The sequence below is a fragment of the Sorghum bicolor genome, chromosome 8 (assembly GCF_000003195.3).
Source record: "Sorghum bicolor cultivar BTx623 chromosome 8, Sorghum_bicolor_NCBIv3, whole genome shotgun sequence".
Lineage (NCBI taxonomy): Eukaryota > Viridiplantae > Streptophyta > Magnoliopsida > Poales > Poaceae > Sorghum > Sorghum bicolor.
In genome coordinates this window covers 4,611,529-4,751,907 of record NC_012877.2, presented here as the reverse complement: position 1 = coordinate 4,751,907, position 140,379 = coordinate 4,611,529, and the positions used below count along the sequence as shown (strand labels likewise).

The following is a 140,379-nucleotide window of genomic DNA, read 5'->3' as shown; positions in this document are numbered from 1 at the left end:
GCCTTTCTCCTCGCAACCCCGTTTTTATCCGCTTGTATTCGCCCCTGTACAAGCACTTCGGTGTAAGATAATGCAATCCCCTCACCCCCGCTGGACGTAGGGCCTTCTTTGCCCAAACTAGGATAAATCGTCTGTATTCTTCTTGCATCACCATTCGAAAGAGATAATGCAATCCCCTCACCCCGCTGGACGTAGGGTCTTCTTTGCCCGAACTAGGATAAATCGTTTGTATTCTTCTTGCATCACCATCCGGAAGAGATAATGCAATCCCCTCACCCTGCTGGACGTAGGGCCTTCTTTGTCCGAACTAGGATAAATCGTCTGTATTCTTCTTGCGTCATCATCCGAAAGAGGGAGCACGCACATAAATTCACTCGTTGGTGTTGGCCCCCGAGGTCAAAACACCGACACTCAAGTACTGCTAATACAAATGTTTTCTTTAATTAGTGTAAAAGTACTGCTAGATCATGGACGGACAGCATAATAACTAAGCATTAAATATAGACGAAAATAAAAACTAATGCACAGTTTATCTGTAAATCGTGAGATAAATTTTTTAAGTCTAGTTAGTCTATAATTAGATAATAATTGCTAAGTAAAAACGAAAGTGCTACAATATCTAAAACAAAAAATTTACAAACTAAACGAGGCCTAATTAAAAGCGCATCCCTTTCCCGTCCTCGTGGCTGCGCGAGGATCAAGCAAAAGCAAGTCATCCGTTTCACACAGAGGAAATCGACGCATTGCCAGCAACGGAGGCCGAGAGATGACGCGACAAAATTAAAGCCGCCAGCCGCTCGGCCGGCCGTGTATCGCACACGTGCGAAATATACTCCGGCGCAGCTGCAGGGCGGAGGCTTCCCTATAAAATAGCATATTAGCATGACATGGCATCCATCTGCGTGATACGCGCGCAGCTGCTCATCGGCACGTACTGTACGAATAGTATATATACATAGTACACTACAGTACTACTACACCGCCGAGGGTTTCGGGATGGGTGGCGCTGCTCGTCGGCGTAGGTTTGCAGGTGCTGCCTTGGTGGCGACGACGGCGGCGCTCCTCGTGGCCGCCGCCATCTCGGTGCGCCGCCGTCGTTTGACTCCATCTTCGCCTTCGGCGACTCCTTCACGGACACGGGCAACAACCCCGTGGTGTTCGGGTGGTACGACGTGTTCGACGTCGTCATGCGGCCTCCCTACGGCATGACGTTCTTCGGCGGCCACCCCACCGGCCGTAACTCCAACGGCCGCCTCATCATCGACTTCATCGGTACGCCGTGAACCCATCATCGACTTCTATATTTGCTCCATTTGATTGTCTTACAACTCTTATTTTTTCTATCAATCAGCAGTATTTTTCTCTCACAATAAATTAGTGAATAATATTTTAAACATGACTTTTTAGATAGACAAACGATGAACTTTGGTGTGGACGACCTCTATGTATATATATCCTTGCACCAAACTTTATAAACATATATGATCACTGAATGATATGTATACATATATATAATTTTCATTCAGCACAAGGCCTGGGGTTGCCTCTGGTGCCGCCGTACCTGTCGCACAACGGGAGCTTCCGGCAGGGCGCCAACTTCGCCGTCGGCGGCGCCACCGGTCTCAACTCCAGCTTCTTCCACATCGGGGACGGTTCGGGCGCCAGCCTGTTCCCTCTCAACACCAGCCTCGAGGTGCAGCTCGAATGGTTCGAAGACCTCAAGCCTTCCTTGTGCAAAACGGACCAAGGTTTATACGGACATATATATATATACACATATTACTCTAACTCTAACTAAGTATATATAAACTTGGTAGCTAAGCTTCACAGATACGGACTGTTAGTGTGAAGAATGAACTGAACATGTGAACATGCAGGTTCAGAGCTGTGGTTATGCTAGCATGCTAGCTAAGTGAGAACGGACAGTGCCCTACTAGACCATGGAACATACGCTGATACACAGTAATTATAAACGAACGAAAAGTCGATTGAGAGGAAATAACTAAAAAATTTTAGAGGTCCATTCGCTGTCAGTGAAATAAAAACTCACTATGAATTTTGATTAACCTTTCTTGAAAAATAACGTTTTGACGTTTTATATTTATTTTTTATTATGTATGATATCCACAATATCTACATACATAATAAAAACAATTAATATAGTTAAAAAAAATCAAAACACCTTATAATTTAGAACATAAGGAGTACAAACAGAGTCGAGACCCTGACTACTAGCTGGTAGCTATAGATTTTTCGCAACTGTTGGTGTACCATTACAAAGATAACGATCTTATGTGTACAACTGTTTTTATTTATATGTTGTATTAGGTTTGTCCTAAGTTAAACATTTATATATTTGATCATTAATTTCAAAAAAAAATTATACATGTTCATAACATATAAGATCTATGAATTTAGATTCACTAAGAAAATTACTTTCATAACATATAATTTCTATTTTTGTAAAATTATGTAAAGTTTTTTTCAAAAGTGATGGTCAAAGATATAGCAATGATTGACTTAGGCCAAACATAACATGACAGGTAGAAAAAAGAACGAGGGAGTAAAGTACAACTACGGATTGATACATGCATATTTACGAGTGAGTCTCTATAGTATTTAGGTCCGATTTGATAGGGCTCTTTCACAAGTGCTCCTCTAGCGAAGCTAAAGCACTTGAGGAGGAGCCACTTTTTGGGCCTCCGACTCCACGGCTAAAAATGGCTCGGACTGCTTTACTATTAAGAAAAACGGCTACACCTCCAATGAAGTGTTTATTAGGTTTTTACTCTGCCGTAGAAGCTAATGCCAAAGTCAGAGTTAAACCCTATTAAACAAGTTCTTACTTTCCCTATTCCAAATTGTATATCTAGAATAGCCCGAATGTCTTTGAATATAGAATGGAGCACTAGCTAATAGTTATTCTTAAGTTGTACTACTCCTTATTATTAAGTTGTAAGAAAATGGTACACTGCTATATGTGCTCAATGGGGAAATAATAATGTGCTGTTTTCGTACTGCAGAGTGCAAGGATTTCTTCGGCAGGTCACTGTTTTTCGTGGGAGAATTCGGGATCAACGACTACCAATACTCGTTCGGGAAGAAGAGCATGCAAGAAATCAGAGACTTCGTGCCAGATCTCATCCAGATCATCTCCATGGGCGCTGAGGCAAGAATTAGCACTTATTACACCGATATACATATCCTGCTTCTGTCACCAACTCCGATCCTCACTCTTCCAACCAACACGATTGCATATCATTTTCAGATCGACAAAGAAAGTTGATTTTTCTTTATTTAGATAGACAACGTAAATAACTATAAACATAAAAATGAAATTAATAAATCAACCTAGGAAATTGAAAACTAGCCAGGTTTTCACTATTTATCACTAACAACAAAACAGACACGCAAATTCGAGATAAGTAGAATAGAACTCTGAATAATCTAGCTGGTTTGATAGCATAGCTTGTTCGCTGTTTTAAAAAGTCAAAGTACTGTTCGTTAATTTATTATGACAGAAAAATATTGTTGACCGATAGAAAAAGTATGGGTTATAAGAAAAGCGAACATTACGCGGGCTAGGTCATCTACTTAATAAATAAATAATTAAATTGGGCATGTTAATAACAACATCATCTGTCATCATGAAATTAAAAGCAGAGAGTGATCGAGCATGGGGCGAAGACAGTGGTGATCCCGGGGATGATCCCGTCGGGATGCGCGCCGCCGGTCCTGGTCACCTTCGCCGACGCCGACGCGTCGGAGTACGACGCCGTCACCGGGTGTCTCAAGGAGCCCAACGAGATCGCGACGCTCCACAACTCGCTGCTGCGCGACGCCGTCGACGAGCGAGCTCCGGGCGGAGCACCCCGACGTGGCCGTCGTCCACACCGACCTCTTCAACCACGTCACGGAGATGGTCATGTCGCCTGAGCAATTCGGGCTGGAAAGAGACGTTCTTACGGCTTGCTGCGGAGGGAGTGGGAGGTACCACTACAACCTGTCAGTGGCCTGTGGCGACGATGCTGCGACGGTGTGTGAGTATCCATCCAAAAGCCTCTTCTGGGACGGTGTTCACCTCACCGAGGCGCCTTACCACTACATCGCTAAAGACTGGCTCAACACCATTCTGAGCAGCGTGTCTGCTGATGCAAGAGCTACTATTATGGCCTACGCCTCAATATAATGGGATGATACATGGACACACGTAAGGTTGCTGAATATGTATAAGTAATTGCACTGTTGCAGTCAATGAAATCCATATGTATATCACTGCTGCAACATTCAATAAGATGATTGCTGTAATAAAATGTGTTTCAGTGGACATCTGAATAAAATTGTTATATTACGTATACATTGTTAAAAAAAACTCATTGCAAAAGGGTTCGTAGCTAAGTGGTTGTGACTCTTGAGTCCTCTAGCTTCTGAGTTTGACTTCCTGTTGAAATGAATTTGAGGGCACGGGTTAAAACCCGCCCGTGTTAGTCCAAACGGGTCCATTGAGCTAACGGGTCCAATCACATATACTCCAAACGGAGCCATTGGTTTCAAATCATGACCAAAACGGATGGCCATTGGTTTCAATGGACCCGTTTAGACTCTTGATGGCCATTGTTTAGTTCACTGGGTGAAAAGTTTTTAGATATTGTAGCACTTTCGTTTATATTTAGTAATTATTTTTAAACTATGGACTTACTAGGTTTAAAAAAGATTCGTCTTGTAAACTGTGCAATTAATTAATTATTTTTTATCTATATTTTGTGCTTCATGCATGTGTCGTAAGATTCGATATGATAGCAAACCTTGAAATCTTTTTGGATTTTGGGTGTAACTAATTAAGACCTTAATCATTTGCATGCAATACCCCAAAAAGTTGTGGGTACGCGGACTATCTACTGCAAATATATTTCCCAACACAAGCATTGGTAACTCTAGTCAAGATACGTTTGGTAAAAAACGACTTAGGAAGTTTATATATAACATTTTTACACAAGGATGAACTTTTTCCAGTTTCAATCATGCCCTGACGAGGATGCATCGGCCAAAAAGTTTACAAAACAAAAGGTCCGTGACAAAGATAGGCTTTTTTTTGCGAAGATGATAATGATATAGGTATATAACAAACACAAATCTCCTACAAAATATAAAAAAATAATCTCCTCGTCACCAGATACCATGAGTCCATGACGCGCCTGCCAGCCTCGATTATTTTTCCTGATTCCAGTTCCAGCAGCAATCTAAGGCTGCCCTGCTTCGATAGCTACAGCCGCAGAATAGTGATGTTGGAATATAAGTAAATTGTCCATCTCTCCATCATAGTTTAAGCTTTTAGGTTAAACTGTTTGGTGCATGCAACTCAATATGGTATCAAAGTCAGAGGTCTCGAGTTCGAATCCTGATTAGCGCAATTAAATAAAATAATTGTTGCTCGTTCCTATTCCACGTGTGAGGCCTGAGGGAGCCTCCACGTGAGGGGAGTATTGTTGCCTCCACGTGAGGGGGAGTATTGTTGCTCGCTCTTATTCCACGTCTGAGGCCTGAGAGAGCCTCCACGTGAGGGGGGGTGTTGGAATATAAGTGAATTGTCCACCTCTCCCTATCAGTTTAAGCTTTTGGGTTGAACTGGTCGGTGCATGCAACTCAATAAGTGACACTCATGGAACAAATCAATAATCTCCTCATCAGCTAAAACAATGACAAAAACATTATTGTTCACTACGAGTTTTTTGAGGGATCAATGACAGAGTGCTCCTACGTCTATAGCGCTCGATCGGCACTATATATATTATTTGAACCCGTTTTAAATTTCAACTCAAAAGGATACAGAGATTGCTCTACTGACTAGTAGAAGTCTAGCTAGCTAGTAGCCAGTTAATAATTAGTAAGGTTTCGTGTATACGGTGATGTTCCTCCAGCGCGACTCCATCAACGGCGACACGTCGTGGTGCTGCATGTACACCCCAAACTTGAAGTAGTGCGACGCGCTCGGCGTCACGTCGACAGCCAGCCTCGGCGCGCCGTCGACGTACACGGCGACCGTGGATGCGCCGACGTCGTGCACCACGTTGAGGCGGAACCAGCGGTCGTAGATGCCATCCTCCACAACCTCGCCGCTGTAGTACTGCAGCGTGCCATTGTAGACATGCAGCATCAGCGTCGTGGCTTTCGCGCCGGCATCCTCGTTGTGGATCTGCATCACCGACGCGCCGGAGGTCCCCGTCGGCACGTAGCCGTAGCCCTCGAACTGCCACACCCCCGACGAGTAGTCGTGGCCCTGATGCAAGTGCAAAAAAACACACACACAATATATATATATATATATATATATATGCATCACGGAGATTGGAGAAGGAAATGATGAAGTGAACTCATGGTTGTGTTTGGGTGCTTATTACGGAGAGGCGGACTTCGGTGCGGGGCTTGGTGCCGGTGACGGTGTTGAAGGGCTTGTCGCCGGCGTAGACCAAGAAGGTGCGCACGCCGGTGACGTTGTCGTAGCTGTAGCGCTGGTTCTCCGGCACGTCGTAGGGGCTCTGCACCACGAAGTTGCCCTCCGGGAGCTCCACTTGGACGAACCCGGCGGTGAGGTTGCTGCCGCTGCCATCAATGGCGGAGGCGGAGGAGGACGCCAAGGCGAGGACCATGAAAAGGACTAGTAGTACTAGCTCCGTGTGTGCGGCTTCGCCGCCGTTGAGAGCGCGGTGGAAGGAGGCAGCCATGGCCATGGTCGATATGAGAGGTCCTCGTTGTTATGTGTGGGATCATCGACGTGCAATGCCAAAGTGTGCCTGGTTATATGCCGGATTATCGGCGGTGATGTCCAAGCACCTAAAAACACCTTGTGTTGGCACTTTTTGCTTGGTGGCGTCCAGCGGAAACCGGGTGTTTGTTTCGATATCGTCAATAATGGTGGCTTCATGGTGCGCGTGTATTGCGTGAGTTTGTAACGCGACGGCCAAAGAAAAAGGAAGGCCGGCAACCACTGCTCGATCAATTTGATAATGGAAATGGAATCTAGTGTCACATGTGAAAGGAAGTACTGTTGGAAAATTAGGCCTTGGCGAAATTATATTTCGCATATATACATCATGAAGATAGAGGGATGTAGTATATATCTACGATTCTAGCAGTGCTAGTAAATAAAGTATGCTTTCCTCACAAATTAGCACACGCATAACAAAAATTAGTACTAAATATAAAGGTTAGAAAATTTAACCTTTGAGCGAGACCGGTGCGTTAAGATGAAGGTTAATTCGATGTCTCGGCCTCACCGGTGGATGCTGCCACGGCAACTTAAAATGCAAGACCAAAGCCTCCTGACTTCTAATGTGGCGATGTCTCTACTTCATCTAATAATATATGGGTGTGTTTAGTTGCTCATTATAATAAGTCGCCACATCACAGCTATGGCTCGCCATAAGAATCAGAAGCACTGAAACAGTAGCCGAGTCACGCAAAACCCCATGGTGTGACCATGCCTGTGCTTAATACAGCAACGTTTTGATTCTTGTTTCATCGATCTAAAATATGTATCTCTAAAATTTTTCAAATTCTTTATGCATATGATAGAAAATAAACGCGACCCACTCCTACCGGTGGCGTCCAAGAGAACTGCAAGTGTAAATACATGATTTCTACTAGTAATAGACTTAAGGAAACTGCTAGTAAATATGTATTTACAGTGGTGGTTCGTACTTGGTATAGTCATGCATGCATGGACCCACGGTTCAATTTCTATTGGCGTCTATACATATTGTTAAACCGCCAGTGGAAAAAGTAACAAGTGTGAACAAAAAATCATTTCTATACCAGTAAACAATTCTTGCCAAAAATTGCTTATAAACATCGGATCTCCATGGGGGAATAACATAAGAGGAATCCAGCCAATTCCCTCCTCTCACTCTAGGTAGTTAGCTGCTTAAATGTTGTGAAAATTTTAAAAAAAAATATAGTTATTTGTTGGCGTTTTAAGATAGCTTCTCATTTTCCTTCCACAATAGAACAACTTTGGGCAGCATTGAGGCCTCACATAGTTGGTGTCAGTTTGCATGCCAAAGCAATAATTATACTATCATAACGGACTTGTTTGGTGTCGTTTATTAGTCCCTAACGTTCCAAATTGTAAGACGTTCTGAATTTAATAGGTACATTACCTTTATTATTTATATAGACATAATATATATCTAAATGCATCTTAAAAAATCCAAGACGTGTTATAATTTGAAATGGACAGAGAGAGTATTATGTCCTCAGTTAGAGTTAGGCCTTGTTTAGATGTGTTTAGATTTCGCTACCGTAGCACTTTCGTTTGTTTGTGGCAAATATTGTTCAATCATAAACTAACTAGGGTCAAAAAAATTCGTCTTGCGATTTACAGGTAAATTGTGTAATTAGTTTTTGCTAAGTCTATATTTAATGTTTCATGCACGTGCCGTAAGATTCAATGTGACGGAGAATCTTAAAAACTTTTTGGTTTTTTGGGTGAACTAAAATGTCAAATCCTCCAACTTTAAAAGCGCGTGGACCCTCAAGTGAACTAGAAAAAACATGAAAAGTTGTGTAGAATTTCAGGCCAAATCCAGGAAAACTTGAATTTGATATAGTAGAAGAAGGACAGAGTGATAACGGAAGCATGTGCCTGCCGAGTTCTCAGCCCAACGGGCGGCCACGACGCACGCGGAGCGAAGACGCAGCGCGCGGCCAAGATGGAGTCATCGCGCAGAGCGCGGTCACGACATGCATGCGCACGATGTAACGGCACAGACGGCCAAGTCTTTCTTGTATGTAGGATCGGGAGTCTGAGAGCTGAGCGTCACCTGATGTACAATACAGATCGTGACTTGTGTCTATTCTTCTTTATGGTATCTATTAGCTCCCCGGTTTGACGACACACCGCCGTCTTCTTCGACGTCGTCCTCGGAGGATCGAACGTCGACCGCACCGTCCACAGCTACATCACCCACACCATCGGCGCCTCGGTTCGACGCCACACCACCGCCATCTTCGACCTCGTCCTCCTCGGACGGCACTGCTTCGTCAACACCACCTCCAGTTGCTGCAGTACGACGACACCCGATGGTGACCCGCGCCAGGGACGGCATCCACAAGCCGAACCCACGGTACGCCATGACGGCAGCTGCACCAACAGTCTCGTCGATCCCCACGTCTGCGCGGGCTGCTCTACGCGATCCAAACTGGAAGGCGGCCATGCAGCAAGAATTCGAAGCTTTGCAGGCCAATCACACTTGGCGGCTCGTTCTACGCCCGGACCGTGCAAACATCGTCACCGGCAAGTGGGTGTTCAAGCACAAATACAACCATGACGGCAGCCTTGACCGCTACAAGGCACGATGGGTGGTGCGCGGCTTCACGCAGCGCGCCGAAATTGATTTCGGCGAAACCTTCACTCCAGTAGTGAAACCGCCGACCATCCGAACCGTGCTAACACTCATCGCAGGTCGCCGGTGGCCGATCCGACAGCTTGATGTCTCCAACGCCTTCCTCCACGGTCATCTCGACGAACGGGTCCTCTGCCAGCAGCCGATCGGCTTTGTTGATCCAACACAGCCCGACGTCGTATGCCTTCTGTCCAGGTCCCTGTATGGGCTGCGGTAGGCGCCGCGAGCCTGGTTCACAAGGATCGCGGGGTTCTTGCACACCATCGGCTTCGTCGCAACTCGATCAGACTCTTCATTGTTCGTACTCCGTCGCGGCTCATCGACAGCGTACCTGCTTCTGTACGTCGACGACATGGTGCCGACGCGCTTCTTCAGGACATCATCGCCAAGCTCCAAGCCGAGTTCGCCGTCAAGGACATGGGACCGCTGCACTTCTTCCTCGGCGTTGATGTGCGACGTCGCGGCTCCGACTTCTTCCTGTCGCAGACCAAGTACGCCGAGGAGCTACTCGACCGCGCGGGCATGATGAACTGCAAGCCAGCGGCAACTTCGATCGACACGAACGCCAAGCTGTCCTCCACCGCCGGGGCTGCAGTTCGTGATCCGAGTGAATACCGCAGCATCGCCGGGGCACTGCGGTATCTCACCATCACGCAGCCTGACATCGCCTATGCCGTTCAACAAGCGTGCCTGCACATGCATGATCCGCGCGACAGCCACCTCGCCATCGTCAAGCGGATCCTGCGATACGTCCGGGGAACCATGACCTACGGCCTTTATCTTCGTGGAACGACGTCGACACCCACCATCATCGCCTACTCGGATGCCGACTGGGCCGGCTGTCCGGACACACGGAGATCCACGTCGGGATACTGCATCTATCTCGGCAACGCCCTCGTCTCCTGGTCGTCGAAGTGATAGGCCACGGTGTCCCGTTCGAGCGCGGAGGCCGAATACAGGGCTGTCGCGAACGCGGTGGCCGAGTGTATTTGGCTACGACAACTCCTCGGCGAACTCCACATCGACGTTCCCAGCGCCACGATCGCGTACTGCGACAACATCTCCGCCGTCTACATGAGCAAGAACCCGGTGCATCATCGGCGAACCAAGCACATCGAGCTTGACATACACTTCGTGCGGGAACGCGTCGCGTTCGGAGATCTTCGCGTCGTGCACGTTCCAACCGATCAGCAGTTCGCCGACGTAATGACGAAGGGCCTGCCAACTACGACGTTCAACACCTTCCGGTCCAGTCTCACCGTCGGGCCACCCGACGCTGTCACTGCGGGGGGGGGGGTTGTGATAACGGAAGCATGTGCCTGCCGAGTTCTCAGCCCAACGGGCGGCCACGACGCACGCGGAGCGAAGGCGCAGCGCGCGGCTAAGACGGAGTCATCGCGCAGAGCGCGGTCACGACGTGCATGCGCACGATGTAACGGCACAGACGGCCGAGTCTTCCTTGTATGTAGGATCGCAAGACTGAGAGCTGAGCGCCACCTGATGTATAAGTTACAGGGTTTGTGGGCACCCTATACGACACGATCGAGGACAAACAAGACGGACTCACAGGCAGGCAAGGCAAGGTCGTGTTAGTTAGTTGACCCCCCAAGAACACTCTGCTGTGCTGCTCAGGCGAGGCGATGGCCGGATGCTGTACCCGCCTTCGGGCCGAGCAGATGCTCATCGTCCATGAGGTTTGTCGCTGAATTGTTTTACCCATCTAATATAAACCTGGCCCACCAAGAGCCCGTTCGGTTAAGCTTTTTCGGTCTGGAACAGCCCAAAACAATTCCAACCCAATATAATTTATTGAATGGTTTCAAACCCAGAACAATTTCAGACCATTCCGGGCTATAAACGAACGGGCCCTTAAGTCCATTTATATAAACCCGCCGGATGTATGGTGTGGAAGGCAATTAGGTGGGTGGTCTCGCATACTATGCTCTACTATGAGGCGCGGTGCCACGAAGGATTTCTCGCCATTGGGATCAATCGGCTCCAAGTAACGACTGCAATGTAGGTCCATCTCGTGTGTGACGACACTAAATATGCGTACAACAATGATTCTGTAGTGCCTGTTACAAAAGGTTTTTATAGACGGTTTTGAAAACCACTACTACGTTATCAAATCAATGGTACTAAGAGTTATTAGGCTCTATTTGCCTAGTTGGATCCGTTCCAATTATACGTGGAAACTAGAGAAACACAACCAACACACATAACCGTGAACCAATTCATACTCAAAATGTTTCTATCGTCTCTCTCTCTCTCTCTCTCTCTGCCTAGTCAAGAGAAACAACTCCAACCTGGTTTCACTAGATTCTACTTTTATCTAGTACACCAGCGACAGACAAACCTACTCTTTTTAAGTGCAACAAATTAAAACAGGTTGTATTTAGATTAGTCTTCATCCGCAAAAAGTTCTAAGGTTTTTTAAGTGTATTTTTATTTATATTTTTATAATATATACTTCTAGAATAAAATTCTAGTCTACCAGCCAATAATTTTATAAAAATGATTTTGATTCATCACTTAAAATGTTTGTTGAGATAATATAGATCTAAAATGTTTTTTTACAATGTCAAATGCGACCCTTAAAGTTTAACAGATACTGTAGCATTTTCGTCTTATTTGAAAATTAGTGTTCAATCATGAACTAATTAGACTTAAAAGATTTGTCTCACAAATTACTCTCTATCTGTGTTTATAATCAAATTATATATATATATATATATATATATATATATATATATATATATATATATATATATATATATATATATATATATACGGCAGCGCTATTCTACACCCTAGGTGTTGAATATTATTCTACACCGCAAGTCAAAACTGAGCAGAAAAAATACTGAGCAATACTGAACAACAGTATCATCCAGTCATACACCTAGGACCGTGAAATACTGAATAATACTGAAACACGAGTACTGAATAATACTGAATTTTGTTCAGTATAACACTTTGGTGTAGAATAGTAGAATAGCATATATATATATATATATATATATATATATATATATATATATATATATATATATATGTCTGATAGCCTTGCAAGCTTGCCAACGCTGTAGCGTGCTGCGTGAGTGGCTCAAAAGGACTTTTTTTATCCCGAGGAGATTGGCTGGTCATCATGCGTCCTCTCCTCTCTCTTGCCTCGTGAGAGCCCCTTTGCGCTGAAAGTGACGTTGACAAGAGAGGCAGTGATGGGAGTGGTACCGGTTCATATCTCGAGCAGTTCTTCTTTTCTAACCCCTAATAAAAAAATTATTATTTTAGAGATCCTATAAGGCTATAACTCCAACCATTCTCCAAACGGCCAAACCTAACTCCAATAAGAAAAAAATTTGCAGTCCCTCAAATTCTAGCCTCTCACCTCTCAAATAAAAGGGAGGCCTCTTCTCCCCTAATCCACTATTTTTCTTATTGGAGGTTGGATTTTCTCATTCTGTTGGAGAGAAACCCTTAAAACCCCAAAACGTGTTTTGTATCTCTCCCAATAACTAGTTTTTAGGGTTGAAGTTTTCTCCAACTGTCGGAGATGCTCTAACAACTTTCTTCATTTCCCCAATTTAACTCATATAAAGCCTGACATACTTTTTCAATATTCTTAATATATTGCGTTAGGCAGTCTCAATGAGAGTTTCATGTGAGTTTCATTTGCATTAAATAGGTTGCCACATAGGCTTTTTTGATGATATGGCAGTGTATTTAAGAAGAGAGAGAAGAAATGAGTTTCATCTAGATGAAACTCTCTTGGCACGATTACCAACTCTCTATGAGTCTTGGAATTAAATGCCTATGAAACTATGAAATGAAACTCTCCATTGAGAGTGGGTGTTTCATCCAAGTTTCATTTCATTATTTCACATGACATGGCAGTCTTGGAAACAACGCCATGAAACTCTCCACTATAAGGCCAGTGTCAATGGTCCATTTCAATGCACTGTTTCCAAAACAAATCTGTTGACGCAACATCAATGAAACGAACAATGAAACAACCTCCACAATGCATGAGTTTCACCTTGATGTTTCCTAGGCTGAGCAAAGCATTTAATTACTGCAAAATGATTGGATCACATGCAAGATGATGAAACGATTTAGTCCTCAGTGGGGATTTCATCCTGTTTCACCGCGTGGGAAACAACGGCAGCGGAGTTTCACCATGGTGAACTCTACTTCCTTCTCTCTCTCCTCTTCGTTTCATGCAAAAAGTGCAGTTTTGCTGACATGGCGCTCTAATAAATGTGCATGACATCCTGGTGAAACCCCCACTGAGACTGTCCTAAGACTGGCCTTATCAACCATGAAGGACATTACTATTTCATAGTCACCTAATTAATGAATTGAGTTACGTACTTGAGTCACTGCTAGGGTTGTGGTTGAAGGATCTTGCTACGAGCAATCAAATGGTACCGTGTTTCAATTATGATGCAACAAATTAACTCTAAATCTCAGGTGTGCATGTAGTTATTGCAGGATCTTTTTACCGCGAGCACAATCAAATAGCACCATGTTTCAGTTATGATGCAGCAAATTACTTTAAATCCCAGGTAGTGGTTGAAGGATCTTACCATGGGCAATCAAAATAGTACCATATATTCAATTACCATGCAATAAATAAATTAGTTAAAATGGTAGAAAACCAAATTTTCTTTGAATCAGTTTTTTTAAAAAACTTTAGGCAAACTTTATTGATTCATATAAGTGGTTACATCATTTACAAGCAAATGTAGTATAGATGAAGGGGGGTCATCTACCCAAACTTGAGAACTCTTCTATATTAAAGCTTGCCTAGCTAATTCATGGGCTACTAAGTTACAAGATCAATTACAATGACTAATAGATATCTCGCTAAATTCTTGCCATAGTTGAACGATCTCACCATAGAATGCCACTGCATCCATGGCCCAGAAACCTCCATCATGCATCATTTGAACTACTTCCATACAATCAGATTGGATTTCAACACAACTACATCCAATTAGATGGAAAACCAATGTGCATCTTGAACTTTTTTTTCAAAAATAAAAATATATTCTTTCAATACCAAAAACGTATTCATAATTATGAAAGCTAGTCCATATACCAATTGGAATTCGCTTATGCTCCTCAATGAAGTACGTGTGAAGTCGTGTTCTAAAAAAAATAAAAAGATTGTAATTTTTTTTAAAAAAACAACCGGCACAATGAATTGTGACTAGGGATGAAAACGGTACGGATATTTTCCGATAGTATTTGAGACCGAATTCGTTTAAAGGGATTCAGATTTGTCTGTATCCGAGTCCGAATATTCAACATCCGATACCGTATCCGTATCCGAATACTTTAATCGTATATTTATGATGTCGACATTCAAACGTATCTTATCCGACATTATTGACATTATCCGTATTCGAGTCCGAATCCGACCAGAAATATAAAAACAAATATGATATCAATAATATCCGTCCGTATCCGATCCGTTTTCATCTGTAATTGCCACACATGAGGCCGCGGGAACAAGGAATGTACCCGCGGGAATTTTTGGTCCCCAATCTCTCCGCTTTGCCAACCAACCATGCACCCACCTGCACCACGCCGTTAACGGGTCCGGAACATCCCTTATCGGATCCACTCCGCCCTCCCGTCCGATCCCCCAGCCTCCCCCTCCTCCTCTAGTCCGGAATCCGGATCGCCTTCTCCCACCGATCCGTCCGGACATCGGCATGGCTGCGCCCCCGCCGAAGGCGCCGGCGCCGAGCGCTTCTTCGGCGGCCTAGCGTTTGTTTGCCTCCGAGGAATTTCCGCCGGTCGCGTTACCGGATCTTGCGTGGGCCGTCCGTCGAGGATCCCCGCTCCCCGCGCCGGTCGGCGACCGCTCCACCGCCGCTAGTATGAGCTCCGACGGGCGCCTCCGCCGCGCGCTGGCCGCGTTCGGCAGCGGCAGCGACGTGTGGGACCTCGTGGACGCGGCGCTCGCCGCTGCCGCGCGGGACAGCCCCGCCGAGCTGCGCGCGCGCCGCGACGGCATCGTCCAGCGCCTCTACGCAGGGTCAGCCCGCTGCCGCAACTGCGACGCCGACGCTCCCCCGCCGCCTGCTGCTCAGCCGAATGGTGCCGTCGCTGCTGCTCCTGCGGCGGCGTCTCCGGCCTCGCCTGATGAGGAGGTCGACGCGGACAGCCTCGACGACGAGGAGGAGGCCGATGCCGGCGTGGAGAGCAAGATCCTGGCGATCAAGGATTTCCTGGAGGACCCGGACCAGGTCCTCAAATATCCCATTTTTACCTCGTTTGGCAGTGCTACAATTTGCTGACAGTGTGGTCTCCTCTGCTTCGTTGCAATCTGTACCTCTGTCGTGTGGTCTCCTCACAGTCGGAGGACGAGATGGTGAGCCTGCTGCAGAACCTAGCAGACATGGACATCACCTACAAGGCTCTCCAGGTCAAACTTGCTTTTAGCTTCGCTTTTCGTTGGTCGTGTTCAAGGAAAGATTGGTTCGGATGCTTTCTGAGGCAGCAGCTCAACGTGATGAAAAGTTTGCGATTCTGTTTTTTGCAGGACACCGACATTGGCCGCCATGTGAATGGCCTGCGTAAGCACCCATCCAGCGAGGTCCGGCAACTGGTGAAGCTGCTCGTTAGGTGATGAACCAGCTGACTGCTCTATTGGATTGGTTACAGGACATAACTGTCTTCTGATAATCTGATTGTGGATTTGTCATTGTCTTCGGTCTTTGAAGGAAATGGAAGGAGATTGTGGATGACTGGGTGAGGCTGCACAACTCAGGTGGTGACGTTGGTGGCTCGATCATAAGTGCGTTGCTGTACAGAATTTTGATCTTGTCTCATGTGTTGTGTTTAGCTCCAAAGCTTTTGGAATTACTCTGTGTTTGGTGATAATTTTGATACCCTTGGTTCATGGTGGCAGGCGATGGTGACTCACCTGATAAAGTTCAACCCAAGTACCATCAAAATACTCATGTAACTATTCTTTCATGCTCCACTGTGTGCTGATCTTCTGTTTCTCGTGTATAGTAATTGCAAATAAAACAACTGTGTCACACCAGATTTAGTAAATTCAATTTTCTGAGATGTTTGGACTGAGGACAGTATCATGCTAAAGTTGTGTAGTTCGATTTCCCTTCCTAGCAAATCCATTGTAAACAAAAAATAGTATACCACACAAACATCTACTCCCTAAGTGTCATACTTCGCAGACACGTCTTAGTAGCAACTAAAAAGGCTAACCAAAATTTTAATTGCTTCATACCAATCTTCTTATACTTTCAAAGTCTTTTGCTTGTCTCAGTGCCATGGTTGCCAACAAAAATCAATTTATTTTGTTGCTATTGTGCAATTGCAGGCTTCAGACTTCAAGTATTCCTCCAGCCCACAGAGCCATAGTGAGTTCATCCCTTAAGAGGTTTAAGTAGAGCTCATACTGATGTACTGAGCTTGACCAACTGATGTACTGATGGTCCCTATTTTGGACCTTAGATGTTTTGAGCTCAGAGAGGTCTAGCAATCATAATTTGGTGGAGTCAGCAGTGGAGAAGCGTAGAACAAGCCCTGCTCCTGCATACCATAACACTAAGCAGAACAACAGCAACAACTATCCTGCTGTTTCATCATCAGCACCAGCTGTAAGTCTTTGACCACCATATAGTCCTCTCTGATTTTTCTTACAGCTGTACTTGTCATTGCATAGGGACTATGCACTTGCTTTTGTTCAGTGTACACAAAAAGGGTTGAAAATAAGTTCAGTCCTCCCTAGAAAAGAAAGAGGAAATAAGCTCATTACTCTCTGTTCACTAGCCTCACTTTACCACCACTCACTGCACATTGATGGTATCATGCAAAGTAGTGAAAAAGGCACTTATCATAATTAGGCTTTAACTTTTCTTGGACTTTTGACTTTGCTCTGCTCACGTTTAGCATAACAGTGCCTATTCTTTCACGTGATGTTCATAATTACACTCCGCAGAGAGCAATGAGGGAGCAAAAGAACACTCTTTTGGATTCTGAGAAGCTAGATTCAGCCAGGAAGAGGCTTCAGGAAAACTATCAGGAAGCGCAAAATGGTAAAACTTCGATGACATGCTCTGCGTACTTACAATTGACTTAGAACCTTACGAAGTTAAATAGCATCTCACTTCATAATTCTTAGTCTCATTTCCTGATGTTGAACTTTGTCAAAATGATGTGCTAAACTGTCAGGCTAACACTATGTCAGTGAGATCCGAAAGCAGTGATATTGATACCCATGTCTCTAACTACTTTTTCCCCTCTCCCTTTTCAGCGAAAAAGCAGAGGACAATACAAGTGATGGATATCCACGACATACCTAAGCCGAAGAATAGGAACACCTTCATACGCAAGAGTGGTGGAGGCGGATTCCCGGCAAAGCACCGGTGATCTGCCTAACTGCCATCGTTCATGCCTATAACGGACTTGCATATTTATTTTGTACTATCAAAAAAAAAAAGGAAATCTGAAAGCAAAACTCTTGTGTTTCCAGACTGTTTTGTAGCATTTCAGTCCAGTTTGATACATACTGCCTAGTCCATGAGGCTACGCTTGTACTTATCTTAAGACTGGAGAACAGAAGGAAAACAAAATTGTGTTATTTTTCATGACACCCACCTTCCTACCTGATACCAGTCCCTGGATAGCCTCTTCCTTTTTTTTTTTTGGTTATTGTTTTGTTGTTGCTGCTGCATTGGACAGCCAGCTAAGAACAAGGTCGTGCAATGCAGAATGTAGATGTTTAGGCGAATTCAATCATGCACGTTGTTTGTCATTTTTTTCTATATAAAAAAAGGAAAATAAATAACGAGTAGCACGAGCACACATTAATTGGCACGAAGATGGTTGCAGTGGCAAGAGCTGAAATTGTTTAGTCAAAAGTCAAAGAAGCTTTGCATCTCCCATGGCTTTGGGGAAACTAGAGAGGGAGGCCACATGACATTCGTGTGTGCTGTCCTGTGCTACTCCTGTCCCCGTCGTGGGAAAGTGGGGAGCCATGTCATCGGCACTTTCAGACCAGAGTACTAAGTATTCTACACCGTCTGTCTTCTTCATCCATAACATTAAGATGTTGCTATATGCTAGATTCGTCTATCAGAATCTACAATCTCTGTTCTTTTCACGAACCGTCGTCCTCTTCCTCTTCTTCGACTAAACGACTTTGATAGCAATTTTCGCCGCCATGGTAGCGAAAAACAGACTTACTTTCTTATAGGATGTTTAGGGAGCCGTCAAGTTTATGCCATGGTGGGCATTGCCAAGTTATCTTGTTGAGAATGCTCTGGCTCTTCCAATGCTCAAATTACATAGAGCATGTTCTTCAATGTTTTCAACTGTATGAATAAAAACAATAATAGTTACACATAAAATTCATCTTGATGTAAATAAAATCTGGCATAAATCAGCAACAAGTTGAATGGACTAAGGCCTTGTTTAGTTCAATTTTTTTTGAAAAATCAACACTGTAGCACTTTCGTTTGTATTTGACAAATATTGTCCAATCATAGACTAACTAGGCTCAAAAGATTCGTCTCGTCATTTCCAGCCAAACTGTGCAATTAGTTTTTATTTTTGTCTATATTTAATACTCCATGAATGCGTCTAAAGATTCGATATGACGGGAAATCTGAAAAATTTTGCAAAAATTTTTGGAACTAAACAAGGCCTAAGTTACTCCAGAGCGGAGACTTTCGTTCCTTCCAAAGCTTATAAAAGGTATGTATTCTCGGGATCTTGATCATCAATGAAAGTGAGTTGATGGATGCGGTGCGCATCCTTGAGCTTTTTCAGCAGCCAGAGTCCAGAATTGAACAAAGAATTTGAACTGTACTAGTAACCCAAGTGAGGCCGTGATATTGATATGTACTTCAAGTATGGTTGCAATGCAGGTTCTGTTAAGAAGGGAGCCAATGCCCCCTCCCCACCCACACCCACACCCACACCCACACTTACATCACCGCCACCATTCAGAAATCTTATGATTAATCAATAATAGCAATTATTAGCCTATTTGTATTATTACATGTCAAATAATATTTTAAAATTTCTAGAAAAAATATAAGTATATGCAAACTATAGATGACAAAAATTACGTGATAGTTATCGAATAATCGATATTATAATATGCATGCTTAATTATGTCCACGTGAAAAATCCTAGATCATATATTTATACACTTGCAGATAAAACAAGAACCTGATACTAGCAGTCTGTTGAGTAATTTGTATTAAACCACAACTAAGATTATATTTGATGACAACCAACGCATGCCATGTAACACACCCATCTAAGGAACACAATATTTCAACCCTCCGTATCCTTGCCTAGTTTTTTATATTCCAATATGTACGGTCGTTTCAGAAAGTAATATAATATGGCATTCAGCACAACATTGGTAATATTTCTCTACTCTATTTGTTCAAAAAGAAGTGCATATCTCACTTTTTTAGGAGTCAACTAATATCAAATTTGACCAAATATATAAAAAGGTGCTAGTATCTATAATACTAAGTAAGTTAATTTGCAATGTAATTTTTAATAAACATATTTTGAGATTAAATGTTGATGTTATTTATAGCTAAGTCTAAAACTAATTGACAAAATAGATATGATTGGATACTAGATTTTTACACCAGTTCACATAAATCATTGCCCTAAGCTTTCAAAGTGCCCTGGTTGAGGGCTCCTTGTGGGGTTAAGAGTTAAGACCAAGCATCGTCAAAATGGTCAATGATGAAGAACGAAGAAGAAGATGGATGCAATATGCAAATTAGACAGTTCTGATTCAGTTGACATCATCTATAATGTCAAGCAAACTAAGCAATGGTATCTTACAATTTTTGTGTCCCCTATGTCTACTAGAACGGTCTCTTGATCCATGCACCGATGAAGCATTAGGTTGAAAAAAGAGATCAATATAGACAATTGTATCCAACGGCCTGAGAAATAGAGAGACGGATTGACCGAGGAGGCGACCAAGAACGGGGGAGACATTGGGACGAACCGATAACATTTGTTTAGCATAATAGGTGATGTGTATTCGGCCGATAGGTGGGGGCAAGTGATGCAGTCAACGAACGAATGGGAAGATAATAAGGTTGAAGATGATCCTAATGTTATCTCTAAAAGATAATTCTAATTGATCAATAAAAATACAATTCAATGAAATTACTTTTTTTTATTTTTTTTAGATTAGTGAATCTTTTTTGAAAGGTTAAAAGGCATGGAGTTAACCTGTTTTTATTTTCTTCAAAACTAGTGCCCTCTTCCACCGTGTGTATAGAAGGAAGAAATAATCAATCAAAAGCTTCATAAAGCGCTTCTTTAGGAGTTAAACTTCCATTTGATTGTTTTCCTCTAAAAAAGTACCTATAATATAACATTTTCCTTAAATTTGAGCTATTGCTGACCATAAATCTATGAATTTGAATTTATATCTACATGTTAACATGTAAAACTCCCCATATGCTAGAGAGAGAGAGAGATGAGAGAGAGATGAGAGAGGAGACCTCTGCACCTCTCGTTGCCGGCCAGCTAAAACGGGGCCGTTCCAAGCGTAACGTGCCTGATGTCTCCATTCCCGCGCAAACCGGCTTTCTCTCTCTAGCCACCTCCTCACCGTACCGTCACCGCCTCCTCTCTCTTTCTCTCTCTTGCTCTGCATGTCTCCTCAGCCATCCGTGCGAACAAACAACCACTGACCTCGCCATTGCTCATTCTTCCTCCCCTCCTTCCACCCGGCCGGCCACCCACCGGAGATGGACAGCCGGAGCCAAGCGCCCTACAAGTCCAGCAGCTTCTCGCCGGCGACCACCCGCGACGACGGCGGCAGGACCCGGGAGGTCGACCGCAACTTCTCCCTCGGCGCCCTCCGCGACAAGAGGGACCACCCTCCGCACGGCGGCTCCAGGGAGCAGTCCATCAAGGAGGAGGACGAGCAAGAGGAGGGTGACCATGGGGCGCCACGAGGAGGAGGAGGAGGAGGTGGTGGTGGTGGTGGCGAGTGTCCGGGCTCGGGAGGAGGCGGCGAGCCGGACCTCGCCGCGCTGTCGGCCGAGGTCGACGCGTTCCTCGCGGGTCAGGATGCGGACTCGCCGGTGAGCGTCACGGAGGCGACGCTGGAGAGGTTCGCCTCCGCCGTCGAGCTGCTGGTCGCCCGGTCCGAAGGCGTCGAGGACAAGTGGGCCGCGGAGGCCGGCGGCGAGCCGTCGGCGCTGCTCGCCGCGATCACGCGCATCGCTGCGCTCTCGTCCGCGCTCGGCAAGAGCCCCGAGGGCGGCGGCAAGCACGCGGCCGCCGTGAACCGCGTCACGGCCGTGCTGCACCGGGCCATGGCGTTCCTCGAGGAAGAGTTCCACGGGCTGCTCGAGGACCCGCGCGTCCCCAAGACGACGGGGTCCGAGCTGGGCGGCGCGCACGAGCCCGACCGCTGCGTCCTCGCGCCGCCTCCGCCGTCGGAGTCCGGCCCCGGGAAGGAGTCCGCGCCGCCGTACCCGGCGGAGACCGTGGACCGGCTCCGCGCCATGGCCGACGCCATGGTGGCCGCCGGGTACGTGACGGAGTGCTCGCAGATGTTCCTGGTGGCGCGGCGGAACGCGTTCGACGCGACGCTGCAGGGGCTGGGCTACGAGAAGTCCAACATCGACGACGTGGTGAAGATGACATGGGAGGCGCTGGAGGCGGTGATCGTGACGTGGACCAAGGCGTTCCGGCACGCCATCAACGTGGGGCTGTCCACGGAGCACGACCTGTGCACCCGCGTCTTCGCCGGCCGCCACGCCGCCGTGGGGCGCGGCATCTTCGCCGACCTCTCCCGCTGCGTGATGCTGCACATGCTCAGCTTCACGGACGCCGTGGCCATGACGAAGCGCGCGGCGGAGAAGCTCTTCAAGGTGCTCGACATGTACGAGGCGGTACGCGACGCGTCCCCGGTCATCGAGGCCTTCCTGTCCGCCGACGAGCCGGCAACCGCCGAGCACAGCCACAGCCACAGCCATCACTCGGGGCTGGCGGAGCTCAAGTCCGAGATCGCCGCCGTCCGGTACAGGCTCGGCGAGTCCGCCGCGGCCATCTTCCGCGAGCTGGAGAGCTCGATCCGCGCCGACGCCGGGAAGCAGCCGGTGCCCGGCGGCGCGGTGCACCCGCTGACCCGCTACGTGATGAACTACCTAAAGTACGCGTGCGAGTACAACAGCACGCTGGAGCAGGTGTTCCGCGAGCACCACAGTAATGGAGGCAATGGCGGCGGCGACGACGGCGGCGGCAACCCGTTCGCGGCGCAGCTGATGGAGGTGATGGAGCTGCTGCACAGCAACCTGGAGGCCAAGTCGCGGCTGTACAAGGACCCGTCGCTGAGCAACATCTTCCTGATGAACAACGGGCGGTACATGCTGCAGAAGATCCGGGGGTCGTCGGAGACGAACGCCATGCTCGGCGAGGCGTGGGCGAGGAAGCAGTCGACGAACCTGCGGCAGTACCACAAGAACTACCAGCGGGAGGCGTGGAGCCGCGTGCTGGGGCTGCTCCGGGACGACGGCGTGCTGACGGTGAAGGGGCACGTGCAGAAGCCGGTGCTCAAGGAGCGGTTCAAGCAGTTCAACGCCGCCATGGACGAGATCCACCGGACGCAGGGCGCGTGGGTGGTGAGCGACGAGCAGCTGCAGTCGGAGCTGCGCGTCTCCATCGCCGCCGTCGTCGTGCCGGCCTACCGCTCCTTCCTCGGCCGGTTCGCGCAGCACTTCAGCGCCGGGAGGCAGACGGAGAAGTACGTCAAGCTCAGCGCCGAGGACGTGGAGACCATCATCGACGAGCTCTTCGACGGCAACGCCACGTCCATGACAAGGAGGAGGACATGACAATAATAATAACTAGCTTGTTTGTTGCTTGACAGCGCCACGTCCGCCATTGGTCGGTCCAGCTAATCCATCCATTATCGATTTGAGCAAAGCAATGTATTGTTCTCTCTTTTTTTTCCCTCTTGAAAAAACTTCTTTTTTGTTTGTCTTCTTCTTCTGTTAATTAATTGAAAACGTTACTGTACTAATTTTGGTCCAACAGCAACAGTTGATCGGTGTACTAAGAACTGTACTTACTACATACAGTACTTCTCTCAGGACTCAGGGCACAGCTAGATCGTTTCTGTAATTCGTACCCATCCCATGTATTGCCTGATGACATTTTAAACCTGTTCTTCCAAATGCAGATGTTGCCGTTGCAGGCTTGCAGTTAGATGTCCTTGGCTGAAAAATCATGGCTAAAAGTATTATTCGCTGATTTGTTATGAAAAAAAAAACACTGCTCAGTAGCTGGTAAATTTGTCAGATAATCTCAAATGCGATCTCAAGCGAACAGACTAACTATTTTAGAAAATGGAAGAGACTTTCCGCTTCTGCGCCTTCACATACAGCGTTTACATTATTACATAGTTTCAGCGATCGACATTGCTGAAGATAAGTCAGGAAAATATATAAATAAACAACTGATGTCTACATCCAACCCAAATCTTTTATTCAGATTCACTGATTTGACCTCTGATTCTTCAGCCTGAACCTCAACCGAGCTTGGTGTAGACCTTGACGTCCCTCCACCGGGACTCCATATAGTACGAGGCGTTCGTCTGCGTGTACACCCCGAACTTGAAGTAGTGGCGGTACCCGCCGTGTCCGGCGACGGCGAGCCGCTCCTCGCCGTCGACGAACACGGTGAGCACCTCCGCGCCGACGTCGTGCACCACGTTGAGCCTGAACCAGCGGTCGTAGATGTCGGCGTCCACGACGCGCGCCTCGTCGTGGTAGTACATGAGCCGGCCGCCGTAGACGTGCAGCATCAGCGTCGTGTTCCTCCCCGACGCGCCGAACACCTGCATCACCGACACGCCGGAGGTCCCCGCCGGCACGTACCCGTAGCCCTCGAACTGCCACACCCCCGTCGTGTACTTCGCCTGCACCGTAGCAACGTGCAAACCAAAAAAAAAAGAAATTTGAAAATTAGCGTTGATCGTGAAGATTAGTGATGGTGTTGGCTTGATTTAGTTAGTATATATATACGTTTAGGAAGATCTCGGAGCGTGGCCTGGTGGGGCTGCCGGAGCTCAAGGGCTTGTCGGTGGAGTACACCCACATCCGCCGCACGCCGGCGAGGAACTCGTAGCGCTGCTCCGGCGGCAGGTCGTACGGGTGGTCCAGCTTGAACCGGTCCTCGGTGAGGTTGACGGCGATGAAGCCGAGGGTTGGGTCAACGCCGGCGGAGATCTGGCTGCAGCACGAGACCAAGACGATGAACAGGAGGAGTAAAGGCCATGGCTGGGAGGAGGAAGCAGGAGCCATTTGATTTGCTCGTGTGGATGATGGCTTTTTTTTTCGAGTTGATTTTTCACTGACAGAAATTCTGATGAACAGGCTTGCTGCTTATATAGGATGCTGCTATGCTGGTTTGTGTGAACAGGCCGTTTCCCTCAGATAATTCCGATGGACGGCCGGCTTCGAAGGTAATGAACTATTGATGAACAAAAGTAATTAACACTGACGACGCCACTGTCTGCGGTGGCTGTTTCTGAATATTCAGAGTTAGCCTGCACACATATTTGTCAAGTTCACCGGCCGCCTGCAAATGTTTTTGTTATTTTACTCGTAAGACTGAAACTCCAAAGATTATGCAATTTCGGCATATATATTTAACTACTAGCACCCTGGGTTGGGACAGGAGCCCGAGAAACATGCAAGATGTCTTCGATCACTGGATTGTCTTGGGGACAGGAGCCCGAGGAACATTGATACATAGATTTAAGCTGTGCATATCCTGACACCCAAAATAGATCTTTTATATAGATATTTTGATAGAAACTGATACAATACTGTCGGAGACATATTTTTCGATTAGGGCACTCCTAATGCAAGACTCTATCACAGAGTCCAAGACAATTAATTACATATTTTTATGGTATTTTGCTGATGTGGCAGCATATTTATTGAGAAAAGAGGTAGAAAAAATAAGACTCCAAGTCTTATTTAGACTCTAAGTCCACATTGTTCAAGTTAATAAATAACTTTAGACTCTACGATAGAGTCCTGCATTGTGAGTGTCCTTAGTGTGTGTCTGTATCATGAACATTGGCTTTCTATAAAAAACAAGGTTTTCCTCCCTAAAAAAATTAACTACTTGCTAGCACAGCTATGGAGGAAGGATTAAAGCGGAGTCAAATAGTAAAGTTCAAAAAGTTATTGGAAGGGAATACCTATATAATTTTAATTAGTGACGAATAGAAAGAATAGAAAGACGAATCTTTCAATTAGAACAAGTGTAGGGTATAATAAGTGGTGATGTTCAGCTTAAAAAGTATTTCACCAAATACTAGGACAGATTGTTTGGAGCTCCTAAGCCTTCTTTTGTGACAAGTGATGAGACTCGTTAGAAGATATTCATTAAGTTATAGCAGTAGAAAATGAGTTTTTTTACAAAGGATGACAAAAGCTAAGAAAGAAAAAAAAAGATAAGTACCCGTCTAGTTTTTTGAATGGAAACTAGGTCAAGCCATACAACTGAGAAGAATGTACCACTCCTTTGCTACAATTACAAAACTTTCCAAACTCACAAACGCTACCTGCTCCAATTTGGTTGAATCGACCCAACAAACAACTCAAAAACAACTAACAAAGACAGAAGAAACACAATGAGCTACACCGAACCACGAAGCACGCCGAGGAGGATGCCTACTGCGAAAACCAGCTAAACTGGTCAGCAGCAAGGGAGAAGAAAGATGACAGGAAAAGAGGTCCAGGGAAAGGGAGGTAGAAGCCCCAGCCACCCAAACTGCCAACATCCACTCCAGCCACACCTACACTACTATAAAATAACTTAACTGCGACCTTTTCGACACTCCCTAGGAGGCAGGCACAATTTTTAACCGCCTCGGTTAATGTCTCGGATTAACCAAGGCGGTCATTTTTTATTAACCGAGACACCATTAACCAAGGCGGCCGCCTCGATTAATGCCTATTAACTAAGGCAGGCATTATAAATATAACCATCACAGTAAATCATTAATCGAGACGGTTATTTTATAAGACCCGTCTCCTAAAATCTAGCCCAACCCACTACAGTTTCTTAGCCCAATACTAGAGACGAGGCCCAACATCACCCTTCAAGTATATATACGAACACTTCGCCAGTTAGGGTTCCTCACCCCTCTCACACCCGCCGCTATCGAGCCTCTCCCCAGCTCGACTCCCACCCCGATGCCCCTCCCCAACCTGACGCCTCTCTCTCTCTATGTCCCTCCCTCCCTCCCTCCCTCCCTCCACTCTTTCTCCGCACAGCGGCAATGCCCGACCCTTTCTCTCCCCCCACAACGGCGACACCACCCCTCACTCTCCCCATGGCATGGCACAACGACGGTTGCCATCCTTCCCCACGCAGAGGTCCGCTGCATCTTCGCTCCCTCGACATCCCGGTGGCAGCAGCTCTGCGCTCGATAGAAGAGGTATGCCCTCATCCTCCCTCTCCTCTCTCAGATCCATCCCTCACCCTCTCTCCATGGCAGATCCATGGCGACGACACTCGGGGAGGCCTCTCTCGGCCGCGACGGTGTTTGGAGGTGGCGGATCCTGTTGCGGTAGCGCTCAGGGAGGGCTCTCCTAGTGGCGGCAGCGACGCTTGGAGTTAGATCCAGCTGCAGCGGTGCTCGAGGAGGCCATGGCAAGCAAATCCGATGATGGGCGGCCCCGACGAGCGGTGGCATGCACGTGCGGATCCGGTTGCCAGGGATGGGCTCGATGAGCCGTGGATGGGCTCGGCGGGCTTATCCAGCTTTTTTTGTTTTTATTGATCGATTTACCGAGGCGGACATTAGGACCGCCTCGGTTAACATTGATCAATGATGACCTTTTCTTCGAGGCGGTCAGTTTGCCCGTCTCGGTAAAGTGATTTTTCCTGCCGCGGTAAAAGAATTATGTACTAGTGCTAGCCACCCTCCACTTGGCCCCGACCACCGGACCATTGGATATGGCCGCCCACAACCTGGATCAGCCTGCCCCTGCATGGATCTAGCCGCCGCCCACTGTATGACGCTGTTTTATAGGACGCACGACACGATAGGCACTATCGCCCGCCCATCGGCTGCACCATCGCTGCGAACAGCACCAGCACCACGAGCTCCGTCCCCCGCAGCCTAGGCTGGCAGGGCTAGAAATGAGGCCGACCCACCAGATCTGGCGGTCCTACGAAGATCCAATTGGGGGAACTAGATCAGGCCCGCCGCCACCAACGGATAGGAAGAAAGAAAGAACAAGGTTGAGAGAGAGGAGAAGGGCAAGATGGCCACACCGCCACCCTCCTTGCTGCTCGCCTCGGCTAGCTCTGGCGACGGTGGGGCAAGAGGCGTGGCTGCGGAGTGCGTTAGAGCCGTGAGCATGGGGGAGCCGCCCATGTCACCCTGGCATGGAAGCTGAAGTTAAGAACACTATATATTTTTCAAACAAACCATAATTCGGCACATCGAATTTGTCTGTAACATACCTCATCATATATGTCTTCATCTCTTAAACATCGAATTTACGGTACAATTACATCACATGGCTCTAATGTATGCGTCCAAGCTAGTCCAACTAGAACATGTAGAACCGTACCGAGAACTGAAAAGAATCTAGTACGTCATTTCGCTGCAAATAAACCGTGTACACTCATGCAGATAACTCCTCCATATTTCATCACCTAGCCGCCCGTAGCTACTTTGGATTGGGCTTGCGTGCCATGCTAACCACATGATGAAAACGTTGCGCGTCACAGGGGACCTTGAGCACCCCATGCTGACCGTACCCGAACTGTTCGACGGCCGCCTCCAGCAACGCGGCCATGCACGGCTCCTTGAGGTCGCGCACACGCACCAGCACTCTCGTCTCCGTCGTCGTCGTCGTCCCTGCACCGCCCTCCTCCTCGTCGTCGTCGTCGCGGACCAGCACTATGGGGAGGTACCCTTTTGGGACCCTGACCTTCCAGCTCTGCTCGTCGTCGTCGTCGTCGCGAGTGACACCGCCGGCGGGCACACAGCTCGCCGAGAAGGCCTTGCTGGCGCTCATCGTCATCGTCTTCCTTGTCGTCGTCCAAGCGGCGGCCATTGTCGTCGTCACTGTTTCTGTAACACTGTGAATTTTTCTATGACTTGATCGATGCTCAAACTCTTGGTGATGATGAACAGCTGGATGATGGACAAGAGATGCATGCAATGCAGTGCAGGCCGGGGGTTAATTATATATAGCTAGTGTAATTGGAGGGTCAAAGCGAAAATGGGACTTTTTCCAGATGAGTGGACGTACAAACGTGGCTTGTGTGATTGGGCATAGTGATAGTGACCGGCCGGCCTACCTGTACGTATATGTACATGCAGATTGATGAGTCGTCGCGGTTTGTTACTTTGTTACCGTCCCCGTCAACATGGTTAATCACACTTGGTAATACAAAGGCTCCTATATTGTAATGGAAAATTGGAAAGTGGTTTTACTTTCCCCGTACGTGACGATTATTTGCGTTTTACATGCATGGGCTTAGTAATAACTAGTCAGTCAACTGCATTGGCTGACGACGTACGATATAGGATTATAGGTTCTTGGCCTTGTTTAGTTCCGAAAAGTGAAAAAATTTCGGTACTGTAGCACTTTTGTTTGTTTGTGACAAATATTATCCAATCATGGACTAACTAGGATCAAAAGATTCGTCTCGTGATTTACAGCTAAACTGTGTAATTAGTTTTTGTTTTCGTCTATATTTAATGTTTCATGCATGTGCCACAAGATTCGATGTGACGGGGAATCTTGAAAACTTTTTGGTTTTCAGGGTGAACTAAACAAGGCCCTAGTATGTAAGTGTGTACTTGTTTCGCTTGTCTTATTCTAATAAATCAGCGAATATTACTTTTAGTTATGGCTTTTCAGACAAGCGAACAAGCTCATAAATCATATTGTATTAGTTGGGTCGTCAGTTGTTGGAACACTTTTTTTTGAATTTATAGTTGTAAAACTTTTAGTATCACAACACTCATGTTTAGGCCAGTCTCAATTCATGTTTAATGAGAGTGTCATAGACATTAAATAGAGTGCCACATAAGCAAAATTGCTGACTTGGCAGGGGCATTAAATGAAGGAGTTTCATCAGATGAGAGAGGAGTTTCATCCCCATGAAACTCATATGGCTCGGTTATCTAGTTTATAGTTTTGGTAACTGTGTCATGAAACTATGCATTGAGACTGGCCTTATAACCTGGTTGTCCAAGCCTCTTCATGTCACCACACTCGCACGGGACATTGTGTGGACATGACAACCCCACACAAAGTTATTAAATCGATGTCATATCAATTTTTCATATAGGAGTAACCTTCAGAGCTATCTCTATAATTTTAAGGACCCTTGTGCAAGCAAAAGGGTAAGAGTCCATCAATTTTTTTATATGTCAAATATATAAAATATATAGTACAACTAAAAAAAATTAATTTGCACCATATGTTTTAGTTTATAAAAGGTAATTATAGTACAACAAATAAATAAGTAGAATAGAATTAGAAACTTAGAACACTATCACTGAATACTAATAACAAAATTGGTGAAGTCTCGATCACCTATGTCCTTGCTCTTCACCAATTTGACAGTAGTGACTACAATCAGTAGTGTGCGGACGTGTGGTGTTAGCGTGTCATGGAGCTACATCGTTGCATTGGACGATTGGTCAATAGGACGAGAAGACAATAAAGAGGAACATTGATCTGCTCAACTAATCGATCAAGCGAGAATATGAAGCAACACTAGCAATAGATGGATGTGGACGACGTGCTGATTAATGGATTTCTTTTTTAGATTAATTGATGGATTTCTATAGTGTCTGTATAAGCCTCCAAAAATTAGACAAATCTATATACTAAGTATTATATATATTACATATATACTTATAGGCCCCTTAGCGTCGTGGCCCCCGGCCGTCGCACCAACTGTCCACACCCTAGAGACGGCCATTGCACTAGCATTTAGTATATACTAGGAGAATTCTCCGCGCGTTGCCACGGGTGCGAAGAAGAAATGTAAATAAGTTAGAATGTTAATTCACTAAGAATCGAGAGATATATATGTATGGTGTTGGTAGTACAATAATATATGTTAAAAATGATGTGATTTGCTAATGTAAATAGTTTGAATGACAACATAATAGTATGTGTTAGTTGGATCAATGTATTAGTGGATGATGATGTGGACACTTTATATGGTGAGATAGTTGAATGTGCTATGTGCTAGTGGGATGTTCTAGTGGATGTTGATGTGGACACTTTGCATGGCAAGAGAAATAGCTAGTGGGGTTTATCTACAAGTCATACGCATACACTATTTGTTTCATCACCAATTAATTTCTCTATAATGTAACCAAATATTAGTTTTTGTTTTATTAGCTTAGCAATTTTTATTAGATATAATACAATAAAATACATGCAAGTCAAATTCATATGTTTACATACATAATAGACTAAATACCATATAATAATGCTATGTATATAATGATTTATTTTTAAGAAAATCCCGCAGCAACGCGCGGGGAATTCACCTAGTGCATCCAAATTCCAAATGCATCATTCCCTGCATGATTTGATTAAGTCCTTGTTTAGTTCCCACCAAAAACCAAAAAATTTTCAAGATTCCTCATCACATCGAATCTTATGGCACATGTATAGAGCATTAAATATAGATGAAAACAAAAACTAATTGCACAGTTTGTCTGTAAATCGTGAGACGAATTTTTTAAGCCTAGTTACTCCATGATTGGACAATGTTTGTCAAATAAAAACGAAAATGCTACAGTAGCGAAATCCAAAAAGTTTTCGGAACTAAACAAGGCCTAAGGTAATTTGGACTATATTAGAATCGAGAGATATATATGTATGGTGTTGGTAGTACAATAATATATGTTAAAAATGATGTGATTTGCTAATGTAAATAGTTTGAATGACAACATAATAGTATGTGTTAGTTGGATCGATGTATTAGTGGATGATGATGTGGACACTTTATATGGTGAGATAGTTGAATGTGCTATGTGCTAGTGGGATGTTCTAGTGGATGTTGATGTGGACACTTTGCATGGCAAGAGAAATAGCTAGTGGGGTTTATCTACAAGTCATACGCATACACTATTTGTTTCATCACCAATTAATTTCTCTATAATGTAACCAAATATTAGTTTTTGTTTTATTAGCTTAGCAATTTTTATTAGATATAATACAATAAAATACATGCAAGTCAAATTCATATGTTTACATACATAATAGACTAAATACCATATAATAATGCTATGTATATAATGATTTATTTTTAAGAAAATCCCGCAGCAACGCGCGGGGAATTCACCTAGTGCATCCAAATTCCAAATGCATCATTCCCTGCATGATTTGATTAAGTCCTTGTTTAGTTCCCACCAAAAACCAAAAAATTTTCAAGATTCCTCATCACATCGAATCTTATGGCACATGTATAGAGCATTAAATATAGATAAAAACAAAAACTAATTGCACAGTTTGTCTGTAAATCGTGAGACGAATTTTTTAAGCCTAGTTACTCCATGATTGGACAATGTTTGTCAAATAAAAACGAAAATGCTACAGTAGCGAAATCCAAAAAGTTTTCGGAACTAAACAAGGCCTAAGGTAATTTGGACTATATTAGAATCGAGAGATATATATGTATGGTGTTGGTAGTACAATAATATATGTTAAAAATGATGTGATTTGCTAATGTAAATAGTTTGAATGACAACATAATAGTATGTGTTAGTTGGATCGATGTATTAGTGGATGATGATGTGGACACTTTATATGGTGAGATAGTTGAATGTGCTATGTGCTAGTGGGATGTTGTAGTGGATGTTGATGTGGACACTTTGCATGGCAAGAGAAATAGCTAGTGGGGTTTATCTTTATAAGACATATATATATGGGTCATGGAATTTCTTTAATCTATGGCTGAGCAAAGCCCCATTAAATCCACCAAAAATAGCTAGTTCATTATCATTTGCACGAGCATCACACGACAAATTGTGTAATCTGTTGTGACGCATGCGAATATTTGTTAGTATTATTAAAAAAAAAAACTTCTATCTCTCACTCTCTTCGCTCAGTCCATTAGTTTGGCATCTCACACTCTTACCCTTCTTTGAGCAACTCCAACAGATTTAGTAAAAATAGATGGCTAAACTCATAACTTAGCTAACCTTTAAAACAGAAACTCGAGCAAAAAAAAACTTCAACAGCCTTTCCAATAGGGTGAAGGGAATGGCTAGCGGCACATGCAACCTATATCTAGCATGCGAAAATTCTGGGATACATGACTTGCTATTTTAAAAAGCGAAATACAATAGCTGTTAGACTTTTTCTTTTTTTTCAAAGTAGTCAAATATAGATTACACAACATGGATAGCTTTTTTGTTGGAGTACTGAGTAATTTGATATTGTTTTTTGAAATGAATCAGGCAGAGTTATCGACTATGTTAAAAAAAAGAATATTTTAACTTTAGCAGTACAAGATGGATGGGATGACTTCTCATGCCAAGATGCCCGCTTTTGTTGCACTACCACACCTCCATGAACATTCTTCACCATGGGCATTTTTTTCTCACTTCTATATTTTAGGTGACTGAAGCTTAAGATGATTTCAGGCAACGCTCTTGTGCTATCAATTAGTATAAGTAATTTTTTTTTTGAGATTACACAGTACAACACAGACACTCAACACGCAGGAACCTACCTCTATGAGCACCTTCGAAGGACTGAGCCGGCAAATCTTGATTAATGCATAGCGCCGGAAAATCCTGGAAATAAATCCAGAATAAAGTGCCGCACCCAGGATTTGAACCCTGGGTGGGAGCCCCCCAACCAATGGCCTTTGTCATTGCGCCGTGAACCCCTTGGCAATTAGTATAAGTAATTGTTATTTTTGTGATGTATTATTTGTCTATGGCAAAACATATCAATTTTTTGTCCTTGTTTGACTATAGAAATAATTGTAAATTGTTAATTATTTTTGTGTCAACACATATTAGATTTTGTAAGATTTGTGATTTTGTCTAATGGTTTCTTTTTTATTTTAGGAACCAACAATTTCCTTTGTGCCTACAAAAATTGTACATCGTCATGTGAAAGAAAACTAAAATTCAGACACTTGAAATTTAGCGAGTCCCTTTTTTTTTCTCGTCCGTCTGATCGTCAGATATCAAGAACCTTAGACCCCAAAACCCCAACAGTAACACCAATAAGATCCCCAAATCCACATTCTAATTCATCGTAGAAGCCAATATGAGTTCGTACACGTGTGTCTCCAATGTTGTATCTCTTTTAGGAAAAAAAAAAAAGGCCCGAACGACGAGATTGCACTCGCCGTAGGTTGGAATGGAACACTAGTAGGCAAAAAGGTTCCTTCTTCCTTGGCCAAGCAACGACGTTTGGTCTGAAAACGTTCCACCGCATTTCTGCCGTGTCGGTCTCTTCGATTTTTTGATCGATCAACGACGATTCAACGTGTACGAACCACTGAAACATGCAGGACCAATCAATTAGCCTTTTTCCGCCGACCCGATCCCGCGGAGCATCTCGTTCTCGTCGTGCATTCCAAACCCACCCCGGAGAGGAATGCCATATCCGTGCCGTGCTACCACTGCAAAGGCACCTCGCGCTCGCTGGCCATGCCATATGCTGCCTCCAACTCCAAGCTCGATCAAGCCGCGCTCACATTTTGGGTCCAGTCCGGACACTCCAGGTTTAAGCCACAGCAAATCCACCCCACACGCATGGCACCACCACCACAGATCGTCCATGCCGCTGCGGGCGCCAGCCATGGACCTCGACCTCGACCTCGACCTCGCCGTCCAAGTCTCCGTCCCCGGCGAGGAGGACTTCGCCTTCGTCACCACCGAGACCCACGCCGCCTTCCTCGTCCTCGCCCACCTCCCTGGTACGCACCGCACGCACGCAAGCACCACCATCCATCCATCGTCCACTCGTATAATTCTCCTAGCTCCGAACCGTTGGCGCTGCGTGCGTGCGTGCAGGCTACGCCAAGGATGAGATCGACGTCCGCGTGGGCGACGCCGGCACGGAGGTGGCGGTGGCGTGCGCGAGGAAAGACGCCGCCGCCTTCACGGTGGACGTCGCCGCCGCGGTCGGGAGGATCCGCGTGGCGCACCGCCAGGTGGTGACGGACGGGTTCCGCCGCGTCTTCGACGTCCCGCCGGGCGCCGACGTGGCACGGATCACCGTCGGCTTCGACGAGGACGACGCCCTGCTCGTCGTCATCTTGCCCAAGCTCCTCCTCCCGCCGGAGGAGGACGAGGCGCCGCGGCTCGACGTCGACGGCGCCACCGACAGCGGCGTCGACGTCGACGTCGACGAGGACCTCGACCTCGGCGACGACGACGACGCGTCGTCCAGCCTCGAGCTCCAGCATGAGGACTGGGTCGACGTCGAGGAGGAGCCTGAGCCGCTGCGTGACGTGCCCGTCGTCACTGACGTTTCCGTCGAGACTCCGGTGCCGGTGGACACGGACGTGGCCGTGGAGACTCCGGTGCCGGTGGAGACTCCGGTGCCGGTGGTCACGGACGTGGCGGTGGAGACGCCGGTGCCGGTCGTCACGGACGTGGCGGTGGAGACTCCCGTGGAGGTAGAGGAGGAGGACCGCGACGTGCCCGTGGAGACGCCGGTGGAGGTGGATCAGGTGGAGGCGGAGCCGCGGGTGGTGGACATCGAGTGCGACGTCGTGTTCGAGCCGGCGCCGGAGTCGGAGCCGCTAGTGGAGACGCCGATCGAAGTGCTCGGGCCGCCGCACCGCGAGCCCGAGCCGCCGGCCGACGTGCCGCAGCCGCCGGTGGACATACCCTGCGACGTGGAGTCGAAGCCAGAGCCGGCCGTCGTGCAGGAGCCCGAGGAGCCGAAGCCACCACCGCCGCCAGCGGAGGAACCTGTGGAAGAAGAGCCACCGGGGCAAGAAGAAGAAGAAGAAGAAGAAGAAGAAGAAGAAGAACCTGTCCAAGAGCCGGCGGCGGAGGAACCTGTGCAAGAAGAGCTGCCGGCGGAGGAACCTGTGCAAGAAGAGCCGCCGGCGGAAGAACGCGTGGAAGAGCCGCAGCCGGTCGAGGCGCCGGCGGCCGAGGAACCAGTGCAGGAGCCAGCCGCCGAGGAGGTGGTGCAAGAGCAGCCACCGGCTGAGGCGCCGGCCGAAGAACCTGCGCCGGAGCCGCCCGCCGCCGAAGAGCCCGCGGTGGAGCTTCCAAAGCCAGCGACACCACCAGCAGAGGAGAGTTCGGGAGGGACGACCGAGTCGGAGGAAAGCAGCAGCTCTGACGGCGAGGGGAACCAAAACGGTGGCAAGAAAAAACGCGGCAGCAGGGGAAGAGGGAGTGGGCGGCGACGACGACGACGGAGACACGGCGGGTTCCGGCTCGGCCTGGTGGTCGGCCCCGCGCTGATCCTGCTCGCGCTCGCGGTGGCCGCGGCCAGGCGGCGGCGGCATCAGCAACAAGGCCAGTGAGCCGGCTAGGCGGCTTTAATTTGTCACCGTGCATGTTCTTCGGCACAGGAGAATGAAAGACAGGTGTTGACGTGTTGTGTGCAGTAGAGTAGCGGTGGGTGCAGTGAGTGTGGTGTGCTAGCAGTTTGCGGACGCCTGGTGTAGCACACTAGCACGTAGTATGGAATGGAGTTTTCGTGTGAATTTTTAAAATTGCAAGCATGGGTTTCCTCATTGTTAGGCCTTGTTTAGTTCACCCCGAAAACCAAAATTTTTTCAAGATTCCCTGTCACATCAAATCTTGGAGCATATGCATGAAGCATTAGATATAAACGAAAATAAAAACTAATTACACAGCTTGTCTGTAAATCACGAGATTAATGAATCTTTTAAGTCTAGTTAATCTATGATTGGATAATATTTGTCAAATAAAAACGAAAATGCTATAGTGCCAAAATCCGAAATTTTTTCAGAACTAAACGAGGCATTAGTTTTGTATCACGCGCCTATTTGAATTCTCTCTCCGTATACTTAAGCTCTAAACATTAGAGTTAAATCTCTAAATAGTTGATAAGTTAGCTCTAGATCTCAAAATTAGGCTAAAATGATCCGGAGGACAGTAGGTACAGAGTCCACGATTTAGACGGAGCCGTTTCGGTGTCGAGCAGAGTCGTTGAGCCGTAGACGACTCAAGTCAAGGTGTTGTTTACCTGAAAACCAAAAAGTTTTCAAGATTCTTCGTCACATCGAATCTTGTGACATATGCATGAAACATTAAATATAGACGAAAACAAAAACTAATTACACAGTTTAGCTGTAAATCACAAGACGAATCTTTTAATTCTAGTTAGAGCATCTCCAAGAGTTTGCTATTCCACTTGGTATACTACAAAATTTGGCAAAAGTTTCAAAAAACGTTCTCCAACAATTTGCTATTCACGGTTGCCAAATTCCTTAACTTGCCAAAAGTTTTCTCCGCGCGTCCAGGTTTCCGCGCGGCGGAGAACGTCGCCAAATCGTTCGCGCGTTCCGTGGGAAGTCGCCGCCAGAAAACTTCCACCGCGCGGTTCGTGGACTCACTTCCCGGTTCGTGGACTCACCGCGCGTGGCCGGTTGAGTTCCAGATCGAAGATCGCCGGTATACTGCTGATCGAGGTCCAGAAGATCGCCCTGTTCGTGGGATCGCCGGAAAACCTAGGTACGCCCCGGTTCATGGACTCCTCCTCTCGAGTAGATTGACTTCGCCACTCTGTTGCCGCCGCCGCCCGATCCTTTCCCCGTCTGAGATGGCATCCCCGGCACCGGCGTCGCTTAAGGACACCGTGGGCAGCCTCGACCGCGACGGCTTCGTCGGCCTCCTCTCCAAGCTGATCGGCGAGACCGCGCGACGCTGTCTCTGAAACGCAGCGATCCCAGTTCAGGGATCCCAGTTCAGGGCGCGACGCTGTCTCTGGCCTTCACATTTAAGATTCCTTTGTTCCAGCTTTTGGTTCTCTGAGCTTCGCCAACTTGCTGTCCAATAAGATAGTGAGGTTAAAGGGCTGATGTAGTTCAGTTTCGTTTTGTTTGTGATATGTGCAGAACAAGATACTGGATACTCTGGGTTCTCATTTATTTGAGCGCTGTATTTTTTTTCATGTTATGATGACAAGTACATGAAATCCTGCAAGTTCATTTTTATTTTTAACTTCCAAGTTTCTGCTTGTGTTCGTTCTAGGCTCTATGAGATTGACTGGGTTATTGTTGTATTGTTATCCATGCAATGTGGCGTTAACAATGATTTGGATTCATCTAACTGTTCACAACTCACAAGTAGTTGTAGATGTATTCTGTCGTTTCTTGCTCGGGCATTTGCAATATTGTGCAGTCTATCCAAGCTTAAGATGCTTCTGTGAAAGAGAGTATCTTCCACACAACTGTCGCTGGATGTGATTTTCATATGGCACACACACAAGAAAAAGGAACATTCTTAAGCTTGTTTTCTGAACTGGGATCGTCGAGTAGATTCACTTGTTTTCTGCTAGTCCAGTGGGGTTTAAAATTTTATGTTGCTAGTTCTTGAGAAGACAGTCTTCTAGCTATGTTGTCCGTTTTTATTTTTTTTTATATACTTCCGTATACTTCAACTAGAATTGATCGTATGAATTCTGAAAGATCATTCTTTTTCAGACTCATTCCGATGGATCAGGGAGGAGATGATTTCCTGTCGGACATTCTTCTGCAGGAAGCAGGCAACCATGTTGCTGGTTTGGACGACCTGGTCATTCCATTGACTCCTCAGGAAACTCAGATTAGTCCGGATATCGAAGTTGTTGCTAGTCGTGGGAATCAAGGAACGAAGAGGTCCAAAAATTTCAATGTTGAAGAAGACGAACTTGTTTGTGAAGGATGGTTGGCTGCTAGCAAAGATCCCCTCCACGGGGCCAACCAAAATCGTACCTCGTTTTGGGGTAAGGTTCATGCTTACTTTGAGAAGAACAAAAAGACAGATGCACCTTCAAGGACAGCAAGTTCTTTACTGCATAGATGGCTCACAATTCAGACTTTAGTGAACAAGTTTTGTTCTTGCTATGATGCAATTGAACGTAGAAATCAAAGTGGTACAACTATACAAGACAAGGTACTATGCCTAGACTTTTTTTTAAATTTCATGTTGCTATGTTTCTGACTGCTATATATTGACAATGCACTTGATCAGATTGCCAGTGCCCTCAAGATGTTCTCGAGAATGGACAACAAGGATGGGAAGAAATGCAATGTTGTGCCTTGTTGGAATATACTGAAGGAGGAGGACAAGTGGAAAGCCAAGAGGACTGAACTTCAAGAGATGGAGAAACAATCAACAGCAGGAAACAAGACCAAGAAGAAGGCCATGAAGGTGGCTCGGACAAGGGAAGAGGAAGCTGCCACCAATGAGCATGACAAGGAGGCCACCGATGCTGGTGGTAGTGCTGAAACCGGAGCAAGAAAAAGATCTGATGGGGTAAAGAAGGTTAAAGAAAATCTTAGGCGAAGAGGTGGCGAAGCTTGCTTGGAGGCCCTTGACAAAATGTGGGCGAAGAAGGAGGTGGCTGACAATGAAAAAGAGAAGGCAAAGCAAGAGAGGTTCATGGCGGCACTCGAGGTAGAGAAGGAAGCACTAGAGGTAGAGAAGAAACGACTTGCTACTGAGGAAAAGAAAGCTCAAATTGAGGAAAAAAAAGCTGAAGCGAAGGAAAAAAGAGCACAAGCGGAGGAGACAAGAGCGCAAGCCGACTTGTTGAAGCATGAGAAAGAAATAATGTTTGCCGACCCGACCTCCCTCAACTCTATTCAGCGTGAATGGCTTGAGAAGATGCAGAAGGAGATTCTCGCTAGACACCGTGGAAATTAAATTAAGTTTATTAGATCATTTATTTCTTGTCATTTGAACTATCATAAGTTCAGTTCTGGATATTTATTTAAATTTATTTACTACGAAGTGGCGGTGGCAAAATGATTTAATTATCTTCAGATGATATTTATTTAAATTTATTAAATGCTTCATCTATTCTACGAGGTGGCCGTTGCCATGGCACATAGTGTGGATTCAGATGTAATTCGTGACTGATTTCATTATGTAAACATTGAGTTGGAAAATTCGTTCTGCCAAGCTTGTACAGGGCAGGGAACGCCTTGTGCTGCCATCAATAGCACAAGCATTTGCAGCATTCTTTTACACTGATGAGGCAACCAACATTTTGTATATCCAAGCCACGAAACCTGACCAGAAAACAATCGCGGGTGCACCGGCTGGCAGAAAACAATCGGTCGAGAGCCCCTGCCTGTTATTTCAGTTGGTCCAAAAGCCGGTTTGTGGGCCTCATTTTTTAGTTTAGCAAGCCCAAATGGCAAACTCTTGGAGAAACAACAAATTTTGACTTGGCAAATATTTTATCAAGTTGCTAAAATAGAAGATTTGGCAAGTGGAATTTAGGGAACTCTTGGAGATGCTCGTCCATAATTGAATAATATTTGTCACAAACAAACGAAAGTGTTATAGTACCGAAAACTTTTCACTTTTCGGAACTAAACAAGACCCAAAAGCAAGTCGCCATTGGAGTCCGCGATTTACTGCATACAAGCCCGGGTCCATGCACAAGTCATCGATGCATCGAACCCGCCTAGCCCAAGTGATTTGGACTACGAAGTGACGTCAGTCAAGCATCCTAGGTCCTAGCCCGACCCAACCCACAACACCCACCTTGTCGTCCTTGGCTCCTCCACCCCTGTCCTCCCTTGCCATGTCACATCCGACACTTGCCACAGGTAACCCCTACCGCCGTCGCAGCAGCAGCAACAACAGTAGTCGCCCATCCGCTTCCATCGCCTCCCGGTGCCATCCTCCACGACCCTCGGCAGCGCCATGGCACATTGAACCCTATTCTACTGTCCCCGTGCTAGCCGCGTCCCGATGTCGGCGCACCGCCGATCGCCGCACGTCGCTCGATCCCAGGTGACGATCCATTATTGCTTGCTATTGTGGTAAAGTTGCTTACCAATGGTGGACACAACTTCGCAACATTGGGTATACATAATATTTTTTAAAAAAAATTCTTAAAACTATGTCTATCTAATAAATAAATGTTAAAATAATACATATGACAATATTGATATTTTTATAACTTGTTTTTATGTTATACTCATGTGTATTCGTATAGGAGTATAATTTATAGTACAAACTCGTCGTATAGAAAAAAAGGTAAATAAGGTGGCTATCTTATGACTCTATTATTTAGGTTGGTTTGTTATAAATGTAAAAGGAACATATCAATGAATACACTTATCTATAGCCGCTCATGGACACTTTAGTGTTATAAAAATATATCTATATTTTTTCTATTTACTTTTTAGATATTTTTTACTATACAATAATATCTAGACATGTAGCATTAGCGGACCCAGGCCTAAGGCCACTAGGGCCAAGGCTCTAGTCGTGATCCATGTAATCTAAGTATACCTTAATTATTTTATCATAGGTTATCATTTTATCATAGTTCATTTTAACAACTTTTAAACCAGCAACTAGCCTAGGTAGATAAGGACGTAACACCTCTCTCGTTGTTTCGTCCTAGTCTTGAGTCTCAACCCTCTCGCTCTGATGCTCGTGCACTCACGTCGCCGCTCGTAGTGGGTGCCCGTCGCCTGCTCTAGTGCCTCATTGTGTTGTAGACCTACGAGTAGGCGACTGCCAACGCCTATCAGCTGATGAACCCATCCTTGCGTCATGGCCACAAGATGCCTGCCTCATCTCATGGTGTACGGGTCATCGGCAGACAAGGAGATAAGCGTAAAATACTGGGCTTCATCTATATACAGGCCGCAAGATCACACACATATAAAGATTACGGTGTAGTTTTCAACTTTTCGCTAGGAGAATTCCACCCTAGTCTTGAGCGAATCCTGGGTCCACCACTGACATGTAGTATCTTATCTTTCACTACGAAACATGACAAATATATCTTATGTATACTTATTATTTATGTAGAAAGTTCTATAGATATGTATCTTTATCTTAAGCATTTCCATTTAATATATGCTTATCTACACTAATTACGTATGATACTATCTTTGCTTTGTCATCCTAGTCGCTTGTCATAGTGATAAGTTCTGTGTGAATGTCATTTTTTCTGAATACATATAGCTCCTCAATTTTGTTAAAAATGATGGCATGACACACTTGACATATACATCTATCTTTCAGGCTACAATTTGTCATATCAACGGACACACCTATCTATAACCGCTCATAGACACTTTAGTATTGAAAAAATATCTCTATATTTTTTAATTGTTATTTATTTCTTAGATATTTTTATTATACAAGAATATCTAGACTTGTAGTATTCTATTGTTCACTATAAAACATGCCAAATATATTTTATGTATAACTCATTATTTATCTAAAAGTTCTACAAATATGCATCTTTATCTTTAGCATTACCATTTAGTATATGTTTATCTCCACTAATTATGTAGGATAATATCTTTAAATCTTTTTTACTTTGTCATCCTGGTCACCGATTATAGTGATACAAGTTCTATTCTTCTTGCATCTAATACATTTTTATAAGAACATCATTTCTTTAGATACATATATAGATGGCCATGCAGCCCGAGGCACGACGGCCCGGCCCACGGCACGACATTTTGGCCCCGTCCGAGCACGGCCCGGCCCGGTAATTCACGGGCTCGGGCCGGCCTGGCCCGGTGGTGCAGGTCGTGCCTGGGCCGACTTCTGAGCCCACGAGCTGGCCCGGCCCGACCCAAGTTTTAGGGATCGGCTCGACAACGGTCCGGTGCCACCTCCGCAGGCATTGCGTAAACAACTCATTTTTATGTTACATGTCATTTGATGTCATTTGATGTCATTATTATGATCTAAGACTGAAATTGTGAATCTGAGAAGTTGATAGTTGTAAAAAATTGATTGTGGCATTATGCTGGTGAAGTGATCATTGTCATTGTGTGGTTATTTTGATTTCTTTACAAAATCGGGCTATGGGTCGCCCCAGCCCGTCAGGCTACGTGGGCTCAGCATGGCACGAAGTCAGCCCCGTGGGCCTGTGCTTGGGCCGAAGGCCAGGCATGTGGGCCGCTGAGGCACGGCACTAAAAGTGCATCTAGCCCTTTGTGGGTTTTGGTGAATTGAATGACAACATGATTAAAGGTCTAATAAGTTTGCTAAGTGTTGAACAGGATATTGAGTATATTGCACATACTTGTGGATTGTGTATTAACAAGTATGTTCAAGGCTCAACAAGCAGGCAAACTTGATGATATGCCACATAGTGTTGAAAATGAAGGCCAAATTGTGTATTGTTGTATTAGAGGATTATGGAAACAATCTAGGTCAAGCAAAAGACAACAATGCAAATAAAATCTATGGAATGGCTTATATGTTGTGGGCTATCATAACATCATGAGAAAGCAAGCATATTTGACAAATGGCAAAAGAGACATGAGTTGATGTTCTTGGATTGGTCTCTACAATGGCTTGCTTTTCATGAACAAGAAGAGCTTGACAGTGAACTAGGTTTGATCAAGCTAGAAGTATGAAGATAAAGATTGAAGTGAGTATTGAGTGTCAAGCCAAAATAGAGAGGATATAAGGAACTGTGAATTGGCTTGACTATATTGATGCTGATCCATATATGTCTCTATGTGAGTCAAACTGAAGCTTGATTGATCTCAATATTTATATCTAGAAGATATTCAAGCAAGGATCACGATATTGAAGAAATGGTTATTCAATGGATGCTTAATATGATATGACTTGAGTATGGTTTGATAAGGTGAAGATAGCAAGTAAAGGGCTTCGAGGGACTAAGCGGAGGTGAAGGGATAAGCGACGACTTAAGGACCGAGGTACCATGGCTAAGGTAAAGAAGAGAGTACTTGCATTGAGTCGAGGAACTAATCAAGCTATGAGGAGTCATATTGTGTTGAGAATCAAATCATTAGTAGAAGTGACTTGAAGCCATGGAGGTGAACTCATATGTGTTGAAATGGGTCAAGTCACATGCTCAAGGTATGTTTGCTCAAAGAAAGGAGACAAAGTTGATTGCAACCCTTTATGGAGTAATATTGAAAAGAAATGGCATATGAAGACATTGAAGACTCAAGTGATCAAATTAGTTATATTCTCTTGTTCTTGAGTATAGGTATGCCGTACTATCAAGGGGGATGCAATACGAATGATAGACAAGTCTCAAGTGCTCAAACTAACCGAACCCAAGTGCTAACATGAGAGAAAACACTTAGCACTGCACCTTCACAAGTTGATCTTGGAGCTTGTTCTCTGCAAGGTTGGATAGCCCTTGAAACAAGCTTTCCGAAAAGCCCAAGATCACTACAAACAGAGTTCAGAGTAAAAAGTTATGGCTTTTTCTGTAAGGTGACCTGTGTTGTTTTTACAAGGGCGGCAGTGCCGCCCCTGTACAGTCACAACGGCTAGTTTTCAAATCCTAACGGCTAGTTTGAGTGGGATGAGTATATATACCCATCCCACTGCCTCTGGTCGTGCTGCTGATGCTCCAGACCTTCCCAACCTTTGCAAAGCCTCTCTCCAACCCTCTCTTTGTGAGAGTATTGTGCTTAGTGCATAATTTAGTGTTGGGGCTGTGTGATTAAGTGCTAGAGAGCAGATTAGAGCAATCCTAACCTTGAGCACTTGCTGAGCTTCGTCAATCTTTGTTGTGCATTTGTTACTCTTGGAGGTAAATCCTCCTTGACGGCTAGGCGTCGTCCGGCGAACTCCCGTGCTTGTGGTGAGCAGCGGGACAGTTTGTAAGACTCTCTTGCAGCTAGTGAAATCACCCCTCACCTCAAGAGTTCATTCTCTTGATTTGAGAACGAGGGCAAGGCAAGCCTTGGTGGCGAGCCAATCCTTTTGTGGATACCTCAATAACGTGGACTTACGCAAGCCTTGGTGGCGAGCTGAACCACGGGATAAACACCGTGTCATCTTGTGCTTGTTTTACATTCTTGCAAGTTCATATTGTTGTTGAGGTGCTTGTAGGGTTTGTGGCCGATCTACTTGGTGGTACTTGTTCTGCTGCGTATAACTACTATTCAGTGACTAACATACTTGCAGGAAGCTGGGAAATTTATCTGATCTAAATTTCCTTGGTTTTATTTTGAATTGTGCTAAGTTCCCTACACAAGGGCGGCAGTGCCGCCCTCTAATCTGATAGAGTTTTGAGTTGAAACTTTGCAGATTTGTCACTGGATATCTCAAGTACATCTTCACCAAGTTTGGGCTCTGTTGGACTCACGGTTGCAGGAAGGCAGTGCCGCCCTCAAAGGGAGGCAGTGCCGCTCTGTGTTTTAGTTTTTGTTTGAGCAGAATTTTTGCAGGCCTATTCACCCCCCTCTAGGCCTCCTCGGCGACATCAAGGTCCTTTCAGGCACGGCAGACACGCGGGCTAAGTCGGCACGGCATGCTACGGCCCGTGCCTAGCCCGATGGCCATCTATACATATGATGGTCCTCAAAATTATTAAAAAAACATGGGATGACACACTTGACATGTGGATCTATCTTTTCAGTCTATAATTTATCTATTTTCCTTTATTCTATCTCCTTAGTTGTTTCTTCCTACTCCCATCCAATCTCTAGAGGACAGCAGCCACCTCCTCTTCTCCCATGGTCAAGCTCGCCCAAATGTTCCACGCGCTATTAGGTGCTCTCCTAGGTGCGCTTATGCACTAGACGGAGGGGCACCACCTTGCCCCAAGGGGAAGGTAGAGATTAGGCAGCGTGCCTCATATCCAGGCTACACTACTTTAGGGAGGGATGGCAGGTGATGATAGAAGCAGGGAGCACACTCGAAGTAGACTAGTGGTGGGTGAGTTGGGAGAAAGACACGCTACAAGCGCAACTAGAGGCAGCGGTCGAAGGTTGGGAGGAGGAAGGGCAGAGGCAATGGGTGCGACGTTGCATAGACGATGGTGTATGGACTGGAGGAGATAGAGACAATGCCAGTGGGCATGGAGCATGGATGAGAGGAGACAGATGCGGACACGGGCAGAGTAATGTGGGAGGTGGATGGATAGTGTTGAATGAAGTGGTGACTTGGGTCAGGAAGGATAACGTGTATTTGATAAGATGGACTAGGCTTTTTAGGCCTTTTTTACAATTTATAAGTCTACAATATCTTTTTTTTATTATTTTATAAAATATAACACATGTCCATGTATAGGACACCTAGAGAATAGCTAGACATGCGTAAGCTCTAGGTGGTAGATCACGGATAGATAAGGTGCAATAGTAACTACTACTGCAAATTAAATAGCTGAAGCTCTGATCCATCTATGAGAGAGAGAGAGAGAGGCAAAGGCTAGGATCAAAGTGCTTGTTTTTCATGTCTTTTTCACTGCCTTGTGATGTTAGCTACTATTTGGAGGGAGAACACCTCTATGTGACTTAAACAACATGACACAGATTTACAACGAGAGACTAACCTGTAACAAGAGTAGATTTAATAGTAATAGTAAATGTTGGTGGTTGGTCACTAGTTATAACAGATTCATAACAAAATAACCTAATAACATAAACATTATACTTAGACAAATAATACTCTTCCTCAACAGGTGCACATAAAAGGACACCAAATTGTCAAGTGGTGACCGCTTCTGATATTTCAGCCAGTCTTCAATTGCCCATTATTCTCACTCTATTTGCCTGAAGTGTATATTTATTAAAATTTATGAAATGTACCTCATTAAGTATAATCACACTATACCAAATACATGAAGAACTGGAAACAAACTTGATCAATACAAAATTGATCTAGAGTACAATCAGATTTGAGTATATAGATACACATGTATTCAAAAATAAAAAGGAAAACCTAGTATGAAGTTGTTGTAATGGATCTAGCCCAAAATATATGTCTTTTTATTTATTTTTCTTCCTATCCAATAGCTTAACAAGGTCCAACAACTCAATTGACCTCCATCTAGGCATCACCCTCGAAAACATTTCATGTGGCTTTCGTTGCACTTGAAATCCCGTTCCCCAAATGTTAGCGGCTGCCAATAGAGCATGTGGTGGAATCCCGACGGTAGCCGGCTGCGGCGAGTGCGCATCAGCCGAGCGGCGGCGATACGAGAGACAGGTACCATGGCATCAAGCGTGTCTGCACGGCCCGAGGCCGTTGGGCGGGCGGCGAGCTCGCGAGGGGCCGGGGCTACCGAGAGCAATAGATGGAGTATTTTTTCTAGTTTCTTTTTTGTTATCTTATTCTCCTGTTACAGTCATTAAACCATGAAAAATTATATTTAAGAACATAGATGTAAGTTTTCCTCTCTCTATTTTCACTAAAAGCTTGTAAAATAGTACTATTCAAGTATTACTATTGTTTGTCCCTCATATTTTTTCACTTTACTATAAAAGCTACTCAACACACACTTCTTTGGTAGAAAACAATAGTCCACAAAAATTTAGTAGTTGTACTCAATTTTATAAGGAGCAATTTCATAAGGAGCATTTTTTCCAGAGTTTGGCCAATTAATCTGCCAGCTGATCTTCAGTAGTTGTATTCAATTTTGTAACGAGCAATTTCATAAAAAATGTTTTTTTTTCTAGAGTCCAACCAATTAATCTTCCAGACGATTTCTGATCTACTCCCTCCATACAAAATTATAGGCTTTTCCAAAAATCTTGGAGAGTCAAAACATTTTAAGTTTGAACAATATTATAGAAAGAATTATAAAGATTTATAAGATCAAGTGGATATACTATGAAAATATAATCAATAAAGAACCTAATAATACTTAGTTGGTATCATAAATATTATTATTCTGTTATATAAATTTGGTCAAACTTAAGATGCTTTGACTTTCCAAGATTCTTGGGATGACTTATAATTTGAATTGGAGTGAGCAATTCTTTTTTTACAGACCTATCATTAAAAGTATAAGAGCATCTTCAACCGTTTGGCAAAATTTGTTTCTCAAAGTTTATTGTTTGCCAACTCCGAAAATAATATGGGAGGAAAAAAATCTCATCTCCAACAACCCGCTAACGAAACAAAGACGCCCACTAAGCGAATAAAGAGCCCCATTAAGCATAAGGAGAAAGACCAATGCCAAGCATGGAGCCCGCGCACGTATTTGCGCGCTAGACAGGGAGATATGCCAAGTTAGAGCATCTCAACCGTTTGGCAAATAGGCTTCACATTCATATATTTACAAAAAATCTAAAAAACACATATCCCACGATTTAACAATTGGGCTTTTGCAATTTTGTTAACTTGGCAAATAGAGGGAAAGAACTCCATCGTGTCACTCGCGCGAAATCCGTCGCCCCCGCGCGTGGTCGCGCCACTACTCTCTCCTCCCGCCGCTAGATTTTCTTTTTTGCCAAGTAATTAATGCCAAATCATTGAAGATTGTCTCTTTTCACCTTTCTCATATTTATTTGGGACTTGGCAAATTCTCTTATTTGTCAAACGAATTATGCAACTCCAACTGGTTGACAAAATTTATTTCTCAACCTCTTGTTATTTGCCAACTCCTAACATAATATAATATGGAGAGGAAAAAACGATCTCATCTCCAATAGCGTGGCAAATTTTGTTTCAAAAATCCCGAAACCCGCTAACGAAACGAAGAGTCCCACTAAGCGAATTAAAAGTCCCGCTAAACGAACGAAGAGCCCTGCTAAGCATGAGAAGAAAGACTGATGCTAAACACGGAGCCTGCACATATATTTGCGCGCTAGACGGGAAAATATGCCAAATTAGAAAAATAGGAATTGAGATGCTAAACTGTTGGAGAGAGTTTTTCCTCATTTTGCTAAAAAAATTGTAGATAGAAAGTCATTTACCAAACTGTTGAAGATACTCTTAGAAAAGATGTGGAATTAAAATGTCAATCTGTTGAAGAGAGTATTTCTCTACTTTGGTAAAAAAATTATAAATAGAAAGTCATTTGCTAAACTATTGGAGATGCTCTAATACGTTAAATTTAGAAAAATATGAGCACCTAAATTTAAGTCCACCGGTAATTGTTTAGATGCGAAATTTTTTTGATTTCGCTACTATAGCACTTTCGTTTGTTTGTGATAAATATTATCTAATCATAGACTAATTAGAGTCAAAAGATTCGTCTCGCGATAACTGATAAACTATGTAATTATTAGTTTTTGTTTTTGTCTATATTTAATACTTCATGTATGTACTGCAAGATTTGATGTGACAGGAAATTTTGATTTTTTTTGTTTTTTTGGGTGAACTAAACCAGGCGAGGCGAAGAGTCATGCAGAAGCAAATAGAAACCGTATAGGCTCGAGGCTCGACCCTTGGCCCGCCGCCAGAACTCGTCTCGCCCGCGGCCGATCGTCTCCATCCGCTCGCCGCGCCGCAACCCGGAGAGGAGACTGCGCTCGGTCGAGCACCACCTGAGGCCCAGCGTCCTCGCGAGTCGCGACCAGCTCCGGCGCGGCGTCCGCCCTCTGTAGCCCCGGTGTCCCCGCGACCGTCGCTGCTGTCCTACTTCGCCACTCGCTACCTTGGCCGGCGACGAGAACCACCAGGACACCAGGTATTCCCTCCCCTTGGTCCTCCTTTGCTGCTGCGCGAAGCCGTGCGCCCAAACCTTAACCTAATTCGTAGGTAAAACCGTGCGCGCGCCCAAACCCTAACATACCATTCGCAATCGGATCTGAATCTAATTACAGGTGTATATGCATGTATTATGACTACTAACTTCGATTGCTTCGCAAAAATTATTGGGTGTACATGTGTACACCCATGTCCTTTACTGGGTCCGCCCCTGTGCTTAGTTTGTAGTTCAGCTTTAACAACTGATCGCTCCATCTCCACTGTTTTGAATCACCTCTGCTACCGATGAATGGCTTAATTCCCTCTGATTTTGATTTGGGTCGTGCTTGGCTTCCTGCTTGAGCGCACATGTTAGCCAGTGTTGCAGCTGTTGGTAGAATTTTGACTTTATTCTCTAGTTGTGAGTGACAGTATAGGCACACACAGACTTTAGATTGATGATGTGCCTTTTGCGTTGAAGTGCTCATTGAACCGATGCTACCGTTGTGGTAGTTAACTAAATTGTTTGGATACATATGTGAAGTTTTCAGCTGATAAGTTTTAGGAAATGTTGTTTTTGGCATTAAGTGATCTTATTATTATATGGGTGGCCCAGACTGTCTACTTCCGTTATTTTGATTTCTGAATTGCCACGTTTCACACGAGGGCAGTCATGCATGTGTGGCACTATAGATGTTGTTAGTACCTTCTCTATCTATGCACAGATTTTTCCGATTAGATACTTGCTGAAAGCTATTCATCTTGTGCTATGCTGGACAATACTAGCATACTGGTTATTTTGTGATCCTAGTTCCCTTACAAAATTTTTATCACTACTTTGTAGGTTTAGTTGCTCCGGGTTTAGATAGGTTCCTTCAATGCATCGTGTTGGGAGTGCTGGTAACACAGCTGGCTCGACTCGACCGAGAAAGGAGAAGCGGTTCACATATGTGCTCAATGATGCTGATGATAAAAAGGTATGCTGTCTATTAAAATAAGTCATCGTTGGTAGCTCTTTCAGTTTTGCCCCCCTTTAGAACTAGTTGCTCGTAGGTCTTCTATATATGTTTGAAACAATCCATATTCCACTCAAAGGTCTTGCTAATGCATTTATTTCTGTTTATTTTTCAGCATTGTGCAGGGATCAATTGCTTGGCTTATCTAAATGGTTCCACATTTAGTACAAGTGACTATCTTTTTAGCGGGAGTCGTGATGGTACCTTGAAAAGATGGGAATTAAATAATGGGGATGCAAGCTTCTCAGCAACTTTTGAGTCTCATGTTGATTGGGTAGGCCTTTTTCTGTTTTTACTCAAGTAGACTAGTTGTTTGAAACAGCACCAGTGCTTGAAATAGCCATTATGTTTATAAACTTATGTTTCTTTCAAATGTTCTCTCTGAATTAGGCCTATCATACCCATTTCCCCATCTATATATTTAACATGATGTCTGAGGTCTACTATTGGATCCAAAGCTTAGCATATTTTTTCTATTGTCCAATTGTCCATATATTTACCATCAACATTTTAATTGACATTTTGAGTTCTTTTTATTAACAGACATTCAGATTGATATGTTCAAGTTGGCTTCCATTATTTTCTGCCCTTCTTTACCTTTTCTTTTTTCATTCTTAGTTGCAATGTTTAAATCAATGCACCACTGGTTTATATTCGACAAAATTTAACAAAGGGCTAATGTCAAAGCAGGACTTCAATTTTTTTTTGTTGGCATATTTGCTAAATGCTTTGTTATTTCCTTTTAGAACAAAACAACATAACCTCGTAAAGATGAGTAATCACATGCTTTAGAATTAGTAGTCACATGCCTGGAAATTTGGGAAGGTGGTGGCAGTGTATTTAGACATAGCTCCTTGGGAGTTTGAAACTAACACTTAATTTATGTTTGTAAGTGGAATAATAGCATGGCTGGGTGTTTTATATTGTTTAAGCTTTTCTTTATTGTGCAGGTTAATGATGCCATTATAGTTGGAGAAAAGCTTGTTTCCTGTTCCTCAGACACCACAATAAAGGTTTGTTGCCTAATACTTAATCCTCTTAAATATTGATCACTGAGCGTGCATGTCTTTCATTTCCTAACTTCACAGGTCTGGAATTGCTTCTCTGACGGTGCCTGTACCAGGACTCTCCGCCAGCATTCTGATTACGTGATTTGTCTTGCTGCTGCTGAGAAGAATGTAATATTATCCACGCTTCTGCTTTTCTGTGGTATTTTTAGCTTCGTCATTTTTGGTTTTACAGTTTTTTTGTGCCTCTGAATTGTAGAGCAATATTGTAGCCTCTGGTGGCCTTGGTGGTGAGGTTTTCGTTTGGGACCTTGATGCTGCTCTTGCTCCTGTAGCAAAATCTGTGGATGCAAAAGAGGATGAGGTTCCTAATGGAAACTCTGGGCCTGCTTTGTCAACAATGTGCAGCGCAAATTCTAGTAGCAATATTGCTTCCTCTAATGGTCAATCACATGGGTACAATCCAATTGCCGCCAAAGGACACAAAGACTCAGTTTATGCACTGGCTATGAATGATACGGGAACACTTCTTCTCTCTGGTGGCACTGAAAAGGTATCGCGCTCTTCATCTAACAGTATAAAAATGAAATTTTTCTCTGTGATTAGGAGACCAGTCAACAGCCAGTTTCAGTAGGCATTTCCCCCCTTAAAGAACTCTTTATTTTATTTGCAGGTTGTCCGAGTGTGGGATCCGAGAACAGGTTCAAAAAACATGAAATTGAGAGGGCACACTGACAATATCAGAGCCTTACTTGTTGATTCTACAGGGAGGTTGGTGTCTAGGCATATGCTGTTCCAGTTCCTTGATGACATTGCTTAAACATTGAACCACATCTTCCTTCTCACTGCACACTCAACTTTCATCCTAAATGCTGCCATGATTATGTATCAGTAATCTTTGAGTTTACATATGTATGCATGTATTTACAAATTGACAGTTGTAATACCAAGACATTTATGTTTTCCTGGTTTACAATTTAGGCCCTGTTTGGATTCAAAGTATTTTTGGAGTTTTAGAAAAATGCCATGGTTTTGTGAAACACTTAAGTTTTGGAGCGCCATGAAGTGTTGGATGCAACAAACTTTTTGGTTTTGAAAATCATAATAGTATTTCTAAAACTGTAGTCTTTTTGGAGTTTGGTTTTGTGAAACACTTAAGTTTTGGAGCGCCATGAAGTGTTGGATGCAACAAACTTTTTGGTTTTGAAAACCATAATAGTATTTCTAAAACTGTAGTCTATTTGGAGTTTTAAAAACTCCACTCTACCTCTTATTTCTAAACCTTGGTTTTGCACATCTATGGGTTCTAAAACTGCATTTTCGTAATACTAGTTTCTTGATGCTAGAGCATCCGAACATGCACTTACTGTTCATTCATAAAGATTTTGGATTTGGATTTCTATTATTTGTGCATGAAAGAGAAGTTTGCTTATGGATGAGTTTACATATGTTGACTGCTGTAATACCAAGACATCTGTGTTTCCTGGTTGTTTACCATGCTAGTACTCAGCTTGCCTGGTTTACTGCTTGCTCAGAAATATTTTGGACTTACTATATGAAATCAACACCGGTGTTTGTGCAGAAAGAGAAGTTTGTTTATGGATGCATGGTTTTATAGTTTTATTTTTTTTTCTGGTCAGCAATCTTTTAGTGCAGTGCATGTAGGATAATGTTTGCTCCAGAAACACTATTTGGAGTCAGTCAGCACTTGGAAATAACTGTTTATATCATCAATCAGTTCAAATGAGGAATGTAACCGTTTAGATTGACATGTTAATGTCGATGGTGACATTAGTTTGCAGAGTCATGTCCTGGTTACCATCCAAGTTGAGTAACATGGCACATAATCCACTTTCATGTTAGTGCAAATGAGTTGATGTGGAAATGTCTTATCCGCTTATGTGACACATTATATAACTATATATGATGGTTAAACCATGGTGGTCTACCAGGACCTGGAGACAGCTGTTTTTTTTTCACATTTTAACCTGAATATGATTTTTGGATGGTCAAAATACTGTTTTTCTGGATGATAACACTGAGTGATCTTTCACTGTGGCCTATCTAGTCCTGTCTGCTTTCATCAAACCATGTGCTAATCATTTTTTAACAATGTTTTCAGGTATTGCCTATCAGGATCATCTGATTCCATGATAAGGTAAACACACAGCTCCAACAACCCAACCAGCATAAATGCTGTGATTAGTTTGACATCATAGGTACATATTTGAAATACTTTGCAGACTATGGGACCTAGGACAGCAACGTTGTGTTCATTCTTATGCTGTGCATACTGATTCAGTTTGGGCGCTTGCAAGCACTCCTTCATTTGGTCATGTCTACAGTGGTGGAAGAGACCAATCTGTGAGTTAAATTGTTTTGTGTGTATTTTTTAGTAGTCAATTTACTTCTTCATTCTGAACTTTTATGTATTCCCTGTATTGCAGGTATATTTAACAGATTTGTCCACAAGAGAGAGTGTTTTACTGTGCACAAATGAATACCCTATTCTACAGTTGTCTCTGCAAGATGACACAATATGGGTGGCAACAACTGATTCTTCTGTTTATGGATGGCCAGCTGAAGGGCGCACACCCCAAAAGGTCTTCCAAAAGGGTGGCTCATTCTTAGCTGGGAATTTGTCATTCTCAAGGGCAAGAGCATCTTTAGAAGGATCAGCACCTGTAAGCATGAGGGTTATCTTTTTTGGTCCAATTATATTTTTTTTGAAGACACTGTACCACGTGCCATGATTTTTGGGTTTCTGCAGAGACACCATTAAGTTACTCTGTTTACTAGTAGTATGAAATATACAGACCATAATATGGGTCTCTGTTGTGCATAGTTGACACCATACTTGCAGGTGTAGAGGTTATCTTGAACTTGTTTAAGTGCAATTTTTGGTAGTATTAATTGCATGGGGTCTAAAAGGTTCTGTAAATAAATATGCTTAAGCTTGAGATCTTTCCCAAGTGCCCCCAGTAGGGTTTTCTTCTCAGTCTAGTATTCTGATGATTAACGGTTTCACTTTTAACTTCTTAATCTACTTACTATTCGGTTGTTGCCCTCTAAGACTCTAGTGTAATTTTAACTAATGGTAATTAATAAGGGTTTGAGATCTATTTCATTTTTAGGTTCCTGTATACAAAGAACCATCATTTGTTATCCCAGGAGTTCCAGCAATAATTCAACATGAGATAATGAATAATAGGAGGCATGTACTGACAAAGGTGAGATTTTTTTACTCATCCTTTATTACTAAACTTCAAAGAGTGGCATCATGATATGTGCACTCATCTCCTTCAATGCAGGACACCACTGGTTCAGTCAAATTGTGGGAGATCACCCGCGGTGCTGTTATTGAAGACTTTGGCAAGGTTCTTGTTTGTCCTCAATTTCTTGGATGTTCTTCCCTCGGATATATACACATTGTTAAGAACTAAAATCTGCTCATTTGTATCCCATTTTGTAATCACAGCAGTTCTTACTTGATGGCCTTTTGAACTAGCAAGATTTCTGTAGAATGCTAAACTGCCTCATTTTGATTATGCAGGTTTCTTTCGAAGATAAGAAAAAGGAGTTATTTGAGATGGTATTACTGAAATGTCATGATTTCTATGTTTTATTAAAAAAATTGCTGTGTAATTTGTTAACTGATTATTAGGTAAGCATACCTGCTTGGTTCACCATGGATGCTCGATTAGGATGCTTGTCTGTCCACCTGGATACTCCACAATGCTTTTCTGCAGAAATATATGCGGTTGATCTAAATGTTGCTGGAGCACAAGAAGATCTCAAGGTTTGTACAGCAACATATCATTATGTGTACTGGTTACATCTGTTTTCACACTTCAGTCTATAGAATTTTGTTGACCCTATGAATTCTACTGTTAAGAGCGTAAGAAAGATCTTTTTCTTCGTTGATGGATCTTTAATTCTTATTTGCTGAATAGTATTTATAACACATCAATAACAAGCATTTTGGCAAAACTATGGTTGCTGCTACCTACATTTCAGTGAAGTGAGATACTGAGTCTACCTAATCTCATCTTCTGAATGGTTCTCCTTATAATTGTGCAGATTAATTTGGCTCAAGAGACCCTTCGGGGTTTGCTAGTTCATTGGAGTAAAAGGAAGCAGAAATCTAGTTCGCACAGCTTGCCTAATGGTGATAGTTCAATAGGGAAAGATGTTCCGTCAAAAGACTCACCCCGGTCAAGATCTGAGGTGGATGATGCCACTGAAAATCATGCAACTCATGTGCTTCCATCATTTGAGTTTTCTACAGTTTCACCTCCCTCAATTATCACGGAAGGTTCTAGTGGAGGGCCTTGGAGAAAGAGAATTACCGATTTGGATGGAACTGAGGGTGATCTTCCATGGTGGTGTGTGGACTGTGTTACTCACAATCGATATCCAAAGGAGAATACAAAGTAAATGCTCAATACAATTCCTAATTTCTCCTCAGATGATATTTTTCCTTTGATATATGATATATCTTAAACTTCGTTCGTTATCCGGAAGAGATTAGTTTGGAACATAATAGCACCCTTCTATTTTCTAAATTTTAAATTCATGTGTTTTTTAAGTTCATGGTAAACGACATGTCTTCAAAACAGTTCAGTTGGTGAGAGCTTTCATAGTATTTCTATCTAGCTGTGATTATATGCTACTTACAGTAGGCTAACTTAAAGATATTGAACTTCTATTTTTGAATGAAGTATTCATCTTTGAGGTCTGGTAACTACATAGGGTGTGTTTGGTTAGCCTCCAAACCTAGCTTTTTGCTTGAATGGGTCAGGTTTATGGTGTTTGGTTGCCTGGCCAGTCCCTGGAGCCAGGCTCCATCTGGCCTACCGTACAGCCAGGGCCAGGCCCAAGTAGAAACACCAGGTTGGTGTTTCTTCTGGAGCCAGGCTCTGACTAGCTCCGTGATTCATTTCCGTCACCACTTGGTCTTTCACTCCCGTTCTGTTTCACTGCTAGTCCTCTACACCGGTGGTGACCAGTCATCCGTGGTGGTGTTCGTTAAAATGTGTGAGAGCCGGTAACCATAACAGAACAGAGAAGAGGTAATTTTGTACAAAACAAGATAGACAACAAAACACACCCAATGGTAGCCAGGCTTGTACAATGCACACAACCAAACAACTACGAATTGGCCTAGTTAGAACAGGCTAAAGCTAGCCTGGCTTAGTTTTGCTAGCCAGGCTTGTATTGAAAACGAACCAAACACACCTATATTACCTTATTCAGTCCTGTTAGATTTTCCCCTGCACTATATCTTTATACAGAGAATCACATGTAGACTGGCCCTGGAGCTTTGTGTAGCCCAAACAGTCGGATAGTGAACTATTGAAAACATGTGTGCACAAATACATGCATCAGCATCCAATATGGTTTTGTTTGTGCACTACTGGACATTTGAGCTACTGAAGATTAAAGATGCTCCCTGGCCCCTGCTATATAAATGTGATACCGGGTGCCCTATGTAACCATTGCTTTCATGGATTATTTCTTCTTCTGATGTTTATTTTCTTTATGTAATGCAGATGTGGCTTTTATTTACATCCTGCTGAAGGCTCGCCTGCGCCAAACATAACTCAAGGGAAGCTTAGTGCTCCACGGATATTGCGAATTCATAAGGTAAGAGAGTTATCTAAATCATTGGTCCACAGCAAATGCAAGATATCATCAAATGGTCACGGTGAATCCGAGCACACAACATATGGTACAGGCGGTTGTTGGAGATGGATGGAAGAACCAGCTTTTTGGTGGTGGTGCTTGGGGGGGGGGGGGGGGTAGAACTTTGTTAGTAATCTGGTTTGCAAAACAGCTAACTATCTACATGTTTGCATAATTGCATTAGACTAGCTAAGCATATACCGTTTTGCGTGCAACATTAAAATAGTGATGCTTCAGGACACTAGATTTGAATCATTCAGATATTTATGGAATTATGGCTTGACTGAATAGCATAGAGTAATTTGTTGTCATTACAAAGGAACTTCTGTTATTGTAAAGTCACCTTATTTACTCCCTGAAAGTTTACAGCTATTCCATTTCGTTATACAGGTAGCTAACTATGTGGTTGAGAAACTTGTGCTTGACAAACCGGATGGAGGCTCTGATAGCGCGTTTGTTATGGGATTGAGTTCTGCTCAATCGCAGCTCTCAGCGCTAGATAGTTCTTCGCGGCTTGGACTAAAGTCATGGCAAAAAACAAAGCCATGTATTGAGATATTGTGCAATAACCAGGCAAGTTCTCTAAATATAGCTATTGCATTCTATAGTTAGACACATTTTTAGCTACATTATGAACAAATGGAAGAATACCCTGGTCCTTTTTTCTGTAGGAAAAGAAAGTTGCACAACAAACTACGTACAACAAGCTTGCGTTGCCATAAGATATCAATTGATATTTTTCACCATTTGTTTCCACCTTTGTTAACTGAATAGATTCCTACGATTATGGTGCTACTTTTAGCTCTCCATGTTTTCAAAGTTAGCTGCAGTGTGTAGACACACCTTTTGAGCAGAATCCAAATCCTAAGCTGGTCAAACTCTTTAGTTTTTGAGTAAATTCTGCCATATGCTCGTTAAAAATATATCTTCTGTTCCAGTTTGAACTCATAGTTAATAGAAATATTCCTGGGACTGTATTTATTTGTCTCATATATTTCCTGATATTCCCATGTTTGTAAATAAGCCCTATAGAAATGTATTTGCAGTAAATTTCCCTTAAGAATCTAATGCTTATTCCATGTTCTTCCCCTACTGTTCTTGATTTATTTATGTGGGCTGCATTATAAAGCATTAATTGCTTCGTAGTCTGTCTTTTGCTGTTGCGCTAAAGTGTTCTCTGTGATCAGGTTCTATCACCAGAGATGAGTTTGGCTACAGTGCGAACATATATATGGAAGAAGCCAGAAGATTTGATTCTTCATTATAGAGTGGTCCAGTCGAGATGATCACGGCTTCAGATGTACATGCTCACATGGTTCTCCAGATATGTTCAGCATGTCTGCACGATAGATGGTTTTGTTGAAGATACCCTTGGCTTAGAGAGGAAACCATCATCTCACTGAGGAAATATTTTGCCCTTGTGCCCCCGTAGCCGTTCCCAGAATCCCGACTTGTTTGCATCTTTGTAAAGTTCCTGATCTCGCCCTGGTAGTAAGATGTATCATAGCACAGGTATAAGGTTCTCTGCTGGCTGCCAAGCTTGTAAATGTAGAAGATTGGGTGCTTAATAAAGGTCAGATGGATATGTTTTTCTTTTTTTTTTCGTTTTTCTTTGACAACGTTTGTAAGAAAAAAAAAGGCTGATGCTCTGCTCAGACCGTGGCGTTCCGACGTCGATTATTGGATTGGATTTAACCCTGGCGCATATGCTCTTGGACCCTGTCACCCAGGTTTCTAAAGCTGTTTTTGGATCGAATTTTTAGACGCATGTATGGAGTATTAAATATAGACAAAAATAAAAACTAATTGCACAGTTTGGTCGGAATTGATGAGACGAATCTTTTGAGTCTAGTTAGTCTATAGTTAGACAATAGTTTTCACAAACAAACGAAAGTGCTACAGTGTCGCGATTTTTTTCATTCATGAACTAAACAAGGCCTATATACTCCATATTGAAGTACAGATGTAGAGTTTCACGGCCTTCTTGAGAGCAACTCGGCACCGGATCTTGTTGCCCTGCCGTGCCGGGCGCTGCAGTGTCCGACAGGCAACAGCCCAAGAGCGATCACTCTCACATTCATCCACAGAGACAGAGACAGTCCACAGGACACGACACTACCGGCTGTCCCGCTGGCATATTCCCCGGTCCAAATCTCTTCAATCAAGCACAGTGTGTGGCCGTCGCCTGGCACTGGCAGAGCACAGTCGCATCACGCGCGGATTGGAACCGGACCCTGTGACACGGAGCATGTTCTGGTCATGTGCCTTGCCCCGAGGCGGTGTCCGGTAAAGCGCCGGCCGCCACCAACCGGACGCGATCATCACCGCCGCGGATCCCTCCGACCGACCGCCCGCCCGCGTCCGGATCCGGATCCATCTCGCTCTCCTCTGCCTCTGGCTCGATCGGCGCGGCCGCGGCGGCTCCCTAGACGCCCGGCCCAGCGCCGTCTCTCTGCCGAGTGGGCCAGCGACCGGTGCCCTGGAGGTATCGTACTATACGAGTGAGTACTCGACTAGTTTGGGACTTGGGTGGGTGTACGTAATACCTCGGTACCAGTGGCGAAGCCAGATCTAAATTCATAGTGGTGCACAGCTAAGGAGACATTTATAGTTTAGTAGAAATATATGGTGAAAATTTGTTTAGCTAGTGGAATTTTTTTAGGTGCATTGGCACGAGGCAAGCTGTACATAGCTTCGCCACTGCTCGATACGTACAAATGTGTGCTAGAATACCTCGCCGGACAGTGACGTGTCGACAAAGTTATCCAGGCAGAAAAAAAAAAGGACTGAAGAAAATCCCTTTCGCTTTTGTTTCTTGTTTATTATCTGCTTTTTCTATGTTTGATTGACTTATGACCCCAACCGTTGTATAGGCCTTTTTCCAAAAAAATTTTCAAATTCTCTGTCATATCTAACATTGTGACACATGCATGGAACATTAGCTATAGATAAATAAATAACTAATTACACAGTTTACCTATCTGCAAAACGAATTTTTTGAGTCTAGTTAGTCTATAATTAGACAATATTTTTTAAAAACAAAAGAAAATACTATGGTGTCTATTTTGCAAAAATTTTGGAACTAAACCAAGCCGTCCTGCGTAATTTTTTCTTTTTGACTTATGTAGTATTTTTCATTTTTATTTATTAATTATTATATATTATAAGCTAATTAGGTTTAAAAAATTTGTAACCGAGCCACGCAAGCAGCAGCGCCATCAGCTGCGACCAGCCACGTCAGCACGTGGGCGGGCCCTGGCCTGGCCCACCAACTCTGCGACTGCGGGCCCACGGGCGGAGACTCCGGCGGCGATGGTGTCAGTCGAGGACTCGGGACCGTGGACCACTGACCAGCGAACCGTCACCGCCGCTCCGCACTCAGGGGCCCACCGCCACCGGGCCCCGGAAAGCGAAAGCGTCATCCTACGGACCCCGCTTTCCGGTGGAGGATACTACTGCATACCGTGACGACCCTGTAGTAGTAGACGCTTTCCAGGAAGGCGGCTACCACCGACAGGTGGGCCCGGATTACCCCGCCCCGCCCTAATCCACCTACCTGTACAGCTACGGCCATCATCATCACCCCCTACGGATTCCCGTCCGCACGTGCCGCGAGGCGAGCTCGCGTCGCTGACCGGTGGGTCCACGTCGTGCCGAAAGATTCCGCAGCTCCCGGGCCCCGCTGCACCCGCGGCGCCACCTGGCAGTGAGACGCAGACGGGCATTAAAATCCCCGCACCCACCTGTCTCCTTCCTCCTCTCTCTCTCTCTCCTCTTTCTCTCTCGCCTGCTCCACCACACCGCTTTGCCGCTCCGACCGATCTCCCCGCACGCTCCGGCGAGCGTGGGCCCACCGGCCGGAGGGCCATACGAACATACCCCTACGCCGCCGCCGCCGCCATTAGGTGTCACCCGTCCTTGCGCCGCCGCCGCCGCCGCCATCCGCAGCCCGCAGCCTTCGAGTTCCGATCTGCGAGCTAGCGATTCGCCGCTGAGGAGTGGGGCCCGTCCCTCCGCAGCCGAAGCCCAGGGCCGCCGCAGCCGCAGCCGCAGCGCAGGCCCAGGCCACACGCGTCATCCTCGCGCCGAACGACACAGGTGGAGCGTGGTCCACTCCCCGCGCGCGCGCGCGCTTCGCCTCCGTTGAAACCGCGCCTCTGCTGGGGCGAGTGTTCTGGAAGCTTCCAAACCCTAGGGCGGGACATCGACTGAGACAGGGAGAGGGAGGCCGCGGAGCCTAGGACTCGCCGCCCGCGGGGATCGAGGGAGTGATGCGCGGATCGGGGCGGCGGGCGCGGCGCGGAAGCTCGGCCGCATGAGGTGCCTCGTCGGCGGCGGCGGCGTCCAGGACAGCCCGCGTGGAGCGGCCAAGAGGGTATCGCCGGCGTCGTGGCGGCTGGACACCGCCGCGGCGGAGGCGGACGCCGGGGGAGCGGCGGCAGCGGCCAAGGGGCCCAGGCTCTGCTTCAGGCCGCGGGACGTCATGGAGACGGTGCACGAGGTGGCCATTTACATCCACCGCTTCCACAACCTCGATCTGTTCCAGCAAGGGTGAGAATTGCTCGTTTTATGTTTTGTTTTTTTTTTCCTAGCGAAAACTTTTCTCGGGTTTAGTTTCTTTACTGCCTTTTAGGGAGAAAACATGAAAAGTTTCAGATTGCTTTGAGGTGAAGGGTACGACCGCTACGCATTCCTAGGCTAAATGTTTGGATTTACACGAGCATTCCGGCGTTGCTTTCCTTGTCTTTCTCGTTCGGTCGGTTGTTTCTAGGCATTTTTCCTCGCAGATGAGGAATTCTGAATTTCCCAATGATTTTGTTCCCTTCAGTCCCTCAGTGCAGCTTTGATCGTGAGTTATGTGCAGACAATTCTCACTAATGCCGCATGTGAAGCCTTTTTTATCACTTGTCTGTGTAGCGTAAACGTTTACTGTATATTTTTCTTTCTTGTGATGTGATTGTGAAATGATTTTTGGATCATGTGCAGATGGTATCAGATGAAGATTAGTGCAATGTGGGAGGAAGGTGGCCACAAAACACCGGCTTCGCCTGCCAGGGTCGTGCAATATGAAGGTGTGCATCTCTCTGGCACTGAATAGCGTGATTTCATCTTCTGGTCCCATATCCATCATTTTCAACATGTGCTTGCATTGGAAGCGAATGTTTAGATTGGTACACGTGCTAGCATGCAGTTAGTAACTGCATGATTGTTGTCCGTAGTAGTACCAGAACCTATCTGGACCATGTGGATACTGAAAGCAGAAACTTATGCATTTACACGGCAGTATACGTTATGATTTTTCAGAGGTACCCTGCGTCTAGAGACTACCATCTTTGTTTCCATCTAGTTCTACTTTGATAACATCAACAAGTTTGTCGCGCAGCTAGACACGGAACATAACTGTGCAAGCGTGTCATAAATAATATCCCCTTGTTTCTATACTTGCCATGCGTTACTTAGAGCATATCTAACAATCCCAACAGTTTTGTAAATTCTATATTCCTTTCGTTGTCACCTCAATAGTCAAATTGTGCAAGCTCAAGGATACATTTCCCTTTCGTGTTAAAGTGATGATGATGATGAACTACGGAAAATTGAAAACACAACTAAGTATGACCATGAGGGAGCGCCTGTCAAACTTTTTGCTGTGGGGTTTGTGGAGAATGTGAACACATTTGCACTGGATCATCTCTTGAACTTGTTTAACAATGATGTAGTCTCCAGATCCCTTTTTTGTTGTAAATTAGAGAAGTATCTCACGGGATTTTGGTTGCTGTTGATCCTATTTTTCAGTCCTCTCTGTAGTTGTCAATCTTTTAGCTAATAGATAATGACATGGTAGGTGGATTGTGCAGCTTCTGATGTTGGTGCGGACGATGCATTGGGCATTTGGAGAATAGATGACGCCGACAATAGCTTCCACACACAGCCGTTTCGGATCAAGTATGCCAGACAAGATATCTATCTATCGGTTATGGTGTCTTTCAACATAGTAAATAGTGAAGAGGAGGTTGGCACTTTGACATATCACCTTTCTATTTTATTAAAATTACTGTACCCTTATTACAGTCTGGTATGTTTGTTCAAGGTTCCAGCGGCTTCGGCTGTGATGTTGAAGTTTGAGCTGATATATGCCCCAACCCTAGACAATGGGTGAGTAGACAATTTACCACCTGTGCTCTCTCTTACAAGACTTTCTGTATACTAAAGTGCACATGTATGTACAAATATCATTTTGCAATACTGACCATCCTTTTGCTTTTCTGAGTTCTAGGTCTGAGCTTCAAGCTTCTAGTGTCACATCTTCAGCAGCTGTGCATGAATTTAGGATCCCACGCAGAGCGCTCCTGGGTCTACACTCCTACTGTCCAGTTCACTTTGATGCGTTCCACTCTGTGCTTGTTGATCTGACATTACACATAGTGTACCTGAAAGCTGGTGCAATTAAATCATCATTGAAGGTACACAGGTTTGTGAAGCTTTAGCTTTAATGTTCTTTGAAAATGGCGGTCCAATGCATGCTTTTTATGTTGTAACTACCTAACAACTTGGATACCGTGAATAACCTTTGTCATGTCCATATAAAACCGTACATTGGAATGTTTAGCTCAAATCTAGTGCTATTACAGATTGAAGCACTTGGAGTTTGAATGCACAAATAAAAATATTATTTTTTAACACTCCCGGCACAACTCTTGTGGGATGGGCTGGGAACACGTACTGGCTGCAGAGATGCAACTCTGAACCTTTTTAACAATCTTGTAATGCTCAGGAGTTGTTTGAAATAAATGTCTGAGATCAAACTCTATAGTTTCTTCTTTTTTCTCGAAACCGCAGGTGAGCTGTGTTTCTTTGTACTAAGAAGGGAGTCATCATGTACTCCCTCCTTTTTCCAAATTGTAAATCGTTTTAGATTTGTCCCAAGTCAATGCAATATCAAAATATATTTTAGGGTGTATTTAATCTAATGAATCCGGTTTGATGTTGTAGTTTTTTGTGCATTTTTCTATAAACTTACACTTAGTCAAAGTTGGAGAAATTTGACTTAGGAAAAGCTAAAACAACTTACAATTTAGACCGGAGGGGCATTGATTTCCCAATAATTAGGCCCTGCAGTAATTGAATGTCATGTTTTTATTCTATTTTGTTGAACATTGAGTAAACTGTAAAAGTGGCATTTTATTTGCAGGTACCAGACCAAGGTTTAGGTCCTACATCATATAACATTGTTAAGGCATTATTAACTTCTAGAAAAATGTTGCTTGAAGAACTGAACAAAATCAGTGGTGCTATTGGTAAGGCAGTCGAGGATTTAGATGTTGCTGACTTGAATCTTGGTAAATACGAGTCATTTAATGCATCAAAATCTGGACTATCAAATTCTAGTAAAGTGTTTCCTACAACTGGCAAGGGTGTGGGACAGTTGGCTGGAATTTTACATGACTTCTTGGAGGTATGCTTCATTTTATGCTTATGATCATCTTGGATATATTAACGATAAGAAAGTTGTGGATTTAAAATGTGTTATGTCTGGCTTCTGCAGAGACCCAACGATATGGTTAATGGTACAGATGATTCTATGCTGTATACTCTTCCCCAGGAAGAGCTGTTTGAACTGTTTCTAACTCTGAGTAGCCAGCTTTCACTTCTATGGAATGCATTCTTGAAATTTCATAGGCAAGTGTTCTATTGATTTCATCATGTACTTAAAGCAATCATACATTCTATGTTTGCCATGTCCAATCTTCTCTTGATCTATTCAGGCTAAATAAAACAAAGATATTGGATTACTTGCACGATGCTTGGGCTATTGACAGGAAGGCAGAATGGTCAATATGGACTGTTCACTCAAAAATTGAGATGCCTCATCGCTATCTGCGGAGTATGACTGATGACTCATCTCACCGTCATTCCCTTCTTAGAGGTTCTGTCTCAAGGAAGTTCCATGACGACGTAATTGCCTTCGCCAAGAAGTTCTATTCATAACTAGTATTTTATCAGTTTTATCTCTATTTAACAGTCTATATATGTGTGCAGCCCGTACAGAACTCTGCTTCACGGGCAGAACTACACAGGAAAAGCATAGCACAAATGAAGGTTTGACACTGTTCTGTTCTGTAAGAATAGTTGAGTGCAAAACTTGCCCCTGAACATGTACTGTTTTGATGCATTTTGCAGATCAATACGCAGGCTGTTCAAGATATGCAGATATATGCTGATCCTTCACGTGTTCCTGTTGTTCTTATAGAACAACATGTCATGGTTGTTCCACAGCATACTTCCAGCAAGGATCTGGCTTCGAATACTTCTGAACAAAAGGATACTATTGTGCTACCTAAACTACAAGGAGAGTCTCTGGTGCCCAAAAGTAGTGCTGGTAAAAAAAGTGGACGCATCTTGCGAGCTGTCATTTTTGTGCATGGTTTTCAGGCAAGCTCCATACGCCTCTTTTATGCTTGATCTGAGTTAAAAGTAATACTTATCTGAACCTTACTCTGATTTGAATAAACAGGGTCACCATTTGGATTTACGTCTTGTTAGAAACCAATGGCTTCTATTGGATCCTGGAGCTGATTGCCTAATGTCTGAGGCTAATGAAGATAAAACATCTGGAGACTTCAAAGAAATGGGTAGCAGGTTGGCTGGGGAGGTAGTTGCCTTCCTGAAGAAGAAAACGGATAAGCTTTCAAGATACGGAGGCTGCAAAGAGCTGAAGTTAAGTTTTGTTGGCCATTCCATTGGGAACATCATCATTAGAAGTGCCCTGGCAGGTCTCTTCCAACTTCCCTAACAAATCCTTTCAAGAATCTGATAGATATATTGCTGATTTTTCGCCCCCTTCTTAACAGAACCTGCATTGCAACCATACTTGAAGAACCTCTACACTTACATGTCAATATCAGGGCCTCACTTGGGTTACTGGTACAGTTCAAATTCTTTGTTCAATTCTGGACTCTGGCTGCTGAAGAAGCTCAAGGGTGCACAATGCATCCATCAACTAACTTTCAGTGATGATCAAGACCCCCAGAATACGTATTTTTATAAGCTTTGCAAGGTACGAAGTCTCTGCTCTGGAGTAACTTAGTCCATTCAACTTGTTGCTGATTTCTGCTAGATTTTATTTACATCAAGATGAATTTACGTTTAACTATTATTGTTTTTGTTGGTACAGTTGAAAACATTGGAGAACTTCAAAAATATCATATTGTTATCATCACCACAGGTTATTCCTTTTTCTCATCTCTAATATTAATTTACTTGTGTATGCGGAATTTGTTTTGCTGCATTAAATGTTTTATCCTCTATATATAGTCCGTATAGCATGTCATGACTTGTGAGCAATGCACATCTTTTTGTTCTTCCAGGATGGCTATGTACCATATCATTCAGCAAGAATCGAGCTCTGCCCAGCTGCATCAGCAGACACCTCAAAGAAGGGTGAAGTCTTCACAGAAATGCTCAACAACTGCTTGGATCAGATCCGTGCGCCCTCATCCGACACCCGGACATTCATGCGCTGCGATGTGAATTTCGACCAGTCCAACCAAGGGCGAAGCCTGAACACCATGATCGGCAGAGCAGCCCACATCGAGTTCCTGGAGACTGACCTCTACGCCAAGTTCATCATGTGGTCCTTCCCTGACCTGTTCCGATGACAGACGACACGGCTTGTCTTTGTAATACTGCCACATACCAAACCAATAGCGCACACTACTGAGTACTGACCAGGCAAGGAAAACTAAGCTTGCATAAAGTTTCCCACCAGAATCCAACACCGCGACAGGCAGGTAGCACTGTAAAGATCCTAGAAGCAATGATTTTTCCAGGTTGCTAGATCCTATTCTGTATAAATAGTTGATTCTTTTTTCACTTCATTCATAGTGCTGTAGATGTGCACCTTTGCTGTGAATTTATAATCCTTGTCGTCTGGTGTATTTAACACTTTCAGTTTAGGATGTGCTGACAATCAGTGAGCTTATGTCCAAATAAGCCTTCTTTTTCTTTTACTTTTTTGATTGATTTTTAGTCACCTCCGTTTTTGTGAATGCTGTAAAAGCCTGCAACCTGCTTTGTATTGTACTGTACGTGCAGACGATCAGCCTGTCTGCCCTGGGTGTTGGTATACTAGAATATTTGTTCTGGCGTCCTGCCATAGCTGGATCTGCATGTGCTTCTAAAACTGTTTCCTCATGCCGTCCGTGTCTCGTGCGGTCAGGCTCGTGTCAGTGCTGCGTATGTGCGTGACATGCTGGCTTTTCCGGTGGCAGCCGAGACCACATGGACCTGTCCAATTCTGGTATGCCATTGACTGTTGAAAAGCAGAGATTGTTGAACCTTTCAGCACCGGGTCAAGGCGACGAAACGGTGGGGAGACTCCACAGCCGAACCCGGTCGTCGTGCCGACCTCCGGCGGTGACCGGTGATGTGAGAGCGAGCTGTGTGCCGAGGACCGGGAGTAGGCGCCCTGTCTGTCGCCGCCGACGGACGGAAACGTGACGCCAGGGACCGCGGGTCAGGTCGCCATTACGGCGACCAACAGTAGCAGCCGGCCGGCCGGCCGGCCCAGGGACGTGGAGAGGGACGGCATGTTGCTGTTGCTGCTGCTGCAGCACCACCAGCTGGGCGAGAGAACCTACCACTGCTGAACAGAACAACCCCCTCTGCTCTGACCAAGAACGATTCTGCAAGGGTCCCCGGAGGACAGCTCACGGCGGCAGTTACGGGGATCACAGTCTCAGGTTCAGAGACCGGTGGATGCTGAATTGGCTGATGCCCAAACGAAACAGAGAAGCTTCTCCTTTGTGCATGCACGACTCACAACGCTGCTTTTAATAAAAAGCATCCGAAAATGTGAGACGAGTAGATGGGAAATGTTTGACCATCAGCAGATGATGTTGGATTCCAGCTGCATTTCAACAAATTTAGCTCGGTATGAAGACGACCTTTCCTAAGTTTCTGCTAACTACAGGTGTCAAATCTAGCAGAAAACAAAGGTGTACGAGGCCGTAAACGCTACGGATCAGCAAACGTGGTGATTGATTGGACATTTCGGAGTGCCCAAAGAACAAATGGCGGTCGCATTTCAGTTCAGCGAGAAACGGCTGGTGTAGCTGGTTCAACGCTTGTTCAGGACATATCAGTGTTATCTCCTTTCTTTTCAGAGGCCTTGTTTAGTTCGCAAAATTTTTTGTTTTTAACTAGGCTCAAAAGATTCATCTCACAAATTACAGGTAAACTGTGCAGTTAGTTTTTATTTTCGTCTATATTTAATGCTCCATGCATGCGACCAAAGATTCGATGTGACGGAGAATCTTGAACCCAATCAATTCATCGTGAACCCAATCAAACATAATTTCTTCTAACATGGCATATTTTCCAAATATCATCGCAAATTTTCAAATTCAAATCACATAGAACATGTGTGACAGCGTTGTAATCTTCAGAAAGCAAAACATACGAAAGATACCAAACTGTAACCGGCAATTTCAGTTTACAGAAGAAAGCTCGCTTCCCCCATTTCCATAACTCGTGGAGTACATCAAAGATCACATGTCTCAAGTGATCATGAACAACTTCAGAGCACAACGAGACTATATATTCTACCAACATTCCTTGCAAAGCAACTTCCAAAATAAAATCTTTGCAACCCAAAAGATGCCAAGCCATCTCAGATTATTTTAAGCGGCACAATCAATCAAGGGAGAAAACTACCTTCCCCTTGTTCCATCTTATAACGAGATCAAATGCTACATTTCTGAACGATCTTGTAGAATAGAACTCAAGAAGTACTGTAGAACATAACAGGTTAATCATTAATCGGCCACTATGGCTAACAAAAATTGGATGAAATATTATATATATACCAAATGCAGCATCAAAAACATGGGAACTAAGCAGCCATCTTTACATCATGATGGCCACATTCAAATCCCTTCTTTACAAGAAGATATACGTACTCAATATGACCAGAAAACATAAACGAGCAAACCAAGAAGCAAGAAGAGCTACCTACGGTCGCCGCCACAATTGCCCAATTGCAGGCAGGATTTCGATCGGTGGCGGTGTGCGGGCGAATCAAATCAGTCGGCATTGTGCATGGATGAATCGAGGCCATCGACGCGGCTGCGCACAATGCGGTGGAACACCTCGCGCACCAGCCTTTCCAGCGGCTCCAGGCCGTCCCTCATGGCTTCACACACGGCGGCGAGCTCGGCGGCAGCCTCCCGCACGTCGTTCTCCCTGTCGCCGAAGAGCGGGATCGGCGCCGCGTCGATTGCCTCGGCGAGCTTCTGCGTGGACTTCTCGAGCGAGTGGATCTCCTTGAGCAGGCCGCAGGAATGGCGCCTGTCCTTGCGCTTGCCTTCCTCGGCGAGGCGTTCCTGCAGGGCGAGGAGAGGCGGCGCCCAGGGGAACGAGGCGCGAGGCGGGGCGGCTGGCAGGTGGTAGGTCTGCAGCGCGTTGCCGCGGTCCGGGCACGGGACGGCGGCGACGAGCGCCCAGGCGGTGAGGTGGAGCACGCAGCCCATGGAGTAGACGGGCGCGGCGAGGCCCGCCTCGTGCGCGCGCGGCGCGGCGAGCCCCGCCCCGATGGCCTGCAGCTGGCGCGCGGCGGACCAGGTGCGGGACACGCTCCATGACAGGGAGCGGAAGTGGGAGGCGGACGCGGATGCCGCGGCGGCCGAGCCGGCGGTGCGCGACGGGGAGGCCCGCGCGCGGCCGAAGGAGCGGTTGCGGTGGGAGGAGAGGAACGAGGCGACGCCGCCGGCCCCCGACGCGGCCGCGGCGTCGTCGACGAGGAGCGCGGTGAGGTCGGTGAGCGCCTTGCGCGCGCGGCGTAGCTGGCCCTCGTGGACCTCCCCGGGGCACCTGAGCACGGACGCCGCGATGTCGGCGAGGCGCTCCCAGCGGCGGACCTGGTCGACGCCGTCGCGGGCCGCGTTGCAGACGTCGAGCGCCTTGACGGCGCGCTCGTGAAACTCGGCCACCATCCTCTCGGCTGCCGCGGGCAGCTGCGCGCCCGCGCGGCGCCGCGCCTGGGCCACCACGACGCGGAACTCCTCCTGGCACAGCACGAACGCCTCCAGCAGGCGGCGGATCCACGCGGCGGAGAGGAACTCCTCGCCCGCCTCCGCCGCCGCCGCGTCGCCGGCACCGGCGTCCGCCGCGGGCAGCAGCTCCGCGAGCGTCGACGCGACGTGGCGCTGGAACGCCTCGACGTCGGCTTCCTCGCCCGACGGCATGATTGCGGTGGTGGTGTCCCTGCGGAGCGAGAGCAGCGAGCGGCCGAAGGAGAAGGGCGAGGAGGTTGAGCCCTGGTAGTCCGTCACCGGCATCGCCCGGCGATCCTACTCGCCGCCGGCCCGGAGCGGATCTCGTCTCTCGTCTGTCTCTCTCTCTCGCCTGAGCAAGCAAGCAAGCGGGCGGGAGGACGAGCGGGGTTCGCGGGCTGCCGGGTGCGCGCCCGCTAGTGGCGTGGCGAGGGGCGAGGGGCGCTGGTGGCGATGGGGATGTGGGGTGGGGGTTGCCTCCCTCGAGGACGAGGACGATGGGGAGGGGGGTGGTGGGGAGGTTTTATACGAGGCCGCGAGATTAGGGAGGTGATTATTATAGTTTAAATTAAGCGAGATAATAATTAGTTAATTTTAGGAGAAGAAGAGATAGGCGTGTGAAAGTGCTTGCAAATGGAAGGGGAGAGGGGGGGAATGCTTCTGCTTGTTTTGTTTATTTATAGCCTGGTTTGCTGCTGGAAATTCTTCTGGACTTGGAAGGAATGTTTTTGTTTTTTGTTTTTGTTTTTGTTCTTGTTCTTGGGGGTACTTATGGTTTTTATTATCCTTCACGTTTAGAGTGTGTTTGTTTTGCCATTCAGTACTTATAAATAGTGTCTAATTGGGAATAGGTCATTTGGTAATGTGCTGTGACATGTAGGTTTATCATTGGCTTTAAGTCATGTTTGGATTTGTAGAGCTAATAGTTAGTAGCTAATAATTACTACATCCTTAATTCTGATATGGCTAGCTAATAGTTTAGCTAATTGTTACTATTTCACTAGTTGAAGCAAACTAGCTAATAGCAAATAAGATTAGTTAATAGCTATGAATTATTAGCTAGGTAACTATTACTTAACAGCTAATACAAATAGACCATTTGTAGTACTAGTATATTTTTTTTCCATTCTGTTTGGTGGGGGCATTATATGGATAGACATGCAGTATCTCCTGTAAGATTGTGCTGTTGGTGGCTCCAGCTATTAGTCGATCTCACGTCGTTGACAACATGTCTTTGTGCTCCCTTTGCTTCCAACTAGTACCAAATTTTATATTGGAAAACTACAAGAAAAAAACAAGCAAAAACACACTAACAAATATTAAGAAGACGGAAGACGTTTTTTTTTATTTTAAAACATATCGTGGAGAGGTGTAGTGTTTAATTTCCTAGGTTTCAGAAACTCAAACTCCATAGACCTGTTTTTGCTCTAAATCATGACGTCTAAAATATCATGAACTTTTCTTAGAGCAGCATATAGTGCACCAAAGATCAGCGGCATCCCAGATGAACAATACAGCGCGTTTATAGCTTTGTGCTGCAGGCAGCTCTGAAGAGAAAAAACGCTTTTGTCTTCAGAGAGGAGCAAATTTCTATCCATCAGTTATTTCTGCTTTGCAAAGGGGATGCCACTCTCTGGAAGCAACGGTTGTCGAAGAAGAGCAAAAGGGTGGCAGAAGAATGGATCAAAGCTTTTGATCAGGCGATATCTAGAAACAACTTGTAGTTTATAAGTCCTTATGTGTTGAGTTTTTTGTTACCCTGTAAAGCTCCTTTGTAATCAGGGTTTTTAAGGCCCAAGTTCAATAAAGTTCATGTGGGGAAATCCCATCCCCCCCCCGCGTTGAAATTCAAAAAAATTGATATGCTTACTGAAAGTTTCTTTTATAATTGCACGCATTACCGGTTCATGTGTAGAAAGTGGATGAGATGTTTAAGTTTGCAATGGTATGTAATGCGTGCTCACAAATTAGCTGAGCCTATCTACATGTGCCCTTAGAGCAGTTCTAACCCGTGAATTATCTCATGGTTTCTATACTTATTATCAAACCTTGTAGAAACAAAACATAAAAATCATATCCGCAATAGATGATTTTTCAATGATTTTTTTTTTCTAAATCATGTGTCTTTCCTCTTGTACATATCACCTACAACCTATCAAATCTTTTCATGTTTCTGTTTTTGTGTAGACATGATTTCTTGTCGAGGAAACCATCTCATCATTCGCTTTTCCTTAACTTTAATGTCATATTAACATTTTGTCTTTTGTAATAACTAATGAACATGGAAATCATTTTAGTTTGCCCTTAGATCATTCTTGGCAGAGAGTTTTATAATATTGTTCTCAAGACTGCCACGTTATAAAAAAGAAACATAGATACAATACCCACCCTCAATGTGTAATTTCATCCTATTTGTTTCAAGCCGTGTTTAGTTCCCGATGTGAAAAATTTCGCGATACTGTAGCACTTTCGTTTGTTTGTGGTAATTATTGTCCAACCATGGACTAACTAGGCTCAAAAGATTCGTCTTGTAAATTTCGACCAAACTGTGTAATTAGTTTTTATTTTTTTCTATATTTAATACTTCATGCATGTGTCTAAAAATTCGATGGGTTTTTGGATAGAAGCAAACGAGGCTTCAGTACATATATATATATTTAACTTGATGACTCATCTTGAAGTTAGAACCCCGAGTGAATTTGTTTCTTTTTCTTTTCCCCTCTATCTCGTTATAGAAATGTTAAGTTGTCATGTCATGAGAGATGTTTTACGTGGCAGACGAAACTGGACCTACAACATTGTGACACTGTGACGACGTGGCAAAAAGCGCGGTTAGCGAGGCTAAACGGCGCGTTACGATGAGTGCTGGCACTAAAACAAACCGAGTGAATGAAGATAAAAAAAGCAACAACAAACCGAGGAAGATAAAAAAAAAAGAAAAAGAAACTTGTAGGGCAGTACAAAACCGAGTGAGGGAAACGCGGCGGACGGACGGAACAACGCGGCAGCGACGCGCCGTGGACGCGCTGCGCCTGACGCGTGGGACCCACAGGCACCCCACGACCCCGACCCGCGGACCAGGGACCGGGCCCACGCCTCACGGGAGCGGGACGCTTCTCCGCCGCCGGCAGGGCACGCGCAGGGGCACCGGAGAACTTTTCCTTGAAGGACCGAAATGCCCTCCTCCACCTGCAGCCAAGGCGGGCAGGGGTAGTTCTGGGCTTTCCGGGGCAGCAAGCAAGCGCGCGGGTCCGCGGGCGACTGGCGTTGGCGCCCGGGCGTGAGTCCGTGACCCGTGCGTGGGGGCAGTTATGTCAGTTGAAACCGTCACCGGCAGGCACGTGGCGGTTGGCCGGTTGCGTACGGACGCTCCGTTCCGTTCGTCCGCTTCTGTCGTTAAAGTTAACGCGACTGTCGTTAAAGTTCCCTGTCCCTGGAAATTTGCATTAAAAAAGTTTGCGTAGCAAGCAAAACCTCCTCGATCGAGATAGCGTTAAGCTAATCTTGCAGTGTGTAGTCACCATCAAATTACCCGATCGAGTTTTTTTTATTAAAGAAGGTAGGTACAGATGAGATGACTTCTCTCGGCGTTTTATACAGTCGGGTACTAAACCATGACTCTGTTCGCTGATTTATCATGAGAGAAAAACACTGCTGGTTAATAAAAAAAGTACAACTTATAGAATAAGCGAACAGAGCCGAAATGTCCATGGGCTATCTTCCGTCTCGCCCGAGCCCTAAACAGATAGACTCGGACACAAGTTGAGTGATGACACACTCTGCTCCAGGTCAAAATCACTTCTTTAGAAAATCAATTAAAGAGCAAAAAATCAAGAAGTAGAAACTCTACCAAAATGTGGTAGCACCTCGTGATAGCACGAGATATGGACGGGTGGAATGAAAAAAAAACGACAACCTCTGCCAGTTGAGTGCTGACATACTAGCAAATATATACTAGTCTCGTGAGTCGTGACCCATATATAGCATCATCTTGACATGTCATTTTTCCACAGGTGGATTTGATTTGGTTGCAAGCGGTTAACAGAACAGAACCAATCAACCAAAGCACGAAAAATACATGTTGAACGTTGATCGATGCCATAAGCAATCACATCAGTATAAAAGCAAAACAAAGGCTAACCAATACTCTTTCTTACTACATAGAGACCACTCATGCATCATTCCTAAATGATAAAAGAGGTGTTTGATTGAAGGTGTTAAAGTTGAATAGATACCGTAGCTCTTTCGTTTTGTTTGACAATTAATATTTAATCATAAACTAAGTTTAAAAGATTTATCTCACAAATTATTTTTTAGCTGTGTTTTTAGTTCTGTAAATAGTCTATATTTAATACTACATGCATGTATCCAAACATTTGATTACATGTATGTGTCTAAACAATAGATGTAACAAGAGTTGAACTTTAACGATACAAACTACACTAGCACAAGCAGACAATGATCAACGGCGGCCTAGTTTTCCTTCCCCCGGCCGGTCAACGGAGCAGTAGCACAGGCCTCACGCAACAAGTCCGTGGGCCTGGTGACTCAGACCGTCCACGTCGGCAGGCCGCCGTCCTCAGCGACACGTGGCGCCAAGAGCTCTCAGTCCGGGGTCCCGGGTCCACGTCGACGCCGCTCATTGGCTGCCTTCTCGTGCCGACGTGTCACTGATGGCGACCGAGGAGTAGACCAGTCACGGTCATGGCCTTTCCTGATGACCTCTTCTATTCCTTGGATGATCCGATTACCAAGCTACAATATCCGTTGTTATTATAATCGCAGGCCCAGCAGCTTTCGTGAGCTTAAATTAGCTTAGAGCATCTCCAACAGTTTGCTAAAATTTATTTGCCATATTTTGAGTTTTGGCAACTTAGTAAAAGATTTGGCAAGTGAAAAAAATGACTATCTCCAATAGTTTGCCATTTAGACTTGCCAAATTAAAAGAAAAGAAGGCCCACACCCCAACTACCAACGCCCATCTATCTGTGGCCCGTGCCTGACGTCTAGACGTCGCCTCCGTGCGGCAGCAGATTTTATTTAGCTTTCGAACACTTTGGACACTCTTTCACCTGGTTCAGTTCGCAAATTTTTTGGATTTTGACACTGTAGCATTTTCGTTTTTATTTGACAAACATTGTCCAATTATAGAGTAACTGGACTTAAAAGATTCGTCTCGCGATTTACATATGAACTGTGCAATTAGTTTTTGTTTTCATGTATATTTAATGCATCATACAAGTACCGTAAAATTCGATATGATGGAGAATCTTGAAAATATTTGGAACTAAGGCCTTGTTTTGTTCCAAAAAGTGAAAAGTTTTCGGTACTGTAGCATTTTCGTTTGTTTGTGACAAATATTATCTAATCATAGACTAACTAGGATCAAAAGTTTCATCTCGTGATTTACAACTAAACTGTGTAATTAGTTTTTGTTTTCGTCTATATTTAATGTTTCATGCATGTGCCACAAGATTCGATGTGACGGAGAATCTTGAAAACTTTTTGGTTTTCAGGGTGAACTAAACAAGGCCTAAACAAGACAGCAGAACGCCAGCAGCTCAGCAGCACGGCAGCAGCAGCACGCAGCTCAGCAGGGCAGCAGCAGCACGCAGCTCAGCAGCAGGCCAGCAGCTCAGCAACAGGCAGCAGCACGCCAGCAGCAGGGCAGCAGCAGCACGCCAGCAGCAGGGCAGCAGCATGCACGGCAGCAGGTCAGCGTGCGGCGGCAGCCCGCAGCAACGAACGGCGCGGGGACGAGATACGCGGCGAGTCCGCGCGTGTAGAAGTGCGCGCGCGGATGAGAAGGATAGCAAGTCAAGGTTTTTAGCAAACATGTTTAGCAAACTGTTGTAGAGAGTTTTTATCATTGATTTGCCAAAATTTATGAGATAGCAAGTGTTTTAGTAAACTGTTGGAGATGCTCAGTGTTAGTATTATATTGCTGGCACGACTACTGAAGGGGATGAAAAGTTGGTCAAGGATTCGAAGTGAACATGAACATTTATAAATTTATAAATATCCACCTGGTTCTTGTGAATGTGATGCTGCCAGGTCAGAATGCCTTGTTATATCTGGCTCCCATCGATTCCTGTCGCATGACAGTTTTGTTTTAATTTACTTTGCTCACGAGTCACGACGCACACTGCATACACCCTATGAACACATGCACACATACATAAAATTTTACCCATATGATCTTTGAAGATTAGACCAGCAAATCCTCGAGATCATATGACAGCTAACAAGCTCCAAAGGCGAGCGCAGAGACAAGCAGACTGAACAACATTTTAGATGGCACTCAACAGGCAGAAAAGCACGCTCTCAAGAGACACGCACAAAAGGTACAACCATCAGCAGTGAACCCAACGTGGCCAAGGGGCCAGGGTAGGGTGGATAAGATTTCAAGGTATTGCAGACAACTGGCATTCCAATGTGCCCTGACACAAGTGTCTGTGTCATGGCATATAGTAGTGTTTTATATTTTATATACTACAGAAACTACTAAATTCGACGTAGCCAAAAAAGAAAAAAAAAGTCCATGGAATACCAACACTGGTAGTGGACATCATCTAAACCGCCGTGTTAACCAATTTATGAGGAAAATGAGCGTGTCAATTGGGCGGACAAACGCCCTGCAGAAAAAAGAAAGCAGAAACAGGTGGCGGTCTCTAGCCAGATGTGGTAGTGGTACCCAATGCTAACATACCAGTTATTAAGGCCTAAGCCTAATCTGAGTAAATGATGAACTTGATTCACCAGTCTCGCTGGCTGATGCTTGCTCGTAGTCGCCGTTGGTAACAATCAGCCATGGCGCCATAAACAAGCTTCGTTATGTTGCAAAAACGAAAGTTGCTCTTTTGGATAACTCCTGCCAATCCGTAGCTTACTAGCATATGTTGTCAGACTAATGAGATTATAGCCACAAAAAGTGCGCCTTTGTTTGATATGAGGCGACCAAGCAAGGACCATGGTGGATTTTAAAAAGATATCAGGCTGACCGCTTCAATTTGAGGACAAGCGAAGCGAGCCGACTTTTTTGCAAATGGCAGCAGATGTTCAATTGTGCAACTTTGAGGCCCGTGCTTTTTGCAGACTGCCCAAGACGCTCTCAACTAGCTTATCCGGCTCACTGTCTTCCCCAGAGTCCGACACGAAAGAGTACTGCTTATGCGATAGTTTTGAAGACGTTTGAGCCTTTCCTAAGGCCATACTGTCAAGATTGCCTGGGCTGCGTCTAGAACAGTCCACCAACCCATCAATGTCTTGAGGTTTCTTGCTACAGCCATCACTCTTGCTACTGTTCCAAGAACCAATGATCTGGAGAAGCGAGCTCTGCTGCTCAGTGTTTCTTCTAGGCTGCTGATCTTTTACACTGTCGCTATCCGAGAATTCATCATCTGAAGGAGTGGGAGGACAGTAGCACATTTCCTTGTCGACCCCTGCAGCAGCGGTTGCAGTAGTGGCTGATACAGGACCAAGCTCCTCCCAAATCAAGTCATCACCATTGCTTCGGTTTCCATTTGCCTTGCTGCCACCCTGGCCGTTCCCGTGTTCTGAGGGCATAACCCTTGGGAATTTTACCCTTGCATCAGGCATAATTTGCAACAGTGATTCAAGGTCCGGATACCCAAGCTTCTGGTGATTAAGCTCGTATCCATACTTCTGAGTAAAACAGCGCTTGAAAATTCCGATGTTGAATCCATATTCAGACTCAGAAAGAAGCTCCTTCAACAACTTGTGACAATCTGATAGTATCTCCTCCCTAGTGAGAGACTTGCTTTTCCTACTTTTATAAACATATTTGCCCTTTTGTGGCTTCCCACTTGAAAAAATAAAACTAAGACCATTGGATTTGTTGGAACTCGATGGAACACATTTTCTCTTGTGAGGGAGGGTAAGACGGAAAGGGAAAAGTCTGGAAGAAGTTTCTTCAATCCATTTCTTTTCCGAAATTAACAAATGTACCAGATGATGCAGATCTTTCTCAAGGAGGCCTTTCAAAGGCCAACAATTTAACTTCCGCAATCCATGTGCCAATTCCTCCCTGGCCAAGAAAAGCGATCATATAAGAACTGCTCTCTATTAAAAAAAGGGAAACATAGTTTTGCATATCATCTCATAAAACCTTTACTTGCAGAAGGAAACATATAGAAGGATTATTATATGATGAATGCTCAAGCAAGCGATGATTAATCATAAGTTTCAAAATGTGATGTGATGCCAAGTTTAGTAAGTTTTAATGACACATAATGGAATCAGTATAGGGACCTCAATACCTCATTTATATTCTTCTCTTTCTACAGCTTTAAAACATAACCATATGCAAAATAACCATTGTTGAAAGTAAGAGATAACTGCAAAAGAGGATTTGGTTTGCTCTGATATTTCTGGACATGGCATTTGCTCTGATATCAGTTCTGGACATGACATGCTTGACATAAGTAATAGACAGGGTTAAAATAGACATGAAAGAACAATATAGAAGTCATCTTCCTAGTAATATGCTCTATGTAACTACAAATACAGGCAACACAGTCAAAGACAAATTGCATAATTGTACTCCCTCAATCCCAAAATATATGCACATATAAAAATAATATCGATATTTATATCTTCAAGTAAGTTTATTATGAAAGTATATTCTATGATCAATCTAATGATACTTATTATACATCATAAATATTAGTACATTTTTGAATAAATTTGGTCTAACTTAAAAATTTTTTACTCCTCAATAAGTGAAATGTGCACTTATTTGGGACGGAAGGAGTAGCTGTCTACAAATTACAAAACCTCTACCAAGCAATCTATAGAATGAATTTGGACCGTTGCCATTACTAACAAAAATGCACCAGAGTTGACAGTTATTTCTTCTCATCAGTTGATGATTACTAACAAAAATGCACCAGATTCTATTCGTTGCCACTAGCGTAAAAAAGGAAACAACAAAGTTGTATTGCATTCACCATGAGTCTGGCTTCAAATTTGGAGAAGTATGAATTCCAGATCAAAGTCACAACAGCTCTTCTTAAAAATTAGATCAACAAGCAGCCAAAAGGCATGAGTTAGAATCTAAAGGGGGCAAAAGATTACCTTGTCTTTGCTTTCAAAATAACCTCAGACCCAAGAGGTTCTGATAACTGTTGCTCCAAAACTGCCCACAAGTCAGGCTTTGTAAAAATTTCATGAACCACCTGCTGTGCACTTCCATAAGTTGGAACATTCGAAGATTCAAATTCTTCAATAGAGTCAGTCTTCAGTTCATCATCAGCATTTATGTTGGTTGTACTACTATCTGCATCTGATTTTCCAAATGTCCACCACCTTGAAGCCCAGTTAAACAGGCCCCAATTCATTTCGGAAATGTCATCCTTCTTTCCAGGTTTACTCACGGAAACAGCAACAGGTTTTCTGCATGGTTCTGGGTTTTCAGGAATTGATGGATCTCTCTTTATTTTTTCAGAATGATCGTCACCTAATGAAATTGATAAATTATCACTTACTGCTGCCGTGCTCTCAGTACCATCTGAGCGGTCATTTTTGGAAGAGGTCATTTTTTGCAAATCATCAATCACTTCTGCAGAAATGCTTTCACAATTTTGAGAAACCTCAGACTTAACATTCTCGGGGCCATTCCACATTGTCCAGATCCTTTTAAAGAATCCATCTTTGTTAGCGGCATTTTCCACCCCTGAGGAAGAGGGAGTTCCAGGGGTAGTCATTTCATCAACTTCCCTGTGCTTTGATGGTGACTCTGTCGACCCACTCACATCAGCCACTGGGCACTCATTTTGGTCCTCAGATAGCCCATTTGATGGGGAAGGTAAGACAGAAAATGTAGGTGGGTGTTCACTTAGTGTCTCTATGAAGCTTCTGCTCCAGTCAATGCTTTGAGAAGAACTTAGTGTATGCTTCTTATCAGTGTGTGCTGTCCCAGTTGGGTTATTCTCCCTGACATTACATTGATCTGAGCTAAGGGTCTTAGTACATCCGTCACCAGGCTGCAGCAATCTTCTGTTGACAGCAATTGCATATCCTTCACCAGTTTGAGGACCCACCAATTCAATATCTGGTATTGATTGGAGAAGGCAAGAGAACTTCTTGTAGCCAAAAAAACCTGGACCGAGACAAATTGTTTTCTTCTTGAGCTCTGTTCGGAGTAGTGAAAGGTTGATCCCTTCAGGATATGAACGTAGTGTCTCCAGAATTGCATTTTTTACATATTTAGGAACTGAGCTAGGCTTGGTATCAGATGGTACTGAACAATGCTGGGACTCAGTTGGTACCTTGATGGGTTCCTCTGATTCCTTCTCCAGGAAGGGGTCATCAAGGGCTCTGTCACCAGGCTGCAGAAGTCTTTTGTTGACGGGAATTGCATATAGTTGGTTTTCACTTGGATGATCTACTAGTTTAACAACATTTGGCATTGATTCAAGAAGGCGAGAGAATTTCTTGTGACCAAAAAAATCTGTATCAAGATCAATACTGTTCTTTATAAGCTGTCCTCGGAGTTCTGAGATCCTCATCCCTTCAGGATATGAACGTAGTACCTCTAGAATTGCATTTGTTACATATTTAGGGGCTGAGCTAGGCTTGGTATCAGATGGTACTGAAAAATGCTTTGGATCAGATGCTACATTGATGGGTTCCTTCGATTCCTTCTCCAGGGAGGGGTCATCAAGGGCTCCTTGGCAGTGACCATACCAAGATCCATGTAAACCATCCGGTGGGTGGTTAAAACGTTTTGGTGACAAATCCTCCCCTCTAACTAAACCATCCCAAGGCCACATGATTGTTGCTGCACTGCACAGTACACTGGTAGCAGAACTAGGACAAGCAAGCAGTACATTGTAGTTGCTCATTCGCAAACGATGCAAGATGTTTGCAAAATCTTTATCCCCAGATATAAGGAAAAAATGAACTGGTGGCGGATTCTGAGCAATCCAGTAGACAAGATCAGCCATAAAAGAGCGGTCAGAACTATTCTTCCCACCTACATCATGGAAACAACACTGTTAGTACAAATTAAGGAAAAAAACAGAGAACCCAAATAGAATTAAAAATCCTGTGAAAATAGAGGATGCCAACTTTGTAAAAAAAAAATTGCTTTGCTATTTAACATTGGCCCTTATGTCATCTACTCCTACCGTTCCAAAATGTAAGTCGTTTTAGTATTTTCCTCGGTCAAACTTTTATGTGCATTTATTTTTTTTAATTTTTGTTCCAACCCGTTAACCTACAGAAAGATGATGGACATCCCTGCGATCAGGAGGCAACTAGATTCGGTATCAAACTTTGTGAACAAAAAACTTGAATCAACAGACCAATATACGCGAAATTAACCAAATAAAAAGATCCTCTCAAATTTAGCATCCATAACTTCACAAACCATGGAAAGCGCATATCCAGTCACCAACCCGACAACAAAAAAATCCAATAAAGAAACGCAGGAAAAGCCAAAGCAATAGATTAATCGTCATACCGTGGGCACCAAAATCATCAATTTTTTTAACACTACTGCGCATTCGTCAAACAGATTACGGAAGACGTTCCCGCAATCATAACAGAAGGGGAATGGAACGGAACGGAACGGAACGGAATGGAGAAGAATTAATCGGGCAGGGGGTGGTACACGAGCACGCAACTGCTTGGGACGTGGGAGATGGAGACGCCCGTAGCGGCGAGCGCCTCCTGTGAGGACCGCGCGAGCTGCAGCACGTCCCCGAAGGCGGTGATGGAGAGCGGCCCGCGGATGCCGGCGGCGCGGAGCGCGGCGGACACGCGCGGGGCGACGCGGTTGACGTTGACGCCGTTGGGGATGTTGCAGTTCTCGAAGTCCCACCACACCGACACCCGCACCGCCCGGCTGGCCTCGTCGTCCCGCGGCGGCCCGGCCGGCCGCCTCCCGCCGCCGTAGACCGCGGAGCTGAGGCGGCGGCAGCCGTGGATGCGGACGCCGTGGGAGTGGGCGGAGAGGCGGAGGAGGAGGAGGATCTGCGACATGGCGGCGCCGATCCTCCGCCGGCGGTCGCGATTTTGTTGGAGGGTTTTGGAGAAACCCTTCCCCTGGCTTTTCCACTTTTGCCACGACGCACGTGGAGGGTACGAAATGAATTGATCTTGCTGTTGCTGGACTGGAAGAGCAAAACCGCCTTCAGGCCTGATGGGCCCAGGCCTAAGATAAGATGGGCCCTGTCAGCTTGTGCTGGCTCGCTGCTCGACTAATGTAATTTTTTTAATATAAACGGCGTTAGCATTTGAACTTGTTATTATATTAGCATAACATATAGGGTGTGTTTAGTTCCCAATGTAATGCAAAAAATGCAAAATGCCAAAGTTTTTAAGGTTAGGTCTAGTTCGTTCAAAGTACAGAATTTATTGCTCTCATTATGGTCTCTTGAGGCTTTTTTGATTCTCTCTTTTAATTTCAGTGGGACGGTACCGGCGGATGTACAGGTTTGTACTGGGAGGAAGAATACATTGAACGCATTAAGAAATCTTTTGCACAGGTGAGTAAAGGGCAAACGGAGCTCAGGGAGAAGACTGAGGCCGGTATGGCGCGCGTTGAGGAATCATATGAAAGACTGGTTTTAGCCTCTTGAGATCAAAATCTAAAATAGCGAATAGCCATATTTTTACAAAAAAAATTACATGATGTTTAGTTTTATTATGCAAAATAATAAACTAAAATCCAGAAATTTTTTAGGATAAAAGAGGAACTAAACACTCCCATAGTAAGTTTTAAAGCTCACCAGCCAGCTTGCAACCTAAAAGATGCTAACATTTCATAGACCAATAACATAACCCCATAATAATCATGGTTGATGTTATCGTGTACATTAGAGCAGGTGGAGCGTACAATCCAAGAAGATGCATCAAAGAGTGGCAATTTATCCAACACGCAGTTTAATTAAAACTAGGAAAACTAAAAAGTACAGATTATACGCCTCACCGGGGTCGCCGCTGGCGGCGGTCATCAGCTCACCACGCCGGCACCCCTGCACAACTTTGCTTGAAGAAACACGTACCCAAACAGACAGGCAATCAAATGAAAGCTAATTCTTTTATTGCTATGACTTACAACAAAGCAATTCAGAATTTTACAAGATGCACATTTGCATATCCCACAGGCAAACAGCTTAGGCACAAGCGAAAATGTCAAATTCTCTTATCAGTTAATACAACCATGGTATGGAAAAACAATTTAAATCTGCCGGCTAGTTAAGGGCAGGCCAAGATGCTACTCCACAGAACAAAGCTATTGAAAACAATGCGATCAGGACAGAGCACAGCAGCAGCAGCTGTAGATCAGGTGGAAATGGCTAGACACAGCTTTCTAGGTAAGTTAAGAAGGCATCAACAACATACAACAGAATGGCGGCCCAGCAAAATTTGGGGCCGCCGTATTTCATGAAACAGATCATCCTTCAGCCATGATGGCTTTATTCACAGGCCAGCTTGGTGTCAAAGCTGCTCAAGCAGATTGCAAAGGCCTGGAAGGCTGACAGTGGGTAACGGTAGTCCATTGTGAACATATCCTTGGCCACCTTCCCAAATTGCAGGATCACCTTTTCATGCTCAGGCGGTGGCACTGGGGTAGCCTGTGATGATAGGGTTGGTGCTCCAGCAGAGGGCTGCGTAGCGGCAACAAGCTGGAAGTTCTTGACAGATGCGACTGTCACTCTGCCCTTAAAATTGAGGCACCAGCACTGCAGCTGCTCATGCCACCTTGGGGCCTTGTTTCGGAGAATCAATGGCCTGTCCTTGCACTCGTCATTGTCTCCCAATGCCGCGTCTCCAATCGTGTGGCTGCTCATTGAGATTTCAGAGAATCTTGTGCTGCTGAAACGCATAGAATGGTCCACAACAGATGACTTGGAGAAAGAAATGCTGCCGAATGACTCATCAATGGAGCGAGCAAGGATGCTGTCCGGCTGGCATGGAACGGTGCCACCAGCCTCAAGGCATGAGGCAGGGATGGAGTGCATAACACAGTTCATCCGCCTAGGGCCCCTAGTACCCAAGACATTCAGCTCATATGAAACCTGTGCTATGTTGTAGGTTCTGGAAGAGACCTTTGGCGACACCTTCCTGGAGTAGAACCTACGGCTTGTTTTCCCTGGTTGTGATGTATTGCATGGAGGCTGGGTATCATATATTGCAAACTTTGTGCCGAGGAGATTTGACCTAGATGTTCAATACCATAGATACATTAGTGACACATAAATATTAGAAAATGGTTATGCAGTTTCTAAAAGAACTTGGCCAATGTATGAGTTAGTACCTCAGCTTTCCAATGTACATTTTGCTTGACCTAGATAAATTTTCAGAATTCATAAATATTGTATATTCTGTACAAGTTGGACGGGAGGTTCGTTTCGCACATAGGAGGAACTTGCCACTTTCAACAAGCACAGCTGCAGAAAATAGGTTAGACTATGTTAATAGCATCAGAGACGAACAAAAAAAAAGTATCAAGCAGATCTGCAAGTGGAATATCTAAAGATTAAGGAATGAAATAGAAACAGACAAAATGGCTGACATCTGATAGCAGAATGCCAGTCCTAATTCCTTAGTATCGGTAAGTGCTATTATTATTTTTTTTCTTTTTTCTTGAACACGCAGGAAATAAGTGTTATTATGTTTTACCCTCGAGTGATAGAATACCAACAGGGCTAGTGTAAATGTCTAAATTCATTGGATTTCAGCAACCAAACCACTATGAAGATGATAGATTGATCATGTCCACACATTCATTTAGAGTTCCCCAATGGCCCCATCCCCGCCGGTGGGCACTTCATTAAGGTTAAATGGTAGTGGGAAAATGCAGACTTAGCAGACAGTATAGAAACAGCGGTTATTCTTTATTTTAAAATATCAGTTGCCATAACTACTTCTGAAAAGTAAACACAGTGCATACTCTGGGAGAGCAAAAATGAGGGACTCTCTCTAGATTTGTGAGATAGGCAGTCAAGAATGCCAGTAATTAAGGCCCTGTTTAGTTCCCACCCAAAAACTTTTCGCCCCATCACATCAAATGTTTGGACACATGCATGGAGCATTAAATATAGATTAAAAAAATAACTAATTGCACAGTTTGCATGTATTTTGCGAGACAAATATTTTAAGCCTAATTAGTCCATGATTGGACACTATTCGCTATAGTTACAAATGTGCTACAGTACCCAAAACTTTTATTTTTGTGAACTAAATAAGGCCTAAGCATGCACAAATGATTAGCATGAATAGTGTTAGATATGTGTGTCTGCGTGCGCGCTTGTATATCCCCGTTTGTATAAGGGTTCATTTGCATATTGTACATGTACATATTGGGATTTAGCCCTTCTTCTCAATACAGAGTTCATTCACTCTAGCATGGTATCAAAGAGCTAGGATTACTCTAACAAATAGTACATTGGTGTGTATTATCTTAGTAAGTAATAATAATATAACAACACAACTATTATGCTGGTACCAAGGGCTTAGATATACATGAATCTAGAGGATAGTGGGGTAAAATGGTACCTTCAATACCTACATTAATTCGAGCATGGCTCTTTATACCACAAAGGACAAAGCTACATGTCTAGTTTTAAGCAACTTGAAATATGGTCATGCTATTTATCTTGCATTATTTGAAATGTCTACAAACATCACACAGGAACTGGTGACTGTAATGCTTTCTAAGGAATTAAAGCAAGTAGAAAGAAAGTATAATGATGCTTTGGAAAAGGCTTACCGGTGCTAAGGCACAGATACAAGTAGTAAGTTTGAGTAGATTTATCCCTTTTGATGAAGCACTGGATGGTTACATCTCGAGGCCCAGGCTGAATATGGCCAACAAAACAGTATTAATGTATGGATGACTTGGTTTATGTGTATTCTTGGTTTTCTTTGTTTTAATAATGCCGCTTTCCAAATACAAGTTATGGCGAGGATAGAAAAGTATATATAGTTTACATAGAATTATAAAAAAAGGAAATAAAACATGTAAGGATCAAAGAGGGCACAATCACCTGCTTTAAGGACACAGGAAAAGTGATTTTTCCAGAAAACTCTGGATTCTTAACAATCTCTTTGCAGATCTCTCTCCAGGTTCGACAAACAGCTGCACAAGAAACTACATTCTTCCTGTTAGGCCAAGTGGCTTCACTGGCTTCCAACCTCTCAATCACATCCCGAAGCAATTCCGGGGGCAAATTAGCCCAACAGCTGCTCTGGATCACTGGGGCTGGATCATGCAGCTCATGGACAGCACCATGAGATCTCCCTCTGCGGTGGCCCAGAATCTTCACCTCAAACCCTCTTCGAGACAAGCTCCCAAAGCCATCCCTTACATCACGCACAATGCTGCGGAAAGACATCTACTAAACGTCACAAGTGCTGAAACATCAAAGGTCCTCCAATGACTGTGGAAAGATGAGCCTGCCTAACAAGGGAAAAGAAAGCTCGCGTTATCCTCTGAAATTTCTCTCTGGTAAGAACAGAACTACGCTGATTAATTCAAAATAACAGAGAAGCAGCAACCCAAAGATAAAACTCTAAAAACATGCCTTTCGAAGCTCATCATATAATTTCTCAGATGTATTAGTACAATCAGTCAATGTAAACAGGGCAGAACCTATCCTCCTCTTGCATTTCTTTTGTCCCAACACAGTACATCAATCATCGCAACCAAAATAATAATAATGTATGGGTCACTCAGCTAACTGCTGTGCGTTGTGAGTTGAGTAGTTGACTTGTGACCACGCCACCGTATGCATCAAATAACCACACCTAGAAATGATGTGCAGCACAAAGCAGGTTGTGTGCCATTTTTTCTAAGAAAGAGAAGAGGAAAAAAAAGTACTCCCTCCATTCTAAATTGTAAGTCATTTTATCTTTTCTATATACATAGCTTTAACTCTAAAAACATGCCTTGTACAATATTTGAAGCCATACATCAGTACAACCAGTCATTGTAAACAGTGGAGAGGGAGAACCTATCCTCCTCTTGCATTTCTTTTGTGCCAACACAGTACATCAATCATCGCAACCAAAAAAAAAAACAAATATTGTATGGGTCACTCTACTAACTTTTGTGTGTTGTGAGTTGACTTGTGACCATTCCACCATATGCATCAAATAACCGCACCTAGAAATAATGCGCAGCTCAAAGCAGGTTCATGAACCTAGAAATGATGTATAGCTCAAAGCACGTTGTGTGACAATTTTTTTAGAAAGAAGAGAGATCGAGAAAAAAAAAAGTAGGAAAGAACACAGCAGAACGAGCAGTGCACATTTAAGTTTAGCTATTTCGATTGAAACTACAGCAGTATCACTCAAGATCCAATATAAACTTAACACCATAGCAGAGTCTGCGGGAAAATAACAGCCACAAAACTAATTCCAGGTCGCCGGAGCAAAAAGAAAAAAAAAACAGCACACATGGTACGCCTGTATTGAATTGACCACGTATAAAACCACGCACAACGCAAGATTTGGACATGCCTGCGCACACCACGCCTAATGTGCAATGCGCCGCTTTCGGCGGATGCAGCTACGGCTAGCCCCCGTAGGATGGTCGGGCGAGAGCCACCTCTGGACACGCACCCAAATCCCAGTAATTCGGATGCCAAATCGACAACTAGTAATTTCGATGCCAAATCGACAGCTAAAAGCGAGCCGCGCGTCCTGTCCTGCCTACCAAATCCCGCCCGAATTCCGGTACGATACGAGCCGAACCGCGTGTACCCAGCTGAGCAACCCTCATTCCCACCTCCGGGGAGCCCGACCCCCGCTCCTACAGCACGAATCCGCCACATCCAAGGGGAAAAAGGGAAGGGGGAGGCGGCACGGATCCGCGCGAGCACGCACCTGGGACGGGGCAGCGAGCGGGCGGTGGGGCGAGCCGCTGCTACGGGACGGACTGCGGATGCGCCATGCGGATCCGGGGAGGAGGCGAGGTGGGGTGGGGGGGAGAGAGGAAAGGGGGAGGAAGAGGAGGGAGGCGACCCGACGGGAGGAGGAAGAGGAGGCGAAGGAACAAGGTGTGGTGGTGGCTGGGCGCTGGACAAGTGTTACTTCACGTGCGGAGCGACCACAACAGACAACGCGCTCGCATGTGAGGTGAGGTGAGGTGAGGTGAGAGAGAGGGCGTTCGTTTTCCGCGAAGCACACGGGTGAAAAGGGAAATGGTTTTAGCGGCAGCGTGGGGGAAAACAAACCGAGTTTGCGCGTTTTTTCACTCAAATTTCTAGGCGGTGGTGGTGGGCATCTTTCTTTTCCCGTGGTGGGAATAGTCCGGTGAATGTGAATAGGAGTCGTTTTCTTTGCCTCCATGTTTGGAATGGTATTTTTTCTGGGGGGATGGGGGGTCGATTTGTTGTTTCTCAGTGAAAATTTTTTTGGTTTAGATACTGTGATATTTTCGTTTTTATTTAATAAATATTGTCTAATTATGGAACTAACCAGGTTTAAAATATTTATCTCGCAATTTACACAAACTATGCAGTTAGTTTTTATTTTCGTTTATATTTAATACTCCATGCATGTGTTTGTTCGCTTGTCTTATATACTTTCAACCACGGCTTTTCGGAGAAGGGATTTGTCATCTTGCCGCTCTCTAGATGTTCCGTACATTTGACTTCGGATTACTTGTGAGGCAGTGGCACAGCAGCAACAAGTTCTTGGAACCTTGGGTGAGCCTCCCTAGCACCAGCTAATCTGAACTTCAAGCAAGTATGTACAGGCTAACCACAAGGGCTCATTCCAAATAATCCTTGCACCCCTTCCAGCAACACACAACAGACGTGTATTTCTTTTCTGGGTTTTATTCGTTTAACCAGCCGGCTCCCTTGCTAGACCCCCATTTGTATAGGCATGAAATATGATGGAATTAAATGCACACTGTATCTGTGCTTTCTTTCTTTCAAAAAAAAAATGGCACAATGATAACAAAGGTAAGACTCGAGGACATCTGAAATTCTGGACGAACAATCAAGCCTTGTTACAGCTGTACGCAAAAGATTTACAACAAAAATAACAGTCGGCATGCTTTTATGAATTTACTTCGATATAATTTCTGGTTACTGGTGCGCCCGTTTAGACTTCGGAGTTGCAGTAAAATCCTGCCCCTCCAATATACAAAGCATATTGCAATCCATGAAGAGAATCGTCATCCTTGACATCATAAAACCATTTCTTCTCGACTGCAATCCACGGAGAGATGCATGGTTGACATTGTGCCTGTCAATTTTATTGCAGTGCTCTGCTCTAAGAAGAATTAACATCAATGCCAACAGCAACCTGAAAGGACCAAAAGGGTAAGAAAATCAGGGGAAAACTTGGCAGTGTAGAATAGCTGGGCGAAAAACAAAAGGCAAAAAATGATGCGATGCTAGCATTTTCACAAAGAATATGGTATCAGACAACAGTATAGCTTCATGTCAATTGACAAGTAAGGTCTGCATGCACCATAGCATATTCTTTTCGGTCTTCAGACTTTGTTTCAGTAATCTAAATGTGGAAGCAAGGTATTTCGTAACACCACTATCAAATATCAGCACATGGAGCAACCTGGCTGCCTCAAGGAAATGGAGCAAAGATAGCAAACTACATGTGAAATGCTTCTGACTCCTGGTGCTGCTTCTGCAAGAACTCTATATGTACTACAAAAGTGTCTAAACCTGCTACCCAAAAGGAAAGGATGATTATTGATGAGGCATGCCAGGAAGTAGTTCATGTTCTAAGTTTAGCCAGCAATTTTGTTCCCCACGACACAAATTATACTAAGCAAAAGAACATAGCTAATAGGTGAAGTGGTCGACTACTGTTAGAAGAGTCAAGGACCTATTGGGCCTTAGCCCATTAGGGTTAATTAGTCGCTTGCTTAGGGGTCAAGTAAGTCTTGCTTGTAACTCAAGTAAACCTCTCTATATAAAGAGAGGAGATGTATCAATCTAATCAAGCAAGAGATTAGAAGGAAATCCCTTCTCTCTTGCTGGCCGTGGGCAGAGCCCCGCGGCCGGCGTTCCTAGCGCCCAAAACCCTAGCCTCCTCTCTCGCTCTCACAGCCGCCTCCCTGAACAGTACCCGCGCTACAGTAGTAGCGGGTACCGTTCACGGCTTCCGCCGCCGCTCCTTCAATCCCAATCCATCTCCCTCGATCCCCACCAGCCACATAACAACTACAGTATATCATAAGTATAACACACACTGCATATTCAGAATATACACCACGGTCCTTCAGTAAAGGTTTTCAAATACAACAACAGAAGAATAGGTCGTTTCTCAGGTTGCCAATAAAATCTCCTTATGTATGTATATCAATAGAAAGCCTGCAATCTACACAGCACTGGATATTAGGCAATGTACATATGATATGACTGTATAGAGTATATTATATACTCTATCAAACATTCCAGCAATTCAGACTACTGTTAGTTCGTAAATCTATAGGATGTTGATTGTTGAGGAAAGCATATTAAATTACACTAACTTTTGTTTAAAAATAATATTGCCCCATGGAAGGACTCTACATTTCTTCAAGGCAGGCAGGGAAGCATTGTGAAGTTCTTTTGACAAACCTCAGCCAACCAATTTGGAAGCAAACATCTATAATTGATCACCGAAGTGTACTTGCAATGCATGATGTCATGCACAGTCGGCTAGGCCTTACGGCCCGGGTCAGTAGTATGAGAGGCCTATTCGGGTTAGGGTTGGAGATAAGATTAGGCATCTTGCTTAGGAGTCAAGTAAGCTTCCCTATATAAGGAGAGGAGATATATCAATCAAGGCAAGCAAGAAGAATATCAATCTATTAGGGGCAGCGGCCTTCTATCCCTGCCCTTGTCATCTGGCTGCCCATGCGCGGGTCGGTAGTATGAGAGTTGAGGGGCCCATTAGGGTTAGTCAACTGCCCATGCATGTGATGAGCCTCTACTGTGCTTTTCTGCCATAATTGAGGATGTAAAATAAGCATGTCACCATATTAAATAGCCAGTCTATGGAAAATGTGGGTATACAAAGGATAACAAAGATTGATCACTAAGGTTAGTAGAACTCTTAGTGCAAATCAGTCAAAATATCTCAAGGACTGCATGGTCCCCTAGGCATGTATTGGAATTTCAAGTTCTTGTTTTTCTGAAACATCTGCAGAACCAAAAAAAAAACATTGAGTGAAGTATTCGATACCAATAGCACCTAGCACTCTAGCAGAGTAGCAGCACATCAATACCAAGGATTTAGTGATGGAATTAGAAATGAGTTACTCGAAATTATTTCTATGGGTAGTGATAACTGGAGACTAAGCTTACCATCTTGCATTTCAATCTTCGCAATTTCAAAGATGTTATCATGTCATTGCATGACTGCCACTGCCTTGTAACTTGCGTTCAAGCTCCAACTCCTTGTCTCTTACCTCTAGCTCCAAACGTCTATTCTCCATCTTCATCTGTTCATTTTCCAACCTCATCTTTTCTAGCTCTCTGTCCTTCTTCTTACTAAATATCTCCCACTTGAGACGTTGCTTTGCAAGCTCCAATGCCTCAACTTCAATTTCCATGCGCTGTTTCTCAATCTCCGCAGACTGTGTAGCCAAGTCTTTTTGCACCAAAGCCAAGTTAGTTCCATCTGGAAAAGCTTTGTTGATGTCCACTGCAATGCTATGGGGGTCAGATCTCCTGCTACAGTCATGTGAGCTGGAAGAGTTGCCGAAACCTGCATCTTCCATATCCGCAGCCATGTACCGCATTCTTTTATGCATGGGTAGGGTCCCCTTATTGACATGCACCATGGGATGCTCATCATCATTCTCTTCCTCATAATCAGTATCTGCACTTTGATCATCTTCATCAGCATCTCCACTTGCTCTCTTCCTTGCATCATGCTCATCTTTAGACTTAAGAGCAAGCTGCAATGAACGCTGAAGTGCAGGATCTTCAGGTAAACTGAACCTATTATTGTTGTGATAGGAGCACATCTCTTCATAGAACAAGTGCTTAGAGCTCAAAATCTTCCTTGCATCATCTTTCATCTTATCAGAGAGATTAGTCATGCCATCCAGAAGTTCTGGATTCGCCACAACTCTGCAAGTAGTACCCCGACCAAGGATATCTGTAAGCCTTTTATACCTCTTATTGAGGTCATTGAACTTATCCTCACACTGCTGTGGCGACACGAGGCAGCCTCGCTCACCCATGACTTTTGATATGGCCTTCCACTTGCCTTTCTTCTGCATCATTGCACAGCTTCTCCTACCACCTCCTAAATCAGCTCCTGGATCCTCCCCGGCATAGGATGCTGCAGTAATTAAAAGCCTAACCATCGAATCAGTCCACTTCATCCGATGCCATGCAGAACCCTTCTTTCCCTTGCTGGTCTGGCTATCAGTGGCATCCTCATGCACACCATGCTCCTCATCATCACTCATGCTATTCTTTGCGTGCTGCTGGTGATGGTGATGGTGATGGTGGTGACTGACCTTGCCGTGCTCTCCAAATTGAAATTCAGGCAGCTGATCCGAATCTGTAACCTGGTTCAGACAAATGGGGAAATTGGCAGGCATCTGAGAGTGGTTGAAAGCCTGGTTTCCAGAGCTTGGTGCAGGCATTTGCATATGGCTGTGATGATGCAAGTCCAAATTACCATAAGCTGCTCCTTGCATCAAGCTTCCAGAGGGTAGGTTATTCCCTTCCATTGTGCCAAAAAGGATAACACAGTCATTTATACTCCCTCAACAAGGTCATGCGATCATTAATACTCCCTTGAAAGGGTCATGCAGTCATTAATACTCCCTTTTAGTACTACCATGTAGTACAAGCAAACAGAGATTGGTGCGAGCACTCCTTATTTGTTTTGCAGCCCCACCTGAAGAAAATAGTTGAGAGGCAGTGTTCAACAGACTGGGGCGGATCCAGTAAAGGGACATGAGTGTACACATGTACACCCAATAATTTTGCAAAAACTTCGAAGTTAGGAGGATTCTCAAATTGCTAAATAGCTTTAGGTTAGGGTTTCGGTGCTCAGCTTCGCACAGCATAAGGGAAGGGAAGGGAAGGGAAGGGATGGGGTGGAAGTACCTGGTGGGTGCTCGTCGGCTCGTCGCCGGCGAAGAAACCAAGGAAAGCCTCAGCACCTGGCCTAGCGCGGCGGTGGCCCAACAGTCCTCTGGGAGCGAGAGGGTAGCGAGAGAGAGAGACAGGAGGAGGGAAGGAGGACGAGGGAAGCGGACGGAAGGGGAAGCAGACGGCGGAAAAAAGAACGCACGGGAATTTGTGTTTTTTTTTTCTCTCTCCCATTTAATATTTTATTCTTGTTGATTTCATATGCTTAGGCCTTGTTTAGATGCACTAAAATTCCAAAAGTTTATAATATTCATCATCACATCGAATCTTTGGACGTATGCATAAAGTATTAAATATAGATAAAAAAATAACTAATTGCACAATTTTACTATAACTAGGTAGCGTGCCCGTGCATTGCTACGGGATAGCTAATAGTTTATACTAAATAGATCGCACGATAAGATAACAATATTATAAAAAATAAATACTAAATTAAAGTGATATTTTATCTATAAAATAAAGTTTATAGAATTAACATAGTCACAGAGAGCGTGGCGTCACAGACTTACAAACTCTACTGTATGAACCTTTTATGTAATGTGGATAAGATAATGTTTTAAAATCGACACGAAAAAATCTACAATATTCATTTTTTCATGCGCGAATAAATCCACCTTTTGAAAGAAGAGATTCACACTTTCTTTAGCTACAAACACCAAACAGAAGAGATGGAGCATCACTTAATTTTAAAACAGTAACAGAAATGTTGCAAATTCCATTGAAAATTTTATTCAGCAACTCAGACAACAAAGTAGAAGAGCATCTAATAGAAACCCATACATCTCATTCTGAAAAAGTTTGAGAAGCTTGCACCTTATCTATGTTGAATTTGGTTGATCTGCAGCACGATGGCCAGCCTCCATAGTTGTATGTATCCAGAGACCAACAGTACAGTACTTGAATGGAACTGTCTTGGCATATCTATGTACTCAGATTGTTTCATCACAATGACATACATATCCTAGAGTAATGGATTCTCATCCCTTAGGGCCCCATAAAAATAATTCTAAGTTTCTCCCAGTAGCAAAAATCAGTGCCTCCCAATGTTCTTCTCGATGAAATTTATCACCCTCAAGCAAAAAATCTGTCTAATGTTCTTCTCCATAAGACAAGCGTCTCCACTTAAGTTAGCCAACCCAAATCAATTGAAGTTAGCCAGCCTGATATTGAACTTCACAATGCAGAGCGTTGCAAAGATGGGCAGCTCAAGCGGCGCTCGTCTCATCAACGAGCATCTACACAATAAGACGTCATCTCCACACTAACACACCGCTCATCTCTTGGGTGATGGGTACTTATTGTCCTCAGCGAGCACCAAGGCCTGCTGGATATATCCCAAATTCTTAGCCATAACTAAGAAAAAAATATCATGGTTGCTGCAATTTTCTCAATTGTGAATTAGCAGCATATACCTCTGCAACAAGCAAACCCTCACTGCCGCAGCAACAGTGGCTCATCGCCGCCCATCCCCACAGGAGCAGCGTGCTGAGAAGGCGAGGGCGCGGCAGCGGAGCTCCTCGGTTGCCCTTCAGACTTGGGCGGCGCAGTCCTGCCAGTCGCATCTAACCCCGTAGCGGCCATGACTCTGCGGGGCCTGAGCCGGAGCAGCACCTCTGCCATGACCCCCCTAGGCACGGGGTCCCTGCCTCATCGAAGGAGAGGGCGTGGTGGAGCAGGTGCTCCCTGTGTTTACATAATACTTTGATTGCATTATAAGGAAATAAGCTATATATGAAAAATAACTTTCCAGCGCAAAAGAGATAAATCACCTTTGTTTACAGAAGTGAAAAATGATCAACGTTAAAGGTAAACAAAAAGGGACAAAACAATAGGTTCGTGGCATAAAAAACTACTTAAATGGTTCCCTTCTATAGAAAAATGTATCATCCAATCAACCAACATGCAAATAACATTAGAAAAAGGCTAATCACATATTCTACTTGGACCAACTAAATCTAAAATCAAAGGCAAGGACACAGGTTTGTAGATTTTTATTAAGCAGACCAAAATGCATGGAGACTTTTCCTACCCTTTGTTGATCTTTTCACTATATCTAGAAACATAGATGCCACTGATCTCGAGAAAAGGATTATCTCAAAGAAACTTCCTGACCAATTGAGCAGCTTCATAACTCACTCAACAGAGCAATATGTCAAATTTCCACAGTGTAAATAGTTTTTTTGCAACAGAACTCTTCAGCATAGAAAGGACCATATGAAGCACATGGACTTTTAGTAAGCTAGAATAACCCTCTATATTTTGATGACTTTTTAAAATTAGTTGAGACATTAAATGGCTAGCAATCAAAATTATAAGAATTAATATATAGTATGAGCTTCACTGTAGGCTTTGTTTGAGTAGAAATGTCTTTCAGGAATCTAATTGCAGACATGATGGCATCAAAAGGATCAGCAAAGGGCATTTTATTGAATGGATTCAGATACTTGATAATCTAGCATAGTGACATGCCATTTCGCTGTATAGGTAATATGCAGAAAGATGCAGAGAGATGAAGGATAATGTACCACAGAAACAACAAGAATATTGCTATTTCACAAATCTATGTTTTTTAATTGTCTTATCTAACAAGGTATAACTGATGAGATCAGCGGCAACAATTGCCAACCTGTGATCCCGATTCCAAAATCCAAAATTACGTGATACGTGACTAAAAATCTTTTTTTCTTTTCACAAAAGAAAAACTTTGGCAAGACAAAAACCACTAACATGTTCAGTATTTGAGTATTCTATATAGCTCTTACAAAGCAAACTACCTGTTGCAGGTTGGAACATGTGGCATCTATTTATAATCTGGTGTTACTACAATCAGTTGCATATCCAAAACTGCATGTGCATGAACCTTGGTCTGATGGTTAATTGGGTAAAGCAAGAAAGAAAATTCGAAACGCTTCACAATTGAGGACACATTCACAATTGACGCTGGAAAGGAGACAAATCACAAGCAAACTATATACCAAGGAGACCACAATTGAGGACGCATTCACAATTGAAGCAAGAAAGAAGGCTCTCTGCAATTTTATGCCCAGGTTGAAAACAAAATACCGAGCAAATTTTTTTATAAATTTTTTTTGTATATGGGATCAGCTTGTGAATAGCACTTACTTGTCGAGCTATTTTAGTGAGTTTTTTTGTGTGCAAGGGATCAACTTGTGAATAACACTTACTTGCCTACATGTCGCATGTTAGAATCTAAACAGTTATCTAAAAGGCAATTGCTGTTATTTGATAATGAGCCAGTTCATAGGATGCCCTGATTATCAAGAGCCTCCTGTTATAAGCAAGAGGGAACGAACCAACAATAAATATAGAATAAATTAGTTATTGGTTTAGTTCTTGATATAAAAAGGGAAATAACCAAAATTCCATTTTGTAAACCAAAGAGTATATATCTAGATATAATTCAGAATAGAATAGAGCATCACCTATCTACCTATGTGAATGCCTGCCTGGACAGTACCATCAACACTGCTGGTAGTTATATCTATCTTTGCTAGGTTAACTGAATAACTGACATTGCATTTTACACTAACTTGAAAAGTATTGATTGTTTGTAATATGATAAAACCGAGAGAAAGTGTAGAAGACATCATTGAATGACCATTCAAGGGCAGAATAAAGATAGCTGAGCAGGATTATAAATAAATCTAAAAATACAAACCTGTCACAAAGAGGCTCCTCTTGTCACCATGGGTTGAGACTGCAGCACAAAAATAATCCTAAAAGGAGTATAATAACAAGAATGCAAGAACAGAGAATCTAGAAGCAATTGAGGGAACATAAGCAAATAAAAAGTTGCATAGAAATACCATGTAATCTGTGGGGATGAAAGGGTCATTGACAGCGACCAGCTTGACATCCTCGCTCTAAAGGGTGACTTTCTAAGACATGTGCGAGTTACAAATATATACTGAACCAACTCAAACAAAAAAAAAATACAATTTTGTTAGAAAGAATTTACAATAATTAATAATTAGTTCATTGAGAGATAGTATAGAAGGTATACAAAGAAGGATAAATAAGATATAAAAGTTTGGCCAGAAAATACAGGATTATATATATGCTGATAGTGTATGAGAATGCCTCTTAGCATTTCATCTCCAAGCTTCTTGAGTGCGCACATTTCAGCTATTAGTTAGAGTATATCAAAATAAATAATTTAGTAAATGAACCAAATTATCTTAGGTCTGAGTAGCTTGAGAAACAAGTACCTTGATATTCCCGTGACTCCCATCATTGCCACCGCTTCCAGAAAATAAAGTGTCAAACTCAGAATTATGGTTCTCCTTGGCATCAGTTTTGGTTCTCCTCACCATCAGCTTGAGCAGGAAGGAGCACGCGTTGCTGCCGAGAGGGCTGCACTCTTCCGCTTGGTTGCTGGCCACGGGAGAGATGTTAGTAGCAGATGGCATCGTGATACTGGCCACGGCGTTCTCAACTGCGCACATTTTCCCCATCGTGAGACGAACGCAGTAGGTGAGACGAACGCAGCAAACCCTACTGGCATCTGTTGCTTGCATCTAGAACAAGAGAATGAACCAATACCCTGCTGAGGCGATGGCAGTGACACAGGATTCAGATCTCCGCTGGGATCTGCGCACTCCTCCGCTCTCCTCTTGCAGCGCGTGGGAGGAGGTCCATCACGGGGATCTCACGGATCGCAGACAATGGAGGCAGTGGAGACAGGTGCCCCGGATCGCGCCGTCGTCGCTGTAGTCGTCGTGGGAGGAGAGGCCTTGCAGGGGCTGGGTCGGCGGCGGGAGGGGGGGGACGGAGGAGAGCATGTGATGCGGATGTGACTCCAAGACCTGGCAACGCAGGTTGGGCTCGGCGTCGGGCGTCGGGCGAGGGCGACTCTCCAGACCTGGCAACACAGGTCGGGCGTCAGGCGAGGGCGAGGGCGAGGGCGACGGCGTCAGGGGCGAGGGCGAGGGCGAATCTCCAGACAAGGTCGGGCTCGGGCGTCGGGCGAGGGCGAGGGCGCGGGCGTCGGGTTACGGTGGGCGCGGCGGCGGGCGTGCTCAGAGAACGTCTCCGGCGGAGAGGGCTGGCGGCGGGCGTGCTCGGCGGCGGCTACGAGGAGAAGTGCGGCGCTGATGGGCGTGCTGATGGGAGTGCTCAGCTCCGGCAACGAGGAGTCCAAGGTGTGTGTGCGGAGCCGGAGCGAAACCAGGAGAGGGGCGAAACCACGGTAGGGGGGGGGCGAAAACCGCAGGAGACGATGACCTTCGGGTCTTTGTAGAGAATCACGAGACGAATCTTTTAAGCATAGTTAGTCTATAATTGGACAATATTTATCAAATACAAATAAAAATGCTATATTATCAAACTTCAAAAAAAAATTTACATCGCCTTATTCTCTCCGGGGATGGTGTCACGAACTTACGGGGAATGGGAAAATTTTCCTTTTTTAATCGCGCAAGTGTGCAAGTGCAGCTGATTAGCTGGTTTGAAGAGGCCTTTCATAAATAAAACTGGCTCGTGATTTTAGCGAGTTTTTTTCTCTACGTATCCCCTAAAATCAGCTAACATAAAATAATATTTTTCTCGCATAACAAATCAATATCAGCATAAACATCAGAAAAAAAAACAACCAGCCGAACAAAACTAAGGGAGTGTTTAGTTCTTTTTCATGTAAAAAATTTATGTTTTGATCCATTATTTTCATAATAAAACTAAACAACATATAAAATTTTTGACAAAATAGTTGACGTTCTCTATTTTATATTTTGGTCTCAAGTGGAAAAAAGAAACTAAAAGAGTCTCAAGAGACCATAATAAGAATAGTAAATTATGTATTCTGAATAGAATTAAACATAACACTTACAATTTTGGTCATCGTTCCAAAGTAATTGATATTTTGCATTTTATATTCTATGGAGAACTAAATGGAACCTAAGTGACTTAACTCCTAATAATACTACAAACTCTTCTGTAAGCTTTAAATCTCTCTAAGAAAAATCTTTATTTTTATAGAAAAATACCGTAAAAAGCTTGTGGGCAAATTTAGAGACGAGGGTATCGGGAATCATAATCCGTTTGCCACATCGACAGATATGTTCATATATAAATATAAATGAAATTTTTAAAGGCGGTGGCAAAGTGTCGCCACAGGAACTAACCTAACATTGATATGAGGGATGTTCCTCACACGTTGTCAGTGTCACGAGTATGAAGAAGAAATTTAAATAGATTAGAATGTTAATCATTAAGAATCAGGAAACGTATATATACGGTGTTGATAATATAACAATATATGTTAATAAATGATGTGGTTTGCTAATGTGAATAGCTTGAATAAAGATATAATGACATATGTTAATGGATGCTAATATAGACACTTTGTATAGCGAGACAGTTGAATGTGATAGTGTGATGTTCTAATGGATGGTGATATAAACACTTTGCATGACAACAGAAATAGTTAGTGGGTTTATCTTTACAAAAGATATAGATATCTCATACGTTAATTAATGGAAGTACGAATATCTCAATAACAACACAGGAACTAACCCAACGCTTGAAAGTACGAATGGAATGGGCATTGAACTATTTATTTAAATTATTTTTCAACTAAAAAAGAACGGACGGCTCGCCTAGGCCTGCGTCTGGCCCAAATCCGTCCATTCAACGTTACTAGAGACTGGAATCTCTACAACTAAAAAAACCCGAACGTCGTCGTCTTCGGCGGTTATCGCCCCCCCCCCCGCGGTAATCCCCCGGCCCCGCTCCTTTGCCTCCGACGGTTTCCCCTTGTCCACACGCACCTTTATCTCGTTCTCTCTCCCGTCGCCTGCGCTCATCCTCCGCAGAAAAAAAAAATCGAGAAAACAACCACCCATGTCTGCGATCTGCCTACTCCGCCCATGACCATGGCCGCCCCCGACGCAATAGCTCAGCCCCACCCTTGCACACGGATTCGGCCACGCCCAACCTGCCCTGCTCTAGCTGCCCGTTTAATTTCACTGCCAAGAAACTACCGCCATGGAGGTGCGCCCCTTCATCAGATCCAATGAGGAGGTGCCTCGGCCAAAGAGAAAGCAGCCAGGCACTCGCCCTCCATAAATCCGGCGAGGAGGCGCAGTGCCCACAATAGTGGTCGTGATGGTGGCTAGGAGGTGAGCTGTAGATCTATCCCCTGCCCCTCGATTTGTTCCATGGCTGCCACCATCCGTAGCTCTGCCCCACGCCCCTACCGCCGCAGGACTTGCCCTGTCGACCCAACCGCGCGCGGTGCTGTGGGTGCCGTTCGCCGCGTCTTCCCCTCCAGCCGTGGTCGTGAATAATCTATGTTCTTTGTTGTGCATGTTGCGTGCTAGAGCTTGGCAACCATCTACCTGGTGACACTGGAGGTGGAGATCAGACGTTCGCCTAGCTGTGGACTTCGACAAGGTGCGTGTTTGTGAAGCTGCTGCCGCTGATTCAGTACTGGGCTCAGGTTTAAAGCCTCAACCAATCCTGTTCATTGATTCCTTCATCTGAGTTTAATGTGTAAACAACTTAATCGGCTTTAACAACAATCGTCTATGGTTTATAGCTCTATCATTTTGGTTAAAGTTTTCAGGTCTAACTCTCAACGGTTTAGGAGATAAAAGGTCCTAAAGTTTGGTCAATTTGATCCCAAACTCAGAGTTTAGATTTTTGGTTTAGTAAATGTAAGCATGATTTACTTACTATAGATAGGCTAGCAGCAAGTGTGCACTAGGTAATAAGTTAAAATTTTCTTATCTTTCTATTTAATAAACAAAGGAACCACACCTTGTCAAAACATGCATGCGACTCTTGTACTGAACTGAACTTCACTACTATTTATAGCTGTTGTATTGTGAGTTTTCACTTTGTGCATTGACTAAGAATTTCCCAATTCTTCATAATACATTGCTATTTATGTCAGCTAATTAGTCAAAATATATAGTTAGTAAATTGATCTATATTTAGCATATTAAATCATGTAGGACACACAGCTAACTAATCACCTACTATGGTTAGGCTTATATACCAATGTTCATGTTCTTTGTCTGGCTTGTGAGCAGATGCGTCAAGATTGGCGCGAATGATCATACATTGGCAGTTGAGGCATGGAAGGGGCTCTATCAGAGCATCAGGTCAACATAGAACACCAATGGTAGATGTGATATGTCAAGCCACAAAGAAGGAAAAAAGAGTGTTCAGATACTGCTTAATGCGAAAATAGAGGTATTTTTCAGTTGCAAATTGCATAGTGTCGTCAACTGGGTGCATAGTTTCTATCTTTCATGGTAACATGAGCTTCTGAAACTATCATAGTAGCTTCAACTGTCAAACTGGAGTTGTCTTAATTTAGATTAACTGTCCCAAGTTAAACACTAGATAGTTAGAAATGTCTAGGTACTGAAGAATTATCGTGCGGTTCTACATAAAGTTTCATAGCCAATGGACCAGCTATGTCATTTATAAATATGGTGAAGAAGAAAAGAACATACTGAACTCTGGTCACTGGTACAACTGAAATTTCGCTCTATGATGCTAGATAAATCTAAGAACAAGCACTTTCTAGACCTTTCTTTTCTTTTAAATCATGTGGATGGTTTGATAACATGTGTTTGAGAAAATATCAGAGTGCTTGAGAAATTATGATGTTCCCGTAGCAGACAACTACTTTCTCTTTATGTTAAGCCTTCTGCTAATTCAGGATAAGTAGACATTAGCATGCATGATAAGCCTATATAGTAGTATCCTGCTAATTCATGGATTGCTTAAGCAGTTAATAGCTTTTTTAGAGATCTGAATTTTCGTGAGCTCTATTGTCCTTGCTCTACCCCAATCCACGGCCAGCAGATCACCGAGCTAGAAGGAATGTCGAGGTTCGTGCCCATGCCCATCGTCCTCGCCTGATGCTCGCACTACACCGCTGACTGTACCAAATGCACACTGGGTGCCCGCGCTCAAGGCCCAACGTGACATGCTCGACGCCGCCATCAAGGAGATCGTTCATCTAGGCATCCGAAAGTTTTCTGTGATTTTCTAGCCAATTATGAGATTGAGATGCAACAGTATCAAGTTGACTTTATAGTTCTACCTTTTTATGTGGTGCAAACCTGAAATAACTTGGAATATTTGTATCTCTAAATAAATTTATTAAAAAACTAGATTCAAGGATCTCTCTGATGATACTAATTCTGTATCATAAGTATTGATATTTTTTTATATATATTTAGTCAAAGTCGTTTCTTAGAAATCTAGAATAATAGTTATTTTGGAACGTAGGGAATAATATATCAACCTTGTCGATATATATATTTTTAGGATATCAATAGTACTTTAACTTTAAAAATTAACAAACAATTTATATGCATGATACTTCTAACTACAACTTGAACCTACTTTAACTTTAAAAATTAACAAACAATTTATATGCATGATACTTCTAACTACAACTTGAACCATTTGCATATTTCAGTTGCAAGAAGTCAGACGCTACATCTTGGACATGAAAAATCTTCTAGATCATCTTTAATTTGTGACCAACTGTAGCTTGGTGTCCATACAAAGTACGTTCTTTGGTCGAAAAATTGAGAGATTAGATTCTTAATTGTACAATATATTGTAAAACATGTATTCTGAAATATAAACTTGTTATGATGTGAATAGCTGTACATATCTTATTGTGGTACTCAATGTTTCCGTTGCAACGCACGGGTATTTACCTAGTTCGGCCAAAAAAGAATCCTGAGCTCTGGGCCGCAAAATGATAAGGTGTAATCTAGGATAGACTGTACTCGCAACAAAATAGAGCTGCAACAAACTCAGGGCAAAGTTGGATTATGGTACAACCACTCACCCCAAATGCTCTGGTAGTGGTACCCAAAAATAAGTCACTCGAACATCTGCAATAAGATAGTCTGTTAACATTGTTCTTCTTTGGATTAAGTCCACTTTTAGCCCCTCAACTATTGGCCGAATTTAATTTTATCCCTCAACTACAAAACCGTCTGTTTTTCACCATCAACTATAAAAACCAGTCACTTTTAGCACTTGGAGAGAGAACATGGCGGTTTTGAGCCACTTTGAGCGGTTTTCTCTTTTTCTTTTCTAGGATTAAAACTGTGAATTTCATAGTAAATTGTTTGAGCATGGTAAATTCATCAAATTTTTTGGGTAGCCTTGCCATGATGTTCTCTATGCAGAAAAAATGTGAAACTATGAAAGTAAGTATTTTTTGGATGCTAAAAAATTATCTCTTTTAATTAATAAATACATGTTCTATAATTTTTGTAGGATAATATATATATCCTATGATCATGAAACTTTTTGCATAACTGTTTTATACTAATATAGACCTTCATAAAAAGTTTGAGATTAATTTGATGATGTTTGCTTATATCCCTAATTTATATGCTTTATTAATTACATATAAATTAGGGACACAAGCAAACATCATTAAATTAATCTTAAACTTTTTTTGAAGGCCTATCTTAGTATAAAACAGTTACACAAAAAGTTTCATGATCATAGGATGTATATATTATCCTACAAAAATCATAGAACATGTATTTATTAATTAAAAGAGCTAATCTTTTAGCATCCAAAAAATACTTACTTTCATATTTTCACATTTTTTATGCATAGAGAACATCATGACAAGGCTACCCAAAAAAATTGATGAATTTACGATGCTCAAACAATTCAATATGATATTCACACGTTTAACCATAGAAAAGAAAAAAGAAAAACCGCTCAAAGTGGCTCAAAACCGCAATGTCCTCTCTCTAGGTGCTAAAAGTAACCGGTTTTGATAGTTGAGGGTGAGAAACAGACGGTTTTATAGTTGAGGGTTAAAATTAAACTCGGCCAAAAGTTGAGGGGCTAAAAGTGGACTTAATCCTTATTCTTTCTACCATGAACAGCAAGACCGCTAAGATTACAATTTTGGATCACCAGTAGTCATTGCAAGAACATGACCCCATCTTGAAATGGTGGAACCTATTCAGATCCCTGACCACGAATTCCCTCTCAACAATGCCGCTGATGAGCTTGAACACCTCATGGCAATCACTGCACATCCTCAGGTTCTTCATCACCCTGATGGTCATCCCCTTCGGGACAACTAACAAACCGAACGCTAGAGCCAGAATCTCACTGTGCACTCCAACCATCACACCTTTCCCTTCCTCCTCGTCATCTTCATGCGCATCAGATACTCTAGCACTCCCTAATCTCCCTCTGTAACCTCTCTCCCTCATCTTACTCTCCAATTCATCTAGCAACATCACAACTTCACCTGCCCACGCGCCAGCACATGATATCGCACCAGCGTAGAACACATAGGGGGTATCCTTTACTTCAATCCAGCTGCACCCAGGATCCTTCCTTATGCCGCGCAGCCTCATGCTCGATCGCACAGCAGCAGCGTTATCGATCTGACCGGCTGAAACATATGCATTTGACATCACTACCAACCCAGCTGCAACATCCTGCTGGTTACTGAACTCAGACACCCTCTGGCCAGCCATGGTTGCTAGGTCTAGGCGCTTATGTGTCCGGCAAGCTGACAGCAAGGAGTTCCACAGCAAGAGGGCATCGTTGCCTTCAAGCTGCGCCTCCTCAGCCAGCTCAAATGCCTCCTCTAGCTGCCCTGCCCGGCCAAGCATGTCAACTGCAGATGTGTAGTGGCTGGGGCACGGAGCAACGCCGTATTTGCTCTGCATAGAGCGGAGGAGCTGAAGGCCGGTGTCAACAAGACCAGAATGGCTGCAAGCATGCATGACACCAAGCAGAGTGACATCATTTGGCTGCACACCTTGATCTACCATCTCGTCGAACAAAGCAAGAGCGCATCTCCAGCGGCCGTACTTTGCTGCAGCGACGATGATGGAGGTGTAAGCGACGACAGAAGGCTGTTCGATCCTGTCAAACACCTTCCTTGAATACTCGTAGCACCCACACTTGGAGTACATGTCAACCAGAGCCACTGAAATCACGTCATTGTTTCCATAACCAAGCCGAAGGACAGAGCCATGGACGCACCTGCCGATGCCCAGACGCGCCATGCCCGCGCACGCGCTCACGACGGTGGCCAGAATGAAGTGGTTGGGCGCCACGCCGCCACAGCCACGCGTCCTGAGCTCCGCGAAGAGCCGGATCGCCTCGTCCCCGAGCGCGTTCTGCGCGTACACGGCCAGCATGGCGCCCCACGACACGGCGTTCCTCGACGGCGCACCCATGGCGTCGAACACCGCGCGCGCGTCCTCGACGCCGCCGGCCTTGCCGTACATGTCGAGGAGCGCGGTGGCGACGACAGCGTCGCGCGCGCACCCGGCGACCTCCGCCTGGGCGTGCACCTGCCGGCCGAGCCCCGCGTCCGCGAGGCGCGCGCACGCGCAGGCGGCCGTCGAGAAGGTGACCGCGTTAGGCCGCACGCCGCTGGAACCCATAGCGCGGAGGAGGGACATGGCGTCACGGGGCCGTGCGGCGGCGGCGTACCCGGACATGAGCGTCGTCCAGGACACCACATCCCGGTCCGGCATCCCGTCGAACAGGTCGCGGGCGTAGCCCATCGCGCCGCAGCGGCAGTAGGCGGCGAGGAGATGGTTGCAGGAGGAGAGAGGGGACGCGACGCCGGCCTTGACGACCTTGGCGTGCGTGGCGGCGACGGACGCGAGGTCGGAGGCGCCGCGCAGGAGGTGGATCAGCACCGGCTTGAGCGCGGCTGCTGGGGATGAGCGCGACGCCATGGGGAGTTAATCGCTGGGGACGCGTTGTCATGGCCGCAGCCCGCGGCCCTCGGCCCTCGGCCCTCGGGTTCGTGCTGCCGGCGCGGACGTGCCGTGCCAAGGAGAGAAGCGTCCACGGCGGCGCGCGGTGCGCCCAAGCGGAGGTCGCCGGGTGCGCGCGCAACGCCGTGGTCGACACCTGTTTTAGTCTTTGGGCCGAGTAAAACTGCTGGCCCAAAAAAACTGGGCCGGGCCTGTTTGGTACGCTGGTGCAGTGGCTCTAACGAATACTCAGCACATAATAACCTTATATAAATAGCAAATTAAACTCTAAAGTAGACATCGCTTGTAACATAAAATCTTTTTATTTAGTTTATATTGATTTGATACTATAAATTTGTTGTTTTTAACTCTCTAAATATTGTATTTTGTGTCTGGAATGGATTTTCCGTGAAGAAAAATTCCCCGCGAGGGGATGAGGATATGGGATGGAAATCTCCGCTGTGATTGTTCGTTGGGATGGGGACGAGGAGCTATCCTCCAACGAGAAATTCCCCCTTCCTACCTCCGATCCAGACTGACCTCATGTCTCCCATTTGGAGGAGAAAGCAAATACGGTTCGCTTTATCAGCCACACAACGCCGATTGGACAAAAGATAGTGAGCCAAGCCACATGAACAAGGACAGGCTACGTATTCTCTCTCTCTCTCTCTCTCTCTCTCTCTCTCTCTCTCTCTCTGTTTATATACAAGTTCAAGCATGAACACACATATCCATACATCCCACTCGCTGGCTACGTATTCTCTCTCTATGTTATATACAAGTTCAAGCATGAACCATTCCACACATATCCACACACCCCACTCGCTTTGTGGTGCGCAAATTCGCGCAAACTTGCACCACAAATCTCAAATACAACAGCAACCAGTGCATCAGTGCCACTTGAACTCATATCGTCCACGAAAAGCAGACGGAAAAGAACACGCGAAAAGCAGAGCTGAAAATGACTCGTCACAAAATTCAGAATTCACATGAACTGGAAAAGAGAGACAGCCCCTACACCTTCACCTACAGATCAAAGGCTACACTGCTACAGATCTGAATAAAAGTCACAAACCCAACATCACATGAAGCAATCAATGGTTGCACATGAAAAAGTTACAGCCAGCAATGGCCCCCTCCCTCCTTCCTCTTCACAAAGCAACACCCCATGTTCTGCAAGTACAGAAACATGTTCCTGCCTTTGATGCATTTTAGAAAAAACACTAGCGCCAACATGCCACGTTTTCGGTACCACCAGATGAACCAAACCAGCAGAATGCGCATTCAGGAAATCAGTGGCACCAACATGCCATGTTATGGGTACCGGATGAACCAAAACAGCAGAATGTGCAGACAGAAACCATTAGCTGTTCTGGCAACACTGGTTACGACAGCAAATAGCCAAACTGGCAGATCAGCCGATTATAGAAATCATAAAAATGCATCCACGACGCTCAACAGATGTAACAAGACACCACTATCAGATCTATTCTTTGACAGCATCAATGAGGGCACTGTTATGATTACAACTCCGAAACTCACATAAAGATTACACGAGAAATCATGAATTAACTGGGCAATGTCGATAGGTCATATCCCAGAATGAATGCACAATAGAAATGATAATGAATCACCTGAAAACTATATTACAGAACATACTAGTAGACAAGGACTGCTAGTAGATAGTTCAATACTCTTTAACACTGGCACCAAACTTGCCATCACAGCCGAACTCCAACACACAATGTATGAATCAGCAACTGGTCGACTATAGCAGCCACTTAACATATTAAGAGTCTTAAAAGTACATGGTTTGGACCCAACCAATAAATCCAGCAATATCGCTCAATGGAACCCCAATCTCAAACACAGTAGCTTACATGCAAGGCCCCAAGCCCCCGACAAAAGAAAAGCCCCAATAAAGTAGAAAGACAATGAATCCAAGGCTTAGAAGCACTTCCGGTGAACAATTGCTGGGCCTGACTCATCATACTCACCCTTTGAGATCCACATCTGCCAATATAAACATCAAATCATACTGTTAGTGTGCTGACAAGAAAAAAAGCTTCGTACAACACAGAAAAACCTGATATTTAAGCAACAGAGAAGTGTAATCTTGACCTGTTGGAACGTGCTAAGGGAGGCAAGGATGGACCCTCCAATCCAGACACTGTATTTCCTCTCAGGCGGCGCCACGACCTTGATCTTCATACTGCTTGGTGCAAGGGCAGTGATCTCCTTGCTCATGCGGTCAGCAATACCAGGGAACATGGTTGAGCCACCACTGAGCACAATGTTACCATAGAGGTCCTTCCTAATATCCACATCACACTTCATGATGGAGTTGTAGGTGGTCTCATGGATTCCAGGTGATTCCATGCCAATGAAAGAAGGCTGGAAGAGGACCTCAGGGCATCTGAACCTCTCTGCCCCGATGGTGATCACCTGCCCATCAGGCAACTCGTAGCTCTTCTCCACAGAGGAGCTGGTATTGGCAGTCTCCAGCTCCTGCTCATAGTCAAGTGCCACATAGGCGAGCTTCTCCTTGATGTCCCTTACAATTTCCCGTTCAGCAGTGGTGGTGAAGGAGTAACCCCTCTCAGTGAGAATCTTCATCAGGCTGTCTGTGAGATCACGCCCAGCGAGGTCAAGACGAAGAATGGCGTGCGGAAGCGCATACCCTTCGTAGATTGGCACGGTATGGCTCACACCATCACCAGAGTCCAACACGATACCTGCAGGAACAACAAGGGTCGGTCCAGCTGGGATGGAAGAAGCTTACACTGCAGAATGCACGTTCATGAAAACACATAATCCAGTTCAGTTAAATCACCTGTCGTGCGTCCACTGGCATAGAGGGAAAGCACAGCCTGGATGGCGACATACATGGCGGGCACATTGAAGGTCTCAAACATGATCTGGGTCATCTTCTCCCTGTTCGCCTTGGGGTTCAGCGGCGCCTCGGTGAGCAGCACGGGGTGCTCCTCAGGGGCGACACGGAGCTCGTTGTAGAAGGTGTGGTGCCAAATCTTCTCCATGTCATCCCAGTTGCTGACGATGCCGTGCTCGATCGGGTACTTGAGGGTGAGGATACCCCTCTTGGACTGGGCCTCGTCGCCGACATAGGCGTCCTTCTGCCCCATCCCCACCATCACCCCCGTATGGCGAGGACGCCCAACGATACTCGGAAAGACAGCCCTGGGCGCATCATCACCGGCGAAACCGGCCTACACAGAACACAAGCAACTCCAGTGTCAGTACCGTGAATGCCCAACAACAACAGATTTGTATGAACACCACCGGTGAGATGGAGCCAGCACCAACCTTGACCATGCCGGTGCCATTGTCGCAGACAAGGGGCTGGATGTCCTCGCCGTCAGCCATCTGGTCAGTGATTCTGCCACGGATTCAAGCATAATAAGAGGGCTACTCCTACTAATAATCACTATAGCAGAATCTGTGTCCAGCACACACAGCCCATCAAGGGCAGTCCTACTGGGCAAATTCCGCAGGAAATTCTTACAAATCCTGCTGCAGTTTGCTGTCGCACTTAAACTCCCCATAATTTTTTTTAACACAAAGTTCGGGAAATCAACCGCTCCCAGCTACAAACCTCCGCCCGCGTTTAAGCGAATGAATCCGCGACGAACTAGACGGATCGGAGCGCGCGTACCAGCGGATTCGGTCGGGTTCGAGCGCTCACCACCCACGGCAAAGGGTGAGATCCACCGCTGAACAGCACGAAAGAAGGGGGGAAAAAACAAACAAAACAGACAGAGGAAGGCAGGGCTTGCATACCAGCAGCAAGGGGAGACGCCAACCGATCCGCGGGACGGGGCCGCCGGCAAAGGGAGGCGGTGTGGGGTCGCGGCGGCGGGAGGCAGGTCGGCTGGACCTGGATGGCGGCGTGCTCGCCGCCCAGGACTGGGGTGGTGGAGTTTTATACGAGGGAGGCAGCCGGGGGAAGGGATGGAAGGGACCCCACGGGGATACGGTTCCAAACACGAGGTGTACATTTTCGGGTTTTTTTTTTCTCCCTCAAAACCGGTTTCAAATATTCAGCCTGTATTTCGAGCAAGGATCGTCGTCAACCATGATAATGTTTTCATAGTATATATTTATTGTTTCTCTCTCTCTCTGCGATAGAGATTTTTTTAAGTACACGTGTAACTATTTTTCAGTTGTGTTGATTTTGTTTTTAAATAGATGGTGTCATATGTTTAGTGCTCCACACTCACTTAGATGTTGTTTGGTTGGTGTATTTTTTGGTGTGATTTGATCATGCTGTAATTTAGGCCTTGTTTAGATGCGAATTTTTTTTGGATTTCGCTACTGTAGCACTTTTCGTTTGTTTGTGGCAAATATTGTCCAACCATAGACTAACTAGAGTCAAAAGATTCGTCTCGCGATTTACAGAAAAACTGTGTAATTAGTTTTTGTTTTCGTCTATATTTAGTGTTTTATGCATGTGCCGCAAGATTTGATGTGACGGAAAATCTTGAAAACTTTTTGGATTTTGGTGGGAACTAAACAAGGCCTTAATAATGTTACTTTTCATTTGTTCTATCTATGATGGGATCCGGTTTTTTTGTCCAAGTGCCATCTATTCTCCTGTTAATATTTGCATTCACTTTATCCAAAGTTTGCTCTGTGGCCATAATTTTGGTTGTCACACCTGGTTTTATTGTAGTCTAATTCATTTTGATGTGAAAAGAGTGTGGTGGATGTGTTTGTGTGCTAGGCACCATCATGTGTTTGTTGGTTTCATGTTCATTTTACTACCAACAAAAACATGGTAGATGCCTGTTTGATTGTGCCTTGGTTAATTGTGTTCTTGTTCTTGTTTTGCTGGCGAAAGAGTGTTGCAGTTGTTTCGTCTGCTAGAACTATCTTTGCTTAGCTAATTTCCAGTTCATTTTATTTTATTTAGACCCCTAACCATAAATAGGTTTAGATGTTGTAGGGGAGTTAAAAACAAACTTCCTTCATCCATCATTCCCTTTTTACCATTTTTAATGAACTCTAATATTTCAATACCATTAGGGATAAGAAAAAACTTTTGCTTTTATGAAAACAATAGTATTATTTCTGAATGACACAGAGCCATCATTTTTAGCAAAAATTATAAGTAAGGCTACTTTGTTGAAAAAATACTATAAATATCATCACTCGTGTTCCTTTTTTTAGGAACCCATATTATATTTTTCCAATGCGGTTTATTTTTTTCCATGAAAATGTGGAGGACACTTGATTGTTAACCAACATCTCTAGAATCTTCCAGACCGTCCTGGCCAGTGCCAACTGTAAGTAGTATGCAATACAAACGAAAAAAAAATGAAAAAGAAATCTCACATACAGTTATGCATCTCCCGAACTCCAGTTGTCATGGGCTTGAAAGCGTGACATCGAAGGACACACTTTTATATATTAAAAAAATGAAAATAAATAATATATATGGTGTGAGAAATAATTCCTTCCACATCAGGCACAATAACTAGTGGTCCACAGCCAGAGAAAATGGAAACAGAGAAAAAATCAAATCAAGCGTTTTTTTGAAAAAAAAAGGGGGAAAGAAAAGTGCCGAAGATCCTGAGTTCCTGAGGCTGGAATGCGCTGGAGATGCTCGGCCAAGCTGGACCGCACGATAGATGACGCGGAGGAGCTCCGAGTCGTCCGATCACCCAGCGTGGGGCCCAGCCCACGCGGCAGTAGCAGTACGTGCGCGCCCGTTCGGTCCAGGACAAACTGGTTGGCTCTTCGCTGGATCCGGGTCGGCTTTGGGCCTGCGATCCCATTGGCCCATTCCAGGTGTGTCCTCTGTACAGCTAGTCCTGAGTCGATGATTCTCAAAAAAAAAAAAAAAAACTAGTCCTGAGTCGATTCTCAAAAAATAAAGGTAGTCCCTGAGTCTCTTTCCTGAAATAAAAAATAAAAAATAAAGATATTCCCTAAAAAGAATAAATATAAACCAGAAAAATATGAATCCAGCTTGTGCCAGAGGACGAATCATTTCGCCAAATCAAAATTTTATTTTATATATAATGGCCACTTAGATAAGGTTGGACAGCTGTTTGCAATGAGTTGTTGCATTGATGCTCTGGCTGGTAGTCTTTTGCACGATGGACGATAAATCTGGTAACAAAGTTTTACACGGAAGCTTCCATGCACCCCGAGATTAATCAAACTTTCTTAGTTCTAATCCCAAAAAGCCTCAACCTACTATTCCTCAAGATTACAGACCAATTAGTCTATGCAATGTAGCCTATAAAATTATTTCCAAAACTTTGGCCGAAAGACTCAAACATCATCTCCCTCACAATATCCACTATTCTCAATCGGCTTTCATTCAGGACAGACATATTTACACTAATGTTATCATTGCTCAGGAAATTATTCACTCTTTCAATTTAAAATCCTGGACTAACCAAGCTTTCCTTCTTAAGATAGACCTTGCTAAGGCTTTTGACAGGTTAAGATGGGACTTCATAGTGGCTGCCCTGACAAGACTCAATCTTCCAGCTCCTTTTATAAATCTCATCTATCAGTGTATCTCCACCACAACTCTTTCTGTGCTGGTCAATGGTGAGCCCTCTGAACGTTTTTCGGTCACCAGAGGAATAAGGCAAGGCTGTCCTCTTTCCCCTTATCTTTTTGTAGTAGCTATAAATGAACTTTCAATCTCTCTCCAATGCCACCTGCAGAATTCTAGACTTGCAGGTATTACCTTGGGCAATGGCTGCCCCCCAATCCACTCCCTCCTTTTTGCAGATGACTTAATCATCTGTGGCAAAGCCAACTTACAGGAAGCTCAGACAATTCACTCGGCCCTGTATGACTTCTGTGATCGATCGGGTCAGACCCCCAACCTCAACAAGTCATCCATATTATTCAGTAAGAATGTTCCTAATCAGGTACGTAATCAAATTAAATCCATTTTCCCTGTTCCTGATCTAAACCCAAACACAATCCACCTAGGCCACCCCATGATTTTTAATCATAAAGACAGGAACAAAGCATATGCTTTCATCAAGAATAAATTTCATGCTAAATTCACCACTGTTAAAGCAAACAAATTAAATCATGCTGGCAGGCTCACCTATATTCAATCTGTTCTCTCTGCCATTCCTGTTTATTATATGTCCACCATCCTCTTCTCCAAAACTTTTATTGCTGGACTAACAACCATCATTAAAAGATTTTGGTGGGCAGGAATCCAGGAGGAGAATACAACTAGCCCCATCCATTTCAGGTCTTGGGAAGATATCTGTCAATCTCGTCAAAATGGAGGTTTAGGAATAAGAGATCTTCATCTTGTTAATAAAAGCCTAATTATGCACACAGCTTACACTCTGGCATCTAATAAAAACCCATTCTTACAACAAATCATCAAAGCAAAGTATTATCCCACTTCGTCTTTCTGGACAGCTACTAACAATGTTCCCAAGTCTGCTTTCTGGTCTTCAATTTTGCAGGTCAAACAGGAACTCTCGGAAAGTGTGCAGCTTCAACTACATCAAGGGAACAGCTCTATTTGGTCAGCCCCCTGGTGTGATATCTGGAAGTCCATCCATGACCACCTGCTCATCCCGGTCACAACTCTTCCTCTTCCAAGTACTGTAAATCAACTATGGTACCCAGACACTCGTAATTGGAACCTACCCCTCCTCACCAACACTTTTGACAATCAAGCCATTGGCCATATCATAAATACCCCGACGGTTGACAGTACTGACACTGACATCCTAAGATGGACTCCTGCCAAAGATGGATTAGGAACTGTTAAAGCTATCTACAGACATCTCTCTAATAACAATGTTCTCCATATTCCTGCCACAGGTACAAGAAGCATCACTCCTCAGGCTAACACAATTCTATGCAGGATCTGGAAAACGAAAAGTATCCCTCCTGTCATAAAAACCTTTGCCTGGAGACTCATAAGAAGGGCCTTAGCCACAGCTGACAGAGCAACCAGATTTTCATCTGCAGGTAATAACACATGTGATAGATGCAACATGATTGAAGATGACTACCATCTGTTTTTCCAATGCACCCTCCCACGTCAGGTATGGCTCACAGCCAACCCTTCCATCAACACAGCTAATTTTACCTCTGAAATTGATGGTGTCCAATCAACGATAACCCTTATTGTTAATGATACCACTCCTGACGCTCTATTGAGCAAGTTTCTTTATACTCTCTGGTTCATATGGAAAGCCAGGAATGACTACCATTTCAACAGAAAGGATTGGACGGCACCTCAGGTTCATCAGGCCATCCAAGCCTACGCGACACAAAATGAGCAAATTCCAGCCCAGGCATCATCTCATATTGCTCAAAACCAAGGTAATCAACTTTCAGTTTTGCAGGAAATTCTACAACAGCCAGCAGCACACTATTGCCCCCTACCAGCAAACCTCCAGGGTTCAAGATGTTATGTTGATGCAGCAGTAACCCCTGATGATCTAAATATATCTGCTAACAATGCTGGTCTAGGCATATTTATCCTAAATTTTCAGGTACAGCCGCCTCAATACATCTATGTCCAAGCTAAACTTCAGCGCTGCCACTCCGTTCTCATGGCTGAGGCTGCAGCCCTAGCTCTTGGAGTATCTATTGTTCAGGCTCTTCAAATTCCACTCTGCAGCTTTCTTTCAGATTCCCAGCAACTGGTGCATTTTCTCCATCAGGAGAACCAACAAAACCCGCCCCAGTGGAGAATCAAACCGTTTACACAAGTTTTCATCAATGCTGCAGCCACTCTTCAGACTCAACTCTTCAAAATCAACCGAAGTCAAAATTCTACAGCTGATACTTTAGCAAAACAGGCCCGTACCTCCATGATTACATTCCAAAACTGTAATTGTACCAGGCCTGTTTGTGGCCTCATTTGTACTCTGTTTCAGGCTCTACTCCAAGTAGACCTTAACTCTATAACCATCTTAGCAGCTTCTTGCTGCGGGTAATAAATTTCTTTGCAATCGTCAAAAAAAAAAGATTACATGGCAGGGGATTTTCAAACTACTAGGAGCATGAAATCAGGGGAGAAGAAGAGCAAATTCGAGAGGAGTATGTTTATATTGGTGAACACATAAATTTAGATCATATAAAGATACGAGAAAATTTGATCACAATCACTTTTTTTTTCTATTTTGATGTCGGTGCACACGTTCGTGCTCCTAGTTTGTAAAACGTATAAACTTTTACCATATGATATTTTTCAATATTAATTTAATATTAGAACTAGAAATGTTTCCAAATTCTAGCAATATTATTTTAGAGAAAAAACTTATTTCTAGAGAGAATTGGAGAATCAACTTCTCTCTTGGAAGCGAGCCTATGTTGTGAATGAAGATTCACTGATCAAATCAAATATAAATAATGCTCGGCTTTGGTCACACTCTCGTTCAAACGAGGAAGACAATTAGAATAACCAAATGACAAAGAGTTGAATACCAGACAGACCCTAGGTAGAAGCAACGAAGATGGTCTCAATCGCGGGTACTTTAATTTGCAATGTTCTTAGTTATGTTCATACAATTATTTAATACTTTTCCACCGTTATTGCTGCATGTTTGACTCGTTTCTTCTCAGTGGATGTTTTGCCACTGTGGCTTCATCTCTCTTATTGGCAACCTTAGTGTTAATGCAGGGGCCAAGCTGTAGTATGATCCCACCCCAATTTCAAAAATCAGTTATACTGATCAATTTTTCACCATATATGCACTATTCATAGCATAGTCTATACACCCCCACAAGGCAAAGTGTATCTCTTCGTAGGTCTAGTCAGTTAGGTTATGAGGTGGAGAATCCCTTTATTACCGTCGTTTTCTCTACTATTACTCCCTCCATTTTTTATAAGTGCCACATTTGGTTTGTTCTAAGTTAAACATACGTTTTTTACCATTGATTTTAAAAATCTATAGAGTTTCATGTAATAAGATTTATATTTCTAGATTTACTATGAGAATACTATCAAATATATATTCATATTATAAAACTATATTTTTAAAATTGTTAATCAAATATTGCAATATTTGACTGCGTGTCATGTAATAGCTTCTACTTTCTCTTAATGAAACACACTTAGACGACGGACGTATTCTTGAAAGAAAAAATCTCACGACATGGATCACTGTTACCCATGTCTTTGGCAAGGTATAATGCGTGGCATGTTCTTTTTTTAACAGGTTGCACTGCACGCGTGTGCACGTGACACAATTATTCTCTTCGGCAATTCGCATGGATCCTGCGTGGTACCCCCTCGTCTTTTCCCAAAGCACATGATCTATACAGTAAAGGAGCACGTACATTAGTACGTACTGTGTACACGAAACATATTCTTGAATGCACCGTATAGGATCGGAGTGGCACCAAGACATATTTGACACAGAGCGACAAGTACGGTAACAAGTACCTCTCGAAAAAAAGGTACGGTAACAAGTAAGAACGCAATGAATTAATTGATGAGTGTGGGGTATAAACCCCTATACCCTCATAGGTCTATATAGGCCGCACCATCAGAGGTGGCTCGGTCCACACGATGAAGACGTGCGGCACACGACTGGTTGGCGTGCACCGCAAAGCTACAAGATATTGTACCAAATAGGATACTTTGCTTCTAACTCTGTCCCTTCAGGATATATAAGGAGGGGCAGGGATCCCGTAGAAGACAAGTCATAGATCATATTCTCTCAACACAAATCAATACAATCAGACGCATGACGTAGGTATTACGCCAACTCGGCGGCCGAATCTGGATAAAAAGCTTGTCCGTGTCTTGCGTCACCATCGAGTTCGTAGTTTGCGCACCGTCTACCGATAAACTACTACCGAGGGTATACCCCAAGGTAGACTGCCGACCAGCTTTCGTCGACAGTGGCGCGCCAGGTAGGGGGTGTGCGTACAGCTCTCCCGACGAACGAGATGGTCATCATCCCCGACTTCGTGGCCATGGCGGACGACTTCACGTTCACCGTCAGCTTCAACAGCTTCACCGCCACGACCACGGAGGAGGTGTAGATCCGATCTGCGCCAACCACTTCTTCATCGACGTCGGCGGCGGCTTCAACCACGCTGGCTACGACTGCAACTACTCCAGCAACGTCTCCGACCATGCCGACAACGCGTCACCCGCTTCTCTGCTACAAAGGGAGGCAGATCGACGACACCGACCTGCTCAGGCTATCGACCAAGTTGTTTGGCCTACTTGCTCTGACCACGAGTCGCAATAATAATCGCCGCGAAGAACGGCGCTACGACAGCCGCGACCACCATCACGACAACAAGTCAAGCAACTCTCCCGACCAGACTTTTGTTCGAAGATAAGTACAATTCTAATATTTTATTTATTTTTGGTATAATATTTTTAATATTATTATTCTTCAAAACAACTTTTTTAGCCGACTAGTTTTTTCTCCTACACGAGCTTTCCAGAGCCGGTACTGTCTCCGACTCCTCCCTACACGTGCACGAGATCCGCCCTCTGCGTTCCGGGTGGTCGGCAGTAGCTCTCTGACGTGGCTGACAATCCTACGCGTGCCTAGGTTCCGCACCTCATGCCGATTGTTGACTAGACCAGAGCTGGTACAAGCTCTAGGACGAATTAACTACTCGTGCTAATTTTATAACAAAAAATCTAAAACTTATCTTAGTACTGATTTTTTATCTAGAGTTTATTTATACATCATGTACTACCTATTCTCTATATTTATTTTTCAGGAGTTTGGTCCAGTCGACAAGCTACGCTCGGAGACTCGTCGACTATTCCCTACGCTGTGCCCGTGGACTGCTCCGACCACCGAGCACGTTTACGTTCCCAACCACGCTCGGAGACTTGTCGACTACTCTCTACGCCGTGCTTGAAGACTGTGCCGACCACCGAGCACGTTTACGTTCCCAACCACACTCGGGGACTTGTCTACCAGTCTCTACGCCGTGCTCGGGGACTGTGCCGACCACCGAGCACGTTTACGTTCCCAACCACGCTCGGAGACTTGTCGACTACTCTCTATGCTGTGCTCGAAGACTGTGCTGACCACCGAGCACGTTTACGTTCCCAACCACGCTCGGGGACTTGTCCACCGGTCCCTACGCCGTGCTCGGGGACTGTGCTGACCACCGAGCACTATACGCTCGGGGATTGTTCGACCAGCTCACCAATTTGAGAGTTTTAGGACTGTACCGACCACCGAGCACTATACGCTCGGGGACTGGTCGACCAACCCACCAATTTGAGAATTCGGAGACTGTACCGACCACCGAGTGGTCGATTAGTCTATTCAATTGCAGACGGACTGGTAAATTCAATTTTTTAGACATTGCTACAAGGCTCATACTTCGCCTTCCAGCAAGCTCGGGGACTACATCGGTACGATGCATCTGGCGATGCATCTCAGTTTCAGAATTTCTTTGAGGACTTTTCTTTTGACCCTGGCACCACGTGCCTACGTCACCTACTACCAGGCTCGGGGACTAAGTGGGCACACTTCACCTTGCGGTGAATATGCTTGCTTTTTGAAAGACTATACTTTTCAGAAAAGTAAAGTGGGCACACTTCACCAGGAAAGAAATCTTTTTTGATTAAGAGCACCATGCATTCTTCGAACAGCCTGCTTCTTCGATCTCAATGTTGATCAACTGGTCAAAATACCGTTGCAACTGTTTGGGCGACTTTCCTGCTTATTGAAGACGTCAAGCCTCACTGATCGAAGAAGCTTAAGACGGCGTGTTACATCATAATATATGGTGCTCGGGGACTAGCTGTGGGGGTATAAACCCCTATACCCTCATAGGTCTATATGGGCCGCACCATCAGAGGTGGCTCGGCCCACACGATGAAGACGTGCGGCGCACGACTGGTCGGCGTGCACCGCAAGGCTACAAGATATTGTACCAAATAGGATACTTTGCTTCTAACTCTGTCCCTTCAGGATATATAAGGAGGGGCAGGGATCCCGTAGAAGACAAGTCATAGATCATATTCTCTCAACACAAATCAATACAACCAGACGCAGGACGTAGGTATTACGCCAACTCGGCGGCCGAACCTGGATAAAAAGCTTGTCCGTGTCTTGCGTCACCATCGAGTTCGTAGTTTGCGCACCGTCTACCGATAAACTACTACCGAGGGTATACCCCAAGGTAGACTGCCGACCAGCTTTCGTCGACAATGGGTCTTACATATATAAAAGCTCCAATTTAAATGAGAGATGTATGATTTAGACTATATGAGAATATTAATCTTTCAGTTTAATCAACAAACCAATGAAGCTAGAGTGTGCCAAACAGCCATAAAATATTATTTTTTTCTCTCACAACAAATCAGCATTAGCCGAAAAATCAATGATTTGGTGTTCAAATGGTGTACATGTGTGCACGATTATAAGGACGAGCAATATGTTTCAGAAAAAAAACTATCCCTTCAAAAAGGGGAAAACTTGAGAAGGGAAACAAAAGTAAGAGCATCTCCAAGAGACTAGGTAAAATTATATTCTAAACTACAAGATTTAACCATTGTGTAAAATAAAAAACTCACTCAAAGCATAGAGTTTCACAACAGTCTTTGTATAGGATAGCTAGTGAGGACGACATGCCATATATGACAAGCGAAAGTTTGGGAATAACAAACTTGCTATTTTAGCAAATCAGATAGCACACCTGTTGGACTTTACTTTTTGCTTTAGAAATGTAAAAATAGCCTAGATAACATGGATAACAAATTTGTTGGAGTTGCTCTAACAAAGAAATAGAAAAGGCAGTTAAAAGAAAAAGAAAAAGTGCACACGCAGCCCTGGGCCCAATTGCTAAACCAGGCCGATCCGGGCCATAACCTGGAATCAGATCAAGGCCTAACCTGCGGCCCAGTAGAATTGACCCGTCTTCGTCGTCGTCGTTCTTCTCATCCTCCCCACCTCCATTCCTGCTTCTTGGCCGTCTCCTCCTCCATCGCCTAACCCTAGACAACCCATACCCACCAACCACTAGATCGAGAACCGGCATCACTGGGCGCACGAGACCAGGGATTTCCCATGTCGGTATTCTTCCTATCTTCTCTATGTACGTCTACAGATTTGTTGCGTATCAGTTGTATGATCCGTGCTCGTGTTAGGAGTATGTTGAGCTCTCTATTTCATTTTCATCCATTCGTTCGTGATGAGGGATGAGGGATAGAGAAACTTGTTTCGTGGATGTTATTCTGTTCCCGGCGAGTGGTTTCCTCCCTCTGGACTCTGGTCTCCCGAATGCCGATTGGGTTCGTTCCTCACGGAGTCACGCTCACGGACCGCTGTTTGAAAGGCAAAATTGTATAAATCACTTGCGTAATGTTAGTGTAATTGCCCGTTTTGCAATTCAGCGTATCAGCTGCAACTTGAATCACAAGATGCCAGTGTCCTAAGTGCTTTAAGACAACGAATTTCAACCAGAATCTCCAGAGTGCTTGATTTGTTGCATATGGTGTGATCAGTGTTCATGCTAATCCCATTGGGCTCAACTCTGTTTCTTTTCCCCCTCTTTTTTTTTTTGGTTTGTTGTTGTTGTTGTTGTTGTGAACCGAGATATGGGAATTTTAGTTTTTTTCTTTGAAAGAACAGGAAGGGCAAGGAGCCCCTACTGAGATTTTATTAAAAAAAAGTGAAACAAGTACAAAGAAAGGAAGAAACAAAACAAAACAATACAATAAAGTTGCTAGAACAGAACTAGGGAACTAAGAAAGGGTGGGAAATTTAGTTTTGTCAACCTTTACTTTACCTAGACGAATGAGTTCAGCATTCCATGGTTTCATTTAATAGGTCAATGAAAGATGCACGAAGAATTAGTGTGTGATTGTATACTCAAGGAAAGTACCTATTTTCTCAATCACGGGAATTTTATCTGACACTGTTTCCAGTTTAGATGGCTGGTTTAATTTACAATTTGAAACTTTCTTGATCTTGTTTTACAAGAAAAAAGAGGAGAATGTCCAGAAGCTGAATTTCAGTGCTGTCACCCTGATAGCTTTTGAGTTTCGTACTTGTACATATTACTTATTGAGTGAGCAGTGTACTCAGTAGTTTCTAAGTTTTTTACAAGAAATGTCCCTTTCTTGGATTATGCTTGAAACATTTGAAAACAGTTCTTTTCCTTCATCCCATGTGGTCTTTTGTAACAGCTTGGTTTATCTTCTGCCAGGGCGGATGCTGAACCTGTTGATCAGAAGAATTACCTTGAGGAACGTTGCAAGCCGCAATGCGTAAAATCATTATATGATTATGAGGTGGGCATACAGTTCTCTTAATGAAAAGAAGGCTGATTCAGTAATTCCAATCACAGGGTGAAGACTATATTTGCGAATTATAACATTGTTCTTGTGCATCACTTCATGTCTATAATACAGATTTTATTTAAAATATTGCCAGAACAGAGAAGTTTCAAGTCTGGCCTAACATGCTATAACTTGAGCAAGCATATCCTTCTACCATCTGTATTTCCTGGCCTTCTTTTATCTTTTTCTTCTTAATTAACCCAGTCCACTTCAGTTGTCTAGTTGCCCTATGGGAAACTTGTTAGGATTTAAGGCTTTCTGTTATCTTGTTGTCAGCAGTATGACAATCAAATGGATGTGGCATTGAATTCTGAATGTTATAACTTATGACCATATAACCATGCTATTTGAATTCATGAGAAGATATGGATCTGATTGCCAGAATTTATGTGCCAGTTTGTTTTTTATCTACTACTCCCTCCATCCCAAATTGTAAGTCATTCCAAGAATCTTGAAGAGTCAAAACATTTTCATGTTTGACCAAAATTATAGAGAAAAATACTAAGATTTGTAATTTAAAGTGAGTATACTATGAAAATATAATTAAGAAAGAATCTAATGATACTTAGTTAGTACCATAATCATTATTATTTTATAATATAAATTTGGTCAAACTTAGAAAAATTTGACTCTTCAAGATTCTTGGAATGACTTACAATATGGGATGGAGGGAGTACTCTTCTATCTGAAACACTGAGCTTGAATTTCAAGGCACTACGAGCATTGGCAAGCTTCATCTTGATGTTCTTCTTGTGAATCATGTTTCCTTGTTTAGCTTGTGTGCTTAGGTGTTAATTAATGCTAACTATCCTGTGCACAGAGATGCGTCAAGAGAGTGGAGAACGATGGAAGTGGGCAGAAACACTGCACTGGCCAATATTTCGACTACTGGTCGTGCGTCGACAAGTGTGTAAGTATCACTTCTGTGTTGAATAGTTGCGAATTAACATTCTTCGCTCTTCATCATTATAATCACCATTTGTGCATCAAACTTGTGTTACAGGTTGCACCAAAGCTCTTTGACAAACTGAAATGATAATGGAATGCGTCTTTTAAGGCGTGACTTATTTCAGGAAGCCAAGCCCCAATAAATCCATCCCCTGGCCTCTGGACTTTATTTGCTGAACATGTAACAGCTAACAGCAAGCTATTTGATTCATTTTGCTAAACTGTTTGAGCGGGGCATGAAAACTGTACTGCTCTGGTGGAGATTCTTTCAGTTCTTGTATTGAAAGTTTGAAATCTCGTTTTTAGAATTTGTGCATGTTGCTTGGATCCCCGTAAAAGTATCATTCGATCACCTCCTTAACATCCATTCATTTCGTTAGAATTTGTGCATGTGGCTTGGATCCCTTAAATATCATTGGCTGACCTCCTTAACAGGCATTCATTGTCTGTACACTATCAAAATAGCGCTCAAGTTTATTTAATCCGTTTGATCTTTCACAAATCTGCTAGACATAGGACTTTTGGATTAAACAATCACTACGGCAAGTCACTTGAACATCTGTTGGACGTGGCAAATGGTGCTGCACGTTTGCTTGTTGCAAAAAAGGAAAAAGTCTGCGTAGCCTCCTCAACTATGTAAAACTAGATTTTCTATTCCTTAAATCTTTTAAAACCGGTGAAATAACCGTCTCAAGCGGTTTTTGATGGTGGTTTTACTACAGTGATGATGATTTTATTTTTTTTTATTTATTCCCACTGAATCTTTGAAAAAATCATAGAAAAATTATAAAATAAAAATTTTAATTTCGTTGAACTCTGCATGAGTAGATCAACACAATAAACATATAATATGATATGCTTCAGTACAAAATTTTTATTATACCTTTAGATCTATATTTTTCTGTAATTAATTGAAATAATTCATAGATCTAGAGCTACGACAAAAAATTTGTACTAAAGTATACCATACTATATGTTCACCGCGTAGAACTACTCATGTGGAGTCCAACAAAATTAGATTTTTCATTTTATAATTTTACTTTGATTTACTATGATTTTAAAAAGAATCAGCAAAAATAAATAAAAAAGAAAAACATAAAAACCACTAGCAAAACCACTGCCTAAAACCGCTTAAAAGAGTTATTTGTTAGGTTTTAGAAAGTTTAAGGGGGTAGGAAATCTGGTTTAGTTTAGGAGATAAATAATCCACGCTATATAGTTGAGGGGGGTTATATAGACTTTTTTCATGCAAAAGGTCAGTAATTTCTGAAGTCGATGAATGCACCCATATGATGCTAAATATGGCAGCTACTGGGACAATACATGAAAAACATCCAACCATGTTGCGGCGGTAAATTCTCCACCGTTGTCATAATAGGTAGCCCAAGCGCTCGAGCCATTTTCCTCTATGTAAGAACAATGAGGTGACCATAAAAAATAGGCACCAAGAAGATTGTTCAAATGTACACAAAGGCAAAACCATCCAGGAAAAAAAAATGATATGCTACATTCCTCATAATTAGCGACCCGAATCCTAAATATGGCAAATCACTGAATTGAGAAAAATGTCAGGTATGTGCATGGGGGTTAATCTTTCTTGTTCGAGTTATTTGATGGATCTTGGGCCGTCTTTCCTGAAGTTCCCTGTCCAAAGGGCAGAGAACATTCCAGTGTTACTGTGATAGCATAACTCAATAGAATAGGGTTTTGTAGGTTTCCTTCTCTAAAGTGTTAAATATGGGAGCTTGGAAATACCTGAACTTGTGCCAAAAGATCCTCTAGTTCGGCTAAAATGTCCGAGAAAGCAGGCCGGTTGGATGGATCTGCTTCCCAGCATCTCTGCATTAAGTCCAATAGCTTTGGATGCGTCTTTTTTGGAAGTCCTGGGCGCAATCCCTGGTATGACAGTACATTTAGCACATTTCACAGAACATATAAGATGCTACAACACCTACTCTTTCTTACCCACCTGTCTCACACCTACAGCCGCTTGGAGAGGGGTCATGGTATCATATGGGATCTGCACCAGAGATTGAAAATTGTCAAGATCCAGCAATTGTAACAATAACTAACCTATAACCATACAAAAAAGAGCAACAATACCTTAGACGTTATCAGCTCCCAGAGAACAATAGCAAAGCTGAACACATCTGCTTTGTTATCATAGGGTTGATGATTTATAACCTACGATGCAGCACCAAAGATTATCAGAAAGTTATTTAATATTTTATATCTCTTTACTAGTCACTATAAGTTATAAATACACAATCTTTTCATAGACCCATTGTAATCTTGAAATCCTACAAAAATGGAAACAGAAACTTCAGTCACTGTCTTCATATTTGTTTACTTGTAAGCTTTTTTTTTCTCGAACGGCGCAGGAGAACTGCGCGTCATTTCATTAAGATAAAGAGAAGGGTACAAGGGTCAGAGACCCAACACACACCCAACACACACACCGAACACACACACCCTTCACCTAAAAACCTAAGGATACAGACTCACCACCTAATGATCAAAGACGACCAACATGCGTAAGGTGTGAGACATAAACTTCACTGGGTATGCCTTATATACCACATGTGGGCAACCCTCTCAACAGTTATAGATCCATTCGAAAGGTTCTATCGGCAGCTTGCTCATAAAACTACCAACATGCGTAAGGTCTAAGTTTCTATGTCAAAGTTTTAATATACAATCACACACCGATACAAAAAGCTTCTATCAGCAGCTTGCTTCTGAAACTATCAACATTCTATATCACGAAAATTTTAATATACAATCACACTGCTCCAGCAAATAGAGCCGTACCTCAGGCGCCATCCATCTGTATGTTCCAGTTTCAGCTGTCATGATACCTCCTTGATCCTGGAACCGAGCTACACCAAAATCAGCCACTTTCACAACCTAGAGAAACAAAGAAAATCATTGATCAGTTGGAGTAATATTTGTCAATTAACATTATTTGTACTGTGTGATGCATGGCCTCGAGCTCTAATATAGATAACACGCACAAATAAAGACAACAAATCCTTAATTTTTCTACTGGTATTATTTTCATCCCATTTTCTCTTACAAATGAAGTGTAAATACCTAAATGGTACATACATGATCTTTGTCCATTAGAAGGTTGGCAGTCTTCAAGTCTCTATGGATGATACCCTTTTCATGCAAGTAGCACATCCCTCGGCATACATCAACTGCAAACTTCAACACAGTTGTGAGGTTTAGAACATTATGCTGCTTGTGCACAAAGTCATACAGGCTTCCTCCAGACATGTATTCTGCAAGGTAATTAAAAAAAAGGTTAAAAGAGTATTACAAGAGGAGAATGCTAAAACCTACAACATTCGTTAAGAAGCAAGGTTAAAAATATTTTAGCAATCCCAGAAGGCTGAAGTTATAACAGGCCAGTACTATGAACAAGTAGGGCTTTGCATTGCACATATCTGGGTCAGATTTTCTACAGACAAATAGTTCTTTGTAGGTTTCTAGTAGACATCAGATGCTATCAAAAATCTCACCTGTAATTATGCAAAATTGTGGTGGTTTTGTGCATGCACCAATGAATCGCACAACATTTGTATGGTGAACTTCTCTGAAAGGTGTGGAAGGTGAAGGCAAATCATACATCATTAAATTATTTCAACCAATTGCAAGTAGGGTATAGGGTATTCAACTACATCACAAAAGTCACAAGTGATACCACAAATATTAGATACCTTAGTATATATACTTCTTGCGTAAACTCGTTCCAAACATTCTTATTCAAATGCTCAGCTCTTAGAACTTTAACAGCTACATCCTCACCAAGGTAAGTCCCATGATACCTTCAGATAAGCATAACACAATAAGAAAGCACTACTGAATACAGCAGCTAAAGCACGATTGAATACAGCAGCCAAGTCATCAGAAGTATAAACTGGACTCACAAGTCCCCACAAGAACCAGAAGCAATCATCCCTCCCATCTTCAGAAGTCGTTTGTCGATTTCCCATTCACCACCTTTAACTTGGAAGGGCAGTGTTCTTTCAGCTGCTGAGGAATGAGATGAACCAGACCATGAACCCTGCGTGAGAAGGCTCAAGACAAAGTTTTATTAGTTTTGGGCAATGGAACTCTACAAACCAAATTCTGCATAAACAAAAAGTAAAACAGAACTTGCCTGCCCAATACTTGATCAATCGTAATTTGTATCTGTATATGAACTAATGAACAGTTCAGAAATTACCTCATTTCTTAAAATGGATGCTTCCAGTGCTTTGTGCAAACCATCAGTGTCCTGATAGTCAAATTGTGAGTTAGCATTACTGGAGGGGCAAGTGAAAAATATGGATACTTACTCCTACCCAGGAGTCATTGTTTCAAAATAAGTCCAGAGAAGAAAACAAGGCTTCAGTTAATGCTACTTTGCCACTCACTAACCCATTTTAACAGTGTGAAAGAGCATAGGTAAATGTAGTTAATAGGGGTGCATGTGGTCATTTTCCATCAAACATTCATTAGATGAGGCTTAGAGCCTCCCTGAGCCTGCTACACAGTGGTTGACCACTAGGCTTCAGATCAGATGCATTAGATTATCAATTGACATTGGCACCATGGCGTTGGTAGGAAATATAGGTTCATATATAACTAGAAAAGAATCTTAGGTTCATTCAGAGTTCTTCACCAAAAAAAGGAGGATTGATTCAGAGATTGATGATGAATCACAATATTTTGGCAAAGTTTGCACACTCAATGCAAAACAACAAGACAATTGTGGTAATCTCTATTAAATGTGTTGGATGATCCCTTGACTCAATCCTAGTTCTGTTTATCTACAGACTCCAAATGTTGTGTGGACCATAAGTGGAGCAGACTTCAGATTGAACCCCTTGCATCCTTACACTACAGCTAACTGATCTTGTGCGACACAACTTAATATGGATGTTAAGTTGCTTCTATATGCATGTATTAAACAAGGTACTGCAGGCCTCAAAAAAGTTCCTACAAAATTTATAGGTAGATATTGGGAAGGATTAGTGCCTCATGAAGAAATTGCAAACGTGTAGATGGTTATTTCATGAGGCTTGTTGCTTCACATAGGTTGTCGTGTAACTGCACATGCTAGATAATTTACTAGCACCAGAATAAACTATACCAATTTAACATGCATCGGTGAACATTGTTAAGGGTGTCTTCACTCAAGATAAATTTATTACTGGCAACTTGCATTGCTAAGAAAGACAAATCCTTTAATTTTCAAGCAAGTTGGGGAAGGTTAAGTCTAGGAACAACCACAATGCATTGATCTCATCAATTCAACTAATGCCATGATAAAGGTCTAACATATTACCTCAATGGGCCAGCCATCAACTACAAAAACATCAAGAGAGTAGCCATCATGGGTAGAGAAAACGTGTGCTTCTCTGATGTTCAATCCAATGTCAGATAGCAATGCAGACAGCTGGCAAGAAATGTTTAGTTAGATGCTGTACTGTGAATAAAAGGTCCAATTATGTGCAATGTATTGTGTACAATCCAGTACATGGTTGAATGCAGAAAAATATCCTTTAGCAAGATAGAAATTAACCAGGTGTGCTCAAATTAGACTTCAGGATATCAATTATCATTAAAAAAAACCTCGAGCATGACAACATTAGTGGTAAAGCTTTGTATATGGATTAGAAAACTGCTATAACATCTTGATATCTTAAATATGTATCAAAACCTGAGGATAATTTAAAAGGTCACAAAATTGCTGACCTGACTAAGGAGCTTTGGCTTGTCGATTGTGGAGAAAACAACCTCATGAATGTGAGTATATGGCGTGTCCTGCCTGTGAAATATACAGTCAACATAAATACATTGAAAAATAAAGTTTTGTGTGAAACATTTGTCTTGGGCATGTCATAGTTATTCATGCAATTGCAAATGCACGAGTTTTTTGTTTTTTTTGGGTACAGAATTAGGAACTACTTGAGATGAATTTCTTCAGCATACAGGACAGAAGTATATCTATTCTGCATCTGCCTGTTTATCTGATGCACAGACTACAGAAGCGAATGTGGTGCTTTTGTACAGAGGTCAACAAGTTTAATCTGTGTGACTCACTAACTCCAAGCTCCAACATACATTAGTATTCAAAGGGTCACAACCTTCACAATATTTAGAAGGAAGGTACAGGAAATGGGCAACTATGTCGTAGTGTCGTACAAAGGTTGGCCATTGCTCACCAGGCCAAATTAAATGTTGCGCCAGTGTTTTTGAGTTGCACCTTTTCAAAAAGATTATCTAATTAACTAAAAGCTCCTTTTTTGGTGCACAGACAAAAACAAAACTAAAAGGACTTTGATCCTTCATGAATTCAGGAACATCAACTTGGCTGCAATATCTGGACTCTTAAAATGAGAAAGGAAATTTTATTTGTACCTCCTAATATTGCATACACTTACTACTTTTTTGTGTGTTCATTCTATAGCACGCCTGCTGGTTTCTTTTCACATGCATATATATTAACCCCCCCCCCCCCCCAAACTACCCACCCTGGTTCGAAATTATAGTCTAATTTGGCTTTATCCTAAATCAATTTCTCAACTTTGACATTTTTTTAAAAAAAAAGATATACACCTACGAGTTCAAATAAATGCACTATCAAAACAATGAAACATATTTAATGGATAATCTAATTTGATGTTGTAAATGTTTACGCATTTTTCTAAAAAACTTGGTCATTAGAGAAGCTTGAATTAGGACAAAGCCAAAGTGAACTATAATTTGGAATGGAATAATTGCGTCACAAGTACCCTAGGAGATAAAGATATTCTAAGATATATAACCACTCAACCAGCATGTGCAAGAATCATAACTTTAGTCAAGAGTGACAGCAATGAAAGACTTTCTTTTAGTACAGACTACAGACTACAAAAGGCAATGAGCCACATGTTACTATGTTACTAGCATTGTAGCATTCAATTTGGGGATCCTCGAAATCTTTTGAAGTAGCACATGTCATAGGCATCTACCTTACAGAGAGATCGTCACCATCATCATCCCCTTCGTCAGATGCATCGGAGTCATATGCTGGATCCATATCTTCAATCTTTGATCAAAGTTTAGAGTCAATTTGACAACTCCAATTTCTATTGCAATACTAAAGATAAGCAAGCATTAATGCGCGGGAAACATTTAGCCTTGATAAGAGATGCAAGAAAAGGTAAAATCGCAATCTAATAGACCTCTCTTCCTAATCCCTAAAATACTAGAGCAACCAAACATTAAAGCATTATATGAATTGCCTGTAAAGAATGAAGATCTTTTGTTATCTAAACAAAAAATATAAATCACATAAACAGAAAAGTTGGTAGCAAGCTTGTTGGGCTCAAGCTCAAGGTAGGTTTCAGGCCCTGTATTGTACTTGTACAAATGATGTATCAGTCAAAGCCAGTCACTCTCTCCCTTGTTCACATTTCGCAAGATGTTATTAAGTATACTGTAAATACATATTAGCAGTTTAGCACCAACAGAACAAGAAAACTCAATTACCTCTTAACTATCTTTTAGTTGAACTTTTTTTTTTTTTCTCGAAAACGCAGGAGAGCTGCGTTTCATTATATTAAGAAGAGAGAAAAGGGCGAGAGCCCAAACAACACAACACACACCACACAACACAAACACACTCACACTCACACTAACACTCACACTCACACTCCAACAGAACAAAGATTACATTTGCACCGATGACAGAAAGAACACAAGGCGACCAAACAATGCTAGTAACTACTGTTTCTCAATTCCACTTGCCAAATTTGGAATTCTTTCTCCTCCTATCGCAACTACTGTTTCTCAATCCAACTTATCCTTCATACTTAACAAATACTATATAACAAATTAGCAAAATCCAGTTGTAGCACACGAGCTGAGTTATAGTTACAACCAAGCATGTATTTAAATGGCACTAAATGGCTGCTGCAGAGTGCACTGTGCTTGTTCACAGTGAGGAATATGGCAACTGATTACTGGCACTACCATTTTTTTTCAGATATGTCTATACAGCAACAATCAGGCGACTTGAAGCCTACCCTCACTTGATTTTTTTTCCTGCCATTGGATCTAAAATGGGTGTCTATGATCAAACCTCTCTCCCTTATCTCCTTCCTATCCCAGCTCGCTATCTATCCACATGCACTACCACAAGCCAGATTCCTGCATGTGAAGTCCCCCCCCCCTCCTCCCCCACCCACCCTCAGCGCCTTCTCCAGCAAATCCGGTCAAGCTCGTCCACCAAACGGGCTTCCTGCCTGGCTCTCCACTGACACCATCCCTAAACAATTGAAGCCTGACGCGCCGCCGCCTCCACACCAACCGCCATCCTCCACCGTGGCAAGCGGCACCCCCGCTGGCCGCCGCCTTGCGATACTGTCCAGCTCTAGGCGAGAAGCTCCCCGCAGTTCCTTAAGCCTGGAGGCCACAGGTAAGGCACAAACCCCTGAACCCTAACCTCAAAGGGGCTGAGGAAGACGCCGTCGTGGCATTCATTGATTGGATGAAAAACAAATCGAGTTAGGGTAGGCTTCAAATCACTTGAGTGAGGTTTAGCTTTCCTGTTCTTTTTCCAAACTAAACTTCAGTAACAATAAAATATAAATTGAAACCACTAGCCACTAAAAGTAGCTGCTGCTATCATATAGCACATAGTAGTTTCTTGCAGAACTTCACAAACTCTAAACCAACATATGGAAGAGCTTTACCCTCAAGAAACGGACATAGAATGCAGGGCGCCTATCAGGATCCTTTGCTTCCGCTAAGACGTTCTGGTGGACCAAGACATCGGCTGCTTTGTCAACATTGATATCCAGCTGATAGCTACGGTATGAGAAAACAAAAGAAGAACCAACGTTAGCTTCATGATTATACAAGTAAGCAACAGAAGAATTAATTAATTGCCCTATAGCAATTCTAATACGAAAACAGAGACTGCAGCTACCAGCTTCCTTTGAATATCATAAAAGTGAACTACTCCACACAAGGAGAATACAGAGGCAAACTACAAGACTAAGGGATAAGACTCTGACTGTACAATACAAGGGATAACTACAAGACTTAAGGGCCAGTATGCAAGTTTTAAGCCACGCTCTTGAACATATTTGTTTGCATGAATATTCGCTAACTTGAGAAATTTTGCTGCTATAGATCTAAAAGTCGGGGTTTACTTTTCATATTCAGTAAGACAATAATTCAGAACGAGGATGAAAGCTTTCTTTTTTCCGGAAGGGTGTGAGCCAGCAGATGATTCTAAAAGAAACCCTGTTCACTCCATTTACTTCCAAAATTAGCTTAATCAAAGACCAGACCAGACCAGACCAAAATCGAGCAAGACACAGCACACAACTGCTAGCCACTTTTCCAACATCAAAGTAGTGTAAAATTTTAAATCCGCTCAGTCCTCGAGCAAATAGTACCGAGTCAACTCCGATTCCATCGCCGAGTCAAACAAGCACGGAAGCACCAGTGGGAGCTAACCAAAAGGTCAAACATAAACATGCTACAAAAATTGACGCTTAAGACGAAGCTCACAACTAAGCTTCGCGATGCCCACACCCAAAATCTCAAAGCCGAAACAAGCACGCTACCCTCCTTGACCGAGACAATGACCACAGATTTCCACAACCGGGTGGCTCTAAAGTCTAAACCACGGCAAGCAAGCCTAAGATGCGGCAGGCGAGTGTGGTAATGGATCAGCACCTGTGCGGGAGCCGGCCGAAATGGGCGGCGAGCCTGTCGCGGAAGTCGGGGTCGGACGCCTCGGCGTGGCCGTCGGCGACGAGGCGCTCGAGCACCTGGGCGCAGATGTCACGGGCGCCTCCGCCGCTCCCGCCCCCGCTCCCGCCTCCGGAGCCGGCGGGCGCTGGGGCGGCGACGTCCTCGCGCGGCGGGGACGAGCTCTCCCCGACGCCCTCCTCGACGGGCCCACCTTCCTCCGCCGCCGCCACCATCCCCCGCCCTGCCCCGCCTCCTCCCACGCCGCGCCGCGCCGCACCGTCACGGCGTCACCTGCCCCGCATCGCCGCCCCTCGCGCCTCCTTAGCTTCGCCTCGCCCACCCGCCACCGCCAGCTCGCTCGCTCACTCCAGCCGCGTGTTCTAGAAGCTTCGCGGGGCGCTGGGCGCTCTGTGAGAAGGATAGGAGTGTGGGACACAAGGCGAAGAAGAGTGGAGCTTTTAACGCGCGAGGTATGAGGAAGAGAATACGAGGCTTCCCCAGGGGTAAAATCGTCTTTTCATATCGAGGGTCCCTGGGGACGAGAATGTGTCGGACCACGGGGGCCTCGTTGCGAAAATGGGGTTTGCTTGCTTGTGCGCCGTGGACGTCGTCCGTGCCGTTCGGAGCCCCCGTGTGGGCCCCGGTGGCAGTGAGAGGGAAGCGGTGGACGTGGTGTACGGAGGACGCTGGTTGCACGGACAGGGATAGGTGTTTGATGCTGCTACGTGCACGCCACGAAGTTGTCTTTGAATGTTTTTTCTGGTGGGCCCGTTGCTTCCTTTAGTAGCAATGAATGATTCATGGCGTCGAATGGGATAAGAACGACGATTGGAAGGGATAATAATTAAGTAGTGCCACCACTCTAATGCTACTAGGGTTATATATTTATTTAGGAAGTTGATCAAACCACAATGGTTCTGATCTCCAAGAACACTGGGGTGTTAGATGGGTGTTAAGTCATTGTCATAGCTCGCTTATTTTAAGTTTATATAACCAAGGGCTCTTTTGTGATTCTATATAACTATGGGCTTTGCACATACTTTCCCTGTCTCTAAATATATGTTGGTCTCAATTTACGAGGAGTCAAACGCTTTTTAACTTTGATCAAATATATTAAAAATAATATTATATGATATATAATTAGTATGATTAGATATATCAAATATCATTGAATTTATTTTCATAATAAACTTATTTGGAGATATAAATGTTATTGATATTTTTTATATAAATTTAGGCATAAGTACCAGAGCGACATTTATTTAAGAATAGACGGAGTATATTTATCTTACACGATACCCTCGACAAACATGTTGAGTCTTTCCAACATGACATAACCAAAAATTCAAGCAAATAAAATGAGATGTCTAAGTTAATAGATATGAAATGGCCATGACTCATGAGACTTAATGCAACTAACACCTAATTTAGATGTCATACCATTTGATCAGCATGCAGGTTGCTAACCAATATCCCAAAACATCCCGAGTACACCAGCTCGGTCAAACTATCATCTCACAAATTGCAAATAAGCAATAGCTTATTGAAGGAAGAGTAGTGAGAGGTTGCCAATAAAAAAAGCTTAGTACAATGGTCCATTTCTTTTTGGCTTATGGCTCTCTGCTATCTAACAAAATCTTGATGAATGTTCAACCCAAACATCAACATCTCAACTGAAATTAGAAGTTGATATTGTCTCACTCGAGGATGATCCTAAGCATTATTCTTTTACCCGATCATCCAACAATTTAATATTGCCATTGTTGTACGATAAACAACAAATTAACACGCATTCTCCAAAGTGTTTGGTGCTAGACACAAGTCATTTTCTAATAAATATTTAATTTGTGTTCAATAATGGAATGCACACATGATATTTCAAATGAGATATATGCTAAAAAAGACCGCCCTAGAGCTTATCTGCCGAATCTGTCAGCCATTCAACAATATTTTTCTCTTGTTACAAATCAGCGAACATTACTTTCAACTATGGCTTATCCGCCAAACGAACAAGCTGTTAAATTGTCTTTTCAAAGTTGTACCTACGTCTGCTCAATTATTGGTCAACATCGAAGCATGTGACTAATTTTAGCAAATTTATAAATCGATAGTTAATCACAAAATTTACCCTATCTTATTGATGAACTAGTACCAAGAGTATGAGAATATGAAGCCTACGTATTTTGTGAATTTTACATAATAAGCCTTGCTACATTTTGTGCTCAATTTTCGTTCTTCCATAGGTTTATCCAACAAACATTTGAATGCCAAATTTGTAGTCTAGAAAAGCATCGCCCATCTCATCAAAACTACAAAAATAGCTTGTGTTCCTCGAGGTCGTTGATCCTAAGCACATTCTTTGATCTCCAACTCGCAAAAAAAAAAACTAATCAACATTGTAGACTTGTAGTAGTCGTTAGATCAACATAGACCAGCCAAGTTGCAGAAACCTGCCTGGTATATACCAGTTTCTCAAGCTCTCTTTTTTTTTATTTTCCAACTGATGAAAGGACCCCAAACAAAGGAGGAACTTGGAGAGGCCTCTTCACGGTTGGTGGACGCATGTGAATTTTGGGTTGGAAATGACAGGAACGCCCCTGGTGCTGATGGCTCTAAAACCTTGTTTGGCCGGGCTTGTTCTTTGCCTTTTATCCAAAATGTGGATTAGAACCAAGCTGCTAGCTAGGCCGTAGTAGTAGTAGTAGTGGTGGATGGGAATCTGCTTGAAAGTGGGCGAGGGAAGGGGAGAACCTGAGCTGATGGGATCTCACTTTGGGGTCCATGCTTATTCCCACGCAACGCAACGCAACGCAACGCAAGCATGTCACAATCCCCTGTTGCATTCGTCACCTCATTAAGTGCACCAAAAGATTTGCACAACGTTTTCAATGATTCCGTAGATCTATTTATTCCAATATTGTTTTCTCAGTGCTTGTACAAATCTACATATATATAGGAGCTAGGAGAGAGCTAGGAAGATGCATGTCGATTAAAGTTAATGTCCATTAAACTGTCTGTAATTACATTTGATCGGCTCTTTTTACATCAAACGGCTAAAAACTTTCTTTCGGAGCACCGCAATAAATATTGTTGTTGATTAGTCAATAAAAGGCACTTGTAATGCAAGTTAGGTAGTTATATAATGTAATTTTAACTTTTCAAGAGAGCTTTTGGAGAAACGCGTTCTATGGAGAAAATAACACACTAAAATTTCCTACAGCGTTACGGTGCTGAAAAATCATCTTCTTGCGCTAGCTCGTATCGATGTTAGAAACGACAAATAGCTGAAGTGTGAGCATCAATGATTTACTGTATATGTGAAAGGACCTAATTGGCCTAGAGGGGGGGTTGAATAGGCCTTACAAAACTTGAAACTCACAAACTCGAATTTGCGGAAGTCAAATACCAGATCAAAAGTTCCGGTGGTCTGGATCGGAAGTTCTGGTCGGAGGTACCGAAACTTCTGGTGCAGACCAGCTGAGCTTCCAGTGCCCTAAACGAGCTACCAAATCAGAGTGAATCGAGTTGGGATTTCAGATCTAGCGTTACCACACCCTCCTAGAGGTAGTTGAAGGTGATGTTGAGCTCCTCAAGGTTTGACACCTCACCAAGTCGTAGATCGAGACCACCCACCTATGAGATAAGGGGTAGAGAGGAAGAACAACAAGAACACAAAGTACAAAAGGGTAGTCGAAGCTACCACCACAGCAAGGCAAGCTATTTTTACCGAGGTTCGGCAATCTCCACTAAGGAGTTTCTACGTCCCCGTTGTTGAGGTGACCGCTAAGGTCTAACCATGAGGGTATCCTTCTTCAAGTAACCACAAAGGTCAACTCGATATTTCCACTAAGAATCAAGAGGTAATACAAACACTTTGAGATGCCCACACAAATGAATCAACATGGGCAACCACTGAAGGGTCGAGATGGCGGACTAGAGGGGGGTGAATAGTCCTTTCTAAAAAATATTACGCCGGCTAACCGAAACAAATGCGGAATTAAAACTATCGGTCTAGCCAAGACTACACCCCTCTATCTAAGTTCTATAGCACCTTGAAAAGATTCTAAACAAGCAAGCAAGGTGCTACCTTAGCAAGAGCTCACCTAATCAATTCTAGGAGCAAGGTCACAGAAACCTATGCAACTAGTACTTTGCAAACCGGGGGAGCTCCTACACAAACTAGTGAGGCAAAGCGGACAAAGCCTAAGCTCACTAGCAAGCTCAATAACAAGGCAACCAATGCCAAATTAGAGAGCGCAACTTACTTAGCTACACAAACTAAGTAATGTGACTAACAAGGTTACACAAACCAAATTAGTCACGCAAGGGAAACTACTTCTAGCTACACAAGCAAGAAGGTAACTAGCAAGCTGCACAAGCTAACTAATTATAAGAGCAACTACACAAGCACAAACAAGAGAATGTAAAAACAAGCTTGTGTTAGGGACTTGCAAACCAATGGGAAGAACAAAGTTGACACGATGATTTTCTCCCGAGGTTCACTTGGTTGTCACCAAGCTACGTCCCCGTTGTGTCGACCAACACTTGGTGGTTCGGCGGCTAAGAGGTGTTACACGAACCTCGTCCCCACTAGGACACCGCAAGAACCTACCCACAAGTGAGGTAGCTCAATGACACGCACGATCCAATAGAGTTGCTCTTCGCAATCCCCGCGGAGTGAGCACCGTACCCCTCACAATCTCCTTGCCCTTCGACGGAGTCACAAGCCACCAAGCCGTCTAGGAGGTGGCAACCTCCAAGAGTAACAAGCACCACCGGCTTGCAACACGAACACCTAGTGCCACTCGATGCAATCTCTCAATGCAACGCACTAGAATCGCTCACTCACACAATCGGATGATCACTATCAAGCATATGTGAGTTAGAGGCTTTACTAGCATTCCCCAAGCATGGACACTAAGTCCCAAGGGTGCTCAGCACCAGCCAAGGCCGGCCACCACTTCTATTTATAGCCCCAAGGACTAAACTAGCCGTTGCCCCTTCATTGGGTAAAAGTCGTGAGCACCAGACTCACTATAGGTAGCACCAGACGCTGGAACAGTGCGTCGTGTGCTCTAGAAACAGCCACGTGTCACTAGCCGTTTGAACTCGACCGTTGCCGCCAACGGCTAGCACACACACACGCGTCTGGAACAGTAGCACCGGACGCTCTGCTGCTCCACACCGGACGCGTCCGGTGCTCACCGGACTCGTGCGCAGAGAGCTCCGCAAACTCGCACGGTCACCGGACGCAATCCACCGGACGCACCCTGAGCGTCCGGTGCTCACCGGACTCATGCGCTGAGAGGGTAGCAAAACGCCCTCACACTGGACGCTGGGCACCGGACTCACTCCGGTGCATCCGGTGCACTCTGCTACACCCGACAGCACACCGGACGCTAAAGGCCAGCGTCCGGTGCCTCTGCGCTGAGCGTCCGGTGAGTGTTTCCAACAGAGAAACACTCCCGCGACTTCTCCAAATTTCTCACCGGCGCAATAGAAAATATGCACTTAATTTTCTCAAAAGCGCCGAATCCCGCCTCGCAAGCTCGGCGGGAGGGAGAGAGGAACCCACACCCCTCTCAACCTAGGAACTCCTCCTCCTTTGCAAATGTGCTAACACCAACAAGTGTCCACCACCAAAGTGCAAGTGTGTTAGCTTTTCACAAATATTTTTCCAAAGGAGTTAGCCTCTCAACTTGCCACGCCACTCGATCCTAACACATATGCAAAGTTGGATCGCTCAAGTGGCACTAGATGATCGATATGCAAACAAGTTTGCCCCTCTTGATAGTACGACCATCTATCCTAAGGGTTCATCTCCTCCAATGTTGATGCAACACATGCACCAACCAATTACCAAATGATATGATCCACTTCATATCATCACGTGACCATATTGGTTCATCGATCTTGACCTTACTTGCTCTTCACCGTTGCCTCGGTCCTTCGGCGCCAAGTCTTGCTCAAGCTTCACCGTCACACGCGGTCCCTCGCTTCAAAGCCTCCGACTTGCCCTTCACTCTTGCAACCGGTCCATCAAGCCAAGCCTCATCTTGATCTTCTCCACCTTGGTCACATGACTCCATGTCATGTCTCATATGCAATGAGCTCCTCCATCACCACATAATCACCTGTGGACTAATCTCCTGTGTATCTCACATAAACACTGTTAGTCCACCTAAGTTGTCACTCAATTACCAAAACCAAACAAGGACCTTTCAACCACGAAGAACGTCTAGCCGGCTAGAGTTCCAAGAACCCAAAAGTAATAGACACAAACCAAGCCGGCAAGTTGGGGAATCCAAGTGCTCAAGTCATAGATCGATGCTCCCACTCTCTAATCTCACGTCCCTAGCTCAAACAATTGAAGATTGAAGCTTGGAGGCAAAGGGGGAGAGAGTAGGTGAGTCTTGGATTAGAGAGAGTTCGAAGGCAGAGAATGAGTGAAGTGTGCTCGTGCAACGGTTAGAAATGAAGGTGAGTAGTATTTATAGTGTGGCACCGGAAGTTCTGGTGCCTAGGATCGGAACTTTCGATCCACGCAGATCCAACCATTGTGTGGGCTCGGCCCCACCGGGACTTCTGGTCAGAGATCGGAAGTGAATCCTAAAATGCGAGGGCACAAGCAAAGGCTCCTATTGGGACTTCCGGTCAGCCACTGGAAGTGATTCTAGCAACGCGAGATAACCCACAGATTTTCACTGCGCGGACTTTCGGTCCTGGACCGAAACTTTCGATCAGCAGGCAACCCTCACTGATCCCAACCGGAACTTCCGGTCCTGGACCGGAACTTCCGGTCACCTATTTTTCACCTAGAAGACTGTCGATAAGAGCACTTTTCATCCCCATTTTGCTAACTAGTTTTGTGTCCCTCTTAATAGTGCGGTGTTTCCTATTATCCAAATAAAGATTGAAGATGTTGAAACCCTTGAGTCGAAACGCCTTTTGTCCATTAAAATTTAGGGTGCTATAGGTCACCAAATGTGTTCATTCAATTCCATCAATGGACTAATACCTATAGATTACACTTGATAAATAGATTAGTCCCTAATTTGATTGTCATTAATTATCCAAAACCCATATCGGGGCGAATGCACTTACAATATGAGACCCAAATACTTAGAAACGTCAGCGTGTCTGCTCAGTGTGTGGAAGAAGAAGAGTGCGCTGGTTCAAACTAACTGTCATTGCAAAAATTCTTTTTTATTTTCTTAGCATCGAGGAACCAATGGTCCTATTTTACTGCACTACTTCAGCAATACTTTTTAGTGAACGAATAATGATTTCCTCTTACAGTATTTTAGCATAAGCATACATAAGCCAAATTCAAAACGTTTAGCATCGGTTCACCCAATGTTCCTACCCGATGCTTTAGCCTTCTCTCTCTTGTTTCAGCATCGTCCAAAAACAACATTGTCGATAGTCTAAGAGCACGTTTAGATTCTCATCATCCAAAAACAACGTTGTCGATAGTCTAAGAGCGTTTAGATTCTCAGACACTAAGCGAGTTGTATTGGCTCTATGGTTGTAGCAAGGATTTTGCTTGCCCACACAAGCCCCTAGGCAGTTAGCTTGTCTCCCAAATGTCAACCTCTTCTGTTGTTTCTCACCCAGCAAGGCAAGGCAAGCCCTAGTGAAGGATCCAAATGCCCTCTAAGTCTCTTAGATAGAGTGGGTGACAAACAAGGATAAAAGTGGGTCTAATGGTGTTTTTGGATCGCCTAACTAAATACTGTCAAATATCATTCTAGTTCATTTCTTCACTCAAATTATTTGAAATTTCATTCTAGTTCATTTCTCCACTCACTCAAATTATTTGAAATTTCATTCTAGGTTATTTGAGCAAATTTTTGGATTGATCCAGTGACCGAAAGTAATTACTTGCATCTCTAGTGCCCGAAGTTTACCTTGGTTCAACCAGTCTTGAGAGGTAGTTTGTCTACAAGATTATATATTTAACTGGAGATTATAATTTGTAACCTAGCTTGCATTTATTTTAGATAAAAATATTGAAATTTTGTTATAAGTTTTGCCTTTATGGGCATGATGCCAAGTTTCTTTTTCTTTTTTAGAACAAAAGACCAATATTTTTGTCTTTAGAGGGAGGTGAGCAGCGCCGGTGCACACGTTACGCACGCGGGCTCTTTTTAGTACCACAAGGTTTGTTTCGTTATATGTGTTCTTACACTTAATTTGTGTTTTGCAGTGACATCATCGTCAGAGCATATATGCTCTTAGCACTAAAGCAAGATCTCTTTTTGACAAATCGCATCAAAGCAAGATACTATATAAGCCATTACCGAAAGTGATGATTGCGGTTCAACGTCTGCAACCATCAGCTAATAGAAAAGGCCACATATAATGTTCGTAGTTATCTCCTACGCATGCAAGCAGTGCCAGGAATATAATAGAGAGACATTTTTTTTTTGTGCCTTCTGTTTTAGTACTAATATAAGGCTAGGAGACTGTTTTTTTTCTTCCTTTTTTCTGGCTGGTTTTGAGTAACAAACTAACAATGCACACATAGGTTTGCAGATGCTTGAGGTTCACAAGGCGTGTTCGTCTTACATAGGTTTTTGATTGGTTGCTTATATATATTAGCATGTATTAGATTTTATGCAATGCAACACAACACAGCACAACATAAGCTAGCATAAATGTTACGCAGTGCTTCCATGTTAATTTGTCTGTCCAGCATAGGCAAGCCATTTTTTTTATATTTTTTCGTTTACATTTTATTGCATATAGTCACATTATA

At 43.8% G+C, this 140,379-nt stretch overlaps 15 protein-coding genes, 1 long non-coding RNA gene and 1 pseudogene across 22 annotated transcripts; 8 read left to right on the top strand and 9 right to left on the bottom strand.

Moving 5' to 3' along the window:
- The window catches only part of LOC8079862, a 4,606-nt pseudogene extending 243 nt beyond the window's left edge, over positions 1–4,363 (top strand).
- LOC8073488 (citrate-binding protein) lies at positions 5,684–6,983 on the bottom strand. Its single transcript, XM_002441833.2, has 2 exons — positions 6,399–6,983; positions 5,684–6,277 (listed from the first exon to the last, which is right to left on the bottom strand). The coding sequence occupies exons 1-2, from the start codon at positions 6,726–6,728 to the stop codon at positions 5,882–5,884; spliced, it is 726 nt and encodes a 241-aa protein (XP_002441878.1). The 5' UTR covers positions 6,729–6,983; the 3' UTR covers positions 5,684–5,881.
- LOC8073487 (probable mediator of RNA polymerase II transcription subunit 26c) lies at positions 14,952–18,036 on the top strand. Its single transcript, XM_002442822.2, has 9 exons — positions 14,952–15,661; positions 15,772–15,840; positions 15,958–16,040; positions 16,139–16,212; positions 16,327–16,379; positions 16,762–16,801; positions 16,896–17,041; positions 17,383–17,479; positions 17,698–18,036. Exons 1-9 carry the CDS (start codon positions 15,293–15,295, stop codon positions 17,811–17,813), a joined length of 1,047 nt encoding a protein of 348 aa, XP_002442867.1. The 5' UTR covers positions 14,952–15,292; the 3' UTR covers positions 17,814–18,036.
- On the top strand, positions 20,987–23,498 carry LOC8079861 (exocyst complex component EXO70B1). The gene has a single exon (XM_002442821.2). It carries the CDS (start codon positions 21,182–21,184, stop codon positions 23,276–23,278), a length of 2,097 nt encoding a protein of 698 aa, XP_002442866.1. The 5' UTR covers positions 20,987–21,181; the 3' UTR covers positions 23,279–23,498.
- On the bottom strand, positions 23,421–24,875 carry LOC8073486 (citrate-binding protein). The gene is made up of 2 exons (XM_021445902.1): positions 24,470–24,875; positions 23,421–24,363 (listed from the first exon to the last, which is right to left on the bottom strand). Exons 1-2 carry the CDS (start codon positions 24,746–24,748, stop codon positions 23,974–23,976), a joined length of 669 nt encoding a protein of 222 aa, XP_021301577.1. The 5' UTR covers positions 24,749–24,875; the 3' UTR covers positions 23,421–23,973.
- LOC8073485 (fibrous sheath CABYR-binding protein) lies at positions 33,646–36,231 on the top strand. The gene is made up of 2 exons (XM_002442820.2): positions 33,646–34,394; positions 34,492–36,231. Exons 1-2 carry the CDS (start codon positions 34,073–34,075, stop codon positions 35,964–35,966), a joined length of 1,797 nt encoding a protein of 598 aa, XP_002442865.2. The 5' UTR covers positions 33,646–34,072; the 3' UTR covers positions 35,967–36,231.
- Positions 48,736–58,444, top strand: LOC110429704 (WD repeat-containing protein 48). Its single transcript, XM_021446066.1, has 18 exons — positions 48,736–49,012; positions 49,856–49,988; positions 50,143–50,301; positions 50,978–51,040; positions 51,116–51,205; positions 51,294–51,587; positions 51,708–51,805; positions 53,157–53,192; positions 53,278–53,398; positions 53,482–53,718; positions 54,169–54,264; positions 54,346–54,411; positions 54,588–54,626; positions 54,699–54,833; positions 55,115–55,467; positions 56,587–56,680; positions 57,110–57,292; positions 57,907–58,444. The coding sequence occupies exons 2-18, from the start codon at positions 49,890–49,892 to the stop codon at positions 58,003–58,005; spliced, it is 2,262 nt and encodes a 753-aa protein (XP_021301741.1). The 5' UTR covers positions 48,736–49,012; positions 49,856–49,889; the 3' UTR covers positions 58,006–58,444.
- On the top strand, positions 60,476–66,880 carry LOC8079860 (protein FAM135B). 2 transcript variants are annotated; one of them, XM_002442818.2, is made up of 14 exons: positions 60,476–61,270; positions 61,706–61,791; positions 62,575–62,729; positions 62,808–62,872; positions 62,994–63,180; positions 63,909–64,172; positions 64,263–64,396; positions 64,483–64,672; positions 64,757–64,816; positions 64,898–65,149; positions 65,232–65,490; positions 65,569–65,774; positions 65,892–65,942; positions 66,085–66,880. In XM_002442818.2, the coding sequence occupies exons 1-14, from the start codon at positions 61,035–61,037 to the stop codon at positions 66,373–66,375; spliced, it is 2,436 nt and encodes an 811-aa protein (XP_002442863.1). In that variant the 5' UTR covers positions 60,476–61,034; the 3' UTR covers positions 66,376–66,880. The 2 variants fall into 2 exon arrangements, with proteins under 2 accessions (XP_002442863.1, XP_021301591.1); XM_021445916.1 differs by having other exon boundaries at positions 61,256–61,270; positions 62,562–62,729; positions 66,085–66,863.
- On the bottom strand, positions 68,507–70,270 carry LOC8079859. The gene has a single exon (XM_002441831.2). The coding sequence runs from the start codon at positions 70,051–70,053 to the stop codon at positions 68,800–68,802; it is 1,254 nt and encodes a 417-aa protein (XP_002441876.1). The 5' UTR covers positions 70,054–70,270; the 3' UTR covers positions 68,507–68,799.
- On the bottom strand, positions 76,114–81,875 carry LOC8079858. The gene is made up of 3 exons (XM_021445972.1): positions 81,417–81,875; positions 78,865–80,764; positions 76,114–77,815 (listed from the first exon to the last, which is right to left on the bottom strand). The coding sequence occupies exons 1-3, from the start codon at positions 81,772–81,774 to the stop codon at positions 76,828–76,830; spliced, it is 3,246 nt and encodes a 1,081-aa protein (XP_021301647.1). The 5' UTR covers positions 81,775–81,875; the 3' UTR covers positions 76,114–76,827.
- Positions 82,821–87,836, bottom strand: LOC110429672 (tubby-like F-box protein 14). 2 transcript variants are annotated; one of them, XM_021445975.1, is made up of 5 exons: positions 87,628–87,836; positions 85,788–86,200; positions 85,511–85,598; positions 84,056–84,188; positions 82,821–83,958 (listed from the first exon to the last, which is right to left on the bottom strand). In XM_021445975.1, the coding sequence occupies exons 2-5, from the start codon at positions 86,133–86,135 to the stop codon at positions 83,214–83,216; spliced, it is 1,314 nt and encodes a 437-aa protein (XP_021301650.1). In that variant the 5' UTR covers positions 86,136–86,200; positions 87,628–87,836; the 3' UTR covers positions 82,821–83,213. The 2 variants fall into 2 exon arrangements, with proteins under 2 accessions (XP_021301650.1, XP_021301651.1); XM_021445976.1 differs by having other exon boundaries at positions 85,788–86,196.
- On the bottom strand, positions 88,646–98,124 carry LOC8079857. 4 transcript variants are annotated; one of them, XR_002446787.1, is made up of 6 exons: positions 97,440–98,124; positions 96,704–97,332; positions 96,556–96,594; positions 94,289–94,559; positions 92,832–94,197; positions 88,646–89,058 (listed from the first exon to the last, which is right to left on the bottom strand). XR_002446787.1 is itself a non-coding variant. In XM_002441829.2 (3 exons), the coding sequence occupies exon 2, from the start codon at positions 92,447–92,449 to the stop codon at positions 91,106–91,108; it is 1,344 nt and encodes a 447-aa protein (XP_002441874.1). In that variant the 5' UTR covers positions 92,450–92,619; positions 92,832–93,033; the 3' UTR covers positions 88,646–89,058; positions 91,068–91,105. The 4 variants fall into 4 exon arrangements, 2 of the variants coding, with proteins under 2 accessions (XP_002441874.1, XP_021301648.1); XR_002446788.1 differs by having other exon boundaries at positions 93,690–94,197; XM_002441829.2 differs by lacking the exons at positions 94,289–94,559; positions 96,556–96,594; positions 96,704–97,332; positions 97,440–98,124 and adding an exon at positions 91,068–92,619 and having other exon boundaries at positions 92,832–93,033.
- On the top strand, positions 99,600–102,050 carry LOC110429757. Its single transcript, XR_002446835.1, has 4 exons — positions 99,600–100,012; positions 100,214–100,332; positions 100,928–101,090; positions 101,712–102,050. It is a non-coding gene; the product is annotated as an uncharacterized LOC110429757 (long non-coding RNA).
- Positions 102,745–107,121, bottom strand: LOC8073483 (pentatricopeptide repeat-containing protein At4g15720). Its single transcript, XM_002441828.2, has one exon. The coding sequence runs from the start codon at positions 105,605–105,607 to the stop codon at positions 103,808–103,810; it is 1,800 nt and encodes a 599-aa protein (XP_002441873.1). The 5' UTR covers positions 105,608–107,121; the 3' UTR covers positions 102,745–103,807.
- LOC110429756 (actin-7-like) lies at positions 107,234–109,604 on the bottom strand. The gene is made up of 5 exons (XM_021446240.1): positions 109,427–109,604; positions 108,953–109,025; positions 108,462–108,855; positions 107,750–108,363; positions 107,234–107,641 (listed from the first exon to the last, which is right to left on the bottom strand). The coding sequence occupies exons 2-5, from the start codon at positions 109,010–109,012 to the stop codon at positions 107,576–107,578; spliced, it is 1,134 nt and encodes a 377-aa protein (XP_021301915.1). The 5' UTR covers positions 109,013–109,025; positions 109,427–109,604; the 3' UTR covers positions 107,234–107,575.
- Positions 119,489–122,215, top strand: LOC8079856 (cytochrome b-c1 complex subunit 6). The gene is made up of 4 exons (XM_002442816.2): positions 119,489–119,657; positions 120,797–120,881; positions 121,750–121,839; positions 121,933–122,215. Coding segments are annotated over exons 1-4 (210 nt in total). The 5' UTR covers positions 119,489–119,655; the 3' UTR covers positions 121,966–122,215.
- On the bottom strand, positions 123,202–132,098 carry LOC110429680 (serine/threonine-protein kinase STY8-like). 2 transcript variants are annotated; one of them, XM_021446014.1, is made up of 15 exons: positions 131,601–132,098; positions 130,607–130,721; positions 128,882–128,958; positions 127,623–127,695; positions 127,213–127,323; positions 126,109–126,159; positions 125,810–125,946; positions 125,600–125,707; positions 125,402–125,475; positions 124,986–125,161; positions 124,689–124,784; positions 123,981–124,061; positions 123,847–123,897; positions 123,633–123,773; positions 123,202–123,521 (listed from the first exon to the last, which is right to left on the bottom strand). In XM_021446014.1, exons 1-15 carry the CDS (start codon positions 131,849–131,851, stop codon positions 123,465–123,467), a joined length of 1,599 nt encoding a protein of 532 aa, XP_021301689.1. In that variant the 5' UTR covers positions 131,852–132,098; the 3' UTR covers positions 123,202–123,464. The 2 variants fall into 2 exon arrangements, with proteins under 2 accessions (XP_021301689.1, XP_021301690.1); XM_021446015.1 differs by lacking the exons at positions 123,202–123,521; positions 123,633–123,773; positions 123,847–123,897 and having other exon boundaries at positions 124,041–124,177.

Coding starts and splice junctions, on each gene's coding strand:
- LOC8079859 (XM_002441831.2), bottom strand. CDS start 70,053: ATGCCGGTGACGGACTACCAGGGCTCAACCTCCTCGCCCTTCTCCTTC.
- LOC8073488 (XM_002441833.2), bottom strand. CDS start 6,728: ATGGCCATGGCTGCCTCCTTCCACCGCGCTCTCAACGGCGGCGAAGCC. Junction 6,278..6,398: donor GCACCGAAGTCCGCCTCTCC/GTAATAAGCACC, acceptor CACTTGCATCAG/GGCCACGACTACTCGTCGGG.
- LOC8079860 (XM_002442818.2), top strand. CDS start 61,035: ATGAGGTGCCTCGTCGGCGGCGGCGGCGTCCAGGACAGCCCGCGTGGA. Junction 64,173..64,262: donor TTTTACATGACTTCTTGGAG/GTATGCTTCATT, acceptor TGGCTTCTGCAG/AGACCCAACGATATGGTTAA. Junction 65,491..65,568: donor CATTAGAAGTGCCCTGGCAG/GTCTCTTCCAAC, acceptor CCTTCTTAACAG/AACCTGCATTGCAACCATAC.
- LOC110429680 (XM_021446014.1), bottom strand. CDS start 131,851: ATGGTGGCGGCGGCGGAGGAAGGTGGGCCCGTCGAGGAGGGCGTCGGG. Junction 130,722..131,600: donor TTCGGCCGGCTCCCGCACAG/GTGCTGATCCAT, acceptor CTCATACCGTAG/CTATCAGCTGGATATCAATG. Junction 124,062..124,688: donor ACAGATGGATGGCGCCTGAG/GTACGGCTCTAT, acceptor GCTGCATCGTAG/GTTATAAATCATCAACCCTA.
- LOC110429704 (XM_021446066.1), top strand. CDS start 49,890: ATGCATCGTGTTGGGAGTGCTGGTAACACAGCTGGCTCGACTCGACCG. Junction 49,989..50,142: donor ATGATGCTGATGATAAAAAG/GTATGCTGTCTA, acceptor TTTATTTTTCAG/CATTGTGCAGGGATCAATTG. Junction 56,681..57,109: donor GGATATTGCGAATTCATAAG/GTAAGAGAGTTA, acceptor TTCGTTATACAG/GTAGCTAACTATGTGGTTGA.
- LOC8073486 (XM_021445902.1), bottom strand. CDS start 24,748: ATGGCTCCTGCTTCCTCCTCCCAGCCATGGCCTTTACTCCTCCTGTTC. Junction 24,364..24,469: donor GCTCCGAGATCTTCCTAAAC/GTATATATATAC, acceptor GCTACGGTGCAG/GCGAAGTACACGACGGGGGT.
- LOC8079858 (XM_021445972.1), bottom strand. CDS start 81,774: ATGTCGCAGATCCTCCTCCTCCTCCGCCTCTCCGCCCACTCCCACGGC. Junction 80,765..81,416: donor CATCTCCCACGTCCCAAGCA/GTTGCGTGCTCG, acceptor TCCATGATGTAG/GTGGGAAGAATAGTTCTGAC. Junction 77,816..78,864: donor ATTTTGAAAGCAAAGACAAG/GTAATCTTTTGC, acceptor TTTCTTGGCCAG/GGAGGAATTGGCACATGGAT.
- LOC110429672 (XM_021445975.1), bottom strand. CDS start 86,135: ATGTCTTTCCGCAGCATTGTGCGTGATGTAAGGGATGGCTTTGGGAGC. Junction 85,599..85,787: donor TTCCTGTGTCCTTAAAGCAG/GTGATTGTGCCC, acceptor GGCCATATTCAG/CCTGGGCCTCGAGATGTAAC. Junction 83,959..84,055: donor ATGTACATTGGAAAGCTGAG/GTACTAACTCAT, acceptor TTGAACATCTAG/GTCAAATCTCCTCGGCACAA.
- LOC8073485 (XM_002442820.2), top strand. CDS start 34,073: ATGCCATATCCGTGCCGTGCTACCACTGCAAAGGCACCTCGCGCTCGC. Junction 34,395..34,491: donor CGTCCTCGCCCACCTCCCTG/GTACGCACCGCA, acceptor GCGTGCGTGCAG/GCTACGCCAAGGATGAGATC.
- LOC8079861 (XM_002442821.2), top strand. CDS start 21,182: ATGGACAGCCGGAGCCAAGCGCCCTACAAGTCCAGCAGCTTCTCGCCG.
- LOC8073483 (XM_002441828.2), bottom strand. CDS start 105,607: ATGGCGTCGCGCTCATCCCCAGCAGCCGCGCTCAAGCCGGTGCTGATC.
- LOC8073487 (XM_002442822.2), top strand. CDS start 15,293: ATGAGCTCCGACGGGCGCCTCCGCCGCGCGCTGGCCGCGTTCGGCAGC. Junction 16,380..16,761: donor AGTACCATCAAAATACTCAT/GTAACTATTCTT, acceptor GTGCAATTGCAG/GCTTCAGACTTCAAGTATTC. Junction 16,802..16,895: donor CTCCAGCCCACAGAGCCATA/GTGAGTTCATCC, acceptor TTTGGACCTTAG/ATGTTTTGAGCTCAGAGAGG.
- LOC8079856 (XM_002442816.2), top strand. Junction 120,882..121,749: donor AATCATTATATGATTATGAG/GTGGGCATACAG, acceptor TCCTGTGCACAG/AGATGCGTCAAGAGAGTGGA. Junction 121,840..121,932: donor GGTCGTGCGTCGACAAGTGT/GTAAGTATCACT, acceptor CTTGTGTTACAG/GTTGCACCAAAGCTCTTTGA.
- LOC110429756 (XM_021446240.1), bottom strand. CDS start 109,012: ATGGCTGACGGCGAGGACATCCAGCCCCTTGTCTGCGACAATGGCACC. Junction 108,364..108,461: donor TGCCAGTGGACGCACGACAG/GTGATTTAACTG, acceptor TTGTTCCTGCAG/GTATCGTGTTGGACTCTGGT. Junction 107,642..107,749: donor CCCTTAGCACGTTCCAACAG/GTCAAGATTACA, acceptor TTATATTGGCAG/ATGTGGATCTCAAAGGGTGA.
- LOC8079857 (XM_021445973.1), bottom strand. CDS start 92,449: ATGGAAGGGAATAACCTACCCTCTGGAAGCTTGATGCAAGGAGCAGCT.